The sequence below is a fragment of the Neltuma alba genome, unplaced genomic scaffold, assembly GCF_004799145.2.
Source record: "Neltuma alba isolate B1F8T4 unplaced genomic scaffold, ASM479914v2 tig00010342_pilon, whole genome shotgun sequence".
Lineage (NCBI taxonomy): Eukaryota > Viridiplantae > Streptophyta > Magnoliopsida > Fabales > Fabaceae > Neltuma > Neltuma alba.
Window position 1 is genome coordinate 182,029 of NW_021635252.1, and position 144,179 is coordinate 326,207.

The window sequence follows — 144,179 nt, forward strand, 5'->3', positions numbered from 1 at the left end:
CTGCAGTTTCGTAATGTGCAATTTCCATTTTTCTTAGTATGCTTTAGATGAGCAGTTATTTTTTTTTTTGAGCAAAAATATGAGCAGTTATTCGAGATTAAGTTTTTTCACTTTCTTAATTTGATAAGTTACTAATTGTACTTTTAGGTAAGCGTGTCCCTTGATGAGGAGGAAAAGAACGATGACCTTGTTTTTGGTACTGCAAGGGTCAAACATTAAAAGATTCTTCTTATTATACGCTCGCCCGTGCTTTTTTATAAATAATTTTAGACTTTTAAATTAAAAAGTTACTTAAAAACTATTAATCAATAGAAATTAAAAGTTTTTTTTCAAAATGTCCTTATCTATGGGGGAAAGTATACGAAAAAAATAAAAAAATTATTATAATAAAAAAAATTATGAAAGAGAGAGAATATGTGATGGAGGGAGATAAAAGTTTGAAAAATGAAATAATAAATATATTAAGTATTAAAATAAATAATTAATGAGATAAAATAGAAAATTTACTACAGAAATTTAAAACAACTTACAAATATTTCTTATATTTAGAAACAAGAAGGAGATAATAATTATTGCTTATAAAAAGAGAAAGAGAGAGTAGTCTACTATAAATAATACTACTCCTTAGTTCTAAATTCTTATCTGGTTTATGCTGGTACAGTGAGACTGTGAGAGTACTTTTTTTTCTTAATATAAATCACTTCGTTTAATTTATTATATAAATATATAATTTTATTTCTAATTTATTATGTAAAAATATATATCGAAAAATAATAAATTTAGAAATTTATTAAATTTTAAAAACAATCAATTCGGTTTAAGATTTTTTTTACATTCTGGGGTATTAAAAGTTGTTATGAACAGAATTAAATAAGTGAGTATTAAAATGATTAATTTGATTTGTATGCACTTTTTTGTGCCAACGTTGATTTATTATTTAAGACTCTAATTATAACAGGTGGTATGTTAAAATAAGAAAAATATTGAGGAATTATGGTTGGCAGGAAAAAAAAACATTGACGAATTATGTCGTTCGTAAATAATATGATATCCTAGAGTTCATGATATCATCATTATTGGATTAGGTAAAGCAACGCGAAAGGACGCATCATAAGGAAATAATCAAATAATATAATATTTTTACCTTCACATTGATTAATTTGTTAAATTTTTATGAATTTTATTTTAAGAGGCTGAATTCAATTTATGGGTGTGAAGATTTATAAATTTTGAAAAATAATTCAAACGCAAAAAGAAAAAAATGATTGAATGTAAGAAGTACATGCAAATGAAAACATATATTTCTTTAAAGATTAATGGTGCTTTTTGTCCTACAGATATTAATGAAAGAAGTTGTGGCATCCAAAAGTTTTCCTTACTTAATGAGTTAATGTTGCCTTGAAAATGCAAGAAAAATTTATTACAAAACTAATATTAACTGTAAAAAAATTGATGTTGACTATTAAAATTATTTAAAAATTTTAATAGAAAGAACATCATTATTCATTTCGAAATTTTGGGATAATATCAAGCTAAAGCAATTTCTAAGTGCTCATAAATTCTTATAGAATCTCTTAAGGTAAAAATAATCTTTAATCCTTTATTTTATTTCTATTGAGAACTAAGCCACCGCAAGAATAACAGTATTCTAGAAAAATGTTAATATTTATATAATCAAGGATTACATATGTGGGTTAACAAACGTTGATTAGTTAGTGGTTACTTTATAAAGATGTAAATTTGAAATATGATATCAAGGCGGCTGTATGTATTACTATAGGTATTTTTTGAGTCTTAGGCCAGCCTCGTATCAATTCAGTCAAACCATTGCCAATTAAAAATTTAATCAAAGAATGATAATAAAAATAAAATAAATTATCTTAGCATTCTAAAATGTTTTATGGTTTATGCAACATTCTCAATTATTTTTTTAAGTGCACTCAACCCTTAATGTTTCAGAGGACAAAATTGCACCACAAATATTTTAAAATGCTGCAAAAAAATCAATAAATCACATAATATTTTGAAATGTGGGACATCCCTAGAAAAATCATTTAGAATGTTAAATGCTCCTTTGGTTTTAAATATAAGACTGTTATAATAGTATGTATAAGGGTTTTATATTTAGAATTGAAGAAGTAAACTACAAAATATTGTAAAGTAACGAATGCACATGAAAGAATACGCACAGGTGTTGCATCAACCTTGACCTTTTGTTTTTTGTGGTCATTTTTTTCACTCTCATTGATATATTACTCCTCCGGTCCTTAATATAGGACCTAATTCTTGAATTGGTTTTGGTCCTAAATGTAAGACCCATTTTTTATATTTATCAATTTTCTCTAAATTACCCTTATAGATAATCCCTCAACCATAATCAAGTAGAAGAGGAAGAGGGGGTATTAAGAAAGATGATTATGGTGTTTTAGGAAAAACATGTCACTTTTCTTATAATTAACTAACTTACCTAACTTCCTTAATCTAATCAAATTAGTTAAAAAGGTCTTATATTAAGGACCGGAGGAGTATTATTTATTATCCTTAATACAAGAGCTAGTTAAGAGATTGGATTCGGACATAAATATAAAACCTCGATTTATTTTGTTTCCCATCTTTTCCCGAAATATCTCTATTAATTGTAAGAAGTTCTCACCAAATTATGATTCTAATCATTTAATATACATGATTGAATATGATAGTAATTTTCTTAAAAATTAGTTATCTAACTGTTATAACAAGTACTCAAAGTATTATTTATGAATGATACCAGTTAATAAAAGTGAATAATCAATTATTAGACGAGGACATTTGGGGTGAATTCTAACATACATGGAACATATAAATTGAATTCAACCTCTTTAAGAGAAAATGACAAAAAAAAAAAAGCATGAAATTCTCTATTTCTAATCCCGGCACTTAAGAGGATGAAATTACAGGAAAGAAAGTGATAGGGTATTTTAAAATGTATTGAAGTGATCCAAATGCTCTTGTATCATATTTGAAGAGAGAGAGAGAGAGAGAGAGAGAGACGAGTTTCGAGCATAAAATTTAACACTCATGCTTCTTTGTTTCTCTCATTCTACATCCCCAACGTTGCCTCAAAAACGGCGGCATTAGTAGAGCTTCTGAGGCGAAAATAGTTTGGTTGTGAGGGAGCATAAGAGTTCGAAAGCAAACATTAGTTGTTTTTTCTTTAGGATGAAGGTTCGTGTCTCCCTGATTAGATCGAAGGAGTGAGGTTCATGTTTGGAGATTTACCACTGCAATGGCTAAGCATCATCGGTGTTTGGCTGAAATAAGCACAGGGATTTAAATTTTTAATTTGGTGGGGGGTCGACGTGTTTAGATGACTAGGAGAACGATTGATTAAGTAATATTTTGAATTGACATGAGCATGTTTGTGAATGACTAGAAGCGTGATTCTTTCATTTTCAGTGTGTGTAATGTTAGTCTTTGAATAGTGAAGTTGAGAATTGTGATAGTTGCCGAATTAGGTTTTGAAATAATAAAACAAAATATTAGATTGAAATGTGAATTAATTGTATGCATTTTATATTTTTTAGTCCAATGAAAACAATAATCTATTTCTTACTTAGGGAAAATTATAATTTATTATATATAATAAGGCTTCGGTCTATCATATTTTGAGACTCACCCATCATCCCTAGATAGTGTTTTTTTAATTAAAAAAATTTAGATGAGATGAGTTTCAGGAGCTCGTCGGAACATACCTCTACGTAGAGGTGATAAAGCAAGTTGACCTACTAATTATAGGCTAGATCGCCACAAGTTAGAGCGCTTGGGGACTGGCTCAGCCTACTCTACCAATCTTAATATTTTTTTTAAAATTTTTATACATATATATTTTTAAATTAAATTATAAAGTTTTATAGTCTAAATTCTCTTTATTTTTTATATTTTCACATAATTATATAATTAAATTAATCTCAAAACTTGAAATATAAACATATAATTCATTTTTAATAGTTATTTTATTGCTATAAAAATGGTAAAATAATGAAGAAAAGGAGAAGTCAAATTTAAGAACCAACAAAATACAAATCTATATGTAAATTGAGTAAAAATGATAAAGATTTTTCTTATTAAAATGAAAACAAAAATTAAAGAAAAGAGGACTAGCACGTAACAGGCCGTGGGGTAGCGGATGTGGGTTGAAAAAGACTGTATTGAAACTGTCCCTATTTTCTTCAACCGAACCTGTCACTTTTTAGGGGGTTGGATCACTGAGCCCTATATTACTGGTTCTACCCCCAAGCTGAATGAGTACTTATAAAGATATTTACAAATCTCCCACTAACAAAATCTCCACATCAAAGATGTGATTGTCTTTGCATTGACAATAATAGGACTTGATTATATGTTTTGTGACTAAAATTACGGTAGAACAATTTTTTTTTTGTTTGCCAGCATCGTTAGAGCAATATCTCGTTCCTCATGTAATGATACAAATACAGCGACCATAATAACAAATCTTATACTACACCGATTCTAAATATAAGACTCATTTTACAGTATAATTTTTACTGTAAAACGGGTTTTATGTTTAGGACCAGAGAAGTATTTTATTAGTTAGGAATTAACTATATAGACTAGTGTATATCGTTCATCGAAGGGTCTTATTTGATAGCTTCTTTGAATGTTTTTACTGATCTTATTTTTTATCAATTCTCTTTATTAGTATCTTATTTAGCCTTCTTTGTATGTGTCTGAGGTATTTTGAATGGTTTTTTTTTTAAAAAATTAACTTGGCTTCGGTTTGCTCATATATATAGTCACAACTTTTTCCAGCAAAAAGTAACGACACAAATTTTTTTTTAAGTTATTCCTTTTATATCATTTATAAGTTGTTTTTAAGATGTTTCGCCAAACAAACTTTAAAACTTATTATCAATGCCTTAAAATTGGTCATAAAAATAATTACGCAAACGCTATACTATAGGATTTATTATTTACTAATATGCTGTATTTTTGAGAAATCTTTTAGGTTGTGATTCTGACATCTATAATTTTAAAAATAAAAAGGAGAAAGTAGTCTGTGATGAACGATGAACTTCTAATCTGACCAATTTTTTTGCTTTTGAAACAGCTAAATACCCCATTTCATCGCATCCCCCTGCCTTTTGAATTTTGGAGATAGTTACAGTTAATGACCCTATCCCTTCCCATCTTTTCTTTATTGCCTATCTCTTTCTAAATAAAAACATATTTGTAGAAAAAATGCCTTTTATCTTTATAGTTAAATTTAGAGAAAATATTTGAATAAATTAAACAAATATAAAATATTTATAGATCTTCTCTAATATATCCAAAATTTACATCTTTTTAATTATAAAATATATACTTAATCAATTTTTTATATTTATCATCCCAAAAATATTTTTTTTCTTTTTTTCTCCAATAGATGTTCTTATTTATTTCATTTTTTTCTTGAATTGTTTAAGGTAACATGGCACTCTGAAAGAAGGCTCTATTTTTTGTGGTAGAAATAATAATATTTTAAAAATAGGACAAGTAAATTTTATTTTTATGTATCTGAAACAATGATTAAAAAATTAAAATTAAGACATATTACTTAAAAAATTGACAGTCTTCAGTGTTTGTTTAGCAAATTATTTTAAATGATTTTGTGCATTTAAAGTTTTAAATATTTTTATTTATAAGTTATTTCATAAAATGTAGGAAGCTATTAAGTTTTTTTCCTCAATAATACCCTTGATTTAAATATTGTGAGTAATTATGATAAAGATAGAAATTGACAAGTGTATATTTTATAATTAAATAAGTACAGATTTTGGATATATTAGAAAAGATTTATGAATATTTTATATTTATTTTATTTATTTAAATATTTTTTTCTAAATTTAAGTATCAAGACAAAAAGCAATTTTTCTACAAAATCCATTCATAATTTTCATCTAGAAATAGAAATAGAACAAAGGCAGGGAGACGTGCAAGATAATGAAATGGGATTTCAACTGTACTTTTCGCTCAAAATAAAAAAATTGCCAGATTGAAAATTCATGTGAGAGTGTATGAGTTCCTCTTTTTTATTTTAAGAATTCAGATTTCATGGTGGAAGTTCATAGTGATATGAAAGATTTTTAAAAAATGCAGCATATTAATGAATAGTTCCCATGGCGTAGCATTTGAATATTATTTTTATTGTTTATAGTGTTTTGCTAAAAAATACCTTTTAAAATTTAATAGTTTTCTAATTCTAACTTTATTTAATATGCATAGTTTTCAAAAAAAAAAAACAACAACAATATACTACCTCTGAAATCCTTATGATTAAGCATTTTCAATTAACCATTACATATCAAAGAATGAAAATTAAGTCCTTAAATTTGTTGTAAATTGATAAAATTTTCCAACTTTGTCCCTCTTTAAAATTTAATTAAATGAAGTGGTTTAATTTTCTAACTCTGGTAAGGTAATTAATGAGGTCGCCGACTCATATGTGGGACAAAAAATTAATTTTAAAAGGTACTTTACAATAGAAATAAAAAAAATATAACATATAAATAAAACAATAAATTTATTTATCTTATGAATAAGATTAAAAGAGTAATACTATACTACCTATGATTCTTAATATAAAAACTACTTGGAAGGTTCGGTTTGATTTTAAATATATGATCCTAATCTATTTTTTTTTCAAATTACTACCTCTGGTCCTAATTATAAGAGCCAGTTGACTAATTTGAGGAGATTAAAAAAGTAAGTTGAGTTAGTTTTTTGTCCTAAATAGGTGTTGTCTTTCTTAAAATATCTTTGCTAATTAAGTGTATTGACTAGAATTATTATTGTTAGAAAGGCTATTTTGGAGAAAAAAAAGTATAAATATGAGAGACAAAGTGGATTGGGGTCTTATATTTAGGATCAAAATAAAAATCAAATAGGGTCTTATATTAAGGACCGGAAGTAGTATTAATTTTTTTAAAAAATATCTATATTAATTGTAAGGATTTTTATCCTGGAGTAGTTTTAATGTGCATAATTTGAGAGGAAAGTTTAAGAAAGTCATCAGATATTTGTTACAATTAACGAATTTGATTTTTGTAATATCTTTAAATTAATTATCTAAGTGGTGTAATAGAATATGTTTATTATAGGGAAAAGTCTTAAAAAAATAACTGTTAAATTTTAAAATTCTAAATTAGTATTAGTTACTACACTCGTAAAGAAAATAACTACACTCAAAAAGCAAATAATAACATATTTTTGTAATAATTCTTGATTTGTCCTTTTAAAATTCAACCGTTATTTTTTTTATTTGCTCTTTATTATAAATGTTGGGATTTGAGGGGCCCACAACCGGCGCATTTAACTGACCAAGTCCAGTTGGCTGAAAGAAGTCCAACTCCATTAAAGCCTGAGCTGTAAAGGGGACGAATCCTCAACGTCCCGTAGGACAAGTGACCAAAAACGAACATCTGCCTCTCTCAACTGCTCGCCTTGCCTCTTTAATTCTTCCCCCCTATTTGCCCACATCTCATTCGTTCTTCACCTCTCCATCCAACACTCACCCTTCACTTTTTCCCAATTTCATCACCCCTTTTTCTTTTTTCTTTCTCTTTTGGGTGAAAATAATAAATGCATTAGCGCATCACACCAAAATTGTGGCAGCTGGCGTTAGGACTCCGGTGATGGTGGTGAAACTGGTGATTCTTTTTCAACGACACGAAAGGCATGTTAGTAATTAAACCACAAAAAGTACTCTCTTCATCATCGCTTATTATAAGATTTTTTTAAACTAAATTATGCGGTCTAAAAAACTAGTAAAAATTAATTAAAAATAATTAATAAGTAATAAACATATTTTTTAATATACATCTCTATATATAAACAGATAAATGTAAGAGAGTAATAATGAGATAAATGAAGAAAGAGAATGTATTAAATACATTAAATTGGGAGGTAAAATAAGTAATAATGTATTAAATATTTAAACAAACTTAAAGAGTATTTTATAAAAAGAGGCAGATCTATTCAAAAAATTAGACCTTATAATAAGGGACGAAAGGAGTACTACTCTGATTCTATTTATAGATAAAGAGAAAAGACATTTTTTAGTCTTATTTATAGGACATTAAGAGAAATTTTTTATGTTGATGTGTAATTTTACACTTCATTTATTATTGTATTGACTTTATTTATATGAGATATAATGTATTTTAAATGGTGATAAATTTGAAAAGTTATTGAATTTTAGATGAGCATTAATAAAATTTAAGATTTTTTTCCAATCTCTATAAAACATGTTAGAATAAATTTATAAATAGGATTAGATAAGTAATTTCAAGCGATGATCTTGAATTTTCAAGGATGTTTGAGAATTTTTTTCTCCCGGTGATATTTGGCTGGTGGGGCTATCACATAAATAAAGCGTAATCCAAATAGGGAAATTCTGGCCACAGTGGTCCCCACCTCTGGGAGCCGGTTTAAGCTTTCGGTTAGCCGCAGGCCGTTAGTTGCCCGAAATAATGATTTTTTAATTTTTCTCAAGCCAGCTCACTGTCAGGGGCATTCTCGTCACCACAGTCTCCACAAACACAAATTGCCGGACGAGGGTATATGATCATGCGAATGGCACGGTTCCCCGGGAATAATATGTAAACAACTACAAGTTTCACATTTTACTCCTACAAAATAAGACATTATAGAGTAACACGATAATAAGATTCATTTTAATAAATTTAAAAAAAAATCCAATTACAAAATGATCTTATATTAAATAAAAAATAGTATAACATTTTTTGTCAAAATTTTAGTATGATATTTACAAAGATTTATTTAAGAGATTATTATTTATTATTCTTATATTGCTAAATAAATTGTTAATAATTCTATAATTTTTTAAATATCTTTTCAAAAAATATTTTAACAAATATTCCTAATTTATCAGGAGTAGAATTAAAACAAATAAAGAAATTTTAAGAAAAAAGCTCATTGACTGGCATATAGTTAAAAATTGCTTATTATATTTAGGCACGCAAAAAGCAACATGATGCATGCACTTTATATTTTTTTGACCAGAGAGATGCATGCACTTTATATAAACAATATATATGTAAATAAATAAATAAATGAGGATGTTCGAACAAGAAAAATATAAATTAAGATGTAGAAGAAATTTTCTAGGGAGCAAAACACTAACGAACAAACTTGCATGTTATGGCAGTATGATTAATGATGCTTCCCCACTTGATGGGGGAAATTCGTTACTCGTTAGGCGTCGTCTTCACTTGTGGGGTGTATATGTAAAATAACATTTAGTATTTTGATATTATTTTCTTAATTAAATTTTATATCTTAATTTTATTTATAATTCATCTAACATCCTCATATTATTTATTCCGTGCTTCGGATATCCTGATCTTATTTAAAATACATATAACACTTTAAATTATATTCTTTCAGTTCTAAATATAAGACCCTTATAGTATAAGGGTCTTATATTTAGAATCAGAGGAGTAAATAACATTAAGATGTAAAAGATAACTAAAAAAATAACATAAGGAGTACCGAATACAATAGAAAAATAACATCAATATAATAAATAAGATTTACTTGTTAGGTATTACAGAAAAATAATATTCGAGCGATGTATACTACTTTGCTCTTACATTTAGATAGGCTTTTATTTAGTTGTTTTTTTTAATATTGTTTTAGAATATAAATATAATTGCGAAGAGGAAGGATAAGATAAGGTGGCACATGCACAACTTTGTCCTTACAATTTATTATCAAGTTTGTTATTATTTTAATTTTGATTTCTTGAATTTTAAGTCATAACTTTTGTTCTTTCAAAAGATAAAATGATCTAGGTTTTTATTAAATTGTAAGGACTAATTAAAAAATCAAACTATCTTATTTAAAATTTGAGAGATTAAAATCAAAAAAAAAAATTATGAGGCTCAAAATTATATTAACTCCAAATAAAAATAAATGCCGCATCCATGCGTCATCCTCATGGCTTCGCAAAGGAATATTGTCCCTATCGAATGGCCTCGTGCTCCTCAATGTTACGGAATCATCAGTGGGCCGCTCTTGCTTACATATTTCACTTTATTATAATATAAATATGTTTTTTTAATATTTTAATATTCCTAGTTAATTATAAGTTTTTGAAAAAATTAGTCTTTTAGTTTTCAATTTTTAACTCACTTATAAAGTAATCTTTTTATTATGACTCGGTGTAACTCAATCTTTAAACTTTTGATTTGTTTATAACTCAATCCCTAATCTTTTCTAATTTAATAATTTAATTCTTATCATATATAATTTATTTTTAGTCATCAAATAATTATCTTACATGGCAAAAAATACTATTTAATACCACTAAAAATTGCTCACATGTCATCCAACTCAACTTATATGTATTTATTTTTTTTAGGGAAGAAAAAAACAGTTCGTCATCTTTCTCGTCCGGTAGAAATGAAAGGAGGAGGAACCTTTGCACCCAAACTAAAACGAACATCAAAACACAAGCTTAAAAACAACATTCTTAGCAGGAATATCATGATCAAATAGAAATGAATCAGAAGAAATTCCTTTACCTCTCAAGTTAATCATGAAAAAAAGGAAGAGAAGGATCGCTGAGGTTTTGAAGGATTAGAATTGCACTGCTCGTAAAATTCTACAAGCCTCTCTGCTTCGTCTCTTTTTATGAATGCTGGGCTAATTACAGCTCACTATAGGTACTAAACTTCATAACTCACAACTTCACCTCTTTATTGGCTCCTTTAAGGCACTTGTTCTGGGATCGTTTCATTCCTGGCCATGATTAGTATTTCCTTTAAGGCACCATGGATAGAAGCTTAGTTGCTTCTTTCACTTCCACTGGACAGGAAAAGTGACGAACTCTATTTTTTTCCCTAAAAAGAAATATTAAATACGTATAACTTGTGCTAGATAACGTGTCAGCAATTTTTAGAAGCATAAAATAATATTTTTTTGCCATGTAAGATAATTATGTGATGACTAAAAATAAATTATATATGATAAGGATTGAATTATTAAATTTGAAAAGATTAGAGACTGAGTTATAAATAAGTTAAAAGTTTAAAGACTGGGTTATATCGAGTAATAGTTGAGGGATTGAGTTATAAGTGAGTTAAAACTTGAAGGATCAAAAGATTAATTTTTTCTAAAATTTTTATTAATTAATCAAACGTCTTTAACTAATAAGTTTTGGAATAAACACATGCAACAAACTCTAGCACATTAAAGGAACAAACTGATTAGATAAAAATGCCAAATTAGATTACATAAATTGCATGTCATCCAAGGTGTGATATTACGGAATTCTTTAAAGTATCTCCTTAAACATAACTATTTTTTGTATAGAAATCTCCTTAAAATGTATAGTCAATATAAATTTTTTTAAAAATAAATTATAAATTTAAAAGACAAAATAAATTAAGATCTTGTATTTATAACCAAACACAATTACTAACTAATTTTTATATTAAGGACAACAGACAGTGTTAAGGGTAAAAGGCCAAAAATATCATTGAGTTCCAAGTAATATGAATTGAAGAAGACCTGGTTAATGAAAATATAAGCCTTACTTAAGATTTTTGAAAAAGTTACTTAGTTAATATTCCTCCGGTCCTTAATATAAAGATCCATTTAACTAATTTGATTAGATTAAGAAAGTTAGGTAAGTCAGTTAATTATAAGAAAAGTGACACATTTTTCTTAAAATACTATAATCATCTTTCTTAATACCCCATCTCTCTCTTCTACTTGATTATAATTGAGGGAGTATCCATAAGGATAATTTAGAGAAAATTGATAAATATGATAAATGATTCTTATATTTAGAACTAAAACCAATTTAAGAATTTGGTCTTATATTAAGCATCGGATGAGTATGAAGCTTAAAACACCCTTTCCTGAAACATGCTTGAATTTAATCGTTTCTTTTATGTTGTTGGACAAAATTACACAAATCTTTAGGTAACTTAGTGTGGCCCAACCATTCTGCAGTGTACTGGCCCGTACCCTTGTACCCTTGTTTCCCTTCCACATTTTGTCTCAACCCAAATAATTATCTTGCTTTGTAACTAAGAAATAAAATTAAGCACCTCTGATATTAAATATAAGAATTAATTAATGATTTTATTTTAATTTTAAATATATCTTATTTCTCATATTTATTATTTTTTTAAAATTATTCATATACAAAATTATGAGTGAAATTAGTTTCATGCCATACATCGATTCAAACAAACTCTTCTCTTATAAGTAATTTCCCTCACAATCTTCATTTTTCTTTCAGTGAATGATAGTTGTCAATTAATTCAAAAGTTCCTTCATCATTGTCCTGCCTACTAATTTGATTTATATATCAACTCATAAATCAATTGGTAACTTTATTATTTCAATCATTTAAAAATGCAGGTCAAATTAGACACCTTATTAGATTTATTGAATTCGGATTAGTGCTTTCTCATGGTCTCCCTAATCTGTAATCTTAAGTGATTTCTGAAAATGACTTTACAGTCCTAGCATTCTCTAAAAATTGCCTAAACGACATGCTTCGTTTTTCTTAAATGTCATATTTTGGTATGTATTTAATAATATAACTAAATTAATTAAACACATATTTTCATGCTTCAAAACATTAACTTATTTTGATTTTGGTCTCTCAAATTTCAAACTATAAGTTTTGATTTCTGAAAGGGCAAAATAACCTAAGTCTTTATTAAATTACAAGGACCAATTTCTTAGATAAAAAGAAACTTGAAGAACTATAGTTTGAAATTTGAGAGATTAAAACTAAAATAAAAACAAAATTAAAGAATAAAAAATTGTATTAACTTTTTTTAAAAAAATACAAAGCACCCTGTTAATCTTGAAAAATAATTTTATATTGAGCTAAACATGATAAAATGTTATCAAAGTGCCAGTTGAATTACTTTTAGAATAACCCTTTTTGGGGGGCAAAATTCAGCTTTGATAAACTATTTAAATTAAACTTTTTAAACAATCATTTGCATCTATTCTCTTAGGTTCTTTGTATCATTAAAATAGTGAAAACAAAACAAGAAGAAGAAGAAGTTATTACTCCTTTTTTAAGATTATCCTCCAATTAAAACCCATTTATCTTAATTAACTTTAATTTCTTTCTTATATAATTTCCATCTGCAATACAATTAATTAGAACGTTTGTGAGAGAGAAGAATATAATGCTATTGAATTTTTACATAGTATATTATACGGTATTTTATATCATAAAAATTTTCCAAAAAATGTCATACCTTAAGGAATAAAGGAAGTTATACACACATACACACACATATTTTGTTTAAGCAGAAGATTGTTTGGCGTCCTTAATTGTTAAGCTTTGGATGCCTTGCATGAGGGAGCTAAACGTTATTAAGTAAAAGCCAACTCATGCTTAGTTAAAAGAACAGAGAGAGCAAAAGTGCAGGGTACAAACTGGGATAAAGATCTCTATTTGATTTAGTCTTTTTAGAGACAATGTTTTGAAATTTCAAATGGCAAATCAAATTGGTACGTTGTCGTTGTACGAATATTAAATGAAATGAATATTTTTGTTGAAGGTTTCTGTTCATAATTAATGTACACTTTATTGTCATTGAAAGCAGACTATAGGGTTTAAATTAATGTTTGGATGTGGGGTTAAGATGGGGCTTATGTAATTATGTTAATCATATGGGTTCTATTCAAGGTTTTTTAAAGGGATAATTAATCTCCAGATCCTTATAGTTTCATCTGATTTTTAATTAGGTCCTTATAAAATTTTTTTTTTTATTAGATCTTTTTACTTTCGTTTATTTTTAATTAGGTCCTTCTTCTTTTTTTCTTTTTATCAGGTCCTTATAGTTTCACTTATTTTTTAATTAGGTGCTTTGTAGTTTTTGAAAAATTATTTATTAACTTTATTCTTTAAAATTAATTTCATTTTTAAATTAATAATTATATAATTGGACAAAATAATTAATATAATCATTTAGTAATTAATAAATAATCAGAATAATAATTATACTTAAATATAAATTATTTATAATCATATTTTAATTTTAGAAAAATTTATTATTATAATTTGAATTTTATAATTATAAAAATTCGAATTGAAAATAAATAATGTATTTGTTTAACTAAAAATTTAAAAGAATACTAACATAAGATTGTTACAATAATTTATATATTTTTTAAATGTTATTATTTGTAAAATAAAGAATAAAAACTACAAGGACCCAATTAAAAACAAAGTAAAACAATAAGGACCTGATAAAAAGAAAAAAAATTATAGGGATCTGATTAAAAACCAGTTAAAACTATAAGGACTTATATATTAATTATCCCTTTTTTTTAATTATTTAAACTTTTATGAAAGAACAATACGATATGGGCTGACCTTTATAATCCACTAATCCAAATGATTTGGGTTACCTTGGTCCATTTTCCCCAACTGATATGTTTTGGGCTGACCCATATGATCAAAGCTCATTATAGTAATAGGATTTCTTACATAATTATTACTATCTCCAATTCTTAATATAAGAGTCAGTTGACTAAAGTTGTATTTATGGACTGGTGGCAGTATATGCTGATGATAACGGTGAATTTTCATTTAGAAAAAATTGATGAGGAAATTTTAATGTATTTCATATTTATTGTGGATTTGCAAAACTAGTGAATTTTACTAAATATAATTTTAAAATTTGGTTCATGTAAATTTTGGTCTCTTAAATTTGTCATTATTTTGATTTTAGTCCTTCAAATTTTAAATCATAGGTGTTGGTCCCTTAAACTTCCTTTTATTGATAATATTAATCCCTATAATCTAATAAAAATTTGGACCATTTTGCCTTTTGAGGGACCAAAATTTATAGTTTGAAATTTGAAGACCAACACGAAAATAAAGACAAATTTAAAAGATTAAAAATTATATCAACCCTTTAAAATTTTACAATAAATAATTGATTTCAACTAATTATTAATTATTAGTTGCTTATGATAAAGATTGGAGGGAGTGTTTTCTTTTTATTTTTAAAATACATGTGTCTGTATTTAGTTAAATTGTATTTTAGTTTTGTATTATGAAGTTTTTCAAATGAGTCATTCATCACACACGCACACCAAGTAAGTTAAGTGAGATGACTATATCACATCTTTTTATCAAAACCATAAATTTTAAAATAAATGTGCCCACAATTCTTAAATAGAATTATTGTATTAAGCGTAAGCTAACAAGAAAAAGGACATCATAAAGCCATGGTCTTACAAGAATAAATCAAGATTTACGAGAATCACATGAAAATTCCATCATAGATCCATACTTGTCCCTAAAGTTGAACAACGCATATACCAATGATCCATAGATCGGTGAAGCTTTTTTTTTTTTTTTTTTTTTTTTTTTCCTTCAGCTTTATGAGGAAAAATATATTATTATAATTCTATATATATTTTTTGCATTTCTTTTTTATGTATGAAATGAAACAAAAGTACATAACTTTAGCAAGGGAGGAAGGAAAATAGAATATTTCAGGCTGGCTTTTGCTCTCCTCTTTTCCTTTAATTTGCATTCATTCAAACGAGTGCCCTTTGAATTGAATTCTTAAATTGTGGATGCTAAAAAGTATAAAACATAACTTAAATAAAAGGAAAAAATGGAAAGAAAAAAAAAAGCTCAGTCGATGATACAAAATTAGAGAGGCAAAAAAGCAAAGCAGAAAAAAAAGTAAAGCGAACCAGGAGACGTGCGAAGCTGCTGAGTTTGACACAACTTTTTTTTTTCTTTCTGTTATTATTTATTTACTTGCCTGCATCAAAAAAAGATAAAGGGAAAATAAGTACTCCTCTTCTTCTAAATACAAAAGAGGTCTTATATTTAGGATCAAAAGAATATTATGTAAAAAGGTAGTGTGATGAATCGTACTATCTCTGATTCTAGTTATAATACCTTATTTGTATTTTACAAACAAGATTTTATAACTAGGACCAGAGATAATATTGAAGAAAATAATTAAAATTAATAGTAGAAGAATATTACCATGTCCTCTTGTGCAAATGCTCTTTAAGAAAGCAAGGAAAATAACAAGGACAGCTAATCCTGCTAATAATCCAATTATAATCACAAATGTCTTTTCTCCTCCATTCTTTGATTTACCTGCAACTAATTCATAAATTAACCTATATAATGACTTCCATTAACTTTATCACAACTAATTACAAATATAAGCAGAATATTCAGGATTCCTATGGATACTGAATATGCTTGTGCTTCGTATAATGAAATTTTAATATGTTCATTACTACTCATGTTCTAATATATAATAATAGATAGCATAAAAATATCTTAATAATAAAAATAAATAGTATAAAAAATACTTTATTCTATTTAAATGTAACAATCCCACATTTATCTTACTTTGCTTACAAAATAATGCATTTAATTACATTACACATTCTTTTAAAATCAGACACTTATTTTAATGTAAAATTCATAAAAGAATTTTTCAAAATTTACAAATTCTTCTAAATTCAAATTTTGTGTACACTTTAAAACATAAAAAGAATGCATGTGAATTTAATAAAACTAAAGAGATATATTCATGATTTACTGTTTATTTTGAAAAATATCTACATAAAATTTAAAAAATATAAAATGATGGGATAATATTATTATATTTAACAATATTGTTTGAAGTTTTTGACAATAAAAAGAATCATAAATTGGGATATTTAATGAAAGTTTACTTTAATTTAAAAATTAAAAATAAGGCAGCTATGGGCCTTACCGTGGGCCTTGGGTTCATAGGCGTGGGCCCCACCAACTGAGTATCTCGCATAACATTTCCCCAAGAACATGTCCCCGTAATTGGCACTTCCACAGTCGCTTTTGAGCCGTCGGATTGCCTCCGACAGACAGTCCCGGCACTGATCGAACGCAAGATCGCCGCTGCACTGAGCCACGCCCTGCACATTACCCGACCCAACCACCCTGAAATATCCAGCCGAACCCGACAACCCAGCCAGCACCGCCTCCGTGCTTCCCATATCGTTGCTGCTGCTAGTGCTACTACTTCCTGCGGAAGGTCCGCATTTCTTGAAAACGACGGTCTTGTCCTCGACGCCGACGAAGGTGGCGTTATCATACCTGACGAAGCAGCCGTCGAGCTGGACGGCGGCTCCACAGGTGGAGGGGCAAAGGGCGGAGAGACGGGAGAGGGAGTGGGAGACGCAGGAAGAGCAGTCGGGCATGGAGAGGTCGCCACGGCACTGGTACAGGCCATAGACGGCGGAGGAGCCGAGGACGGTGAAGTTGGAGTAAGAAGAGTAGGTGGCGGAGCTGAGGAGGGAGGTGAGTAAGGCCTGGAGGTTGGAGGAATAAGGAGAGTCCGAGGAGTACTTCTGTTGGGTGCAGCCGGCGAAGATGAAGGAGTCTACGGAGGTCGAGTGAGAGTGGGAGGAAGTGTAAGAGACGGCGGTGGCGAGGAGGAGAAATATGAGTAGTGAGGGAGAAGGCATGGTTTTCGCCATGTTTACAGAGAGAGGGGGAGAGAGAGAGAGAGTACAGTGATGAAGATGGTGATGAGGTGGTGGAGAAGCTGTAATTTGAAGTAGAGGAGGAGATAGTAGCTGAGTGATTTATATTTGAAATTCAGAAGGAAACACTTGCGATAGATAGCTAAGATAGTTGCTTTAAATTATTGGAAAAATTATTATGCATGGCTTTTCTTATATACAGGAAAAAGCTTTCATATGCATTTTCTTTATTTTAAGATACGTCCATGTTCTTGCATTTCAAGAGATATCTAGCTAGACGGAAAGAAATTTGAATTCAGGGGGGTCATTTTAGGGAAACATGCATATATATATATATATATATATTCCTCCGGTCAGTAATATAAGACCCATTTAACTATTTTGATTAGATTAAGAAAGTTAGAAAAGTTAGTTAGTTATAAGAAATGTGACATGTTTTTTCTAAAATACTATAATCATCTTTTTTAATATTCCCTCTTCTTCTTTTACTTGATTATGGTTGAGGGAGTATCTATAGGGATAATTTAGAGAAAATTGATAAATATAAGAAATGAGTCTTATATTTAGGATCAAAACCAACTTAACAATTGGATTTTATATTAAGGATCAGAAGAGTATATAGCATGTTTTAGATAATATGCAAATGTAGTAGCTAGTCATGCAGAAATAATAACGAGATGTCTTTATTGACTCATCACTTCTTCTTTTTTTTGGGCAGGAAACCAGTCACTTGATTTAAGTAATTAAGCATAAATATATAATGTCTAGTTTAATTTATGATGTTGGCTTTCTCTATCGAATAAATTAAACTTGCATTGGAGTTTTCTTTTATAAATGGTGCACTTTCCAGATGATAGTAGTATATATATATAGAATATTAAAATAGAATATTATTGGGATAAAATATAGGCTATAGAGAGAATCCACGTGGGATAAGCTTTATATAGGCGATATAAGGATTAAGGAGTGTGGCGTCGTGAGAATGGATGATCATACACAGCTTTATATGCAGATCAGAAGAAGACAGAAAATAACAAGTGTGGCATCGCACTATTAGTCGGGCGGTGTGAACATGCATGTGACCCTGAATAAAGAAAAAAAGGAAGAAGATGTGAAGTTAGGAGAGACACACAATATTTCATGTGAATCCAGTGATATATGCAAACACAAATTTGACAAAATTAATGTTTCCTATGTTATTTACTTGTGCTTTTTTTTTTTTTTCAATGAGAAGATCAAAGTGGAAATTAAATCATATCAATCACACTTCCCATATATTTTGAATTTTAACTATCTTTTGATAGAGGTATTATTATTATTGAAAACACGCAATAATTATATATTGAAATCTGGAATATGACTTATATTTAACCAAAAAATAAAAAATAAAAATTCAAATCAAGAGAAATAAATAAGGATGAAAAAGGTTCTACCTGTACAATGGCGACAGGGAAGAAGGAGAAAAGCTCAGAACGAGCAAGCGGAACCATGTACTGGATAAAGAAAAAGAAGCATCAGCAAGAGAGAAGGGAAGGCCCAGCCCACACTTCCCTCAAATGGGCTCTTTGGGCCACATCCCAAAAATGAACGTCAACCCTACTGATTCAGCTGCAAAAACTGTTAATTGATTTTATTTGGGTTAATATAATCTTTAGTTTTATAAGTTTACCTTCATTTTGGTTTTCATCTTTTAAGGGTAAAATAATTCAAGTTTTATTGGATTATATGGACTAATGTTTTAAATGAAAAAAAAACTTGAAAGACCAAAACCAAAATAAAAATAAACTTAAAAGATCAAAGTTTGTATTAATTTTTTTTATTTTTACAGTTCAACAATGCCTCCAATAGGAGCCATTTTATGTCTATAATATTTATTCCATATATATATATATATATATATTCAATCTCATGTGTATATGTAGCCGGGGGGGCTTTTAGCAAAAACGTAAAATATATTATATTTAACTGTCCTTGTTTTTAATTGCGATATTTTTATATATAACTATGTTTTATATTTATCCCGCGTCTCGAAAGGGCTTGAAAATGTAATTTTACCAAACAACGACTGTTGGAGAGAGATAAAAACTCATATCAAATCAAATAAAGATGAGCGTTACCACAAAAAAAAAAAAAGCGAATCAAATAAAGATGAGAAGGGGGGGGTGATGTAAGACAAGGTGGAAATGTTAAGAAACAAATCATTGGATGATGGAGTCGTAAGAAATATGTTTTAGTTTGTATCCATAAAAAACAAAGGAGAAAAAGAAAGAATAGTTGGCCAACAAACCATACTGAAGTAAAATAAATAAGTAAATAAATGTAATTTATGTTTCCGTTTGGTATAAAGCATTAAAAATAAGAGATAAAGATTGAGATTGAAAATACAAAACTATATTAAAAAAGTATTTAGCATGAGTAATTACATGATATTTGGAATTAGACAAACTTATATATATGAGATTGGGAAATATTATGAGGAGAGGTGGTATTCTTCAATAATATTTATATAGGATTGTTTAATTCCATGTGATAAGAAATCACCCATGCTAAATATCCTTTTAACATATGTTTTCAATCTCAATCCTAATTCTTATATCTCATTTTTATTACTTTGTAGCAAACGTAACATATAGAGCTTAAAAATAAATTAATTTTTCATATATTGTAATCGGTATGATTTCTCTGGCCAAAAAAAAAAACATTATGATTTATAAGAGATATTTTTAAAAAAGGAGGATTCCGCCGCCGTCTGTCTTCAAGATTATGCGGGGAAGTTTGAAACTTTTAAGGGTCCATTCATTTTCAATTCATTTTAAAAATTGAAGAAGTGGGATTAAAATTTTTTTAATAAATTTTTCTCATTCTTTTATTTTATATTTTCTTTTTATCAAAATTTTATAACTCCACTTCTTTAATTTTTTTAAAACAAACTCATTAAAAATTTTTGTCCCTTCTCTTTTCCTTCATTTCCCTTATACCAAACAGATCCTAAATGGCTTCTGGGAATGATGATTTTTTGTTTTTAAAAAAAATTCGTCTCTTGCATTGTTGTGACTTTTGTATGTTGGACTAATTTGAATAACTCTTTTAATATAATTTCTTTATTCGTGACATATATATTTAATGATAACACAATTGCTTTTTTTTCAAATAAAAATATAAATAGTTATTTATGATTTTTCCCCCAAAAAGAAGGGGGAAAAAAATAGAGACAGTAAATTTATCGCACTTATTGGGCAGGTTTACCTAAAATTAACTACAGCTCCAAAGTAATTTGAGAATACCAATAAAAAAAAGAGACAGTAAATATATACAACTAATGTTGAATTTTTATATTCATAATTAAAAAGATATAATTATTTTACGAAAACAAAAACTTGATTTCATGAATACTACCTAAATAGTAACATGATTAAAGTAAAAATAACGGACCTTCGACCCTAAATTTTATAGATATTTTCAAATATTGTCTTTTTTTTTAAGACTGAAAAAACAGCATATTTATAACGGTTTTGTTTGCCTCACGGCAAACTTGTTGCTGTACTTGCTTGTTCGATTTGAGGCCCCAGCATAAAGAATCTGTTCATTGGTGGATTCTAGAAACTCAATCAATTAACATGATCAGAAGGTCTTGGAATTAACTGGATATTAGTATTACCCCGCCAACGCTTTTCCAGTGAGAGAAATCCAAGTGGGGTTCAAAATCATGCGGAAAATCGCAGCAACGGCATCTCTTTTCTTCCTTTAAATTATGACCATCTGCATTCTGTTTGAGATATGACTATATGAGGGTCAACAGATTACAGATGGAATCCCCACAAATTAACACAAGATTTTTGCAGGAATCAGATTCCAATCAACCCAAATCAGAGAGAGAAAAGAAGACTCAAAACACTAATCTGATCTGATCTAGAAAATTATTTACTACTATATCTTTCTATCATCTTGCAGTACAATTGCAGAATTAAATCCTGGGTTTTCATCCTCCTCCTCCTCCTACTCTTCCTGATCATCGCGGTTGATAAGATCCGAGAGAAAAAGACAAAATATAGAACCTCTCTAATCTCTCTACTAAATTCTCATCATCTATTTACAAATCATCAGAGTTTCCATCTCCAATCCTCCATTGTTCTTCAAAGAACCTTCTTGTTTCTCTAGTCCAAGCTTCTTATTAGCCCTCAGTCGATTCACCAGTCTGTCCAATGCTTCCTTCATCCACCAGTGCTGACACACTTCTCTTGCTTCGTCAACACTCATCTACGCACAATCAAATCAATCTGAGAATGAGCCTAACTATATTTCAGATTGGTCACATGGTCCAGTACCAAACCATCTGTGGTGAAATTTTTAGGAATTCAATAGGTGATTGATCACTTACCCAGATTCTTTGACGGAAGTTCTGCTCAGGCCAGAGTTCAAGCTGTTCTTGAACAAGGAGAGGGAACATGTAGCCTTCATAGAAGGTGTCATGGGTTTTGCTCTTGAAGCTCCACTTACCCAGTTTACCCTGAAACCAAACACAATATACAGAATCAGATTAACAGGTTTATGAATCATGAAGGAGAAAGTGAAGGGCTTGTTTGGCTGTTTGCTTACCCCAACAATGCCCCGAACTCCTGCTTCTTCAATGGTTTCTCTCACAGCGGCCTCCTTTTGGGATTCGTCTAATTCCCAGCCTCCCTGGTTTTGGTCAACAAGGTTATTAATAATGTAAATCACAGTTAATTATTTACTAACATGCATATTTGTAGGAAGGTGGGTGGGTGGAAAATACCTTTGGAAATAGCATCCCTTTGCCTTTCTGTGAACTGATTACCAGAACTTCTAGTTCTCCTGACGCCTCCATGGAACCTTGCTCCTCCATCTTGTATCTGTACGGTATACACCTGCACATAATTTCGACCGTAAAAATCAATCAAATGGTTCGTTTTTCCTCAAAAACCCCTTCACCACAGAAGCAAATCCGCACACTTATGCCCCGTGCTGTGCCCCCGTTACTATGAAGAAAACCAGGAGAAAGGTGAAACCTTTAGCTCCTAAGGTTGTCTTCAAGCAAGCACCCACAAATCCCGGAAACCCAAGGCCACGAAGGAATCAATTAAACAGTCCAGAATACGGGAATAGCCCTGAGAAGAAAGTTAAAAGGAAAAGAGACGAACCCGACGACTTGGCGGCGGCCTTTCCGGTAACGCTGCAATTCGCGGCCGGTGCGAGAAACCAATGCGACCACATTGTCTTGGGAAACCAGAGCGACCATTTCCGGTGGCAAGAAGAAGAAGGTGGGGGAGGGTGATTGAAGCGAGTGGATAGCATGAGAGGGAGAGAAGCGGAAGGTGGCCCCCTTTAATAATGGGGAAGCGGTTAGGGAGGAGGCAAAAGATGAGGCTTTTCCGGAAAGAGTAAAAAAGCAGTTTAATTACCTAAGTGACCCCCTTCTGTGGGACCCCTTTTGCTCCCAGCACTCGCACGCACATTCCTTTGACACGTGTTGATGACGTGTCACTCTCTTCCTATGTGGCTCTCAATTTTCCTGCCTATTCTTCCACCACAGTTAAGTTTAGGAGACTCTCTGATCAAACTTTAGAAATGTTAATCGTTTTAGGTAATTTCAACCGTAATTTTTTTAATAAAATTAAAATTACACTATAAAATGAACTTTATATTTTGGATGGGAGGAACATTAGATTTTAGAAATGAAGTGATTATAATTGTGTTCTACTGCTTTTTAAATCATTCAATATAATATTTACAAATACAAAACATAAATAACAATATTATATATATAAATATATATATATATATATATATATATATAATCATATGTCAAGTTGGGTCCAGTTTATCATGAAGACAGTGAACTCTAGGGTTACAGAACTAGTTAGATAAAAAAAAAAAATATTTAACATGGTTTTAGGAGCAATTAAATTTTTATCTAAAATCTACTCTAAATAAAATTGAAGCAATTTTCTTTAACTTCTGATTTTTAGCTTTTTTGCCCCAAGATTTCAACCTTTTGAATTTATTTTTCAATAAAAAATACAGATGGGTTTCTATTAACCCAATAAATAAACAAGTTCATGAGCCAAGTGGGTCAATTCGTTTGAGTTTCTCAAAATTCCATTCATGGGAAGCAATAATCTGTTGGGTTTTCCAGAACTTCATCCAAAGCAAAAGGTTCAAATTGAGTTTTGAAGATAAATAATTAAACATGCTATAAAAATCTTCTAAGTTCAGTCCAACAAGAATTGGCTGGCAAAAAAAGTCCAACAAAAATAAAACTGATGACAGGTAAACTAGGGGAAAAAAGAGAGTAGCTCGTTATGTATTACATTACTTGTGCATGCTTTGCTTTGCTAGGTTATGAGTTACTCTCTACGTCTCTTTTTATAAGAAATATTTGACTAGATCTCAGTTAAGTTTAATTAAAAATAATAAATATGTACAAATTGGAAGCCTTTTCTACAGAATATCCTCGTTTATGGAGGGAGAATATAAGAGAATGAATAAATAAATAAATAAATAATATTTCAGAAAATAAGATCATAAATATATTAAATATTAAAATAAATAATTAATACGGATAAAATAAAAAACTAACCATAAAAAATTGAGACATCTTGCAAGTATTTTTTTTATTAAAAAAAGATAGAGATGATAATTGTTTCTTATACTAAATGTGAATTGCTTCTTGGTTTGTTATATACTAACATCAGTCTTTAATATACTAATTTTAAAAAATTAAAAAAATTAGTTAAATTAGTTATTTGTAATAAATAAGTATTATTTTTTTTTAGAATACCCTTATTAATTACGGATATGAGTTAAAACTATCATTTGATAAAATATTTAACATGCGTAATTATTACAAAAACTACTCATTTGGTCCTTTTATAAGGTAGAGAGAATTTTTTTTTCTTATTTATAAATCACTTCATTAAATTTTTAGCGTGAATATACTATTTCATCCTTCATTTATTATAGTATAGATAATTATTCTCTTCTAAAGATATATATATTCAATATGGATAAAGTTAGAAAATGTTATGTTTTAATGGAGAGCTGATGCATTTTAAGATTTTTTTCTTGGTCTATATGAAATATATTTAAAGTTTCTTATAAAGAGGAAAGATAAATACTTTGGAAGAAATAGATAAATATAAAAGATAAAGTGAATTATATTTTTATATTTAAGACTAAATTGAAAACCAAACTAACTTTTATATTAGTGATAAGAATGACTAATAATAATAATATTAAAAAAAAAAAGTTACGAATTGCGTGGTTCGCATGGTGCATTCTGGCAAGGACATGTTCCCTTTGTCCTTTTCTCTGGTCAAGTGATCCTGTTCTTTTCGCTGGTCAAAAAAAAAAAAGGTTATCCTTTTCTTTTCTTGTACAGTGACATCATACATGTGTATTCCTACTATTTATGGAATTTTAAAAATGAACTCTCTTATTTATAAATTTTGTTCTTTTTATTTATAAAAGTATTTATATCTTATTTATTCAACGATCTTTAGCTATGATTATTTATTCTCATTATTTTTTATTCAATAATGCATAGCACAATATACGGTATGGGTATGGCTTGCTACGAATTTACTTTTTTTTTTATTTATAATTCAAGCACCTATTATGCCTTTTACAAAAGGTTGGAATTGACATCATGCCTGGGGGAAAAAAAAAAAACTACGCATTTGGTGCCACTGAGCTACCCGATCTTAATATGAATTTATTAAAAGAAAATACTCAAGTCAAGTTTTTTATATATTTATTATGTCAATTTTTTTTATCACATAAATTCATTACATTCTATTTTTTCCTATGTGATTATAATTAAATAATAATGTAATTATTATCCTTATTAAATCACATGTCCTGCTATAAAAAGTTATTGTATAAATTGTGATATATGGATACGGGCAAGAGGCCTGACTATATCTGTATATCATTGTTTCTTTTTCAAAATAATTCATCAACAATATATATATATATAAATATCCATGACTAGTACCACTCTGTTTCTTATTATAAGTCAATTGTATTTCAAACCCGCAAACCAAGAAACATATTAAATTAATCAGTTTTTTTTCATATTTATCCTTATTAAAAGTAGAGAGAGGGGAGAGGATAGATTGCATAGGAAATGAAAAGTTGAGAGAGAGATTAATTAATTTTTTATTAAATTAATAGGGGTAAAATTAAAAAAAGATCGTTAATTATACTAAAAGTGACTTATATTTTGAAAGGAACTTTTGGGGTACAAATAACCTATAATAAGAAACAGAGTGGTAACTTTCATCAATAGCGTTAGGACTTAATTTATTGCTCAATAATAGCAAACATGGAGGACAAAGAATCAATCTTCTATAAATTTCTTAAATAGTGTTATTTTAAAATTTGTGGAACTGAAATTAATTCAAACAAAAAATAAAGTGATATTTTATTTTCTTCTTCTTCTTAATATTATCTTCATAATTTTCTACGATAATAAAAACTACATCCTTATTTCGCTTTCATGGCATCTCTTTCAGGGGACTTTAATGGATGGACCAGCCCATGAAAATATTGGAGGATGTGATGGCGTGTCAACATAATTTCCAAAATTCTCGTATCATTTGTTTTAAAAAAATAAACAGATGAGGAATAAAATAATTGCATGTTATTATCCACTTCCTTAATTAGTGCATGCAGTTTTATTTAATTATTTTTTATTCGTGTTTTAATGTGTAATTTTGTAAACAACATTACAACATTTGCACTACTCCTTTTGGAATATCGAATAAAGCAAAACCAAAACAATACCGTAAATAGAAAACATAAACAAACAGAAAAAGAAATTTCAGAATAAACTTTTTGGTAAATTATTCTCTTCGTCTCCATGGTTTCGAAAAAGTAATCATGTATAATTATATTTACTTTTAAATATTAGTATCTATAAACATTGATATATATATATATATATATTTCGTAGCTAGATTTATTTGACGTCACAATGGGGGGGGGGGGGAAGGCGGTGGCCGGGTGGGGCCGGCAACCGCGAAGCAGAGGCTCACCGACGGAAAACTACCGGACACTCAAAACTTGGAGAATATATTGAGAAGGGAAAACCACAATTTTTTTTTAAACAATTAATATTATTCAGGCATATATTCAAGTATCATTATATTAAGAAGGGAAAATGACATTTGTTTATTCAGAAAAATGACATCTGGCTTCTTTATAAGAGAATTATTAGGGCCATCGTGGGGAATGTGCGGAGATCAAGGACAAAAACAGCTTACCAAGATTTATTCGAAATTATTGAATTAGAAAAACGTAAATATAAATTCTCAAATTACATAAATTAAATCTAAGATTAGCTAAGACACTTATCAAGGTCAAAACTCTAATATAATTTCCCCAAAAATACTGAATTGGTTCGACTAATAAATATGAGTATAGCTTTCGTGCATGATCTTTAAAAACATAACCAAACACCTCTTCAACTAACAAATTTGAGAGCTAGTTTGATATTTAATTTAATTTTAAATAAAAAATTTAATTTCTTAAAATAAAAATTTCTTAAAATAAATTATATACAGACGAAGTCGTTGGCAAGAAATTTGAAATCGAGATTCTTATTGAATGTTAAAAAAATAAAATAAAATTATGAACAGAGATGATTATATACATGATGAATAACGTCTATAGTATGAAACTATATGACTTCGTTTAATGCAAATAAAGATATTTTATAATTACCTTTTTCTTCTGTAATAATTATCAAGTGAAAAATGGTTTTTTTTTTTACCTTTTCCATTTTTTTTCTTTTTCTTGTGCTTTTTTTTGTTCAACTCTCGGCACTTCAAAGAAAGATCTTTGAGAGAATTTTCAGGTTGAAAGTTGAAAACATAGTTATAATTAGAAACGTAGGAAAAATATGTTTGGAATAGTAGATACTATGCATCTGGAATATAATAACGCGGAGTGCAATGTATTCAACTTTAACTGGTAAGCCAAAATAACGCGTAAATTTCCTTGACCACAGCCATTTTTAACATTTTTATATTTTATATTTACATTCCATGGAGTATAAAAGCTGAACTACTCTTTTCATTTTTGTGAATAACATTGGTTGCTATAATTTTTATATTTTATATTTAATACTGATGTTAATCTCTTGGGAGACTATGAAATTTTTACATGCCAATTGCAAAAGAAACTAAATATAGAAAGAAGCGATATATGCAACAAACTTGAAATAATTGTTTCGTTGAAATTTGGAAAAGTTGTCATATTTTCACAAATAGAATCATATCCAACGTTAATTTTGTTGATACACGGCTTTTCAAGTTTACGTACGCTAATTTTGTAAATTAAGCTTGACTTTTAATATTTGCATATGAAGTCATAATTTTAACTTTAAAAAAATAATCCAAGATTAGCAGCCCAATTATATCATTTATTTTTCCAAGTTGAAGATTTTGAATGGATCATAAACGCCCCCCGGGGGCGCGGCGGGAAAGTTCTGTTAAGTTAATCTGAGTGTGTGTTTCTGACATTAATCATATACGTAGAAAAGGTCATCATCAATACTATGTTTTATTCTTTTAATTTTTAATATAAGACTTAATTATTGAATTGATTTTGGTCATAAATGTAAGATCATTTTATCATATTTATCATTTTTGCCTAAATTATCTTAATATCCCCTCAATTATAATCAAATAGGTAAATAACAGAAGATATTAAGGAAGATGATTATAGTGTTTTAGAAAAAAAACATATCAGATTTCTTATGATTAATTAATTTATCTAATTTTCTTTATCTAATCAAATTAGTTAAATATGTCTTATATTAAGAACTAAAAGAGTAATTAAGATGAAGTTAATGGCTGCTTTCAATCATGCTTACATATTTCCCCCTAAATTCTAATTAAAATAAAAGTTTAAAAACCTTAGATAATAAGTTTTTTCTGGCACCAGGCGCTCCCCTGGACCTAGTATAACCAAATTCTTAATTATACAGGTCCACCTGCCACAACAGACGAGCTTTAAGTTAACAGTGTCGTCTCCACGAATAAAAGAGTCTCACATTCAAAACTAAACTACATCAACCTAATTCATGCAGTCAATATATAGATTGATATATGCTTGAATGTGACGCATATAAGCTTTTATATATTTGTCCAATCTTAAATACTACTTCCGGTTTTAATTATAAGAACTGGTTGACTAATTTGAAGAGATTAAAAAAAAAAATTAAGTTAGTTATGCGTAATAAATATGTATTGCTTTTCTTAAAATATCTTTGCTAATCAAGCATATTGACTAGAATTACCATTGTTCAAAGGATTACCTTCGGAAAAAATACATAAATATAATAGACAAAATAGATTGAGGTCTTATATTTAAGACTAAAATAAAATTAAACAATATCTTATATTAAAAACCGGAAATAGTATAAGAACTACGACGTTACGAACTCGAACTCGAACTCGTGGCTCAGAGGTTTGCGAAGTATGTTGGCTTCGCATTTCAAGTCATGAGTTTAATCTGATATAATTTTCTAAATATGAAAACTACTTATAGAGTTAATTTTAGTCTTAAATATCAGACCCTGATCTATTTTACTTTTCATATTTATAATTTTTTTTAAACTAAACTATGTAATGTATTAACTAATATATAATATAATACTCCCTCTGTTCCTTATTATAAGAGACATTTGATGCTTATGGCATGTTTCTATATATAAGAGACACTTAAAAGTTGTCTCTACTTTTTTGTGTTGATTTTCTATTTTACCCATATTTATTATCTCCAACTCACACTCTCTCTCCTTCTCACTTCTCTTTCTTTTAATAATTTAATTGTTCTCTCTCATGTTCTCTCTCCTTATTAATGAGGGCATTTTTGGAAAAAATTGTACTTTTTACACATTAATTGTTCTTAACTAATTTTAACTGTTTTTTTTATTAACGTACTTCGGTTATTTATCTCTTATAATAAGGAACGGAGGGAGTATCACATAAGAGTATTTTAGGAAGATAATGTCACATTTATTAAAATTAAAAAATTTATTAATCTATTTTAATTATTTAAGTGGTTTTTATATTAAAGATTAAAGGAGTATATAAATTAATCTGCAGTGACAGATTCAGTGAGAATAATTTGTAATATTTTTTACTTTTCAAATCAAGCCATTAATTAGTACGTCATGCATGCCTCCCAAGGGACTTGAGGGGTCAGGAGGTGATGACGTATTTGGTTTTCATATGCCATAACTTCTTTTTCCTTCTGCTTTCCGTTTGTTCCAACGAGATATATTTGCAATTATTCAAAAGAAAAAGGGTGCATTGTGCAGTTATAATATTATGAATGACGTTGTATATGTTTTAGTGCACTTCTCTTTCGGCAGAGGATTGGTGAAGCCAAGAACTTTCTGAAAGCCAAAATCATGGGTTTGCAGAAAAAAATAGTATATTTGAAGTGAGATCCTACGTCAAGAGGCCAGAAATTCAGTCAAATATGCAACCAGATTGATGGTGTTTGATTCATCATGCCACTTTAGTCTTTATCGTTACTTGTACCTCCAGTGCTATTAATAAACTTTAAATTTGGTGAGGACTGGATGCAGTTTATTTTATAAATTTTAATTTAAATTCATCTTAATATTTACTGTATTTTTTGAAATTTTATCTTTAATTATTTATTCTCTCTTATCCGCCACACTCTTAATCATTTATTGTTTCTCATTTACCCTCTTTAATTATATATGAGGATATATTTTAAATAATATATATTTTTAATTTATTTATTGCTTTTAACTAAGTTCAACTACTTTTCATTATAAGCAAATTAGTTATTTTGAAGCTTAATAAACACAGGAGGGAGTGCTGTAAAAAAAAAAAAAAAACACACAGGAGGGAGTATAAAATTATAGCCTTCCGTTATTCGCGGAGGAGCACAAGATGATATTCTAAACTCTTATATGGAGCAATGTTATATGTCTGTAAAGTTTTTAAAATGTAACAATTTCAATATTCCCAAGGTAAAATACTGTTTAAGAGGGACGTTGCCCTATATAATTTAGGATACTGGATTTTTTTTTTCATGAATAATTAAAGAGTAAAAATGTCATTCAACCCAATTACAAACAATATTTAAAACAAAACATCTTGATGATATGCTTTTAACTCATATTTGACCAACTCATATTGGTGTAAGTAATATTGATTTCGTCCCTTAAACAAATAATTAGATATTCAAATAATTATCAGGATTTGCGAGCAGAACAAATTAGTTAAGACTTAAGAGAGCTTACCTCATGTTCTTAGTACCCTAGGAGAAATTGGATCACATATTTAAATTTTGAAATATATGTATATAATATATTCGTCCTTAATCTAATGCCTAATTGACTAATTTGGATAAACTAAAGAAATTACTAAATCACTTTAAACTATTTATATTTATTATTTTTCTTCAAACTAATTTGTATCATTTCTAAATTGATATATATAATCTAATGATCTACGTAAGTACTTTATAAAGATCGTGTAACTTATGCTATAATTAAGTAGTTTGGTAACTTCTTTAATCTTATCAAATTAATTAACTGGGTCTTATATTAAGGACCGAATATAGTATACATAAACTATGCCATAGCTACTTCCTCAACTCGACTCAAATTTAGGTAGGTCGGTGACATTAAATATCAAATAATTCTCCATAAAAATATATATAATGGCATGAAGTGATGAGGGTTGTATGTAGTGATGGGGAAGAAGCATGCTTGCATCTTCGTCGTCCTAACCGCGCCCAACTTTCAAGAAAATGATGCAAATTTACTGTTTGTTTTATGAGTACATTTAAATTCATATTATTATTTAATTTCCTTTGATTTCGTGATGCATGCATGCACGTTACCTTATCAATTAGTCATCTTCTTCGCCAATCCCCACCTAGCTATTTCTCACACACACACACACACACGCAGACACACACACACACGCAGAGACAAACACGATCATGTGTAATAACTTGCATAGGTCAGCTTGAACCTTGGGATTATTATTATTATTATTATATATATGGGTAAAATAATAGTGGTAAACGCATACTTGCATGAAATTGGTAGGCCGATCATCGGTCTTATTCATGTGGTGGGTTATATTAATTTGAATATATTGTGTTAGATTTGTCTATGTTTTCCCTCCAACGACAACACTTTTGTCTTTTGTTTCGTTTGTGTCTGGATATTGCATTGTGCAGAGGGGGAAAATTAAAGAAAGACATTGAAGTTCAACAAGCACGATGTTTTACCATTGACATTAATTTTGGAATTTCTTTGAAATTAACTACTCCTCCGATCCTTATAGGACCCAATTATTAAGTTGATTTTGGTTCTAAATATAAGACATATTTCTTATATTTATCAATTTTCTCTAAATTACCTTTATGGATACTCTATCAACCATAATCAAGTACAAGAGGGAGAGGAGGTATTAAGAAAGATAATTATGGTGTTTTAGGAAATATGTGTCACTTTTTTTATAATTAACTAACTTACCTAACTTCCTTAATCTAATCAAATTAGTTAAATAGGTCTTATATTAAGGACCGGAGGAGTATTAATTATTTAGCTAGCCAGCTCCTTCATATTACACACACACGCTCTCTCTCTCTAGTAATAACTTGGCGGTGTCATATAATATATTTTAACTTGTTTTTCCCCCTAAATCCTATTACGTATTCAGGCAACTAAATAATTGGATCGAGCTTTGAAGGGCCACTTCCTAACTAATAAGTTTTTAACGCAAGTGCATTACTATTGTTTTAGCCATTAAACACAGTATGACATTTTTGAGTTACTATCATAATACTACATGTTTCGTTATTTAATTGATTTGCATATGTTAAGGAAAATAAATCATTTATGTGTTAAAAAATGTGTATTATTTTTTTTAAATACTTTTCTTTCAATCATTTACATAGATTTTATCAACAAGCTTATTATAAGTCCATCTTACAAGAATCTAATTATTATAGGGATAGTTTGAAAAATAATAAATATAGGAAACATATAAGAAGTTGAAATCTTACAATTTTTTTTTTACTATGCATGGATAAGATAGTAATTTTATTCGAGATACTTTCAAACACTAAATGTAATATCATTACGAATGAAATGTACCGACATCTAAGGCGTGAAGAGTGGCATATCTTCCTCATGAATATAATTTGCTGCTCCCACACAACACACAACATCAATTGGATGTTGGTGGGACCTGGGTTGTGCTACTCTACTGCCTAACAAGAGATCTTTAGAAGGATTTGGTCATCTCGCAAATAGTTGCAATTAGACTCTTTCATAATAGTCATTCCACTTATTAGTAACCTCCTCAGTGCTTTCCTGGTGTCTATTATTTTTCCCTACACCATATGCCTGCCTCACTTCTTTCATCCATTGTGCACTACACATCACACACACATACACAAGTTGAACACTCATGTACGTTTCCTTTTCTTAAAAGGACATGAAAATGCTGAAGAAATATTTGGGTAGCTCCATTTTTCAAAAGCTTACTCCTTTAGTGGTATTTCTTCTGTCAGCATTTTCATGTCCAATTCTTAATATACAATTTAGTTGACTAATTTGAAGAGATTAAGAAAGTTTAGTTAAAGTTAGTTATTTGTAATAAATAGATGTTGTCTTTTTCAAAATACCATGATTAATCATATGTGTCTAAATTACCCATTGATAATAACTCTTTAACATATGCAACTACTAGAGAAATTACTTGAAGACAAAATAAATAAATATTAGAGATAAAGTAGATTATAAATTACATTTTGATGAGAAGTGCAAAGGGGAGAATTGCATCAAACTTAAATAAGAACACAAATGTAATTGATTAGTGTCTCCCTTGGTGACTTATAATAAAGATCGTTAATTTCTTCTAAAAGATGCCTTCTAATCGAAATTGAATCATAGTGTTAGATTTTTGTACTGTCTCACCCGAGCCTAAGTATATATGGCACTTTTAAATACCTCATCATAACCAACGAGAGGTATTCTTTTGATCATATTTATAAGGCAGAAAGAGAAAATATTTTTTAGTTCTATTTATAGGATACTAAGAGAAATTTTTTACATGGATTTATAATTTTATCTTTAATTTATTTTTGTGTTGATTTTGTTTATATAAAATATAATGTATATTAAATAGGAAAAAAGTTAGAAAATTATTAAATTTTAAATTAGAGTTAATAAAGTTTAAGATTTTTTTTGTCTATGTCAAACATGTTGAAAGTGACTTATAAATAGAACCAGATAAGTAATTATGTCATTACAATAGTTTTAAAACAAACTAAATTTTTAAATTTACACCAATTTTCCCCCAGCAATTTACACCTATTTAAAGCATGATTTTTTTGGGGGGGGGGGGAGTTAGACAGTCGTAAACAAAGGCGTGATTTTGGAAAATGTTAATTAATTCTTCATCTTTTTTATATAAAGCGACTAATGCATACAACTATATCAATTATTCTAAAGTGCGACTAATATATATGACTGGAGAGAGTATCCGTAACGTTGACCGTATAAGTTGATTAACTAATCGATGATCGTATATCCTTGTTCAGTTTATTTTTGTTGAGCTCAAAGACTAGTGTTATACTGATATATATATATATATATATATATATCAGTATATATATACTGATATATATATATATATATATATATAGAGGGGGGAGAGAGAGAGAATCTCATCATTGTAATTTGTAAACACGTATTTTCTGTTTATTTCACTCATAATTGAAGCATACAGCAGATTAAAAAATGACAGTAATGATATTTTAGTGCATTAATTCAGTTTGTCAACCTGTCGTTAATATATATTTAAAATAATTAGTTAAATATTAACAGTGTTAAACATTGAAAATATACATAGATCGAGCTCGCCCATGTGTGATAACATTTCATGTCTCACCAGCAGGTTACATCATGAAATATATATTAACCTGGATGATCAATTCAATTCATTTATTTTATCCATCTTTAAAAAAAAAAAAATACGAATCCATGTGTTAGTTTTCTTATTGTCAGTTGGCTCCTTTAAAAAACATAGGACAACATGTTAAGTTGTTGACTTTAACAGAAACACACAGAGAAACAATAGTGCGACACCTTCTCTGGAATTTCTGGGGTACTTCACTTATAATTAGTTTTTGTCGCAATTATTTTTAATAATTTATGTTGGACGTGATTTCATATATTACTAATTTCAGTCTCTGATTAGAACATTAAACGGAATGGTCCCAGTGGACAAGCCCATGTGTTAGTTTTCATAAAATATTAAACAAATTACTTGCTCGAATCCTAAATATAATAGTTTAATTAAAATATAAATATAAAATCTCATAAATTTATAATTCTTTTCATTAACAATCTTATTGGTTGTACGTATATTAAAAGAAGTTTTTATCATTTAACGCAAATAATTCAATGAAATAGGGTATTTTAGAAAAACCAACACATAATTTAATGTAAATAACAAAACTAATTTTTTCATTTTTATAATTAAATTAATTATCTAGGCCTTCAATTAGAATCCGAGGGAGTGTGTGTCTGAGGGATTACGACACAAAAGTTGCAGGACACAGCATTAATTAGGCGGTATATGGTAATTATAGATATGATCATACGAAATATAATTGTTCATTTTTAATTAACGATGGTGACACATATATATCAGTGACATACACGCAAATTATTCATTGATCATGACATCGATAATTTATAATTAATTTCTCTCTTCCTTTTTGTATAGTTCCTTAACTCTTTAAAATATTTAACTTCGACTTCCACTAATATTTTGTACTTAATTAATTATCTTCTTGTTGTTTGGTTAAGATTAAGGTTTGAATCCGGTGCAGAACATGGATTTTTAGTTTAATCTTTTTTTTAATGCAGATTTTTATTACATAACTCTAAGTGATTAAGCAGTTTATCATTTAAATATTTCAGATCCATCATTTAAAACATTTTAGTTTTCTCTGTTAAATATGTTTTAAAATAATTGAATATCTAATATTACCAAATAAGACAATCAGCAATTTTTTTTTGGCCTGATTGCAAGTTCTATTGAATATTTTCGCCCAAAAAAAATGACCAGAGGGACAAAGGGACCACAAGTTACAGCAGGGGCTATAACTTATTTGTCATTATCATATCCTATGTGTCTCTATGTAACAGATCTAGGCAGAGGCCATTGCGGGCGCCACGCCATACATGCAGTTGGAAATATGGTTAAATAATTTTAAAAGTAGAAATTAATCAAATAAATATCGGCACTAGGTTGATTGGTTAAAAATAAAAAATGGACGGATGTGTTAACTTTTCAACTAAATTTAAGTCAATGCAGATTTGTAAATTTATTTGTAAGTACTTGTAAATTTTGTTACCGGTTTTTATAATGTAAATTAGGATTTATAAATTTTCATATAGGTACTTATTATTTTATTATCGTTAGGTGTTGAAATGTGCACACTCACTTGTAAATTCATTTATAAAATTTAGATACTTGTTATTTTGTTATTGTTAGTTGTTATATGCAGTTATAAATTAGCATACGATATAAGCAATTTAACCTGAGTTTTGCTTAACTTTTACTAGTTACAAGTGTTATTATTTACCTATTTCAGTCTTATTAACGGGGTTTAGGTTTAGTGGAAGAGACTGGTCCCATAATGTAGTGAATCAAGATTCAAATTTCGACTGGAAAAAGTGCTTACATTTAGTACCCGACAGTACTTTAAATAGGATTACCTCCTATAGAAGGATGCTTATGTTTTAACCAAAAAAAAAGTTTTAGTTTAAAAAAAAATTGTCGAAAATCAATACATTATGTTATTGAAAAGTTGATGCGTGTACATGCAATTACACAAAAAGTGCATAAAATTAATGGGTATTGTGCCCTACTTTGTACTCGGTGGTGTCCACTAGGAGCCTTTGCTATAAAATTTATGATAAAATATTTAAATAAAAAAATTAACACATACACCATCTATTATACCCATTATTTATTTACTTAAATTACAAGAAATATTTTTAAACTAATATTAACTTATATTCACTTTTCACATTTCTTATTCTGTCTAGTTTCATTTTAGGTGCCAAGCCACCCTTTACCTTGAATGTGCCCTCCATCACATCTTCCACCATTAATAACCGCAGCTTCCTCCTCTCCTTCGTGTGCATTGCCACTGATGATGATTTATTATAAGTGATGTGATTAGATGGATTAATTAAATGAAATATATAAGTAAAACAAAATTTTCATTGATTAATGACAATGGTTCAAGAATTTGGTGGGTGCATGTGCTGCTACAACAATTGATGGTTCATATAATCATATTATGTTGTATTAGGGACCACTTCCTTCTCATTATTTACAAATTAATTACAAAAATATCATTCCTCTCCTGCCTCCATTCACCGTCCCTTTTTAAATTATCTAATACTCTTTCCAATTTTGAATATAAGAACTATACTTTTTAACTTTAATATAAGAGTTAGACAACCAATTTACACATATTAAAAAAAATTAGTTATTTATAATAAATATGAGTTGGTTTTTCTAAAATAACATCTAATCATTAATGAAAACCTCTCGACATGTATAATTAATAGGAATGTTGACATGATGAAAACCCTTTATTCACCTCTTATATTTAGAATGAAGGGAGCAAATAATTAATTTACAAAAACAAAAAAAGTAAAAAATTGTAATTCTGAGAGACAAAATTAGTTCAACTCTTACATTTAAGAGCAAAATAAACCTATATTTTTGTTATTGGAAGTAGTCTGTTTTACTCAATTTAACTCCTATTGGGGCATTGACATTAATTATATGTGCTGAATAATTTTAAACAAGCTTACATAAATTGTGTGATTTCTTGGGATCTACCAGCCTATACCAATTGGTTTTATGCTCCCTCCTAATAAAATAATAAAGCCAGTTGGGGTTTAACCCCTTATTAATTAGTTTGTTTATTTTCACGGGTTAAGTTTGAGCAAATTATTGATGATTATATATTATAAAGTGTCACACCTTTCTTTCTATTATGTTTACTTAGGTTTGAATTTCTGATTATGTTGGTTCCTAATTTAATTCAAGTTGATCTTTGTTTAAATAAATAAATAGTTTATGGTCAAGAGATTAATAAAGAGGTGTACTAACTTCTTGTTTTCTTCTCTCTTTACTGAGTTAAATTTCAAACATCCAATGATAATATCATTGGAACTGTAATTTCTTTTGGAGGGGGGTTTAAAGTCCCCCCCCCCACAAGTTAAAGTTAAATCGCAGCCACTAATTTTTCTCCAGAAGCATTGCAAAAATGGGCCATTATTTGACGTTAAAGTCAATATGGATTTGGGCCTACTTCAATATAAGACCCTATAGGCCACAGGCCCAACAGAATAGAAGTGGATTTTTGAACTTGGCCCAAATGAAATTTTGAGACCAAGATTTAAAGTATTTAACCACCCTCCCGACCACCCCTCGCTCAAGAGGGTTAGATCTCCTATAGACGTTCTCGAGCATGTTATAGTTAAACAGAAATAAATTTGATAATTGAAAACAGTTACTAAATGCGTTATAAAATGGGTAGGATTTGCTCAAGAGAAAAGCACTGATGGCCTAAAGCTATAAATGAGATTAAATCTGAATTTCTCATTTACAAAAATAAACGAAGTTACTTATAAACGAACCGCGATAAGATGCTCATGAATTGCTTTGTGCTATACATTAGCTGGTGAATAGTATTGGCTTGGGAACATCGAAATTTTTTCATTGTCGTAATTGATGTCTACTAAGAATGTACATATATGTATGCATGCATATTGATACATTTAAAGATAAATACAAGCATACAAAAAAATAAAGAATCTAACTGACTAATAGTAATAAATAGTGCTTTTATTAAATAAGATTTGAAGATACTTGTAAATAAAAGAATCACAGTGGAGGAGCTTTATATCTTTTTTAAAATCCAACTGTACTCAAGATATATTTAGGACATAAATTAGTTAAGTTAGTTTGGTTGATACGTTATAGATGGAATATCAAATTAAAGTAGTTAATTAAACACAAATTAGTTAATTATTACATCAAGCAATGATGGCTTGCTTGTTTGTCACATAGTAGGTTTTACCAACTCACTAGGAAAATAATCCAAAGAAATTGAGTTTAGCGAAATGAACTAGTATTTTATAAAGTAACGAATTAATGTTGAAATCCTTACTGAAAAAAGTACTCACATTTAATAATGTCTTAAATAGGATTATTTTTAATAAGAGCATCCTATGCGTAGCAAAAAGGAAAAAAAAAAAATTCACGAGGGAAATCCATTTTTATGCTAATTGGTTGACCGCTGAAAAAACAAAGAACCCCCCCTTCCTAGAAGCGGGTGTAAATTAAATTCAGATGGTACTGTTTCAATAGATGGCCCAGTGGGGTGTGCAGGAAGGTTTTTTTTTTGGGGGGGGGGGTTGGGACTGTGGAGAATGGCTAAGAGGCTATTCCATACATCTGGGAACCCTGGGAAGTGGAATACCTAACCTGGTACGATTGTAATTGGGCTTTGCCCTTTGATTCACCAACAAAAGAAAAAATCACGGAAGACTCGGCCCGTACAACGCAAAACAGATACTCTATTTTTCCTTTTTGGACTAGCAAACCAAAGCCATGTATGATAAACCACAAAGCAACAATGCCCCAAAAAAAGGGTACAACAAAGAACATTACATTGCTTACATACGTCAATAAGTAAAAAAATTGAATATTTTATTGAAAAAATAGCAAATAAGACTGTCGAAATAGAAAAATTATGCACAGGGACTGATTTATAAAAATTATTGTCAAAACCCATACTAATATTGTTATGGGTCTTTATTTGTAATTTTTTATTTCGGCCGTTTTTTTTTAAACCATTTTTCCTGTTTTATCTATGTTTCAGAGTTTACTTCTTCCTGATTGGTGGGAGTGTTAAATTATTTGGATATAATATCTAAATATCCAACGTCGCCAATTTTCATAAGTATGAGACCCAACAATAGGAGCAGAAAAAGCCTAAAATGATCCATAGTATTACTCACATGTTAATGTTTTACAATAATAATGATACCTGATGTTACTTTCGGTCCTAAATACTAAAAAGGTGTTTGGAGACGCTCAAAAGTATTTTTAAAAAGTATTTTTGTACAAATCGAGGTAAACTCTTCCATATATTTATTTCGTATACTGTAAAATTACTTTTACAATCATGATTTGGTTTCTACCCAAACACTCCCTAAATATAAAAATTAGTTTAGAATACAAATTGAACTATAAACTAACGAGCTCTTACATTTAGGATAAAAGGTACTTTTTGATTATACAATAATAATGTTTTATATATAATAGTCTTTCGGTCCTTAATGTAAAATTTATTTAACTAATTTGATTAAATTAAAAAAGTGAGATGAGTTGGTTAATTTTAAGAAATATGACATGTTTTTTCTAAAATATTATAATCATCTACCTTAATATCTTATTTTCCTCTTCTACTTGATTATGGTTGAAAACATGAGAGAGTATTTATAAAGGTAATTTTAAAAACAATTAATAAATATGATAAATAAGTCATACACTTAGGATTAAAATTAACTTAATATTTAGGTCATATATCAAGAACAGAAGAAGTATTAATAGTGGTGATAGACAGAGTAATCAGCCGATTCTTGTGGACAAATAAAAATAAAAAGCCTATTCTGGGGGAATTTTATTGAAAATATAAATATATTTTCAATGCACATGAACAAGCATATAGAAAGATAACCATCGAATTAGGTTGACAACGAAGCAAATAATATTTACAAGCTTCATCTCTTTGAAGACAGATTGAAAAAACTTGAAATTATTGGAGCCTAGAAAATGAAGTGGGAACTGATGTAAACAAATAGGAAAAAAGTGAAGCCAAAATATTTGGGAAGGCGTAATTATTATTGGCTTAGAAGGGAAGCATGAAAATGATATTTTGGGGGAAAAAAAGATAATGTGAATAATTGCCGCCAAAAATATAATAATAAATTAATAATAATGTGAAAGGGAATCAAGCAATTGGAGTCATCCTATCCTAATTAGCTATCCAATCACTCTCTCTCTTTGTTGCTAATGTTTGTATTATTTCATTACTTCCGTTGGCTTACTTTTCCTATTTTCCTTTTTGTTTTTTTTTCCCTCTCACCATTTTCATCACCAATCATATCAATTTCACATAATTGTCTTTTTCAAAGGAACAACTTCATTCCTTTTATTTTATTTTTCTTAAAATTTCAATTCAAGAAACTATAATAACTGAGTAAAAAAAATTTAAGAATCAAAATATTACATTATATTTTTTCTTTAAATTTTCAAGTTTCATGCCAAATGAATATAGGGTGTATCGAGACAAGAAGAGTGCGTAAAGTATGATAATATATTAATCTCATTTTTCAAAATCATGCATCGAAATTTTTTTTTTATAGTAACTTATAGTTTTGTGCAGATAACATCCTCAAATTTGAATTCATTACATAAATTTTCTGATATGTGATGTTTGTAATAAAATAATAAGTCAATGACCATGTAAAAAGTGAGTTGCATAAATTTAAAATGAAAAAGTAATAAACTACTCCCTCCGTTCCTTATTATAAGAGACATTTGATGCTTATAGCATGTTCCTATATATAAGAGACACTTAAAAGTTGTCTCTACTTTTTTGTGTTGATTTCCTATTTTACCCATATTTATTGTCTCCAATTCACACTCTCCCTCCTCCCACTTCTCTTTCTTTCAATAATTTAATTGTTCTCTCTCATACTCTCTCTCCTTATTAATGAGGGTATTTTTGGAAAAAAAAGATTATATTTTTTACACATTGATTGTTCTTATCTAATTTTAACTTCTTTTTTGATCAACGTAATTCGGTTATTCGTCTCTTATAATAAGGAACGGAGGGAGTAAGATTTAATGAAAAAAAAAAAAGCAATTTGTTACAATTGCCAATTATTATAAAAGCTGAGGCTGAAGTCACGAGCCAAAAAGTGACCCAAAAAGAAAAAAGAAAAAGAAAAAGAAAAAGAAAAGTAGATTCCCTTTCCCTCACATCACCTATATTGCAATCAACTCTTCCAATAGTTCTTCTTTTAATTTACTCTTTGGAATGCACTCAAGTTCTCTTAATATGTGCGCAATTAATTTTCTTCTTTTTTGAAAAAATTATTTTTATTTGTATTTTTAAAATTTTTTAGTAAAGAAATATTTAAAGCGGTCTCATCATGTTTGAAAAAAAAGCTACAGAAGATATCGAAGGGAAATGTAGAATAACAAAGAAATATTGAAAAAAATACTAAATGAAATTAATAAATAATATTATGTTTAAAGATTTGGTTATTAATAAGGTGTAGTGATATCGTGGAATTTATGTAGGAAATCTCACCTCATTTAGTAAGACTTGTTTCTGTGTGATTAATTAGTACATAAAATAGAATAAAATAAAAAGGTTGTAAAGGTGGAAAAAAAAGGCCTTCTATATTTGTAAGCAAAAAGATAATTACTTGGAAAAAATGTATAATTACGTTTAAATGATGGACCAATATAATTAATAAAATTCATCAGTGTAAATGTAGCAAATCAATGTCAAATCATCCTATATATAAATATCTAAATATATAAAATATAATAAAATTTATAACAATTTGCATCATTTTTAACACTTGGAAAAATCGCATGACTTAATAATTCAAGTTATGTGCAAAACAGGAAAACACATGCATGTCTTGTAATAGCAAGGACATAATCAAAATTATAAATTTTGTTTGTAATCATTAAAATTTCAGTAAATAACCCGACATCCTTTTATAGAGAACTAGACTGCCAAATGCAGTAATTTTACAGAAATTAGATGACATTTTCCCCTAATGACCGATAATTATTAATTATATATATGTGGTCAACGCAACGACCCAATTATATACTGCGAAGAAAATAACCAAACAAGACATTCTTCTAAGTTTTACCTATATGGCTACACACACACACGGTATATATAGTTTGCCAAACATCGCTTTGGCTTCCAATAAATAGACACACCCACGGGGTATAATATATACTACTTCTGATTCTTAATATAAGACTTCGTTTGATTTTTATTTTGGTCTTAAATATAAGACCCTAATATATTTTGTTTCTTATATTTATATATTTTTTTTCTAGAATAGTCTTTCTAATAATGGTAGTTCTAGCTGATACACTTAATTAGTAAGGATATTTTGAGAAAAATAACACTTATTTATTACAAATAACTAACTTAATTTAGTTTTTTAATCTTCTCAAATTAGTCAACTAACTCTTATAATTAGGATCGAAGGTGGTATTTATTATATGTGTGTGATGCTAGGATTAGACGACGTGGTAATTTTCAGGCTTATGTTTAAATATTAATTATTAAAATAATTAAAATATAATTATCGATTATATCAATGTGTAAACGGCTCACAAGAAATTGATAGAGTCGCAGTGGCCTTTGAAGACAGCCAAATAACACATATTAATGTGCTTTCTTATGTGATTTAATTAAGGATTCGTAGGACCTTATTGCATGGATTATATTGTCCGAAAGAAATAATAATAATAAAAAAAATCTCGTGAAGTTTTATTTACTATGTTAAAGATAAATAATATGAAATGATGTTAGCCTGATTTTTTTAAAAAAAAATTGAATCAGCTCCTGCTATAAAGATTATATTTGGATGAAGGAAAAAGTGTGAGAAAAATAAGGGAGAGAATATTAGAAAGAAAAACTTGCAAAAATAATAAAATGGCATTTATATGTAAAAACGTGCATCTTAGTCAAAATTTGAAATTTAATGGTGAATAGATTATTTTTACAAGAAAATTGCTAAAAAATTTCTTATTAAAATATTTATTGTCTATAGGGAATTGAATTTTGTAAGTTTTTAATTGGATTCAATTCATATTCAGCGACCCAGCTCTTATTCAACTATATCCAGTACTACTATTTTTAATTATAAAATAAGCCTTATATTTAAAAACGGAAGAATACTAAACTCTGTAGAAAACAAGGATTCACCGAATCACCGTTCAGCTTGAGTTGCCGATCCTGGCGACCATGACTGTCCGATTTTTAAGCCAATTTTTAAATTAAAAAGAAAAAAAGAATGAGTCAATTTCGTATGTTTCCAATTTCCATCTGTTGATATATATTTGAATATAATTAAAACTTTGGTGACCTTTTGGACATCTGAAACCACAATTTCCATTTTTCCATTTATTCCACTATTCCTCATGGAAAGGGCCATATCCATCTGTGACCTTCAACTGAACTCTATCTGACATACACAATTTATTTGTTGGATTTTAATAGATAATTAATTCATTCTTGACATATTTCTCTCTGATTAAGTTCAGTTAAAATTTACAAAATTTCGCTTTCATTTTTAGTAATTAATTATATAACAATTCATTCCATCTACCCACTCCACCTAACTTTGAAAATGGACATCATAACTTGCCTCTCATATTAAACTAATTAATTGTGCAATTCTAAGTTCATGACTATCATTATAATCAAGAAAAATTGCCAAAAAATTCCTCACGGTAAAATTTATTCTCCAAAAGCATTATATCTTTAGCTATGTATAAATATTTTTCGTTCTGCAAATAATTAAAAAATACGTTTCATATAACTAAATAAAAGATGCACCTGTTAAAGACATGTTATATATATAAATCTCTAAATAAATTTCAAGTGCTTTCAGGCAATGAATTTTTTAATGGAGGCTTTTGGTATTCACTTGTAATTAATGTTATTTTTCTTTCAAAATTAGTATATACAAAACGTTTTTTCAAATAAAATTTGAATGAAATAAAAATACTTATTAAACTCCAATATGGGTAATTAAGTGTCGATTTTCATAGGTCCCATGAAATAAATAAAAGACACTTCCTAGTGATTAACGATGATATAAAAAAGCCATCATCTGGGGACAAATAATCAAAAGTGATCAAAATTACCTTTTGATAAGGAAAGCGAATTATGCTAATCTAATTAAAAGTAACCAGAAACAATTATTAGTTGCAAAAGAAGCTGTTGGGGCTGATATCACTATCACCACCTCCACACAAAACAAAAAATCATCATCACCAATCAATTATATTATATTTATTTTTTTCTGTAAAATAATATGTTGTATTGAGATTTTTATTGGCGGGCAAAAAATTGAGATTTTTATTTACCAGCATATTGTATTGAGATTGTGGCCAGCACAATTATTTATATAATGTACCGATTCATATTCAACATTCTGAAATGTTTTTTTCAAGTACATTCAGTATCACAAGATATTTTATAATATATCTAGTATTCTGAAATATTATTTTAGATATGCCCAGCATCGTAGAATATTTTTTAGTGCAATCTTACACTTAATAATTTAGGATACTAATTACACCCGAAAAAATATTTCAGGATATTAGATGTATCAAAATATAATTTAAGTACTAAGCACAACTCAAAAAAAAAATTCCAAGGTGATATTCTAAAAACTAGATGTATTTAGAAAAATATTTTAGGGTACTGGATTTTAATCTTAATTAATTAATGTGATTATTGAATCTCTTGACTTGTTTATACAAAGGCTATGTTTGGATTGCAGTTAGATAAGCTAAAAGTGTATGGGGAAGCGTGAAACTAAGGTTAGTGGCTTGTTGTGGTTCATAAGATTGTTTGTATGGGACTTATTTTCTAACTGACTTATGGGAAAAAGTAACTTTTCTAACTGACTTATCCAACGCAATCTGGATCAACTTTTCTAACTGACTTATGGGAAAATTGTGTAAAGCTTATGATCTAATTAGTTATCTGATTTCATTTACTTTAATTAGAGACCAAATGAATTTTAATTTATATTCATATTTGTCCATCATGTATATTTAATTAATTATCTACAATGTGTTTTCAAATTTTTCTCTGTAACAAATATTTTTATTTTATAATCTCACAAATAAACTATTTATATTTTCATAATAATTTTACATATTTTTTTTAAACTATTATCACATTAAAAACATAAAATTTCAAACACTACTATTCAATAAAGTCCATGCTCTTTTCAGTCATTTTACAACTAAACTAACTTTTCTATTAATTATCCAAACAACTTTTAACTTTTTCAACTGACTTTTTATAAGCACCTATCCAAACACAAATCGCATTACACTGAGTGACTTTTACTCTAACTTCAGTTATAAAAGTCAATTAGACTAGAAGTCAGTTTTGCCCAACGTCAATCCAAACATATCCAAAGTCTTCAACCGGCAGCTGAGACAAAGTTGGGCCTGTGCAATTTTCTAACCATGTGCTCATCTTTTTGACTTTTTTGTTAGTCATTTATTTTACTCTCGCTTTTCAAAACAGAAGATAATTTCACTTATTATATAAAAAAACAAATGGTGTGGGAATAAGTTGTTAAAATAATACCCGCACTGTATATTAATTTGTGTATAAATTAAAAAAGAAAATGAAGAGTTAACTTTATAACTTTATCACTAATTCTAAAATTAATTCTGAAAAATTGATGAAGATGACGAAGCCCTCGTGGCGTGAGAGAAAAGGAGAGGAATAGCTCTTCCATAAGGGCTATGGCATGACATCAGCTAATTAATTATGGTCAATGATTTTTTTAATACTTATAAAACTTTGAAATGTATTATTTTAAACTGTGATTATTTTTCATTTCAAATTTTCTTCTGGTGTAAATTTTAAGGATCTAAATTAATATGGTTGTTCAAGGATATTTCATTTTTACGGTGAGCAAGTCATTAGGTCTCTGGAATTACTGTTACATAGATATACCCCCACACACATATCACATTTTTATAAATTCATAATGGATAGTCTAACTAAAAAGAATTTGACCATAATTCCCAAAGTCATGAGATCATATCTTATTGTTAACATGAGAATCTTTTTGTTGGCCAATAATTTGTATGTATTTTTTGAGTTTAAATATATGCCCTAATTTAATTCAGTCTTTAAAATTCAACTCACTTAATTTTTTTAATTATTTCAATGTGTTTTATTTTATAATGATTAAAATATTTAATTTTTTTTAATCGTAATATTGACTCCCCACGGCAAAATTTGCGTCCTGGTTAGGGCAATAGGTCACGGACCCTGGTATTTACCGGTTCTTCATATAAGTTATCTATAACATATTTTCACATATTAAAATGCAGAAAGAGGAGTAGAATCACGTGCTTTACTAGCGCGTCAACATTTTTGCCTAGAAAGTAGCAGCAGGCTCCACTAATTCTGATGAGGCGTGGAGGGATTCCATTTTCAACTGGTGAAAATTTCCAGGAAGGTGGGGCCCACTTCAAATGACCTACCAACGCCGTTGAACGGCGAGGCTACCGCCACGTGTCGGTCGAACTCGATCCCCATCGCATAGCGGATAATCCGTGCTGCTCCGTACGGGCCCATGAGATCCCACACCACACGAATCCGCCTTCCTGAGTGTCCTCCTCATCCGACAGCCTAGTGGCCATTAATTCTTGCCTTCCTTTTGAATTTTCAAAAGTAAATATCTCAAAATAATCGTATCTTTGGACTCTTAAATTTTAAATTTTTAAATTAGTCTTCTTTATTATATTTTAAAAATAAATGATAAAATATTTTTATAATAATTCTTGATTTGAAAATTTGAGATTTAAGAGACTCTTTTTTTTAGATTTTTCAGTAATAACAATAATTAGGCTCTGAGGAATTTAAAAATAATTTTGAGTAAGTAAAGAAATTCGGGGTCCCTATTCTATAAGAGATGTGAGTGTCAATTCCTATCCACTTACATAGAAATGAGGGCCTTCTAAATCTCTTCAAAATTATGTCATATTCCGTGATTTTCATTTTCGTTGATTCCCATATACATTTACATATACTGTTGGCAATATATATATTATTTGAAATATAAGGAACCCAAGTCATGTTTGGGCGAGTGGCATCTAGGGGACTCAATTGATATGATTATTTTTTTAAACTACTCATCCAGTCCTTAGTATAGGATCCAATTGTTGAGTTGGTTTTGGTCTTAAATATAAAACTCATTTCTCATATTTATTATTTTTATCTAAATTACCTTTATGGATACTCCATCAACCATAATCAAGTAGAAAAGAAAGATGAGGTATTAAGAAAGATAATTATGATATTTTAAGAAAAACATGTCACATTTCTTATCATTAACTAACTTACCTAACTTCTTTAATCCGATCAAATTAGTTAAATGGATCTTATATTAAGGATTGGAAGAGTATTTAACTATTCCTTGGGCTAGTGAGGCCATAATTCTCCCCTCAGTTTTCAACCCTTGCATAGCTTTTGATTAAATTTATTATTAATCGTGCAAAAAAATAACCGTGACCCGAGTAATGAACTTATTAAATATACTGATATATATATATATATTAAAAAAGTTAAAGATTAAATTATGGATGTAATATTGAATATTTCTAGCTACCTACTCATGTCTTTGGTGAAACTAGATTTTTCCTTAAATGAATCTAAGGGTGTCTAGGCACACATTTGATGAAACGATCAGGGCAAGAGCGCCCAATCTAAAGGTATATGTGAACATTTATTTTGTGAGTACTGTAGTAATTTTCCTCTTGAATCCTAGCATACAAGGATGAAGGATCGAATTACTTCTCTCGACTGATGAGTAGCTATACCAACTTTTTTAACTGACAAGTACAGTTGCCACTTGCCGTCATTTTTTATGTTGGCATCTGTTACATAAATCACACACTCCTACTGTGTACTCCTATAATTTTATCTATAAATTATTTTTAATATATTTCATGTGGATTAATAAAAATTTTAAATTTTATTAATTTTTATTTAAAATTTAACAATTTTTTAACGTTATTGCTGTTTAACATACAATATATCTTATTAGAACAAAATTGCCACAATAATAAATAAAAAGTAAAGTTATATATTTGTATAAATTTTTTTTTTGTCAGCCCTATAAATAGGATCACAGATTTTTTTTTTCTCTACCTTGTAAATAGAATTATAAGAGTATTTAGAACTTATGGATTCAACTCTCCTTAAATATAACGTGGGCAAGAGTTTCTCGCATTAAGTGAAAATGATACGCACGCTACTCTCATATCTTCTTAATATAAAAATTAGATAATTAATTTATAAATATTAAAAAAATTAGTTAAATTATTCATTTGTAATAAATATATACAACATTTTCTAAATTGAAATATCTTGTTAATAATACGTGTTAAAATTATCCTTGGATGAGAATTCTTTGATATGTGTAGTAATTATAAGAATTATTTTAGGAACACATATATAAATATGAGAGACAAAATATATCAAAATTTTATATATACGATCGAATTAATTAAATCTCTAATTAGTTCCCATATAAACAAATCAGTAGTTGAAAAAGTCACATAATAACAAGTGAATAACCTATTAATGGTAAGATCCATATAAGAAACAACAGTAAGTCCTGGCATGTTGATAACACGATATTTTTTTAGTGATTACATTACTTATATGAGACTACACAATAATTTTGCTAATAAAGCAAGATGAAACCAAACACATTTAAGTGAAACCAAGACAATAGCAATATTGAGTTGAATCGAATAATATATGTGTCTAGAGTTTTTCCCTGACACGTGGACACATGTTTTTTAAGTGATTGTAGGGGTTGTTAAACACCTCTTAAGATTCATCCCTTACTTGCAAAGAACTTGGAATTATTCCCTGATTCTATCCCATCCAAATCCAACCAAATATGATATTCCTCTTGTCTCTAATATAAGACTTATTTAACTAGTTTGATTAGATTAAGAAAGTTAGTTAATTATAAGAAATATGACATGTTTTTCTTAAAATACCGTAATCATCTTTCTTAATTTCATCTCTCTCGTTTCTACTTGATTGTGACTGAGAGAGATCCATAAGAGTAATTTAGAAAAAATTAATAAATATGATAAATATGTCTTATATTTAAGATCAAAATCAACTTAATAATTAAGTCTTATATTAAAAATGAGAAGAGTACTAGCACTGCATAAATAATTAAATATATCGCCCGAAGCCTCAAACAAATTCACTTCTACAGTAAACCTTAATTATTGCCGTATATTCACGCGTCCAACCGAGTGACTGAATCACGGCACGTGATTCTTTGCCGCGTGAAAGCCCACTCCGCAGCACAGATAGTAACGACAACGACGAATCATTAATTAACTCGTTCTATATTTTTATTCATTACACTCACAAATTTACAATGCCTACCCTTCTCCGCTTTTTAGTTTTGGCTTTGTTTTTTCCAACCTAATCTTCAAGTGAATGGGAAACAGGCACAGCCAGTTCCCCCGTTTCCCCCGGGGAACGAAGGGGGTTCCGCTTGTTAGATTCCTTCCCCATGAGACCATTGGCATGATGGAGCTCTAAAAACGGCAATCCTAAATTAATTCTTATCCAATAAAATTTGAAAAAAATGTTACAAAAGGAAAAACCAAAAAAAAAAGAAAAGAAAAAAGAAACGTCATCCCTTATAAATTAATATTCAATAATCTGAACAATTTACATTAAATGAATCATTCTGTGTTTCACTTTTTATGGATAGTATATGTATGCCAATTAATCTTTAGAGATGTGACCCTTTTTAATTGTGTTAAAAAATAATATTTCTCTTATTCTAAATATAAAATTTTTTCTCACAGCATAGTACTAAAAGGAGTAATATAGCAATAACTTACTGTTTTCACAAGTATTTACTTGAGTTTGAGAACTGACATATTGACTTTTAAATGTTATTTTATACTCCTCCGGTCCTAATTATAAGACCCAATTGACTTATTTGAGGAGATTAAGGAAGTAAATTAAATTGGTTATTTATAATAAATAAGTGTTGTTATTCCTAAAATATCCTTGCTAATTAAGTATATTGGCTAAAACTATTATTATTAGAAGGATTATCTTGGAAAAAAATACATAAATATAAGAGAGAAAATGGATTGGGTCTTATAATTAGGACCAAATAAAAAGTCAAATTGGGTCTTATAATAAGGACCAGAGGAGTATTATACAATAAAAGTAAAAAGATTCAGTGACAAAAATTAAATAAATTAATAATAGCAAACGAATTGCAGGCTGAGGCTGGACAGGCTGTGGACTTTATTTGTATTTAATTTTAGAAATTTAGTAATAATCGCAAATTTTACAAGTTGTTTGATGCTTTCCAAGTAGGGGACGGCATTATAAAAACCTGCGCGGGTTGGGGTTCCGCTCACACCTTTTGTATTGAATCCAAAGAGCGCAGAGATAGAGAGAGAAAGTCAAGTCTCTGCGCAGATTCTAGTTGTGAAGAAGACCTTCGTTTCCGAGATGTCTCTGCTTTCAGATCTCATCAACCTCGACCTCTCGGAGTCCACCGAGAAGGTGATCGCTGAGTACATATGGTATGTCTTGCTTCTGGCTCTTCCTCATATGCATGAATTTACGTGCTCGCCTGTTTATTCGTCTATTTGCTGATCGATCACTCTCTGTGCTCTGGTTTACTTTTTCCGCTGCGTGCACCTACTTAACCTCTGGAAAAACTTCCTAGAATATAAGAAATACGTTTTTAAGAAGAGCAGTGATTTAGGTTTATGATTGTGAGTATTGATCTTTTGAAATTCCATTAAATAGAGCTGAACAGAAAGGGGGAAGACCATTTGTTCTTCTTTATGTTTCCCCTGTTTCTTTTTGTTTAAAGCTTACTCTGATCTCTTTTTTGATTTTCTATTCAGTTTTCTGTTCTTCATGAATACTTTTTTTTTTTTTTGACGTTTCTGAGATATTTTTTTCCTGTTTGTCTTCAGTTAATAATATGGTTCTTTCCTTTTTGTTGCTGGCTTTTAATTGACGACAATCTCAACTAACGCAGTAATGACTTAAAATGACGCTGACTGCTTGCTCTGCTTCTTTCTCATCCAACTCCCCTGCTTACCTAACACTTTTCCACTATTTTTCCACCGATCACTCTTTAATTATTTCTGATCCGTTTGTGATCTTTTAGGATCGGTGGATCTGGTATGGACCTGAGGAGCAAAGCAAGGGTAATTTAGTAATTAAATCTCTCAACCTTCGAATGAAATCACTTTTATATTGTTTTGGTTTACTTATACAATTATAAAATGTTTTGGGAATATAAAGACTCTCCCAGGACCAGTTAGTGATCCTTCAAAGCTGCCCAAGTGGAATTATGATGGTTCTAGCACCGGTCAAGCTCCTGGAGATGATAGTGAAGTGATCCTATAGTAAGCATTTTTCAATAGACTAACTCTGTTTGGAATTTTTCCCCCAAAAATAAATACTTTAAAGTAAAATCGCATGGATTGTATTTCTAATATTTATTTATGTCTACCAACAGCCCACAAGCAATTTACAGAGATCCATTCAGAAGGGGTAAAAATATCTTGGTAGGTTTTGGCTTTTTTAACAGCTTTTGCAATAATTACATTGGTTTCATTTCGATGATGTTTGACTATGAACGTAGGTCATATGTGATGCGTACACTCCTGCTGGAGAACCCATTCCCACGAACAAGAGACACTCTGCCGCAAAAATATTTAGCCATCCTGATGTTGTTGCCGAAGAACCTTGGTATTATTTGTGTTTTAATTTAATGTTTGTATCAGAATAATCTTTTGGCTCATGACTTAATGCCTTTGTGCTTACTCTATACCTTTATTTCATTTGGAAATAGGTATGGCATTGAGCAGGAATACACCTTGTTGCAGAAAGATGTACACTGGCCTCTTGGATGGCCTATTGGTGGCTTTCCTGGACCTCAGGTGAAGATTCTCTTCCTTTCAAGTTTTGTACACCCACTTAATTTTCTCATTAAGGTCCAGCTTAAACGTGCACACTTTCGCAAAATTAATCAGTCTTTTTTTTTTTAATCCTCCTCATTTGACTTTCAAATACTAAGTAGGAATTACTTAAATGTTAAATATAAGTAATAGAGACCAACACAAGTGGTAAGATCCTCATAGGATGCTTATAGAGCTCTTAGTCCATGCTAGCGCTATGTGATTTGAAGCTACTTTTACATGTCACAACATAATATTCCTTTTCTCTTATTTAATTATATTATATTTGATATTAAATTAAATGTATAGATATGATCATGGACAAAGCAGAATTTTTTATCTGTTAACATTTCTATCTCATTATACCAGGGACCATACTATTGTGGTGCTGGCGCAGACAAGGCTTTTGGTCGTGACATTGTAGATTCACATTACAAAGCCTGCCTATATGCTGGCATCAGCATCAGTGGAATCAATGGAGAAGTCATGCCTGGCCAAGTATATTGCAATCTTTCTATTTCTCATTGTCTTACTCTTCGGTCTTGTTCAACAAATTTTTATCATTTTCTTACCTTTTCAGTATGTTTGTGCAGTGGGAATTCCAAGTTGGTCCTGCAGTTGGTATCTCTGCTGGTGACGAATTGTGGTGTGCTCGTTACATCTTGGAGGTACCGCATGGCAACGATTTAAAAACTACAAAAAGAAACTGTTCTTGTATAGGGAGAAAATTGTTCTATTAGCATTCGATTGCGTGATAGACTAATTATTGACTAGGTCTAAAGGTGAAGTTTCAATTAACATCTCTGTTTCTTGGTAACAGAGGATCTGTGAGATTGCTGGTGTGGTGGTTTCCTTTGACCCCAAGCCAATTCCGGTATAAAAAAATTCCCTGTTTTCAAAATATTTTGATTTCTCAAATATCCATGTCCCATGTTGACATTCCTGTTTTGGGTTTTTACGTAACAGGGTGACTGGAATGGAGCTGGTGCTCACGCAAACTACAGGTAAAACTTTGATGCTCGTGGGAGGATTAGTAGTATGAAGTTTATTTTTCGTTTTCTTGCCACCCTCATGCATGACAAATGTTTGATAATATGCCAGTACCAAGTCCATGAGAAATGATGGAGGATATGAAGTCATCAAGAAGGCAATCGAGAAGTTGGGCAAGAAGCACAAGGAGCACATCGCTGCATATGGTGAAGGCAACGAGCGTCGTCTGACAGGAAAGCACGAGACTGCCAATATCGAAACCTTCTTATGGGTAAGATTCAAGTCCTTACTTTTGACTCATTCATGCTTCTATTCATAACTAAGGTGATTAGATTAAGATGTTTTGTAATAATGTGCTAAAAAATATCTCACTATTCTGGCCAATTGGAATTGGACAGGGTGTTGCAAACCGTGGTGCATCAATTAGAGTTGGGAGGGACACAGAGAAAGCAGGAAAGGGTTACTTTGAGGACAGGAGGCCAGCCTCTAACATGGACCCATATGTGGTCACTTCCATGATTGCAGACACCACCATTCTCTGGAAACCATGAAATCTCTGAGAGATCCTTCATTGTTTACTACCATTTGCTCTCATTCTCTATTATTGAATGTGGTCACCAGGTTCTGTTAGGTTGTCCTAGTGCTCGTTTATGTTAGGATGATGATTAGCAGCAATCTTCTTGTGGTTCGTTAGCTGTTTGGCTTGTTGGATATTGTTGGTTGAAAAGCGAAGTGTATTGCTTCTTCCAATTCTCTCTCTGTCACTCTTAAAACGTGCTGCAATAATGTGATGCTCTTTTTAAACGTTTTTTATGATTAATAAAAAAAAATTATGTATTGGTATCATCAAGCCCATGGCATGTATTCTGTTCATAATTACTTTCCTGTCTTTCCTATTATGTTTTGTTGGGATGGGGACAGAATAAGGGTGAATAGAAAATGGGAGGATGATAAAACTGGAAATTCTTTTTTTTTAATCCTTCATCTTCAAATGAACATGAAAAAATAGAGGGGAAAAAAACTAATTTCACAATACATAAAAAATTTGTAATCTTGACATTTCGGAAGTAAAAATTCTGTTGCGATGTATTATTTGTTCCTCAAAATCTCTTCATTTTTTTAGAGTTAAAAAGTTAAAAAAACGTAGTAGTATGAGATATAACGTCATCTAATTTTTCTCTTCTTTCCACTTTTCTCTCTATTGAATGGAACCTTGAATGCCCTTAGGTGAGCATTTGTTCCTTGAATTGACGTTAGGATGAACTCATGTATCACCTCAAGTGTTTCAATTCACCTACACGTGCATTTAAAAAAAAAACTCCGTTTAGCTGCGCTTCCAGTTCTCCAATCTCCTATCAACGCTTTTCTCCACTATTTATGCCTAATTGACTGCTCAGGCCCATCACCGCCGCCAGATATAAATATCTAGATAAATCAAAATGAAATTAAGTTTCAGAAATCAAAGCCACTAATTTCAAATTTTAGAGATTAAAACTAAAATAAATTTAAATTTTAAAAACTTTGATACAATAAATTTTAAAAATTAAAGATAATGTTAATCTAATTTTTTTTAGAACAAGTTTTCGGAAGTGCGAAAGAAAAATCTATTTAAAAGAAAAGAAAATATTTGTAAACCTCAATTTAAAATAGGATATTAGGATGTGAATAAATGGTGGATGATAGAGCAGTGATAATAACAAAAAGGAAAAATCACAAAAAAAAAAGGTTAAAATTAAAAAATTACACACAATGACCTATTTATAAAATTGTTATCAAAATCCATATTATCGTTATCAAAACACATAACAAATCCTTATTTATAATTTTTTTATTTTGACTTGGATTACCTTAAATAGAAATAAATTTTGGAATAAATAAAAGTCTTATCCGAACAGTTTTTTTATTTCATCATCAAGCATGCCCGCTCCGTGATTGCGGCTCCTTTAACGTGCGAACGATGAAGTCACTTCTGCTGACATGGCATGATCCTTTCCGTTAATATAATCCAACGGCTTACAATCTCTTACTTTATGCGGCTTCAGTGATTCCTAGCTCCCGGGGATTTTTCTCAAGCCCTTCTTTGACGGGAAATTTTTCTAATTACTACATTAAATTTTAACTATTGAAGTGGAAATTACGGTTGAGATGGGATCATGGGAAGCATCTCCATTAACGCCACCTTGCCATTCCTCACCTTCTCCTAGAACTGCAGCTGACTTCACTACTGTGGCTTGCCTTGTTCAAAACCCTAAACCCTGAGTGCTTGCGCTTATAGAACAACTCTATTCAAGTTTAATCACAGTGACATGAAATAAGTAAATCCATTAAATCTCTGTATTTCTGTATCTATCCCTCATCTTTCTTGCTGGAAGAATGTCTCTGCGGGTGGTAGCAGCTAATTTACTCAAAAAGATTCGCTTTCCTTCTCGCAGTGCTTCTTCTACTTCTGTAGTAACCTCTAATGCGTTGCCCATCTCACTTCCTGGTTCGTTACCAATCACCCGACTAATTCTTTTATTCTTCACGTCGTTGTTACTGTTTGACGATACTGCGAAAAACCCAATACCTCATAAAATCACCAGAGTTCTTCTAATCAATGCGAAAGTTTATGAATTCAGATATGGTGCCGAATTGTAGTGATAATCTCAATTTTTTTAATATTGTTTCAATATTTTTATTACAATCGTCGGGTTTTGGTGACGAAGTAATAAACAGTTTAGTGCGAAATTGGAAGAAGGATGTCAATTTGAGATTGCCTCGAAATTGCAGGTTTTGTCACCGTACTTCTTAATTTTAGAATGGCACAGTGCTTCAGGGATCGTAGTTCAGTTGATTTTATTAGTCTGTGTGAGAGAAAATACGCATTAAAACTTGTACTTTGGAACCTGGATATAGGCTCGAATAAATTTCTCAATCAGTTCGTCTATCTTAGATGGCATCCCATAGGACAACTAGGAGAGTTCCTTGCAAAATGTCGAACATGTGTCCTGTAATAACTTACCGATGATTTACCGTTTATCAAATCTTAAACGTTTTGAATTTGCTGTATCCTGTAGAGCTAGATCAGGTATTGGTTGTTCAAAAGGGATAATAATGCCTTGTTCTAGTTGTCCCGCACAGTGACGATGATGACGACTTATTGTTTTTTTCGTCATTTGGTGTTGTATCAGGTGAAAATTTTACTTGTCATTGGCATCGACCCGGTGCGCATGGTTGGAGGACATGTTCTAGGGGTCCTTGTCTATGGACGGTGATATATGGACATCTTGGTATGCTTTTGACATTAACACATAAATCTGTTTTGTTCTTTTCAACTTGTAATTTTGCTGTTTTTTATTCTAAAATCTGCATTATGTTACTTCTTCATCCTTTTAATGTTCCTTCCATGCTTAAATTCATAACATCACAACGATTGCAAATATTATTGGAGGCAAGGCTTGCAACCTGATATCTAAACTAATTTATGGCAATTAAGAAAAAGCTATGTTTAGGAACTCAGGGAAACTGTACATGCAGTTATAAAGTTTAATCAACTTCTATGAATGCCATTTTTGTCATGTTGATCATGAGGCATTTAATATTTTTACCTTGTAACATCCATACTTCCCAAGAAATTCTTTATTCTATCTAGAGAAGATTCAGAAAAATAATCACAACCCTATAGCAATGCACTAGGTTATTCACAATAACACGTGGTAGTCTTCTATTCCTTTTAAATGGGGAGGAAATTTGTTGCTCAGAATGTAGAATAATATCTAGATTGAAAATTAGCTTGTTTACTGCGGGCTATTTTTCCCAAGTCAATTCCCAGATAGAATTGAATATAAAACTTGTTTCCCACTGTCTCTGTCCCTCATGTGATCTACCTATCATACTTGCTTCTATAATTGTATTAGCTTTTAGTTCATATGCACTATCACGATGGCTGACATTCCATCTGGATCTATGTTGTGTAAATCAAACTGGCCGAGGCACTGTCAGATGGTTCAAAGAGGTGGGATTGATTACTCTGATCTTTATGCAGCATTAATTATTGGCATCAATGCCAACCCTGTGTTTGCAAAAGATGCATCAAAAGAAGCAGTTCTTGATAGTGACGCTGAAAAGGATGACATAACTGGATTGCAAAAAATTGAGGATGGCTCTGTAGTATCAAATATACACACATCAAATGGAGGGTCTTTACCGATAAAGGGAGAGAATTTTTTCTTGAGGCAAGCAGGTTTTCTTTTTGCTATGTTTCATTTTTCGTCAGTTGTATCTTTTGCGTTCCAAAGTTTATTTTCTGTCAACTATCTGCCAGGGAAAAATAGATGAAGCTGAAAAGCTCTTCCTTTCTGCGGTGCAAGAAGCTAGAGAAGGTTTTGGCCAGAGAGACCCACATGTTGCATCTGCATGCAACAATCTGGTCAGCTTATCATCAAGATGGCTTACACTTGATAATTATCTTCTTCCTAATTATTTGTGAGAACTTTGCAGTAAATCATTTAGGAATCCTCCTAGAGAATTTTTTCTTAAAAATTGTCATTTGGTTGCTGTCTTATTATTATTATTTTTTTAATATTTGACAAACGTCTTCTTTTTAATTGAAGTTGTGAGAACTGTTTCGTAAATCATTGAGGAATCTGCCTGGAGAGTTTTCTTTACTGAACCTCATTGAGTTTCTGTCTTCATTTTTTTCCACTGTTAATCTTGTTCTCCCCCCCCCCCCCAAAAAAAAAAAAATTTGTGATGCCTTTGAAGAGTTTCTTATCCTTTATAGGTGATAATGTTTTATCATATATTCCCGTACATATGATATATTTTTTTGGGGCCTGAGATTTGGTGAATTATATCTGTGCTTGCATTTCTGCAAGAAATCTTGGTGCATGATCATACTTCGTATAGGCAGAATAATTAAAATGCCAAGAAAGGTTGTGATATTAACAGTTGCACGACTTAAAGCATTCAATTTTTAAAGACATTAGATGATGTGATTGATATAAGTGTATGGAAATTTTCAACTTCTAGCAAAACTCATTACTTTCTGTATTATTTTGAAGGAGTCATATTGGTTGATTATGCCTGCTCTAATTACTTCTATTTGGTATTGCCTCATAATGATTACTTCATTTGCCTAAAGAGAGAAGACTCTGTAGTAAGACAACTCAATTGTTACTATGATTCTCATTTTAGGCTGAGTTGTACAGAGTCAAGAAGGCTTTTGACAAAGCAGAGCCACTGTATTTAGAAGCTATCAGCATATTGGAGGAATCATTTGGACCTGAAGATATACGGTGAAGTGCATTTTCTGTAAAACCATCATAATTTTTTTTTTTAAATATTTAGGAGTAATAAATTATTTACGGCTGGGTGCGATTGTTCCCCATCTCCATGAAGTTAAAAGCCTTATGCCACCACACAATGGAAAAACCATCACACAGAATTCATAGATGACCTAATAATTATGTGGCTTTCCTTTTCTAATTCTCTTCTCTGCATAACAGTTCTCTTTGTTAGTTATTTACGCTAGAGGATTCTAGATTTTCTTGGCATTTCCTCACTTTCATGACCTCATTAATATAGATCAAGGGTCCCCCTTGAAACGAAACAACCATTTGCAATTACAGGGAACCAAAGTGATTTTCTTAACAAAAGTAAGGTGGAGAGTGACCCTTGAAAATATGTGCAATGTTCGCTAACAAAATACACCTAGAGTGTATACTATAAATTTTTAGATGATACTTCGCAAAAAATCATAGCATATGTATGTGCTATATTTATTTTTCCACATTCGTGCATCTTGATCACTTCTTGAATTTTGTTCTTGTATTTAGAATGCTTCCCTTCCCAGCATCGCCTCCTCAACAAAGCACCAAAATTGATTCCCAATCAATGCCTTTTTGGAAGTCAAAAAATCCGTCTTAAGTTAAAGACTCTGAAGCTTAGGAAGGTCTTCATTTCTTTATTTGAGGATTAAAACTGTGATTTTTGCAGAGTGGGAGCTGCCGCTCATAACCTTGGTCAGTTCTTCCTTGGACAGCGGAAATTGGAAGAAGCTCGTGTTTACTACGCGGTAAATTGTTTAGTCTCTAGAGCTTAACTATCTTGGTAACAAATGATGATGATGATGATGATCAATATCCTATGAAAAATCAACCCTTCTTTTGTTTCATTCTTGTTAAGGAGATTCCTTAGAATGGTCCATGAATCAAGCACCAGAAAATGAGATCCTGAAGACAATTTTATCCCATAACAACCATGAAAATCTTAGCATTTTGCTCAGCTCATCATAAATTGGGATTTTTTTTGTATGTGTGTGTGTACATAGATACGATATAGGCAATAGTTAGTGGTAATTGTGCTGAGGACTTCTGAGTCTATTCCTATGCAGTAGCATCTTTGTCATTTGGGTTTCTGGAAGATTTAGGGGGGGAAAAAAGAAGAAGAGCTATTTGGACATTGGTTTCTGTAAAAACTTTTGGGTAGGAGAATATATGGGTAAAGGATTTTATGAGGCAATGTTCCTCACTCAATTTCCTCACGACCATGTTATGAGATCCATTACCCATTCTCAGAGTATGGTTGTCATGATCGATATCTGTTGACAGCTCATCTATTTATTGTCAGTCAATCTATTTTTCCTTCAGTCGTAGTGATCACATTTTTTTCCTCCATTTTTTTTTGACGCAATTCTCCTTCCTTTGGCTTTTGATTTTGGCAGATGGCTTTGAAGGTGTGGAACTACTATACTCATTCACAATCAGGAAACATTTTTCATCTTCACCTTAGTTATTTATTGTAATCATTTCATAACTCATATCTGAACTAGAGTTTTTTATTGAGAAATACCCAGATAAAAAGGCGGGTTTTGGGATATAACCATCCAGACTGTTCTGATACAATGTATCATCTAGGCGTGGTAATAATTCGTCCTTTTACTCTACTATTCTTTCTTCACATTGGTTTTATTGTATGTAAGACTATGATAGATATTCTATTGACAAGGAATCTAGATTTACATGTTGGAGATAGAAAATTATCTGAAATTATTTATCACAAATATCAATGTGAAGGTTGGACAAGTTAATTCTGTATAGCTTATTACAAAAATATGCACGGATTTGAGATTTTTATATCATACATGATAATACAAAATTAGGCGTACTTCATAAAAAATATTATTGAATGTGAGATCATATCATCCCTAAGGTCTTCATAGGAATTAAGGCGTTTCGAGAGGTCATTTTAGGATTCCCATATTTCAGAGCTTCTTAGATTTCTTTCTCCTTTTATTATTCTCTTGTTTTGTTTTCCTCTGTCCTCTAGATACTCTTCTTTAATAGAGAAAAGAATACCTTTGAAACTTGAAATATATGATTTAGTGGCTATGAGGGATGAGTTTCTAGGAGTTAGGTTCTATGTATTTCATTGGTGGATCTGGTATTCATCTTCATTTGGGTGTCTCGATAGTTTGGTCTGAATTGAATAGCTTGTTTAGGTGGCTTTATTTGTTTAATGCATTCTGGAGTTTGAGCTTGATTGGATTTTAATTTGCTACAAAATTGAGTGTTCAGGTGCTGTATCTTCAAGGAAAAGAAGGGGATGCTGAGGCCTTTATTCAGGACTCTATAAGAATGCTAGAGGTGCATCTTTTCTATACCTTAAAGGCCAAACAGGTGCTTTTGTGATTATGGATTGTTATCTTCATAGGACAAATTGTTTATCCATGTAGGAAGGTGGTGAAGGGGAGTCCTCTATATGCATTAGAAGACTTCGATATCTCTCCCAGGTTGTTTTTTATTCTTTTGACGATAGACTTTGTTGGTCATGGTTGATTCTTATTATCCATGGATAACAAAGAAGATAATTTGAGTATTTGGATTTTCTAAAATTTAATGGGGCCAAGCAAGAGAAGCCGTTTTCTTTTCTTTTCTTTTCCTTTTTTTTAGTTGGGTGATGGGGATGCATATGAGGTGTAGGAGGGTGGGGATGGACTAGTAATCATTAAAAGGTTTCAAGGAAGCAACTATGACCTAAAAGTTATAGAATCCAAGAAATTTGAAGGTATACTTTTCATGCTGTAAGAAGGTGCTCCTTCTGAGTAGCAGAAATTAGAAACCTATCAAATCTAACGCATACTTATGTCAATGGACCCACTGATCTGATATCACACAGAAGGTAGATCCAACAAAAGCACATTATCAACAAATGCAGTCATTGCTGGTCTAGTATTAATACGGCCCAACCTGTTCTTCATGAAACTGATACATTTCATTCTCTCCTAAGCCAACAAGGCAAGTTGCACATCCCACTGATTAAGTCCCATGCAACCCTTTCCTAGGAGAGCGCTCACTTGAATCCACAGCATTATACAAACCCATGGCTGGCTTCTAGCAGTTCTCACAGTTCGGTTCCGGTTTTTCAGGTTATAATTTTTTCTAGGTCTAATTTTTGGATTCTCATTAAGTTTTTGCTACTTGTAGATATACATGAAATCACATCGATATGCTGAAGCTGAGATGATTCAAAGAAAGATTCTACATAACATGGAACTATCAAAGGTTATTTATTGGAATCCATTTCTCTGTTTAATTTACGTGTTGCTCTGACTGACGTGCTCATTTACTTTTAACATTTTAAACGTTTTATCAAATCAAAGTTCTATGTTTATCGAAAGTTGATTATACTTGACAAACATTTTTAAGAGTTGAATTTCTTAGGAAATAATCTAAATTGAAGGATCTTCGGACTATTATGTATTGATGGTCATTAAGGGTATTATGACAGGCAAAGCAACAGACGGGTGCTATATGTTGACCCTTGGCTGATCAACTCTGATCTTATTTTCCTTTGCCACTTGCTATCTTCTACAATTAGCTGTTATCATTTTGCTTGGTTAGGTTTTTTGTCCTATAAAAAGTGTGACGTGATTTGTGGAAGGCAGGGGTGGAATTCCCTGGACACTATTGCTGTGGCTGAGGGTTTAGCTCTGACTCTGCAAGCATCTAATAATTTAAAAGCCTCGCAAGAGCTTCTTCAAAGGTGATTTGTTATATTGTAGCCTCAGAAAGAAATTTGGCTTTGACTTTATCAGTTGATATCCTTTTGCTTTCCTTATAGATGTCTTGATGCCCGGAAAGTCATACTTCCTCACGACCATATTCAGGTTTGGTTGTTGTCCACATACTCATTTAGATATCATGAAATGTGATTTTAACGAACTGATCAACCTAAATTTGAATGGTATCAATCAGTTTATTTTCCTAGGAATGGTTATATTTCCAACTTGCCCCCCTCATATTTTAAGTCCACAAGGTAGTGGAAGGAGTTCTTTTTCTGTGATAACTTGGATTTGACTTCTCTAATATGCCTCCAAGATTAAAGCTTAGTTGACTGTGGGAGCTTAATTATGATGTGCAGTTATTTTATGAAACAGCAATCTACTGTAAGGCATTGAAAAAAATTTCACATAATAGGTTATGTGGATGTTCTGGTGCCCTGTATTTTCAAATACTTGGATGATATTGGATTTTGTTGGTTTTTTTTATCCGAGAGTTGAGTTCTCTACTCAATTTTTTGCAAAGCCGGTAGTTAACTTTAATATATATATATATATATAATGTATATTTTTTAATATTCTACTCTTGTAATGAACAGTTAGTTTATGCTTGTTATTTTGTAATCTTTGTTGTTTACATTTACCAAAATGCACAGGCCTTACCTTTTTTTTTTTTTCCACGTTCAGATTGGTGCTAACCTGCTTCATCTAGCAAGAGGAGTGGTGCTCAACAGCAGCCAACTGCACAAGTGGGATGCTTCTGGAGAAGCTGAGCTTGATAGGGCAAAGGAGCATTTGAATAATTCCATAAGGTTTATTTTTGCTGGTCACATGTAGCTTTTGCATGACTAAATTTTGATATCTAAAATAAATTGTCACAGGTTTTCCCAATGCCAATTAGCCTTTCCTTCCAGATTTGCCATCATGTTGCTTTCTTGTTGATGCCTTTTTTTATATTTACTTTTGTCAAAGCTTCCTGGGCTGGTGAATTTTGATTTCATGCCCACAACATTCAGTCTTGTCTATACATCATGTAGATTTGGTTGGAACACTTCAGAAGAGCCAAAACATTCTCACCTGACCAGACTTAGTTTGCATACAAGACAGATTTTTTTTCTTTCATTCCCTTAGAAATGTTACATAATTAGAAATGAGAGGGAGCATTCAGAGACTAGAGATATAAGAAGACAATAATAATAATATGTCTTGGCTGGACAGACTTTTTAGGCATCCAGAAAGTATACAGGTTTCCATCATGCAAAATGAAGAATAAACAGAATTCTGTTAACAAGCTTCTTTGATCTGCCACATGAGGATCCTAGTTTGAAAGCCAATCTTTTGTCTATGGTTTAGGTTTATTGTTGGGTTGGTTTTCTCAAGAAAATATGTTAGATATTCATGAGCTCCTGATTAGTCTTTCTTTTCTTAACTTTCGCATTTTTAGTTGTGAAATCAGGTCATCCATTGTTTGTGTGGTTCCTTCACTTGGTGTGTATGATATGAACATTGTGAGGTTTTTCCTCCAAGAACTTATTACATTGATCATTTTCAGGGCATATAGAAAGAAAAACTAGGCTAAGATCTTTATAGGTCTTCCATGAAGTAGTTTGGCATCTGTTCCTGCTCTATAATTTTTCTTTTTGGTTGAAAACCAATTATCCAAATAATTGTAGGTCTTTCGTATTCAGTTTGGTTTTGGTTTTATTGTGCTAACTTTTAGCAGGACTCTCTTAAGTGCTGTCTCATAATAATCTTTAGTGAATAGGTTATCTTTCTTTTGCGTGCATTTGTGCACATTATTGATAGGCTGTTATATATTCAATCTCAGGATTGCTCGTCAAGTGTTAAATAAATTATTGAAACAGAAGGTCAACACAAAAGATTACGGTGTTCTACGACGTTCTACAAAGGAAAGACAAGTGGCATTAATCATACTGGTCAGTTTTTTTTAATTTTCATGATTCCTCATCTTTATGCATTTTTGCCCAGAAGTTAAATATCTGGCACCGGCATGAAGGCTTCTGCCCTGAAAAGTGTTCTTATTTGAAGGTGACGCTGCTACATTCACTTTTGTTCCTATGATCATAGAAGTATGCTCATATATTTCTTACATTAGTTACAAATTTAGTTAGCTAGTACCTGCATATCATATCAGAGTAATGTTGCCTTTACATGTGATTTCTTTTGTTGATGTAATGGAGGGGAACACTATTTGGTGGTATAAAGACCTTTGTGAAAAGTGGTATGATTTAGCATGATATTTTTTTTTTCAAGTTCTTGACTTGGTTATTCTAGCTCATACCAATTGTAGCGAAAAACGTAGCCTAAATTTGCGTGGGGCAGGTGCCATGAATGAATATCCGCAGAAGGTAGCAGGGTGATTTTGTTGGTGCAGTCATGCTTTCCTCTAGTTTCTTTGGTTTTCTTTTAATATATGTACTGAGGTGGTGGATTATTCTTCATCTGGAATTTCTTCAACCTTCAAAGATTTTTTGAAATATAGATTTGAATTGTGATTTTTGCAGTTGCAATCGCTCAGTACTTTGGCATCATTGGAGTTAGCTAAGCAAGGATTGCTGGAAACTCAGGTTAGAATACAATATTTGATGGTATCTGATTATTTTGCTTCAGAATTAATAGATTGTGTAATTATATGTAACTATTGACCACATGATTCAAATTCTTCTATGACCGCACGAGGAAAAACATTGGATGCTGCAGTTAAAATTGCTGCAGTCTCCATTGGAGTTGTTGGTTTGTTCTTCTTCCTTTGCTTTAAGTCATCTGTAAACGCAGTTTGGTTCATGTTTAACAGGAGTGCAAGGTATAGATTGATGTGCATGAATAGAATATGAACTCAAGATTTTAGATCTTTGCTAGCTTTCGATTTTTGGGAAATCTAGAGCATTCATCCCTCTGGAATAGCTGTTGCAATAAAATTATATGCTGGTGATTGCTATCAGTAGACCTTTTTAACTCGATATAAAGAGTCCTGTAACTTTATGGGTCTTCGGATCAATGGATGATCTATTACTCTCCTCAGTTTTAAATGTAATTAAATATAAGAGTTAGATAACTAATTTACAGAAATAATTTAATTAAATTAGTTATCTGTGAAAAATTATGTATTGGTTTCCTGAGAATATCCCTTTAATCATTTGTATTAGAAACTACCCTACTAATAGAAATCTCCTTTTAATAAGTGCAATAATAGGGATAGTTTAAAAAGAAAATTATAAATTTGGAAGATAAAATCGATTGACATACATTTAGGACTAAAGTAACTCCCTTAACTAATTCTTATATTTAGGACTGAAAGGAGTATCCTAATTTAAAACATGAAAGGATGCTTTTGACATTTCATTTTACAAGTCTTGTAACACTTGTAATCGTGTACTCTATACTATGTTATTCTATTTGTCTATGTGATTTCTGTTCATTTTGCAAAACAGGAAGAGCATGCAAATCGTGAAGCTCGGAAGGCACTTGTTCAATGTGTTTCCGCTTATAGGGAGGTAAAATTGAACCCGATCACATGAAAAAATTGAACCCTTTATCTGTAAACATAGTTTGGTGATAATTATCGATTGCTCTTGTTATACGCTACCAAGTGTTGCATCCCAAATTTGCTAGTAAATGTGAAAGATTTATATGCATGTCCTTTCATCCCTCACATGAGGTTTTGAACATTTATGACAACTATGATCTTCTTTACAGTATGTATCTGAGAAGTCAGTTGCTGATTCCCCTGAAATAAAGAAAGAGTATCTTTCATGTTTAAAGCGCGCTCAAGACTTGCTTGATTGTAAATTTGCTGAGGAGCCAACCAATTAAGGAGATTCCAGGAGCTGAATTAAGCATCTCGAATGCAAAATTTTTTGCTTGGCACAAAAAAGTGGCCAAGCTGAATAGATATCTTTATTGCCGCTCTCTTTGTCGGAAAGAGGCGTATGCCCGAATCCGCATAGAAGGGGTTGCGCTCCACGGTGAATTAAATGAAAATTACCATGTTTTGGCTTCCCCGATAGTCATCTAAATTTGGGAACCATAAACTGTTACATTTGTTGTGTACTTGAATTATTCTATACCTGTTTATTTTGTTCGGGACAAAGTGTTTGTCCCTCAAAATCCAATGTTAAAATTTTTTAGTAATCGAGCCCCAATAAAATATTCCTTGTATTTTGCTTAAAAAAAAAAATCCTTGTAAAAACACTTGGATACACTTTTCTTCCTTTTGCAGAGTTGATTTGTGGTCTTAAGTTACTGGTATTTTTATGGTCTGAATTATAGAGACATCAATGCCTATCTAACCAGATGCTTCAAGAGGAGAGAGTAGATAGTAAAATTTCCAAGAGTGCAAGAGTTTCTGAAGGAAACCGGCTACAAATTAGAGGTAACGCTCTTCGTTTAGTAATACAAAAGAGCAGGCACCAGGCATTTTTAAACTTGCCAAAGAAAATCCATCGAAGGAGGAACTTGTGTTTGAAATACTGAAATGTCCATGACTCTTGAAGCCTTCAAATGCGAATATACTAACTGCCAAAAATTAATGGCCAAGAGTATATTAAAAATCATAAAATAAAATAAAGGCTATAAGAATATAGCAGGCGTATCAGAATATGCTATTTCAACTTTGACAGGCATAACGAGGAAATGCAACAAGGACAAGTTATAGTGTAATTATTTATGTTGTTAATTTTTTTAAAATAATGTTGATCATTCTTACATCCTGCCATGAGATGTCTTTTATGTAGCTATTTCTTTGAAGAATTTTATGGCGAATATCTAACGAATTTCTGTTTAGGTTTAAGTATTTTACAAAACCGCAAGATTTTTTTTAAAAAAAATAATATACCGAGTAATCACAGGAGAAAATGATTTCTTTCCCCTCTTGGGTAAACGAAAATATGATATTTTAATTTTGGAGCGATTTGAGTTTTTATATTTACTATTGGATCTATTTCAAAGGTCTCATTTAAATCCTTTGAAAATTGCATGCAGATGCGAAATCTCGAGAAGCCTTTTAAACCAAAGTGACGCCAATCCCAGCTTCCCACATGAGAGTGACTCGTTTTTGAAGAATAAATCTCATGTTATGCAGACAAGTTACAAGAGTACATTGACCAGAACAAGCCAGATACTATAGGACCATAAAGTCCCACGCATCCTGAATCCGCATGTGGTCCATGAACCTCCATTTTCAAATTGAACGACCCTATTAAATTCTGACAACAGCACGGGAACTAAGTTGAAGCCAGCCAAGAAAGTCACACACGCCTCCCCCTTCACAAATGAAATATAACTGTTGGGCCAAACTTCTACTTTTCTTAGTTCTATATTGCAATTGCGTGGAGCTTGGCTTTCCCACAAACTCCTCTTCTTCTCACCGTTACCAACTCCCCTACTTTCATGGCTTCCAAGCTCCTGAGAAATAGAATCAAGCCTAAGGATCACCAAAGGACTGATGTTTTGGCCCTTGAGAAGGCGGCTGCATGGGCATGGCACCAACATGGTTCAGGCTCTGAAGGAAAGACTATAAGAGAGTTTCATATTACGAGAGCTCAACATGATTACAAGCCTTCTCGTTACAAGTTAGAAGCACTGAGAATGGCTTCATCTTGTTCCCCGGAAACCAAGGAGGAACAAGGATCGTGCCAAGTTCAGCACAGCAAGAAGTTACCCCTTCTTGATGCGTATGAAGTACGTAGTATTTTAACGAGACTGGATCGTCTCGTCGCAGAATCTAGTGATGGCAAACTTGAGAATGGTTTTGGTTCTGCAAATGCATGCTTGGATGATAATGGCGGTCAAAGGATGAAGAATAAGAAGAAGAAGAAGAAGAAGAAGAGGGTGGGAAATGGGATATGGGAAAGGCGAAGAGTTAGGGTGATATGCAGCACAAGGAAAGAAGACGTGGTGGATGCAACAAGAGACCGTAAGGAGAATCAGTTTCGGCTATCAGCAAATTGTGTTCCTGCAACTAAGCGTTCAATTCCAAAGGCTAATAATGGTCACCGCCGTGTTGTGTGAAAAAACTTGTTGTCTACGGTACACCAACATTTGAACTTCTAATCTGAGAATATTTCTAGATTATGTTACACGTCAATAAAAATTTCATTTCAATTCCCTCTCTTTTTTCGGTTTCTAAAGAAATCCCCACTCTTCCCGAAAAATTCCTTGGAAAACTGCCTTTTGCTTAGTCGGAAATATATATATATATATATTTGTATTTATCTGTATCTCCACTCTCCATGGGAATTGAAGTAAAATAAACAGCATCATTCCCTCTTCTTGCCGGAGGATTATACGTGTCGTTTTAGAGAGTATCATTTTGATCTTTGTGGTGGACTGGTTTTGAAGATTTTTAGTATGACTGTAGCAGTAGTAGTAATGGAAGTTGATTGTTGGGAAACCATTGACCCAGAAAAATTTGAATAAGACATGATACAAAAGGGATATAGAATATGAGTGAAGCGGTGAATATGAATGCTTAACGATATTGTGCTTTCCAATAATAATTCTGAAAAATCCATTTTTTAGTTGTCGCATGTTATGTTTTGTTACTCCAGGACCGCGTAATGTGGCTTACGACGAGACCACTGGTCCATGAAGAAAGGTCTAACACCAAAGAAGAAGTAAGGGTGGAGAGTTTGGCTAGTGTTTTCAGTTCTGTCATGATGCATTTTCTTCTGTCTTTGTTTGTTTGTTCGTTCGTTTTTGGCCTTCATGTGATGGGTTTGATATAGTGTTTGGCATTAGTAATTTTGTTATCGGAGGTGATTGGATGGGAGGGATTTTTATACCAACTTAAAAATTTAATATCATTATAAGAATGGTATTATTATTTAAAAATGTTTCAATTTAGAATCTCTCCCTCCAAAAAAGTCTCTACTTTTTGAGCTAAACACTTGTTTAACCAAACCAGGAGATAAGAGTTTAAAAAATTTTAAAACAAACTCACCTTTCCATCACCTCCAAAAATCCAGTACCATATATAATGTGAAAGCTGGGTCCCTACTTATAATTCATTTTCAACAATTTTTTATTATTTTTTGCCAATTTGCAACTAATATTTGGGAATTACTTACAACTCAATCTCATCAGAAACTATAAACTAGGTTTTTGTTTTTATTTAAAATGATATTCGGCAATTTATAATTGATATTCGACAATTCTTTAACTCGAACTCAAACCACACCAAGAACCCAAGTTCTCCATTGTGCATTTGCAGATTTCTGGTCTAGAGTGAGTTCCTATTCCTTTCGAGATCTTTCAATGTCGTTTGTTCCTCAAAACAAATTGATATGATAAAATGTTCCATATATATGTTTGGTTCATATTAAAAATTATTAAAATAGTGATTTTTGGTGCAATCAGATAATTAATTTAAATTAAAACTACATATAAAATAATGTGCTTAATTTGATGGGTGACAAGTTGACGTCTTGGGCCCTTCTGGAGCCGCTCATGCAAAAGAATGAAACTTTTGCAATCACGTAGAGAGACCATCGGGCCTGCAAAAGTATTGGATTTGAGGCATTTCATGAATTAAATGTACGTATGATCGAATTCATTGTAGTGTCCGTGTATGTGTCAGATGCTTTGTCCCTCCAATTCAATGCTGTGACGTGCGCGAAGTAAACCCACAAACACATTATCGTCATCATCAATTCAGGTTGTTGGGTTTCAGTTAGACTGTTACATTCAATAATTTCTTTTCTGTCCATTTGAGATTGTTGAACTCGATATATATCATCTGAAATTGAGTGTGATTGATCCGGGTGAAATTTACACCTGTTAACTGCATATATGTGTGTGTGGCATTTGACAAGGATGCTACTGATACACTTCACCTAAATTGAATTGGATTTTCATATACAAGAAGAGGTAGCTTTAAAAAGTTTCCGCTAATCAACACTTTGATTTTCAATGCAAAGAATGCTTAATGTGGATATCAATATCATGCTAATTTTAATTAAGAAGCATCCGTTGGCCAACCACCTTATCGTCAACTAATACTTTTAACTAAAATAAGCAACCCTATTATGAGATACTAGACAATCATCACTTTTGATCATCTTCACGGGAGAGCTAATTTTTGCGTTAACTGGTTAACTCATCATGCTCATAATGTGAATGCATAGTATTAGATGATGCAGATATTGTATGTCTCTTAGCTTAGTTATTCGAGTGGCTGTTGGCAACACCAGCAGAAAAAAAAAAAAAAACCAAAGTATGATTCAAGTATGTTAAAAGATATTATCCTTAAGAGTTATTTCATCACACAATGTTAGAATAAAAAAATGCAGCACTTCTTAAAATTAAATAAACCATTTCCGACAACAAAACGGGGTGATGGAGAGAATAGCTCGAAAGTTTAAAGCGGGTATATTCTGAACTTTACCCTCAAGTCCTTTTTATAGGTCACGGATCCATGATAAAAAGTAATTAACGAAGTGATAATATTGTCAAGTAGAAAATATGTCACGTAGATAATACTGTAAAGATGATGAGCTATAAAAAACCTGAAGAAATTCATTGCAGCCGCACAAGCCCACAACCCACTGTTAGACACAAATTTAAGCTAAAATCAATATATTCTTAAAATATAATGTAAATTTTATTTCTAATTTACTGTCTAAATTGATATATATATATATATATATATAAATACATGTGTGTTTTTGACTCTGTTATTGCCTTTTCTTTTCAGAATGCAAGGAGGTTGGTAGAAAAACAGCCACCTCATTAAAAAGAAAAAGGGAGAATTAGAATAAAGGACCTGTAGAAAGAAATATTTATTAAAAAAGACCATAAAAATTAGAATTACTTAAAAGGACCAAAATTTAAAATATTGATCCTAAAATGCCAAATTATCTCTATCCCACCTCCATCTCTCTCCGTGATTTTTCCACCCTTGATGTAGTAGTAGTTGCTGCTTTCCTTCCCTACTATTTTATATTGTTAGGTATTTATTTTAAAATAAATGTAATTACATTTTTCCCACAAGTTTTTCAAAAAGTTAGAACTTCCCTAAGCTATATATATACACAACTTTTTTCTTATTCATACTCAGAATTTGCAATTATTAATAACATTATTATTTCAAAATCTTCAAGTTTTCTTGTCGCAAACGATAACATTCAAAACCATTTGTTATTCACCGTCTGAAATCTAACATTTGATGATTTTTCAATTTTATATAGAGTGAGAAGTGACAGTTGATTGGAAAAGAAGAATAATTATGAGTGATTTAGTATTTTTAAAATTGTATTTTAATTTTTGGTCTTTTAAAATAATTATGATTTTTAAGATCCTCTAAAATAAATATTGCTTTTTCTTGGTCCTTGGTTCTAATTCTCCCAAAAAAAAAACTATAATACTTAATGGTTATTAGTCATAACCATCAAGTATTTTGGAAATATTTGACGGTTATAATTAATAACCATCAAGTATTTACAATACTTTATAGTTATGACCATTAACCATCAAATAAATAATACACAAAGACTACAAATATACTCATAATATTTGACAGTTTTATGTTAAAACCGTAAAATATTTTTTCAAATATTTGACGGTTACTAACCGTCAAGTATTTGACATCCTCGTATTTGACGGTTTATAACTGTTAAGTATTTAAATAGTAGTAGTGAGTAATAAACTAATAAACAAGCATTTAAGATGATAAGTTAATCAAGAACATCATAAGTGGATAGATAGAACTACTAACTCAAGAAAACAGAAACAATCAATTGATGGCTTATAGGTTAAGGCTATATTAACTTTAATTTTTTATAAGGTTTTTGACAAGATGGATTAGGTAATAAAAAGCTTACAGCACATTATTTTAACTCAGGAAAGGCACTCTAATATGTTCCGTCACTATTAAATTCATTCATCCAAGACAATCAAATACAAGTCAATAGCCTACAAAAGGGCTCTTAATCTTAATATATTGGAAAGAAGTAGCCTAGCTAATAGATACAAGAGAATGAGATCAATTTGTTAAACAAAAACGAAATGCATTAATTGGTATGTAGAACAAAACTATAATTACAAAAAAGTGCAAGGCATGTTCCACTTACTGCCACACCAACACAATTTAAAATTCATACAATTCCAGTTGTGGCTTTAGTCATATAAGAAGCTTGGTAAGTAAAGAGCAATTAAATAATGCAATACAACATTATTGCCACTTCCTACAAATGAGACGAATGAATCTCCCCATGTCATCACCACTTACTGTAAATAATGCAAATTAAGTTCGTGTCCTCAACAAAACTCAAAATCCTAAACTTAAAATGGGAAATTTAATTAGCCCAATAGTGTTACTCTTTACAAGAATAATATTCTTGCCAAATTCAGCTTAGACCAACACCCAAAATTCAACCAAATGAATGAATTTCAACAGGGGTAGTGAATTTAGATAAAAAGAGAGACAAAGAAATAAACATATGATAAAAATGATAAAGAAAGCACTTTCCAAACAAAACTGACATAAAATATAAGAGAGAGAATTTAAATACTTAAGCAGTAATACTATGCGAATTAACCAACGATCGACTTTTACGCACAAATGGGAGAGTAATAAATAATAACAGTAACTCAAAAAACGGAAACAACCAATAAATGAGAAAGACTATTGACTTCTCGAAGGGCTTTTTACTTTCACTACAGGTATGAGCTTGTTTTTAAATGTACATAGGCGAATTACCAAAAGGTCCATTAATTAATTAATTATGTTTTCCCCTCTTCTTTTATGTTATTGGCTTCTTAGACGGACCTTTCTCGAGTTCACACTCACGCTAAAATTTTAATTTTTCCTCAATAATCACAATTTACGTCCCAAGATGGATTCCAGTATTCCACAGTTGAGATTTTTTTTTTTTTTTTGGGACCTGATTCCACGGTTGAGATGGCGCACTGTGGTTTTGGACTTTTGGGTTGGACGCAATGGAGGCGATCCACTTCCCTGGACTTCTAAAAATATTGTAAGCTACTACATAGCTTCCCTGAACTCCGAAGTGGTTCGGGACTTCATTTTTTCTTTGGGCCAAAGCCTGAACTCTGAAGTGATTCGTGATGAACAAATGGAGAGCTGTGGCTTGGGGAACATCCGAAAATGTTGGAATTTAAATGCTATGATGTGATGAACAACTAGCTGAAACCGAAGATATGATCATCCTCATTCAGAGAAGTTGGAAAAACTGTGACTTTTTGTCTCAATCTTTCAACCTATTATGGTCATCGTCCTCTTACAGCTCCCTTTCGTCCAATCCCAGGTATACTCCACTGCGCTGTCTCCGCAAAGACGACAATGACATTCTCTCAACCATCTCTGAAGCTATCAACAATTCCGAAACACAGGCCCTGGATTCGTCTCTTCGAAGGATCCTCCCTTCACTCAGAGCTCACCATGTCATCAATCTCATTAACTTCAACCCTCACTCTCTTTCCCCTTCTTCCCTCTTCTCTTTCTTCAGTTGGCTCGCTTCTCGCCCCCCATTTCGCCACACTATTCAATCCTACTGCACTATGGCTCACTTCCTCTGCATTCACCGGATGCTCCCTGAAGCTCTATCCCTCATGAAATTCATAGTGTCTTGGAAAGGCAAGGACTCTGCTTCTTTATTGTTTGCGTCTGTTCTTCAAACAAGAGGTACCCACCAATCCAATATTGTATTTGATGTTTTGATTCATGCTTATATGGATTCTGGATTTGTTGCGGATGCCATTCAATGTTTTCGGTTGGGTAGGACAAATAATCTTCAAGTCCCACTTCGTTCTTGTGGTGATCTGCTTGATAAGACGATGAAGTTGAAATCAGCCGAATCTGCCTGGGCATTCTATTTGGAAATTTTGGATTCTGGGTATCCTCCGAGAGCTTATAACTTCAATATTTTGATGCATAGATTTTGTAAGGAAGGTAATATCAGAAGTGCCCAGTTGGTATTTGATGAAATGGGGAAGAGACGTTTGCGTCCTACGGTTGTTAGTTTTAACACCTTGATCAATGGGTATTGTAAATCAGGAAACCTCAGTGAGGGGTTTAGGTTGAAGAGTGTCATGGAAAATGAAAAAATTTGTCCAGATGTTTTCACTTTCAGTTCTTTGATCAATGGGCTGTGTAAACAGTGCAGGTTAGATGAGGCAAATAATCTGTTTGATGAAATGTTCAAGCGAGGCTTGGTTCCAAATTATGTTACTTTCACCACTTTAATTGATGGGCAGTGCAAAGACGGGAAAGTTGATTTAGCCATTAAAAATTTTCAGCTAATGCTAGCTGAGGGCATCAAACCTGACTTAGTCACATACAATGCACTGATCAATGGCCTTTGCAGGGTTGGAGATTTGAAAGAGGCTAGGAAGCTTCTAGATGAGATGAGAGCAAATGAATTGAAGCCTGACAAGATCACTTTCACCACGCTAATAGATGGATTCTGTAAGGATGGAGATCTTGAGCTGGCCTTGGAGATCAAGCAGAGAATGATTGAGGAAGGGATCAAACTTGATGACGTAGCTTTCTCTGTGCTTATCTCTGGACTCTGTAAAGATGGAAGAGTTCATGAAGCGGAAAAAATGTTGAGGGAGATGATAAATTCTGGTTTCAAACCTGATGATGCCACATTCACTATGGTGATTGATGGTTTTTGTAAGAAGGGTGACACTAAGATGGGATTTAAGCTACTCAAGGAAATGCAAAGGGATGGACATGTTCCAGGAGTTGTGACATATAATGTGCTTATGAATGGACTCTGCAAGCAAGGTCAAATGAAAAATGCTAAAATGCTGTTGGACGCAATGCTTAATGTGGGGGTAGTTCCAGATGATATTACATTTAACATTTTGCTAGATGGACATTGCAAGCATGGCAGTTCTGAAGAAATTGAGCTATTTAGAGGTGAGAAAGGACTTATTACAGATTATGCTTCTTATACTGCACTTCTTAACGAAGCTAGAGAAGTTTCCAAAGATCGCACTAAGAGATGATTGCTGCCGCGTGTTATTTTCTGGAAATCCTTATTTTCTGGAAATCCATACTTGGTGGATAACATGGCTAACTAGCAAAGCTCCAGAGTTAACTGAAGCATCTTAATCAACTCTTCCATACTAGCCATGTTAAGAGAGGACATCTTCAAGTTTAGGTTTATTGGCCAAAAGAACATTTCAAAAAACCAAGCGAAGCAAGCCTCTGCCGTGTAACTAAACGATTGTCATCCTTAAGTTCTCTTTCAACATTCCTGGTGATGGAACTATACATCTCTTGATGTTTCTGTAATGGATTATTTATAAATGGAGATTGAGGTCTTTTTGTTGCGCTCAATTCAACCTTATCTTGAAAGCTACTTGGCTTGTACAGTCGGAAACCAAAATGAAGCATGCTGGCTTACCAATGAGCTAGTAAATGCTAAGATACCCATGCCCAAGTTAGTTGTACAAGAAGGGCTCTGATGGCAATTACCTAATTGCTTGCGGAGATGCAAAATTACGCTGGATGCTTCTTCTAGTATCCTGGGTGCCTTCAAGACCTGTATTGAGTATTTTTCCAAGTTCATCTAATTTCCCTCGGAGAGTCCTATTTGATGATGTCGATTCAAGACTCTCTTGTCTTCTATGTGCATTTTTTGCTTTTATATGTGCCCTCAGGTTTATTACTTTCATTTATCTGTCGAAACATACTATAGAAGTGGATGATAATTTCATTGCTCATTCTTTGAATCATTTTGGGAATTCTATGGTAATGCTAGGGTATGGAGAAGATGATTCCATGAGAAGACCTGTCTTTGATCTTGCCTTGAATCTATTTATCATTTTGTCCTTACTATTCCACCGTGATCATAAAGTTTTCAGGCGCTCGTTTCTATGGATTTTTATCAAGAAGAAAACGAGTTTCCCAAGGCCATGTTTTTGTAAAATGGAGAAGACTTTCAAGAAAAGGAGGAAAGAAAATCCCTCTTGGTTACCATTAGAAAGCTCACTTCCGTTAGACATTTGAAGGAGCATTCCATCAAGATAATTAAGGAAATCTCACTTTCCTTTAAAACAATAATGTTAAGGACAAAAATACCTACTGTTTCTAGTTCAAAACTAATTATCTCTTGAGGTTGGAAAAAAAAAAATAAACAGCCGGTTTGTTTATGCTTTTCTGTTTTCTTGTATTCAAAATAATTCTACAAAATTGTTTGGACAATTATTTGAAAAAATTATATTTGAAACAAAAATAAGTAAAACTTGTTATCCACATTAAAAAAAAAGCAAAATTACAAAATATTGTAGTTAAATAAATAAATAAATTTTAAATGAAACACTACAAGTCATAATTTAATTATTGTTAAATCTCATCAAATGTTATCCGCATACCATGTGATTAGATCAAAAAGAACAAGACAAAATCATTCTATTCTATCCCATCACTAATTCCTATCACAAGACGAAAATCAAAGATGGAATTTTTGATAGCCAAATTGCTTGCCAATGGAAACATGGGAGGTGGCTATCGCCGACGGTTGGTGATGACACATGATATAGGTAGTGGCAATCGCCGGCAATGAGATGGCGCCTACTAGCAGCACCACGTGGAGGGTGACGAGCGAGTAGAGGAGAAATATTTTTTTTCCCAAATTTACCAACAAAAAAAAAGAAATTCAAAAGTAAAAAAATCTAAAAATTGTTTTAGTTTTTTAGTTTTTAAAAACATATAATTGTTTTTTTTATTTTTTAAAACAACTACTCCCTCCGTCCCTTTTTATAAGCAACATATGACTCTATTACGTAGATTAAAAAGTTAGTTAAAAATAATAAATAGATAAAAATTAGAAATTCTTTCTCCAAAATATCTTTATTTACGGGGGGAAGTATAAGAACTAGAATAAGAAAATTATTATAATGAAAAAATTATGAAAGAGAGAGAATGTATGATGAAGAGAGATGATGGTTTGAAAAATGTGATAATAAATACTATCTCTGGTCCGAAATATAAGAACTAGTTAACTAATTTGAGTAGATTAAAAAAATAAGTTAAATTAGTTATTTGTTATAAATATGTGTTGTATTTCCTAAAATATCCTTGCTAATCAAGTATATTGGTTAGGAATACTATTATTAGAAGGATTATCTTGAAAAAAAATGAATAAATATGAGAAACAAAGTGGATTGGGGTCTTATATTTAGGACCAAAATAAAAGTTAAATAGGGTCTTATATTAAGGGCCGAAGGTAGTATATTAAATATCAAAATAAGTAATTAATAGGGGTAAAATAGAAAATTTGCTACAAAAATTTAAGACGACTTGCAAATGTTGTTTATAATTAGGGACAAGAGAAAGATGATTTTTTTTTTTTTGCTAAAGCATAGATATTCTTCTATTAGAAGCAATCCTATCAGTGGGGATTCAAACATTTGTTCGTCACGTTATAAGGGACTAGCCCCTTCCGCTAGACCCAGCTATTTTTTATAAAAAAGGATGGAGGGAGTAACTAAAAACATGTTACCAAACAACTTTTTTTTTTTGTTTCTTTTAAAATAAAAATTGTTCAAGAAGCCAACTAAGCCCTAATTCGCTCTCTCTTTTTATAAGGATATTCACGTCATTGTACTTTTAAAAAAAAAAAAAACTACCTCCGGTCTTTAATATAAGACCATGTTTGACTTTTATTTTGGTCCTAAATATAAGACTCCAATCCATTTTGTCTATCGTATTTATATTTTTTTTCAAAGTAACCCTTCTAACAATGATAGTTCTAATCAATAAACTTGATTAGTAAGGATATTTTAGGAAAGACAACACCTATTTAGGACAAATAACTAACTCAACTTACTTTCTTAATCTTCTCAAATTAGTCAACTGGCTCTTATAATTAGAATCGGAAGTAGTAACTAGGAAATATTTGTGACATTTTGCAAGAGTCTCAACCGAGTGTATGATACGAGGATTCCGATTCAATTTGCTTCGTGCAGATGGTCGAGAATTAAACATGTAACCACTTAAATGATTGGCCTCTTTTGTTCTTGTATGTTTCTCTTTTGAACATATGATAAGGCAAACCTTGTTTCTAATCTTATTTTTCATATGCACCTGACAACTCAGTTTGTTTAGCTCCTGTTTGCCATTACGATTGAAATTACTTATAAGTACGTTTTATATAAGCCGAAACAAAACTCCTTTCATATATTTATCTCGTATTCTGTAAATTATAATTGAAAAGCTATGTATAAGTTATTTTAAATGAGTCATTAGTGGTGCAATTTTTTGGCCAAAAAAAAAAATTAGTGGTGCAATTACGTGCTCATGCATATGTTTAGTAATGGGTAAGATTGCGCTAAAATAAAAGAAAAATTATTGGTAAAATTATACAAAAATAATTACAGGTAAAATTATACTACCAAAAAAATTGGGGTGTTAGATGTGGTCCGGGTTAAATTGCCCACCTTATGTGATACGAGTTTCTATTCAAAATGGGGGAGCATCGACCTGGCATTGGGCCATCAAATCTACAGAGCTCTTTTTGGTTACAAAATCTGCAGCTTTAAACTGTGGAATTCGATCAACAACACTGGATTGAATTTGAGCCCGTGTGTCGTGGCTTTTTAAATTATTTTTTGTTTTCTTGGGTAAAATGGGCCGATGAGTGATGTTAGATGGGTTTAAATGGTGGGCTGATTTACCGTGGGTTAACATGGACCTCTTGCAAAGCTTTTAATCAACTTTTTTTTTTGGAGCAAATTTCATCAACTTACAATTAACTAATAACTACATGCCGCCAATAGTATTGGATCTAGTGAAAGGAACTTGTCCCTCACAATATGACAAAATAATATTCAAATTCTCACTAAAAGAGGTGCTCACATTTAGTGTTCAACTGTATCTCGAATAAGACTGTCTCTAATAGGAGAATATCTATACTTTAGCAAAAAAAAAAAAAAGTTACATGCTAACAAGAGTCGGTCTAGTTGGTAAAGAATTAACTCATAACTCACAAGGTCATGAGTTCAAATTCCGCTGTCGTGTGAGGACCTTATTGGTGAGTGATCTGTAAATATATCTGTAAGTGCTCTCTAAGCTTAGAGGCATGTCCTGAAAGAGATTAGTTTTTTATGATGTGATAAATTAATGTTTGAATTTCATTAGGAGCATGTTTATATTTAGTGCCTAATAATGTTTCAAACAGAATTGTCTCCAGGAGAGAATACCCGTGCCTTGCAAAAAAAAAATCTAAAAGCCACGGTTCTTATTGTTCATGAATTAAAGAATCTCCGTCCCCATTATTTGCCCAACTAAATTTCGTACCATGACTTCACAACTCAACGGAAATTTTTGAACATTTCTAATTCTCCCAACTCTCACTCTTTACCCTTCTTTATCAAAGGAATAGTTCGCAGTGTACAGATTTCATATTCGCCCAAGATGATCCGATCATTGTGGGCTGATTATGTTAATCAATTGCCCCAGTTCTCGGCAAGGAGATAATTGTCATTCCACTCTTTTTTGGTGCCTTTCTCAAAAAGAAGGAAAACTACTAATTTATTATTCCGCAAAATTTCCCGTCGATAAAACTGGGGAAAGTGAAATTGGAGAACAATATATCAATATCTATTGATAATTCTCTCTTGACCCAAGATTCATCATATTTGGTCCCAAAAAGAAAGATTCGTTATACTGGCTTCGTGGCTCCGTAGCCGAGTTGTCACCCAAAGAAACTACCATTTCAAAATCTGGCAAAAAATTAAACTGCTATATTTCAAAAGCATTTTCTATTTTTAAATCAAACGTGGGCCGTTAGCCCACTCAGTATCTCCATGCTCTTTTAGGGGAAGAATAATAAATAATAATAATACTATATCCAATCCTTAATATAAGACTCTATTTGACTTTTATTTTGATCCTAAATATAAGACCCCAATCCACTTTGTCTCTAATATTTATGTATTTTTTTTCCAAAATAGTCCTTCTAATAATTGTAGTCCCAGCCAATATAGTTGATTAGTAAGGATATTTTAGGAAAGGCAACACCTATTTATTACAAATAACTAACTTAACTTCTTTCTTTAATCTCCTCAAATTAATCAACTGGGTCTTATAATTAGGACCGGAGGTAGTAGTAGTTAAAAGATAACCTTCAAAAAGTACTCCTCCAATCTTTAATATAAGACCCATTTAACTAATTTGATTAGATTCAGAAAGTTACGTAAGTTAGTTAATTATAAGAAAAGTAACACATTTTTCTTAAAACACCATAATCATCTTTTTTAATACCCCATCTCCCTCTTCTACTTGATTATGGTTGAGGGAGTATCTATAAGAGTAATTAAGAGAAAATTGATAAATATGAGGAATGAGTCTTATATTTAGAATCAAAACCAACTCAAAAATTAGGTTTCATATTAAAGACCGGAAGAGTGCCTTAGATTGGATTGCTGCTTACGTTGTTGACATGGATAAGCTTTCTGTCCAATGATAATGAATTAAGGCGGGATCCGACCCTTTTCGCCCCTTTTTTAAAACCTCCACGAGCATTAAACTGTGCACTTGCTGCGTGCCACTCTTAATTTTAATATTATAAGTCACTCATAATATATTTGACAAAATTTTTTAATTTTAGTGCCACTCTTAATTTTAATATTATAAGTCACTCATAATATATTTGACAAAATTTTTTAATTTTAGTTTTATTTAATTTTTTATTTTTATAAATTATTTGCATATCTCTTCATTTTTTTCTTTTCAATAAAAATTAAATAAAATTAAAATTAAAAAATATTAGAAGTGACTTACATGAAACCAAAGTGGTATATCATTTGACATCAAAGATTATAAATGAATTTAGCCATCCATTAACCATAATGTCGGGCTCATACATAAGGTTTTAGTTTGACACTTTAATTTTGTAAGGCCTTTGTTCAGTCTTTCAATCCTCTCGTTGCATTTTTTTTGGGAGTGTATCCTTCCTTAAGTCATTTTGAACTTAAAAGAATGAGAGTATTAAAATTAAAACTCTCCCAATTAGTGTGCTTGTTAAAATTTGAATTTGTGTTTTTCTTTTTACATAGGTAAAATTACTTACTATCTCAACTAATGATTTATTGGTAATTTACATTTAATAAATTATACTACTCCAATCCTAAATATAAGACCCATTTTGTAATATAATTTACACTATAAAATGAATTAATACAAAATGGATTCTATATTTACGACCGAAGTAGTAATTTATGATGGCATTTCCACTTGCCATCCAATTCGGTCTTTTATAAGATGGAGACCAGCGCTATCCAGGGATGGAAGCCTCAGAGAGAATCGAAAAAGGAAAAGGAACGAAACAAAAGGGCAATTTTATCTTGGGTTATATTGTACCAACATATGAAGTATATTTTTAGTATTATTCAATATCTGAAATTAATTTTTTCAGTCTATTCAATACTCTAGAGAATTTATTTAGTACCACTCAATCACCCATATTCTAAAATAATTTTGTGTGAATTTTTTGTCTTTAAAGGTTTTTTCCCAATAGCAACTAGCACATTAAATTTAAGACATTGAGTGTTGTTAAAAAAATACTTTTAAGTTGCTTGGTGCGCTAAATGTTGATTTGGGATATTGGTAGCTATTAGAAAAATGATGTTGAATGCACTAAAAATTACTACATCCAACCTTTAATGTAAGATCTTGATATAACTAATTTATGAATATTAAAAAAATTAATTAAGTTAATTATTTATATTTATAAAAAAATTTGTTTTGGTTTTCCTAAGCTACCCTATTAAATCAGCGCCTTAAAACTATCCCTTAATTAATTGAGAGTCTCCTTAATATGTGCAATCAATAGATATGCTTAGACAAAAAAATATAAATTTGAGAGAGAAAATGAATTGAAGTCGTATGTATATAAGACCAAGATGAATCCTTTATCTAATTCGTATACACCTCAAGGGAGCTAACAGTTTAGAATATATAAAAAATACTTCAAAATAGTAGATGCTACTTAACTCATTTTATTTTTTCAATTCTAAATTCTAGTGTAACCAATAAATTATTGATTGAGATGGTAAGCAGTCTCATCCCATAAGAAGGAGAATACAAGTTCAAATACCAATCTGACAAAAATTAATTTCAAACCCAATATAATTTGGGGATTCTATGAGCTATACCAAAAAAAAATTCTGATTCCAGTGTAACAGGCTCATTCCCTGTTAACCCTGAAATCTTTTGCTGCCCCATTGCCATATAGTTGGTGTCATCTTTCCTCTCCGCGGCACCTGACCAAACCAATGCATTTTTTTTTAACCTTGAAATCAAACCAAAGCATTAAAACTTAGAAAACTACAAATAAGTCTCAGATATAAAAATTAAAAAAATTCCATAATTTATGATTTAATTGAGAAATTTTTATAAGTTCTTCTACAATATTTATGAGTGAAACTTAAAAATTTACAATTTATTCTATGTATTTTTCACAAAATTCTTTTTAGGGCTAGTAAAACAGGCCAACCCTCTGCGGTCATACAAGTTGAGCTCAAAAGACTCGTTTTCTAGCGGACTGGTATTCTGCGAATCTTAATCCACTAATCTACCAGATTTTTTTAAAAAAATTTTTTCCTTATAAATAATCAAAAATTAAAAAAAATCAGAAATGATTTAAATTATTCCAAGCATTCAAATAAAATTACAACACATTAAAACACAAAATATATGATTGTTCAAAGTCCAAACTCCAAACTTGATAAAAACACAAGTTCAAACATAAATTTTTTCAATAAAATTAACATGTAACAATGAATAACCATCTTGATCTAATTATCTCTAATGGTGATAACATTTGAAGCTGACTCAACATTAATTTTGACAGTAGTAGCCAGTAGGATTTCAGCTTCCTTGCCTTTTCAGAATTCCAACCCACCTCCTCCGGATATTTTAATATATATATATATATAAAAAATTTAGACGGGTTCACAACTCGCAGCGGGCTCAGGCTGTGACAGTGCGGGCTCATATTTTTTAAGTTTTGACAAGTTAGCCAAAGACCAATCATAACCCGTCATTTTTTACGGTTTGCCGGTCTGATCCATGGATCTAACCTATATTCTTGGTTCTGGTTATTTCAAAGGATTATTAATAAGAAGTCAAATTTAAAGAGTTTATTAATAATAACGAACTATTCTCCAACCTTTGTCCCTATCCACTCTAAGGAACCCCACCTTGTCAGTATCGTCTGCCGCCACTGGTGACGTGGAACATAGAGGAATAGTGAACTGCAGACATTTCTGGTCTCTCTCTTCTCGTTAACCTCTTGCTGTAATTATTATCATAAAAAAATATTTACTTGTGACTTATTTGCATTTTCTCCTTAAAATTATTGTACGCTCAGTTGTGTCTTTACAAATGGCCAGACCAAATTGGATAGGAAGTACTATGATTGGAAATTCATCTCAGATGGTCAGATCTCAAAAAGAATAATTAAAAAAATGAGTTGAGTGCCATCATTGGCGTCCAAGAAAAGCAGGATATTAAAATTAAAATTTAAAAATAGTTAAAACAATTTTTTTTTTTTGAAAAACACATTATTTGTAGATAGACGAGTGAGAGGGTAATAGGCAATCAATGAAGTGAGACATAACTCACAATTAATATAGACAAAAATAAAAAATGATACTGATTTCTTCTCTAGTCTTATTTATAGAGTAGAGAGAAAAAATATTTTTTAGTCCTATTTATAGGATATTGAAAGATTTTTTTATATAGATATACAATTTTATCCTTCATTTATTATTATGTTGATTTTTTTATATGATATATAATATATATTAAATAGGGATAAAATTAGAAAATTGTTGAATTTTAAATGAGAATTAATTAAGTTTAAGTTTTTTTTTTGTCTGTGTGAAACATGTTGGAAGTGATTTATAAATAGAACCAGAGGAGTAAAATTTTAAACAAATTATTAGTTTTTTTTAATAAATAAGACCAAGCTATCTTTAAAAACATTTGTTGTATATAAAATCAGAGGAAGTATAAAGTCTATTGCCGCACTAATATTGCGCTTTCCAAGCTACCTACAACTCATCCAATAAAAAGTCAAAAACACCATTATCTCCCCATCTTGCTTTCTATTTTCATTCATGGGGGCAAACAAAAATTAAAAAAAATCATTATCTTCTTCTTGTTTTTTTTTTCGGTGTATCTATTTATACATATATGTAACCCGACATAAACTATTTTAGGCGAAAAATTTTAAAAATTACAATCGTTCTAACTAATAGACAGATTTGCAAGTGAGGGGCTATATATGGCTAGAGAGTAATAGAGTTGAGCCTTTCTGTGGAGGCAAAGAAATTTTAAAAAAAATGAAAATACTAGTGGGGAAAAAAGTGTGGAGAATAAAAAGATAGTCCATGTAAATTTTTTTCAACACAAACATTTCTTAAATCTTATGGATTTTTAAGTATTTTTCAAAATGAATTTGAAAAAACAGTACGAAGATTTTTTAATCCTATATAAATAAACACTCTCTCATATTAAATACTATTTTTTTAATTTTGATTTTAATTTTTACTTTTTATTTTTAATGATTCGTACCGATAATACTTAATATCTTCATAAGAATGCACCTCTGCATCCCAGGATTTGACTTTCCGTCATTCTTAGTCCACCATCTGCATGTGTCGCATATCACGTCATCTCGATCTAGATTTTTCTACCATTAATTGAAACTTTTCTTTATAAGAATTGTAGGCCACACTTACTTACGCTACGAACACAACCTTAAACCCTTCACGCAAACATCTGCTCTGCCTGAAAGCTTCGTGATTCGGAAGGACTCGCATTACGAGCATCGGAACATGGCTTTGTCCAGATTTTCCGACACTTCCACGGGAATCAACGCAGTCTACATATGGTAATTCTCTTTTCTTCTATTCTCACGGTGCCTCTCTCTTCTTTATAGGCATGAATTTGCGTGCAGAAAGATACTAAATTGAACAATACGGCCCCATCATCTTCTCCCGCTTCTCGTATTCATTAACTTCTCCAACTCATTGTTTCACTTGTCTCTCCCTCTCACTCTGCTGCTGCGGCGGCGCCCTCCGTCAACATGGACGGAGCACTCTTGCCGTTGTATCTGTCTCTGCCGACGTAGTTGTCTTGCCGTCTCAGGTGAGTCTATATTTACTGATTTTGGCGTCTACATGATCGACGATCTCAAGGGTAGGTGTTTGAGACCACCAAGATGTGAAATGGATGCACACTTATCTCTGTGCTTCAATTGAGTGAGGGGCTGCATCAGCCGCCATTGTCACGCGCGAGAGAGGAGAAGGAATTCTCCGCCTTGCTAAGCTTGGGGTCTGCTCCAACCCAATGGGCTTTGACGGCAACGACTCCGTCGACGGAGACCCATATAACGACGGCAGACCTTAAATCGACCATAATCTTCTTCCTTCAGTTGTCCCTGTTTTCCCCATCTTTTCGGCTTCTTTTTTATTCTCAACGGTTGGAATCCCCTCATTTCTGTCATCTCTCTTGCTTTCTTTTGGAATTATCAAGTTATAGTTGCCTTATGTTATTGTCGTTGGCTTTTAATTCCCGGCAACCTTAATCGATGCGATTCTGTGTACTAAAATGACACTGATTTATTGCTGCCGTACTTTTCAGGTACCTTCCATAGATAATTCATTCATTATCTCTGAACCCCTCTTTTTACCTTCCATTATTATAGGATCGGCGAACGAGGATTCAGTGGGGGCCTGCAGAGCGAAGCAAGGGTAAACCGCTGCTTTCTTTCTTCTTCTTCTTTTCTTAATCCACCAGAAAAGAATTTGCGTTTTGTTTTGGTTTACTGATGTAAGCATAAAATGTTGTTGGTGTTATAAAGACCCTCCCTGCAGGCCCTGTTAGTGGCCCTTCCAATCTGCCCAGGTGGGATCATCCCAGTGGCCTCACCCTGCAGTAAGCGTTTTTTCCCTTATTGATAAGTGACTCTACCTCAATTTATAGTCCTATTAATTAATAGATGTGTGACAAATGCAACAGCCCGAGGGCAGTCTTCAATGGTCCATTTAAAGGGTTTGATATCTTGGTGAGTTTGTATTGTTTTTATCAAGCTTTTCTAAAGGTCATTATGCATTTTTCCCAACATTTATGATGATGATTGATGACTTGATCTTTAGGTCATTTGTGATGCATACTCTCCTAATGGAGAACCCTTCCACACAAACAAGAGATATGATGCTGCAATAATATATTGTCATCATGATGTTGCTACTCAATACCCTTGGTATATGTCATTCGTTGCTTAATGTCTCATATATTCAACAAGGATGTTTGGCTAAGAACTTATTTTCCTTTCTTTACAAACCTATGTTTTGGTTTCATGTGGCAATAGGATTGTTATTCAGCAAGAATACGCCTTGGTGCCACTTGATGGTCAATCTCCTGCATCTCAGGTGAATTTTTCTTTGGAAAATAATGACAAATGAGGATCCGGTTAAGCCATTAATTTTATTTACAAACCTCTAATTATTGAAGTTTCATGGGAGGATCACTAGAAGACGACGTCATTCTTAAGTTACCTGGCTTTCTCAAGTGGCTTGCCTACAATTCACTTATGGAATTAATTTGAGCTTTCTTTTCTTGCCAGTGGATCACTGAAGTTTCATAAAATCAAAACTGCAAATTCTAGATAAATGACTTTTGAAAATCAGGAAACCCATTTGGGAAAGAGTTTGAAGGACCAGTACTGGGAGACACAACTCCTTCCAATTAAGTGTTAACTAGCTTTCCAATCTATATGAAATTGACAACTGATTTTATGCAATCTACTACTTGCAAAAATCAATTAATCCACTTGGGAATGGTGCCGTTTCCCATTGGTCCTTCAATGAAATTTCAATAATTTGATGTATGCAATTAGAATTATTGATGACTTAAGAGTCTTTAATTATCTTACCATTTTTAATTGTTTAGATAAAAACTAAAAATAAAAAATTCAAACTTTCCAAATGTCCTGTAATCTGGAAGGCCATGTAGTTGAATTTTTCACCCATTCTATACATATCTCTCTCATTTTGACAGGGACAATATTACCCTAATGCTGGTGCTGTCAATGATATTGTGAGAGAACATTATAGTGCCTGCTTATCTGCTGGCATCGACATTAGCGGAACTAATGGAAGAATCCCTGATAATGTATATTATAACCTTTCTCCTATAATATGATTTTTTTTTTCTTAGTGATATTTATAATATAATTTTACCTTTTAATTACTTTCTAAATCCTATCTAATTTAACTCATTCTTCAACTTTTTTTGTAGTGCAAGTTCCAAGTGGGCAAGGTATATATTTTAATGCAACTATCTCCTTATTGATCATACTTTACTCTTTGTTGTTGGTTATTTACTTACAAATAGGTGCTCCCTCCCGTCCATAAAGTCACTTCCAACTAATTAACTAAAACCAAAATGTGATAGCTAATTCAGTAAATTTGTCTTAATTTGAAAATAAAAATTTCTAGCTTTACTCATATTAAATGATTTTTTGATAGAGAAAGAAAAATATAATTACAGGGATAAAATTGGCAAATAAGCATCAATTATTTTGCTAGTGACTTATTGTGGACCAAAAACTTCTTCTATAAATGACATATATTGCGGACCGAAGGGAGTATTAATTATTAATTACTATTAAAAATTTCCTATTAATCCTATCCGTTATGTTTTCAACCTCTTATGCAGTGGGGTTTTGCGGATGGAATCTTCGTTGCTGATCAGTTATGTGCTGCTCATTTCATTTTAAAGGTATCTTAGGCCTACTGATAGCTAGTCACTTAGTTATTCTGTCGTCTGACATCGTTTTACTCTCAATACTTTAACTATTTTTGCTATTTCTATGGAGTAGGTGATAGCTGAGAGGCACAGGATGTTGGTTTCCTTTGAACCCGATGCAATTCTGCAGGTATTTAAAAAGCCTTCCATGGGGAATTGTATTTTCCTTTCATTTTATCTGAAATGTTTTAGCACAACTTCTTCAGAAGTTGTCGTCTTAAAGTGAGTCTTGGGGTCCTTCCATAGCTTTAGGTTATTCTTGGAATAGTTAGAATTGTTGGGTTAAAGTGCATTCAGCACTTCAAAATATTTTTTTTAGGTGCATCTAATATCTCAAAGTATTTTGTGATCTAGCATCTTGAAGTAGTGCTTAGGTACATCCAGCACCTTAAAGTGTTTTTCTTGCTTCTGATGCTGGATACACAAAAAACTATTTTTGGGTATTGGATGTACCTAAAAAATATTTTAGGGTGCTGGTTGCACCAAAAAATACTTTAGGGTGTTCAACGCGTATAAAAATATATTTCAAGTTGTTGGATATACTACAAAAAACTTTAGAATGCTAGACACATCTGAAAAATATTTTGGGATACTAGATGCACCTTAATCATAGGATGTTAGCTGTAGCCTTAAAATTGCCATCGTGTAGTTTATTGTAATGCTAGTTACAGTTAGTGTTCAATAAGGTTTAAAATACTGTCGATAATGGTGCTGATCTGCTGGATATAGTCTGCATTGCTACTGTTTTATTTGCTGTATATGAAGAATTGAAATGCCTATTCTTCAGATTCTGGCCATATAGAGATACAGAAAATTAATTCTAAAAATTTACGTTGGTATTCAGAGAATTCAATTTAGATAATAAGATTATCTACACTGGTTTTTGAGAAACATCGATGTACATCATTGCTTTTATTGTGACCAATGTAGATAAGTTTATATATGTCGCTTTTAGGACCAGCATATATAGACGAGTATACGTACTGCAATACTTGAAATTAAGTTCCTGCCAAATGCGACATAAAAATTCCCTCCACATATGACGTGAGTGTAAAAAATCCTGCTTACAGGAATGCCTGTTAAAACTAGAGTACTTCAAATGAAGCTGGTTTTCTTGCAAATTAAAACTAGCTATTGGATTTGTCTCTTATATAAAGGATATTCCTTGGATTAAATATTGACTCTTGCCATTTGGGTTTTCTTACAAATCAAAACCAGACTACTTCAAATGAAGCTGATACGCCCATATGGCTTAGGTAAGTGTCATTACCGGTGAAAGAATTCTTGGAATTCTTGTTTGATTTCTTTATGCATGACAAGTGCTTAATAATATGACAGTACCTTATCCATGAGAAAAGTTGGAGGCTATGAGGACTCCCAGTTCAAAGTTTTGAAGCTGATGATGAAGCACATGGATGACATAGCAGCTAGAGATGAAGGCAATGGCTTGGAGGGTATTTGGGTGCTGAGAACTGTCTTTCAGGTAAGTAGCGCAATGAGAGTGATGTATAATATATCATCACATCACTGGGCATTTCTTGTGATTCAGTGTTTTCATGGCCGTCAACCACGCATGTCGTAATTTTCTTTTATTTCAACCCTTCCTTAACTGGAATCACATATCCTAGGTTAATCTAGTTCAACTTTTGGATTCAACTTCTTACTCTTTTGAGGAAAAAAAAATTCTTCGATGCATTTCCTCTGCATAAACAACAAATTTATTTGAAAAGATTACGCATGCAGGCCTACGACATCGTCCACATTTGACATGATGAAAAAAAATCCTACACGCATTACCTTGCTTTTGCAAATGACATAATAAATATTTTGTGCTACTCAGTAAGTGGCAATACTATGGTTTCACAACCAAAGATCAAAACTTTTTAATAATTTCTGTTTCTCGCACAACATTTTTGAGATTTCTTAGATGTATGCGTCACAGGCTAAACCTTCAAATGTAATGTTAAAACCAACTTCAACCAAACAAAAGTGTAGTTTCTTATGGTATTCTGTATGTTTTACGTACACTCTGCTATATCTTATAGAGAGCCACATCTAGTTCTGATTTTCCACTCAAATTAAAACAACTCCTTTATCTTAATAACTGTGAGTAATTAATTCCCCACTTAGTCGATATTCCAAAAGAATTTCATACTGCTTGACCCTCATAAATATGGGGTCAAACGGTTTCGTACCTTCCCAGAAAAAGTGTAATGGAATCCATTCGGTCCTAAGCTATTTAAAAGGGACTTGAAAGCAAATCAAGTACATTAATTCTTAAGTAGTTCATGCTTCATATGCTTACTCTTCTTGTGATTAAATAGATCCACATATAATTGTAGATAGATTCGTATCTTTATTAAGATTGTATGACTTTACTATGATTTGGCATTGAGCAGTTTTTTCCAATCTATGAGACTTCAACTGGAGCTAGTGGCGCGAAAAAAGCATTAAGTGGATATGTTATAGTAGACTGGAGGCGTGCTGCTAATATGGATCCGTATGAGGTCACTTCCAAAATCCTCGAAACATCCATCCTTTGGAAGCCAACTTTGTGGGAGATCTTAGTTGCCCGTCTTGCTATGATTCCTTTCCCCGGTTGGGTGAAAAGGATCTTTCGTCATTTCGTTTGTTAATGGAAAGCCTATCATGATATGTATATCTCCCTTGTTGTGATATCAGTCATATTTTATACCAAAAGATCCTATGTATGTTGGGAATGGGTAGTTCATGTGCTTTGAACCCCAAAACTTTACTTTCTTTCTTTGTTTAAACCTTTAAGTTGTGCTTCTAATTATTTGGATGAAACTTGTAACAAGAAACCGATACCTCGAGGTTCATAAAGCTGTAATTTAGGAGATGAAACTTTTGTGGAATTTCAGACTGTCCCTTTTGTTTATGGGACTTAAAGTATGGTGAATGATTATTTTCCTGCGATGATAATGTTGTTATTCCCTTTTATGTTTATGCCACCTCCTTTTTCCTTAGCCCCAGAAAATCTTATTAGAATAAAGGAAAAATTAGTCTGTTGGTATTTCAAGTTTTAATTTAATTAGGACTTCATCCCTCACTTTTGATCCAGTCATTCCACTTTTAATTCATTTAAAACTCAAATTGTGATCTTTTCTCCTTTAATAAATTAATTCTTATCATATGTAACTCACTCTGACGAGTCATCATTTAATTATCCTACAAAGTAATGTTGCTGACGTGGCTTCCAAATAAGCTCTCCCCATTGATCTCCCAAACAGTCCCCCCCGTGTCCCTTTCTTCTTCTTTGTTCAGGCCTCCACCTTCACACACTCATAGCATCGGCACCATTCCCCTTCACTGCTTGCTTCAATTTTCGATGCCCATAAGTTTTTTTCCCCCCTTTCACTCCATCCCGTTGTAATTTTCTCCATTTGACCTCTTCTTTCCTCCCTTTTCCGATTATTTTCAGATTTAAGGAATTTCAAAACTTAATTTTTGGGGCTCATGCATCATTCATAGCGCGGGCACCTATCCTTTCAACATCTTAATATGCTTTGATAAGAACGATTCACTAAATTAGAAAAATTCCCTGAGTGTATGAAGGTGGAGGTTTGAAGGGAAGAAGAAAGGGAGACACGAGGGACTGTTTGTGTGATCAATGGGAAGAGCTCGTTTGGAAGCCATGTCAGTAATACTATTTTACCATAGGATAATTAAGTGAAGACTGAGAATGAGCTATATATGATAAAGATTAATTTATTAAATGGAAAAAGATTAGAGACTGAATTTTAAATTAGTTAAAAGTTGAAGGATTTAATCATATTGAGTAATAGACTAATAGTTGACAGACTAAATCATAAATCAGTAAAAATTTGAATAAATAAAGGATTAATTTTTTCTAGCATAAATTTTTGTGTTATTACCCTTTTTTTGCCATAAGGTAGACAGACTAAATCATATTTATAAGGTAGTGAGAAGTTTGTTTTAATTCTTTTTATAAGTCATGGTATTAAATTTTTAACATGAGTGTACTATTTTATTCTTTATTTATTAAGACAGATAGTTATTTTTTAAAAAACAATGTGTATATATTAAGTAGAAGTAACATAAAAAAAATTGTTATATTTAAAGAAAAAGTAATGCAATTCAATGTTTTCTTTTATTTGTATTGAATATGTTAGAAATACCTTATAAAAGTGTTTTTTTTTTTTAAGAGATTCCTCCAAGTATCTTTTCGCGCGAATTTTGTCTCCCGAAAAGTATGGCGCGCAAAAACGCGTGTGGATGGAAAATGACAAATTTTCCTATACCTTCCTGAATTTTCACCGTAACAAGCGCCCTAACTCCTTACCCTTTATCAAAAGAATAAGAATACTTTCACCAAAAAAAAAAAAAAAAAACAGAAGACAAGAATAAGAATAGTTGGCAGTGTACAGATTTTATATTCGCCCAAGATGATCCAATCATTGTGGGCTGATGATGCTGATCAATTGGCCCAATTCTCAGCGACGAGATAATTGTCATTCCCCCTTCTTTAGTGCCTTTCTCAAAAAAAATTGGGAAAATTGAAATTGGAGAACAATATAATGCATCAATATCTATTGATAATTCTCTCATGACCCAAGATTATATTTGGTCCCAAAAAGAAAGATTCATTATATAGGCTTCGTGGCTCCATGGACGAGTTGTTACTCAAAGAAACTACTATTTCAAAATCTGACAAAAAAAAAAACTACTATATTTCAAAAGCATTTTTCTATTTTTAAATCAAACGTGGGCCGTTAGCCCATTCAGCATCTCCTTGCTCTTTTAGGGAAATAATAATAATAATAATAGTTGTCAAAAGATAGTCTCCACAAAGCACATTAGATTGGATTGCTCCTTGCGTTGTTGAAATGGATATGCTCTCTGTCCAATGATAATGAACTAAGAAGGGACCCAACTCTTTTCGCCCCTTTTTGAAAACCTCCAACATCATTAACCTGCGTGCACTCGCTGTGTACCACTCCGAATTTTAAATAGTGTTTAGATGGGATCAAAATCATAATTTTAAAAATATTTTTATAGTATTTAAAATAAATGTGTGTAGGAGTTTATCTCGATTTATGAAAAATATTTTTAAAAAGTATTTTTCATAATACCCAAACACCTCCTTTAATATTATAAGTCGTTGCAACATATTTGACAAAAAATTTTTAATTTTAGTTTTATTAAATTTTGCATATTGATAAATTATAAATTATTTTCATATCTCTTCATTTTTTTCAATAAGAATTCAATAAAAATAAAATTAAAAAAAAGCATTAGAATTGACTTACATAGAAGCGAAGTGATATATCATTTGACATCAAGGATTATATATGAATTTAGCCATTCATTAACCATAATGTCCGGCTTACTTACATAAGGTTTTAGTTTGGCACTTTAACTGTGTAAGGCCTTTTTCCGGTCTTTCAATCCTCTCGTTACATTTTTTTTAGAGTGTATCGTTCTTCAAGTCATTTTGAATTTGAGAGGAATGAGAACATTAAAGTTAAAATTCTCTCAATTAGTATGTTTGTTATCATTTGAATTTGTATTTTTCTCTTTACTTAGGTAAAACTGTTTACCATTTTAACTAAAAATTTATTGGTAACTTAAATTTATATAATGATGTTTCCACTTGCCATCCAATTCCGTATTTTATAAGATGGAGACCAGTGCTATAGAGGGATGGAAGCCTCAAAGAGATTCAAAAAAGGAAAAGGAACGAAACAAAAGGGCACTTTACCTTGGGTTAATTTTACCAACGTATGATGTATGTTTTTAGTATTATTCAATATCTGAAATTAATTTTTTTAGTCTATTTAATACTCTAGAGAATTTATTTAGTACCACTCAATCACCAATATTCTAAAATAATTTTGTGTGAATTTTTTGTCTTTAAAGTATTTTTTTTCCAGCAGTTACTAGCACATTAAATTTAAGACATTGGGTAGCGTTGAAAGAATATTTTAAGTTGTTTGGTGCACTAAATATTGATTTGGGATATTGGTAGCTACTAGAAAAATGATGTTGAATGCACTAAAAATTAATACATCCAATAGCTTGATATAACTAATTTATGAATATTAAAAAATTAATTAAATTAATTATTTCTATTTATAAAAAATTTGTTTTAGTTTTCCTGAACTACCCTATTAAATCAGCGCATTAAAACTATCTCTTGATTAATTGAGAGTCTTCTTAACATGTGTAATTAATAGAGATACTTAGATCAAAAAAATATAAATTTAAGAGATAAAATAAATTAAAATCTTATATATATATATATGTGTGTGTATAAGACCAAGATGAATCTTTTGTCTAATTCATATACGTCTGAAGGGAGATAGCAGTTTAGAATATATAAAAGGTACTTCAAATAGATGCTACTTAACTTATTTTATCTTTTTAATCTTTAGTTGGCGTCATCCGGGAGGGCGCGCACCCGACCAAACGAAAGCATTTATTTTTGACCTTGAAATCAAACCAAAGCATTAAAACTTCGAAATTACAAATAAGTCTCAGATATAAAAGTTAAAACTTAACTAGTTAATATTGCAGAAAAATTATTTTTAATTTTTTTCAATAATTTATGATTTAATTGAAATTTTTTTATAAGCTCCTCTACAATATTTCTGAGTGAAACTTAAAAATTTACAATTATTCTCTGCATTTTTCACAAAGTTCTTTCAAAGGATTATTAATAATAAATCAAATTGAAAGGGTTTATTAATAATAACGAACTATTCTCCAACCTTTGTCCTTATCCACTCTGAGGAATTCCAACTTGTCATTGTCAATATCGTCTGTGGCCACTGGTGATACGGGACATAAAGGAATAGCGGAGAACTGTAGACATTCCTGGTCTCTCTCTCTCCGTTAACACGTTGTTGTGTTCCTTCTTTTTTAAATATAAAATTTTTTGTATAGTATAATTTATATTATAAAGGAGGTTTTATATTTAGAGTCGGAAGAATAATTATTATCATAAAAAAGATTTATTAAACGTTAATTTATTTACTTGTGACTTATTTACATTTTCTCCTTAAAATTATTGTACACTCAGTTATGTCTTGGTTTTCTCCTTACAAATGGCCAGACCAAATTAGATAGAAAGTACTATGATTGGATATTCATTTCAGATAGTCAGACCCCAAAAAGGATAATTTAAAAATGAGCTGAGCGCCACAAAAGACAGAAAGTTGAGACCATTGGTACGCACAAAATCATTGGCGTCCAAGAAAAGCAGGATATTAAAATTAAAATTTAAAAATAGTTAAAATTAATTTAAGCAATAAATATGTGCATGATACAATTTTTTTTATTAAAAAAACACATTATTTATAGATAGATCGAGTGAGTGGGTAATAGGCAATTAATGAAGCGAGACATAACTCATAATTAACATACAAAAATAGAAAAATGATACTACTTGAAATTTTAAACAGATTAATAGTTTTTTTAATAAATACTCCTTTGGTCCTATTTATAGGGGGCAAAAAAAGATCTTTTTGGTCCTATTTATAGGTCACTGAAAGAAATTATTTGCATAGATTTATAATTTTACCCTTCATTTATTACTATGTTGACTTTGTTTACACAAAGTATAATGTATATTAAATAGGGATAAAGTTGGAAAGTTATTAAATTTTAGTTGAGAGTTAATGAAGTTTAATGTTTTCTTTGGTCTGTGTAAAATATGCTGAAAGTGACTTATAAATAAGACCATAGGAGTAAGAACAAGCTATCTTCAAAAACATTTATTGTATACAAAACCAAAAGAAGCATAAGATCTATCCGCACCGCACTAATTTTCTGCCTTCCAAGCTTAAAAACATCATTATCGCCCTATCTTGCTTTCTATTTTCATTGATGTGGGCAAACAAAAATTAAAAACATCATCATCTTCTCCTTCATTTTTTTTAAGTGTATCTGTATATACATATATGTAAGCCGATCTTTAAACTACCTCGGGCACAAAATTTTAAAAATTACAATCGTTATAACTTATGAGACAGATTTGCAAGTGAGGGGCTATATATGGCTAGAGAGTAACAGAGTTGAGGCTTTCTGTAGAGGCATAGACATTTAAAAAAAAAATGAAAATATTAGTGGGAAAAAAGTGTGGAGAATGAAAAGATAGTCCATGCAAATTTTTTCAACACAACCAGCTGTTTAATCTTCTGGATTTTTAAGTATTTTTCAAAATGAATTTGGAAAAACAATACAAAGATCTAGAAACCTCACTAAAATTTATGAAGTATGAAATGAAAATATATCAGATATGATTAAAATTTAATTCAGAAATACACTAAGTTGTCTATCTTTATTTAGAGAATTTTTATTTTATTTTATTTCATAAGAATGTGCCTCTGCATTCTAGGAATCTGACTTTCCGTCATCCTTAGTCCACCTTCTGCATGTGTCCCATATCACGTCCTGCCTCTCTACCTTGATTTTTCTACCATCAATGGAAACTTCTCTTCATAAGAACTGTAGGCCACATTGACCTGAACTACGAACCCAACCTTAAACCCTTCACGCAAACATCTGCTCTGCCTGCAAGCTTCGTGATTCGGAAGGACTCGCATTACGAACATCGGAACATGGCTTTGCTCGGACTTTCCGACAATTCCCCCGAGATCAACGCACTCTACATATGGTAATTCTCTATTTTTCCTATCCTCACCATGCCTCTCTCTTCTTTATAGGCATGAATTTGCGTGCAAAAGGATACTAAATTAAACAACACGGCCGCATCATCTTCTCCTACTTCTCGTATTCATTAACTTCTCCAACTCATTGTTTCACTTGTCTCTCTCTCTCACTCTGCTGCTGCGGCGGCGCCCTCCGTCAACATGGACGGAGCACTCTTGCCGTTGTATCTTTCTCTTCCGACGGAGGTGTCTTGCCGTCTCAGGTGAGTCTATATTTACTGATTTTGGCGTCTACATGATCGCCGACCTCAAGGGTAGGTGTTTGAGACCACCAAGATGCGAAATGGATACGCATCTCTGTGCTTCAATTGAGTGAGGGGCTGCATCATCCGCCATTGTCACGCGCAAGAGAGAAGAAGGAATTTTCCGCCTTGCTGAGCTTGGGGTCTGCTCCAACCCAATGGGCTTCGACGGCAACGACTCCGTCGACGGAGACCCCTATAATGGCGGCGGACCTTAAATCGACCATAATCTTCTTCCTTCAGTTGTCCCTGTTCTCCCCATCTTTTCGGCTTCTGTTTTATTCTCAATGGTCGGAATCCCCTCATTTCTGTCATCTCTCTTGCTTTCTTTTGGAATTATCACAGTTATAGTTGCCTTATGTTAAATATTCTCGTTGGCTTTTAGTTGCCGGAAACCTTAACCGATACGATTCTGTTAACTAAAACGACACTGATTTATTGCTGCCATACTTTTCAGGTACCTTCCATAGAAAATTCATTTATAATCTCTGAACACCTCTTTTGACTTTCCATTATCTTAGGATCGGCGAACGAGGATTCAGTGGGGGCCTGCAGAGCAAAGCAAGGGTAAACCGCTGCTTTCTTTCTTCTTCTTCTTTTCTTAATCCACCAGAAAAGAATGTGTGTTTTGTTTTGGTTTACTGACGTAAGTATAAAATGTCGTTGGTGTTATAAAGACCCTCCCTGCTGGCCCTGTTAGTAGCCCTTCAAATCTGCCCAGGTGGGATCATCCCAGTGGCCTCACCCTGCAGTAAGCGTTTTTTTCCCTTATTGATAAGTGACTCTATCTTAATTTACAGTTTTATTAATTAATTGATGTGTGACAAATGCACAGCCCGCAGGCAGTTTTCAATGGTCCATTTAAAGGGGCTGATCTCTTGGTGAGTTTGTATTTTTGTTTTTATCAAGCTTTTCTAAAGGTCATTATGCATTGTTCCCATCATTTATGATGATGATTGGTGACTTGATCTTTAGGTTATTTGTGATGCGTACACCCCTAATGGAGAACCCTTCAACACAAACAAGAGACGTGATGCTGCATTGATATACAGTCATTCTTATGTTGCTGCTCAATACCCTTGGTATATATCATTCGTTGTTTAATGTCTTATATATTCAACAAGGATGTTTGGCTAGGAACTTATTTTTCTTTCTTTATAAACCTAGCTTTTTGTTTCATATGGAAATAGGGTTGTTATTCAGCAAGAATACGCCTTGGTGCCACTTGATAGTCAATCTCCTGCATCTCAGGTGAATTTTTCTTTGGAAAATAATGACAAATGGGGATCCTGTTAAGACATTGATTTTAATTACAAACCTCTGATTATTGAAGTTTCATGGAAGGATCACTAGAAGACAACGTCATTCCTAAGTAAGTTACCTGGTTTTGTCAAGTGGCTTGCCTACACTTCCCTTACAACTCATGGAATTAATTTGAGCTTTCTTTTTCTTACCAGTGGATTACTGAAATTTCATAAAATCAAAATTGCAAATTGTAGATAAATCACTTGTAAAAATCAGGTAACCCATTTGGGAATGAGCTTGAAGGACCAGTACTGGGGGAGACACATGCAACTCATTCCAAGTGAGTGTTAACTAGTTGTCCCATCTATATGAAATTCACAACTGATTTTGTGTAATCTACTACTCGTAAAAATCAATTAATCCACTTGGGAATGGTGTTGTTTCCCATTGGTCCTTCAATGACATTTCAATAATTTGATGTATGCAATTAGAATTAGTGATGACTTAAGAGGTTCTTTAAATACCTTCCCCCCCCCCCTATTTGTTTAGATATAAAAGTAAAAATGAAAAATTCAAACTCTTAAAATGTCCTATAATCTGGCAGGCCATATTGTTTAGTTTTTCACCCATTTCTATACATCTCTCTCATTTTGACAGGGACAATATTACCCTGATGCTGGTGCTGTAAATGATATTGTGAGAGAACATTATAGTGCCTCCTTATCTGCTGGCATCGACATTAGGGGAACAAATGGAAGAATGCCTGATAATGTATACTATAACCTTTCTCTTACAATGTGATTTTTTTTCTCAGTTATATTTATAATATAATTTTACCTTTTAATTAATTTAACTCCTATCTAATTTAACTCATTCTTCAACTTCTTTTGTAGTGCAAGTTCCAAGTGGGCAAGGTATATATTTTAATGCAACTATTCTCCTTATTATTTATTAATCATACTTTATTCTCTGTTGGTGCTTACTTACTTACAAATAGGTACTCTCTCCTATCCATAAAGTTATTTCTAACTAAAAAATGTTTGGCAACCCTCAAAAGTGCTTCTAAGAAGGACTTTTCTGCAAAACGAGACAAACTCTTTTACATATTTATTTCGTAAACTGTAACAATACTTTTAAAATCATGGTTTGATTTCTATCCAAACACCCTCTAATTCACCAAAACCAAAATGTGATAGCTAACTCATTAAATCTGTCTTAATTTGAAAATAAAAATTTCTAACTTTACCCATATTAAATGAATGTTTTACTAAGAAAGAAAAATATAATTACAAGGATAAAATTGGCAAATAAGCATCAATTATCCTGCAAGTGACTTATTGTGGACTAAAAAATTCTTCTATAAGTGACTTATATTATGGACTGAAGGGAGTATTCATTATTAATTACTATTAAAAATTTCCTTTTAATCCTATATCCGTTCTGTTTTCAACCTCTTATGCAGTGGGGTTCTGCGGATGGAATCTTTGTTGTTGATCAGTTATGTGCTGCTCATTTCATTTTAAAGGTATCTTAGGCCTACTGATAGCTAGTCACTCAGTTACTCTGTCGTCGTCTGACATCATTTTACTCTCAATACTTCAACTATTGTTGCTGTTTCTATGGAGCAGGTGATGGCTGAGAGTCACAGGATGTTGGTTTCCTTTGAACCCAATGCAATTCTGCAGGTATTAAAAAAGCCTTCAATGGGGAATTGTATTTTCCTTTGATTTTATCTAAAATGTCTTAGCACAACAACTTCTTTAGAAGTTGTGGTCTCAGAGTGAGTCTTGGGGTCATCCCATACCTTTAGGTTATTGTTGGAATAGTTAGGATTGCTGGGTTAAGATATATCTGGCATCCTAGAGTATTTTTTTTAAGTGTATCTAATGCTCCAAAACATTTTGTGATGCATTTAGCACCCTACAATTTTTTTTTTTTTGCTTTGATGCTGGGTGCATAAGAAAATATTTTTGTGTGTTAGATGCACTTAAAAAATACTTTAAGGTATTAGATGCATAAAAAAAGTCTTTAAGATGCTGGATGCATTTAAAAATATATTAGATACACTATAAAATACTTTAGGGTGTTAGATACACCTGGAAAAATATTTTGAGATACTAGATGCACCTTAACCCTAAGATGTTAGCTTTAGCCTTATAATTGCCATTGTGTAGTTTATTGTAATGTTAGTTATAATTAGTGTTCAATAAAGTTTAAAATAGTGTTGATAATGGTGCTGATCTGCTGGATGGAGTCTATGTTGCTACTGTTTTATTTTCTGTATATGTAGAATTGAAATGCTTGTTCAGCAGATTCTGGCCATATGGAAATACAGAAAATTAATTGTAAAAATTTACGTTGATACTCAGAGAATTCAATTTAGATAATAAGATTATGTACACCGGTTTTTGAAAAAATATCGATTTACATAGTTGCTTTTATTGTGACCAATGTAGATAAGTTTATATATGTCGCTTTTAGGACCAACATAGATGAGTATACTTACTACAATGCTTGAAATTAAGATCCTCCCAAAAGCGACGTAAAAAGTCCTCCACAAATGGCGTAAATGTAAAAAATCATGCTTACAGTAATGCCTATTAAAACTAGAGTACTTCAAATGAAGCTGGTTTTCTTGCAAATTAAAACTAGCTATTGGATTTGTCTCTTATATAAGGATATTCCTTGGATTAAATATTGACTCTTGCCATTTGGGTTTTCTCGCAGATCAAAACTAGACTACTTCAAAGGAAGCTGATACGCCCATATGGCTCAGGTCAGTGTTATTACTAGTGAAAAAGTTCTTGAAATTCTTGTTTGATTTCTTTATGCCTAATGACAAGTGCTTATTAATATGACAGTACCTTATCCATGAGAAAATTTGGAGGCTATGAGGACTCCCAGTTCAAAGTTTTGAAGTTGATGATGAAGCACATGGATGACATAGCAGCTAGAGAGGAAGGCAATGGCTTGGAGGGTATTCGGGTGCTGAGAACTGTTTTACAGGTAAGTAATGCACTGAGAGTGATATATAATACTCCTCCGGTCCTAAATATAAGACCCTTATCCTCCGGACCTAAATATAAGGGTTTTATATTTAGGACCAGAAGAGTATATATCATCACATCACTGGGCATTTCTTGTGGTTCAGTGTTTTCATGGCCGTCATTTCACAACGTAACCATGCATTTCTTAATTTTCTTTTATTTCAGATATCCTAAGGTTGATCTAGTTCAACTTTTGGATTCAACTTCTTACTTTTCTAAGGAAAAAAAATTGTTCGATGCATTTCATCTGCATAGATAACTCAGTTATTTGAAAAGATTACGCATGCAGGCCTACAACATCGTCCACGTTTAACATGATGAAAAAAAATCCTATATACATTACCCTACTTTTGCAAAAGACATAATCAAGGTTTTGTGCTATTCAGTTAGGGACGATACTATGTTTTCACAAGTAAAGATCAAAACTTTTTAATAGCTTCTGTTTCTCGCACAACATTTTTGAGATGTCTTAGATGTATGTGTCAGAGGCTAAACCTTCAAAAGTAATGTTAAAGTTAACTTCAACCAAACGAAAGCGTAGTTTCTTACAGTGTTCTGTATGTTTTACGTACACTCTGCTATATCTTATAGAAAACCACATCTAGTTCTGGTTTTCCACTCAAATTAAGACAACTCCTTATCTTAATAACTGTAAGTAATTAATTTCCCAGTTAGTCGATATTCCAAAAGAATTTCATAGGGCTTGATGACCCTCATAAGTATGGGGTCAAACGGTTTCGTACCTTTCCAGAAAAAGTCTAACGAAATCCATGCGGTCTTAAGCTATTTAAAAATGACTTGAAAGCAAATCAAATGCTACCTTAATTCTTAACTAGTTCATGCTTCATTATATGCTTACTCTTCTTGTGATTAAATAGATTGACATATAATTGTAGATAGATTCGTATCTTAATTAAGATTGTATGACTTTACTATGAATTGGCATTGAGCAGTTTTTTCCAATCTATGAGACTTCAACTGGGGCTAGTGGGGCAAAAAAAGTATTATGGGGATATATTATAGAAGACTGGAGGCATGATGATAATATCGATCCATACAAGGTCACTTCCAAAATCCTCCAAACAACCATCACTACAAAAAACTAGACTTTCAATGACGACTTTCAGCGGCGACAAAGGAAGTCGCCGCTGAAAATATGACTTTCAGCAACGACAAAGGAAGTCGCCGCTGAAAAGTGATAGTTACGGCGGTGACTTTTTATTGTCGCCGCTGTAGCTGCAACTTTCAGTGGCGACAAAATTTGTCACTGCCAAAAGTGTACACTACGGCGGCGACTTTTATGGTCGCCACTGAAGGTATACACTTTTAGCGGCGACATTTCAAGTCGCCGCTGAATGTATTTTTAGCGGCGACAATCTCCTTTCAATGGCGACAATTTCTGTCGCCACTGAAGCTGCTTTCAGTGGCGATAATTTGTCGCCGCTGAAAGATGTTTCAGTGGCAACACTTTTTGTCGCCACTGAAACTGCTTTTAGCGGCGACAAAATGTCGCCGCTGAATTTTCTTTCAATGGCGACAGAAAACTATCACCACTGAAACATCTTTCAGCGGCAACAATGAAAGTTTTTTCACATTTTTTTTTATCATTTTTGATTTTTTGTAAAAAGTTTATATTATAATCTTTTATTTGTGTAATTAAGTAACTTTGATAATTAATTTTTTTTATGTATTTTTGTGTTAGAAAGAGACTAAAAGAAAGATAATGTGGTGTTTGAGAGAGAAAGGGAGAGGAAGAAAGTTTGGAGTGTGTATAAAACACATATGCCATATCCAAATGTTTGAGAGATGGAATAGAAAAACATTGTGCATGGAAGAGAAATGAGATGGAGGCATGCATGAGAAAGTATGCAAGTTTGAGTGATGGGGAAAGTAGTGAAGGATAGAGTGTGTATGAGAGGTAGATGTAAATATTATTGGAAGAGAGATAGTGTGTATGTGTGAGGGAGAGAAGGATATTATAATTGAAAGAGACAACATAATTAAATATATGAGAGAGATTATTATAATTAAATTAGTGTGAGCATACTTAATTGACATAATAATATTTGATGATGAACATATGTATGAGAGGATTGAGAAATAAAATTATCGAAGGAGATAATATAATTAATTAAAAATGTGTGAGAGATATAGATAATAAAATCATGTATATAGTTAATTAAATATTATTACTATTTATATTTTTTTATTTAAAATGTGATTAATTAAATTTTGTAAAACACATACGGTTGCATAGCTTATTCTAATCAAGAGGTTCCGTGTTCGAGCCTGACAAATGCCCATTTTTCACACATTCATTTTGGCTAAAAAAGGTTAAAAATAATGAAAGTGTTATCTGGCTGGTTTGAACAGGGGACCTGGTGAAATTTAAAACTCCCCCGCCAATGAAGCCACGCGTGTTATTTGCAAGCTTGGCGAATTGTTATTGTATATAAAGTTTCACATTTTGAAACCCAAAACAATTTAACCCACTCCAATGTTCTGAAAATTTTGCTTTTCCCTCTTAGCGCCGTGCAAAGAAGCTTCGAGCATCCGACTGATTCCAACGTCCATCTTTTAGTCCATCGCTCACTTCCAGCGTTCTTTCTTGCTTCATCCATGTAAGTGCGCTGATCTTCTTCTTTTCTTGAAGTCTTGTGGTGCTGTATTTTTTTTCCCCTTTCTTGTTCTGCATTTTCAGATCTGTTTTTCCTCTGGTTTGCTGGATTGATTGTGTGTGTTTTTTTTAAATCCCCTAGATTTAATGGCTGTCATGTGTATGTGTTGTTTACTGAAAGAAGAAAATATTTTCTAACTGGATTCAAAACTACGATGCAAAAAGAACCTTGCTATCAGTAAATATATGTCACACTGTGCAAACCGAAGCCTTCGTGCAGTCAGTAGGATTAGTGTTCATAGGAAGTTCCACGGATTGAAGGTGAGTGGGTCAGGATACAGAAATGGGTCGTAGGGATAAATGGTAAAGCTATAAGAGATAAGGATTGTGTGGGATTGTGTGGGAAGTTCCTGTGTAAACCGAAGCCTTCGTTCAGCATCATTCATGAGAAATTAAAGCGAGTAAATGGTAAAGCTATAAGAGATAAGGATTGTGTGGGATCAATTCTCTTTTATGGAAAGAACTCGTGTGGTGTGACAGGGAAATGGTGGTGGGTTTTGTTGAATTGGTGGGTAAAGCCCATGTGCATTATCACTATCCTAAGGATAAATTTGAACTTTCATTGCTTCTCTTTTTACTATAACACAGTACGTAGTCTTAAAAGTGACCTCAAAGTAGCCTTGAAAAAAAAAAGCCTCGAGGCATTATTCACAAGGGAGATTCAACAGCTTGAGCTTAAAGTTGATGAGAGATGGTTCTGTAAACTTAGGCACTGAATAGTGGTCTAGTGTGGGTGTGGCCCCTCTTTCTGAATCTACAATTACAAAGTAGTGTAATATTCCTCGTACATTCTGGACTTGATCTCTTTGTGATTATTATTTGGTTCCCTCGTTAGATGTTTGCCTATTGACGAGGTGCCGTGCGAGTTAGGGAAGGAGCTGCATGCACCTACATACAGGCCTTTGTTGCTTCCATAAAGCAAGCTGCCTTGGAGCCATTGCTGCGTGACATGTATGATTCCTGTCTTTTAACCTCTCTCACCCCTTGTTCTGGTTAACAATGTTGAATCAAACTATGTAGTGCTGCCAGAGCATCTTTACCAAAGTAATGCGAATGCCTTGTTTTTGTATTTTGGACGCTTGAAAATTGGTTCATTCCTTCTCGAGATCTGCTAGCTGCAATTTTCTTCGATGCTTGTTATCAAGTTTTTTAAATGCATGGGATGAGCACTTATTCACAACACAAGAACAGTCTGGTTTTTAAAAGATGGAAGCAAATCTTGCTGCAGAGCGAGAGAGGATGGAAGCAGAATGTGTAGCAGAGCGAGAAAAAATGGAAGCAGAACGTGCAGCAAAGCGAGCAAAGATGGAAGCAGAGTGTACACAACTTGAACAAAGGATGGAGCAATTGATGGAATAGAGAATACAAGCTCAATTCACTGCTTTCATGCAAAAGATGCAGTTAAATGCTCCTGCAGATACCCCTCCTTCTAGCGTCCCTAGTATTGGTCCCTCTACGTAATTTTCTTTTGCATTATGTAATATATCTTTTAATTGAACAATTTTTTTTAGTTAAAGACATAAAAACACTTTGATGGTTATAAATCTTATTATTTAATATATTATATTTGTGTGTTAATTACTTTATTTTTATTAAACCTTTTGATAATATTTATCAGGAATATAAATAAATTTTTTTGCATAATTAATATATTATAAAAATAATTAAAATCACAAAAAAAGTAATCACAAAAGTGTCGTCGCTGAAACAAGAATTGGCGGCGACTAGTGTCGCCGCTGAAGCTTGTTTCAGCAGCGACACTAGTCGCCGCCGATTCTTATGTTTCAGTGACGATATATCTAGATGGCAAACTCATCAACTTTCAGCGGCGACTTCTTGTTGCCATTGAAAGTGTAGTTTCAGTGACGACTTTTTGTATCGCCGCTGATAAGTTTCAAACCACGGCCGCTACGGCAACGACCTGGTGGCGACAAAATGTCGCCGCTAAAACTTTTCAGCGGTGACAAAGTCAAATTTTTTGTAGTGCATCCTTTGGAAGCCAACTTTGTGGGAGATCCTAATTGCCAGGCTTGCTATGATTCCTTTCCCCGGTTGGGTGAAAAGGATCTTTCGTCGTTTCGTTTATTAATGGAAAGCCTCTCATGATATGTATGTTGGGAATGGGCAGTTCATGTGCTTTGAACACCAAAACTTTACTTTCTTTGTTTAAACCTTGAAGTTGTGCTTCTAGTTATTTGGATGAAACTTGTACCAAAAAACCGATAACTCGAGGTTTATAGAGCTGTAATTTAGGAGATGAGGCTTTTGTGGAATTCCAGATTGTCCCTTATGATAAAGAAGGGCTTAAAGTATGGTGAATGATTATTTTCCCGCGATGATAATGTTGTTATCCCCTTTTATGTTTATGCCACCTCTTTTTTCCTTACCCCCAGAAAATCTTATTAGGATAACCGAAAAATTAATTTGTTGGTACTTCAAGTTTTAATCTGGTTATGACTTTGTCCCTTACTTTTGATTCAATTTTTCGACTTTTAATTTTAAAACTCAAACTCTGATTTTTTTCCCTTTAATAGATTAATCCTTATCCTATGTAACTCACTCTGATGAGTCATCATTTAATTATCCTACAAAATAATATTGCTGACATGGCTTCCAAATAAGCTCTCCTCATTGGTCTCCCAAACAGTCCCTCCCGTCTCCCTTTCTTCTTCTTCGTTCAGACCTCCACCTTCACACCCTTATAGCGCCAGCACCCGTTCTCCTTCGCTGCTTGCTTCAATTTTCGACGCCCATAAGTCCCCCCCCCCCCTTTCACTCCATTAATTCCGTTGTAATTTTCTCCATTTAACCTTTTACTTCCTCCCTTTTCTCCGATTATTTTCAGATTTAAGGAATTTCAAAACTTAATTTTTGGGGCTCATGAATATTTCATGGCGTGGCCACCCATCCTTTCAACATCTTAATATGTTTTGATAAGAAAGATTCACTAAATTAGAAAAAATTCGCTATGAGTGTGTGAAGGTGGAGGTTTGAACGAAGAAGAAAGGGAGACAGGAGGGACTGTTTGTGTGATCAATGAGAAGAGCTCATTTTGGAAGCCATGTCAGTAATATTATTTTACGACATAGGATAATTATGTGAAGAGTCAGAGTGAGTTATATATGATAAGGATTAATTTATTAAATGGGAAAAGTTTAGAGATTGAGTTTTAAATGAGTTAAAAGTTGAGGGATTTAATCATATTGAGTAATAGTTGGCAGACTAAATCATTGATAAGTTAACATTTGAATAACCAAAGATTAATTTTTTTCTAGCATAAATATGTGTTATTAACCCCCTTTTTTTGGCCATAAGGTAGACAGACTAACAGCCTGTTTGTTAAGGCATTTTAGGAGGAAAAATGTAGCTTACAGGTGTAATAAGTCAGTTTGTAAATTTGAAAGCCGTTTGTTCTAATTTTTGACCAATCTGACTTATGGGTTAAAATTTTTTTTTCTTCAACACGATTGCAAAAACACTTAAAATTTACTTATAACTTATGCAAAAGTAGCTTTTTAGAATTAAAAGATATTTTTGCCATTATGTTTATATTGTTCTTATGTTTCTTTTATATATTCTTTGTGCTTCCCAATTAGTTTTTAGTTGTTTGTTTTTAATATTTTCTTAAGTAAAAATAATTTTCAATAGTTTTTATAATATTTTTAATTTTTAGCATTATTTTTCATTTTATATTTACATAAATTATGCAGAGTACATATATCATCCAATTAATTATATAATATTATTTGGTTCAAAAATTTTAACATTACTATGATTTTTAATTTAAATATATTTTATTTATTAAATATAACTTTTTCCTATTATAATAATTTAAAATTAATATATTTTGTAAATTCATATTTTTAATTATTTTTTATTATTTAATAAAAGTCATACCTATTTTTGTCATTCTACAAATTAAACTGATTTATTCAATCATAATCCAAATAATTTTTTTACTTTACAAACTAATTTTTATAAAAGTTAATTTAAACATAAATCACATTACCTAATCGAACTTTTCTAAAAATCATATTAAAGATAAGTTACTTTTTCTACTGCTAATCTAAACAGACCCTAAATCATATTTACAAAGTAGAGAGAAGGTTTTTTATTCTATTTATAAGTCATATCATTAAATTTTTAGTATGAGTGTATTGTTTTATTTTTCATTTATTACTGTGATTAGTTATTTTCAAAAAAATATATATTAAATAGAAGTAAAATTGAAAAGTTGTTATATTTTAAAAAAAATTAGTGCAATTTAATGTTTTTAATCACTTACATTAAATATGTTAGAGATGCTCCATAAATAAGATAAGTATACTCCATATTCTGGAGGGAGAAGAATTTCATTTCATTTTTTTTTTTTGGTCAAAAGAAGAATTTCATTTCTTTGATGAAGCCAATTCCCTGGAACGCGTAAATGTTGCCTTGATCACATGCTCCTAGATTTATCATCGGGAACAGAGACTTGCCTGCATTTATTTATATGGGTAAACACAATACGGACACGGGTCATATGCTGTATATGCTCACTCTCTCTCATACACACACCCACTGACCAACCCACACCATTTTGCTTTTCTCTGATTAATGTTTTAGTAATACATTAAAACATTGATATAATTCATCCATTTTTTTTAATAAGTGGAAGCTAAAATTACTGAAACAATGATTTCAATTGTGCTCCGAAAGTTAAAAGTGGAGACAAAAGGTTCACCTAAGATGCATACAAATTAATGCAACTATGGAAAGCCTTTTAGCATACACAGCAAAAAGACACTAACTTTTCAGAAACACAGCAATAATAGTATACAAATCAAGCATTTATTTGAACATGTGCTTCACCTAGACTCCACGAGCATATCTATACATAAGAATGGTAATTTTTTATAATAGCAGCGCCCACTTGTACTGATCAAGTAAGAAACAAATAACCCTTTAGTCCTTAATATAAGACCCATTTAATTAATTTGATTAGATTAAGGAGTTAAGTAAGTTAGTTAATTATAAGAAAAGTAACACATTTTTCCTAAACCACCATAATCATCCTTCTTAATTACCCATCTTCCTCTTCTACTTGATTATAATTGAGGGAGTATCCATAGGGATAATTTAAAGAAAATTAATAAATATGAAAAATGGGTCTTATATTTAGAATTAAAACTAGCTTAAGAATTATGTCCTATATTAAGGACTGGAGGAGTAATAAAATGGATTTGAGCAATTTTATAGTCATATATAACATATCAATAAAAATCAAATAAAACGCATTTATTTTGGTATGCTATGTTAATTAGGCGTATTTTTTTATCTTAGTTTCTGTCATTTTCTAATCATCCATCATTTTAGATTATTTAATTTTTTGCAGTCATTGGCATATATGTAGTAGATGAGAGAGGAAGAGGCATTTAAGTATTCATCTCAGATCTCAGGAAGTAAAGGCCATGTTCATGCCGGTGAACTGAATCTGGGTGCTCAAGTATAGCGAGTCAGAGTTTGAGGATGCCGTTTTGTTTCAGATCAGTCTTACGTTCTGCAGCAGATGGAGGATCATCATGTCACAGCACACCTCTGTGTGTGTGTGTGTGTGTGTATGGTATGTCACTTCATTTTATGCATCTGTGATGATTTTTTTTCATTAGAACATTTGATTCAATTTCTTGTTCATTTTATGCATAAGGTACTGTTTTAACCAAACTCAGCATTTTCCCTTCGTTTCTTGTACAAAATCCATTTCAATATTGGTGTACGCGAATCTCTTTACTTGTCCACTTATTTCATTATTGCTAGGACTAGCTAGGAATGTAGAACTACATATATAAGTCGATGATCTTCACGAAATGTTAATGTACTTTTCGATCATTTTTCATTTGCGATATGGTAGGGTGGGTGGATTTAGCAAGCACCAGAGAATCAGGGCCAGTGAGTGCATAATTTAATTAACATTTCATTGCTTATTACACTCCCACTATAATTTATTTGCTCTTCTTCTCTTTACTTCCATCGGCTTGCTTATGCAATTAGGAAATGATTTTGGGGAATGAAGAAGACTGTCGATCCGGGTCAGTTTATGACCATTCTCAGCTGTTCAAAGCGGATTATGAAGCTGTGGATGCATGACCAGTGAACTTGTCTTTCATGGTTAGTCTTCTCCCCAAGGGATCAAAACACACACACACACACACACACACACATTCATATCTGCTTGTGACACCTGCATACACACAAACTTAGCTTATTTATGATTTGATTAATTTATCAAAGAATCAGTTTACCAAAACGTACTTTTGTGTGTGGGTGTGGGTGACTTTTATGCACAATGAGAACTTTTAGTGGACTATTTTGAAGGCTTTAATTAATTTGGTGTGTGTACTTTATAATTTCTTGTTAGCGAGGTTAATTTTATGATCCCAATAGCTCAACCATTACTATTCTGTTAATATTTATTTATTATCAGTTACCTTCTAGATTTTTATTTTGGTATTAAATATAAATCAATTTATAAGATACTTGAGCATTTAATTATTTTCCTTTCATATTTGCCCCTTAGCTTGTCTAAATGGCTGTTCCATTTTATAAGGAGTGAAGTGTTGGGAAATATCTGGCCAAAAAAAAAAAAACAAAGTGTTGGGAAACATGACTTGTCTGAAGACCAAATAGGATAACCTTTTGTATAATTTAATGTGCTTAGTAAGAGGGATATTAAACATTGTTGAATTTATATTTTAAAATAATTAATCATGCAATAAACTTTTGATGGCGAAAAAATAATTGCAACGACCTGTTAACTTTTCTAAATACGGTTAATGTAGCTAAGAGTGAATTATATTAAAGATGGAGGGATAGCATATTTTTTAAAACAGAAATGTTTTGACATTGTAATTCAGTGTTGAAATGAAAAGTTCAGTCCAAAAAATCTGATTTTTTTTTAAATCTTGAAATAAATTAAACTAAATCAGATCAATGCTAACTGTTATACTTATTTTGTTCCCCATGCAGAGTGCTCTCCCTCACTCTGTCTTTTATACGGAACAAATACCTACTTGGCTACTTTCATAATACTATATATGAAAAGTACCTAAATTCAGTTATAAAGTTTAAATATGTAATAGGTAGAACTTTTTTTCGATAATACCCATGCTACGGAAATTGACCAAGTTGACTCCTTTATTAATGCTATAAGTTACATTAACTAATTTATTAAAATTTTTTTAACTTTATTCGTATTAAATGAAGTTGTAAAGAGAACAAAAAATTACATTTAAACATTAATTAAAAAATAAATTAACAAAGAGTTTTTAATTACTTTTCAAATAATATATATAAATATTGGACCCAATCATTTTTTTGATAGGGATTTATATCATGAATTGGAAAGAGTATTATATCTCCTCTTTAACCTAAATATATAACTGGGAAAAGAAATAGAAAGGGAAGTGGTATTTAAAAAAAAAAAAAAAGAATTTGATTTTGACAAAATTTTTAGGGAAAATCACTAACAGGTCCCACAGAAGGCAATTTATTACTCTGAGGTCCCACGAAATGTCAAAATCACTGACAGGTCCCAAGGGACCTCAGAGTAATATTTTCGTTTTGTAAAATGACATTACCGCCCCTCATATTCCAGATTCACATTTGCTCTGTCATTACGATTTACAACCTCAGCAGCGACTATTAACAACCTAATGAGAGGGCGTTAACAACCCTAGCAGTATCCGTTAACAACTTACTTTATAGAATTATATAACCTCTACATAAGAGTAAATTATAACCAAATAATATAATACAACAACTTTAACACTAAAATGGGAAGCTTTTTGATATCATTAAGAATTTTAACTAGATCCAATAGGATTATAGTAATATTTTAATGTGAATATCCATTTACAATCTCAACAACGATTATTAACAACTGAATGAGAGGGCATTAACAACCTAAGCAATAGCCGTTAACAACTTACTTTATAGAATTATATAACCTCCGCATAAAAGTAAATTATAACCAAATAGTATAATACAACAACTTTAATACTAAAATAGGAAGCTTTTTGATATCATTAAGAATTTTAACTAAATCCAATAGGATTATAGTAATATTTTAATGCGAAGATCCATTTACAACCTCAATAGCGACTATTAACAACCGAATGAGAAGGCATTAACAACCTAAACAGTATCCGTTAACAACTTACTCTATAGAATTATATAACCTCTGCGTAAGAGTAAATTATAACCAAATAGTATAATACAACAAATTTAACATTAAAATGGGAAGCTTTTTGATATCATTAAGAATTTTAACCAAACCCAATAGGATTATAGCAACATTTTAATGCGAAAATCCATTTACAACCTCAACAGTAAGTATTAATAACCTAAGGAGAATTGTTAACAACCTTAGCAGTGTCTGTTAACAACTAATTTTATCGGATAATATAACTTCTAATTATAACTAACTAAACTATAACTAAATAGTCTTAAAGTTAATCTTATATAGTTGTTAGAGGTTATATTATCCTATAAAGTCAATTGTTAATAGATACTGCCTAGATTGTCAACAGCTCTCTTTGGGTTATTAATACTCACACCATTGAGGTTGTAAATGGATCTTCGCATTAAAATGTTGCTATAATCATATTGGGTTTAGTTAAAATTCTTAATGATATCAAAAAGCTTTCCATTTTAGTATTAAAGTTGTTGTATTATACTATTTGGTTATAATTTACTCTTATGTGGAGGTTATATAATTCTATAAAGTAAGTTGTTAATGGCTACTGCTTAGGTTGTTAATGCACTCTCATTCGGTTGTTAATAATCGTTGTTGAGATTGTAAATGGATATTCGCATTAAAATATTACTATAATCCTATTGGATCTAGTTAAAATTCTTAATGATATCAAAAAGCTTCCCATTTTAGTGTTAAAGTTGTTGTATTATATTATTTGGTTATAATTTACTCTTATGTAGAGGTTATATAATTCTATAAAGTAAGTTGTTAACGGATACTGCTAGGGTTGTTAACGCCCTCTCATTAGGTTGTTAATAGTCGCTGCTGAGGTTGTAAATCGTAATAACAGAGCAAATGTGAATCTGGAATATGAGGGGCAGTAATGTCATTTTACAAAACGAAAATATTACTCTGAGGTCCCTTGGGACCTGTCAGTAATTTCGACATTTCGTGAGACCTCAGAGTAATAAATTGCCTTCTGTGGGACCTGTTAGTGATTTTCCCAAATTTTTATTGCCCCACTGTACACCCACCGTCTTTCAAACCCATAAAAGGATGGCGGAAAAAACGAGTCGCCTGTAAGAAAACAAACACACACCTCGTTTTTCGCAACAATCTTAAATGGCTTCTACCTGTGTCCGCACCGATACTGTCGCCAAGATGGGTTTGGCCAATAATGGAGCTGTCTTTGTGAGGCGAGTATCTTTTTGGCATTTTCAAAGAGATTCTTTGCTTTGTACTCTTGCCCGCAACAAATACCCTCTCTGTGAAGAAAGCCACCATTAATATCGCTTCCCACATGTATAAGATATTAGATACCTACCTAACAAGTAGGGTTTAGAACCAATGAGCCCGTTTTGATGTGAGACAAAATGGTTTAATTTAGCAAACCGACTGACTTCTTAGTTCGAGAGCGAACTTTCTATCTGAAACTTTTGTTCCCCCCAGTTTATCATTAATTTATATCTCTAATCTTTGTCCCCAATTTCTACTTTGGCAGGCCCTCTGGAATTGCTGGTTTTGTGTGAGAGCACGATCAACGGTAATAATGTTGTACTTCCCTTCTTGCAGTCCCAAAAAAAAAAAATGTTGTGCTTCCCTTCTGATTGCTCCCTAGCTCTCCCTTAAAATTACAAAAATGAAATTCCTTTTTTGTTTGGTTTGCTTTATTAATTACTCACGCAATGCCATATGTTTTCGGGGAACATGAAGGGTGCCCTCGGACCTGTGCACCAAACCATTGCACAGTGGCTTCATGATTGGAACCGTAGGAATCAGGATCCTAATGTAGATCATGACGGTGAAGTTATCCGGTTGGTCAAAAACTATCCTTTTTGTCTTTGATGACGTGACATTTTATTCATATATAACACTGCTTTTGTTATTATGGTGTTGTTATTATTATTATGAAAACTATATAATTATATATACATAACCACATGCGACAGTCCACGAAAAATATACGGGGATCCATATGGAAGGCTTGACCAAATCTTGGTGAGCTACTGATTGAGCTTGAACTTCCCATCATTCACAATGATCTTGTCATGATGGTAATTATTAATTAAGGTTGTTTCTATCCAATCATGTTCGACTTGAACTTCAGGCTCTGTATGATGCATGCACTAGTGGTGGAGCTCCTATTCCCTTAAACAAAAGACATGATGCTGTAATGACAATGAACCATCCTGATGTTGCTCCTGAGCAACCACGGTATTGTTTGCAGTATCTAAGTAATTCAGGAGAGAAGTTTGGCTTTGCCTTTTTCCAAAGTCGTAACTCTACTTTTCTTTCATATGGAAATGTAGGTTTCAAATGCAACAAGATTTCATATTAATGCCAAAAGGTTGTTCTGGGCCTCAGGTAAATTTTCTTCCCCCACAAAAGATTTAAAGGAATTCAAACCCTACATCGAATCATTTGATACAAAAATATGCAATGCATCAAGTCTTAATCAACAAAAATAAAAACAATCGCTTAGCTTGTATATTTATGGACTCTTATTCTGGCCGACTACATGTCTGTGTGTGGAGTCTTATAGATTTACACTCACCAAGGCGATATTTTGGTAACCTAATTTAGATAGCTTGAATAATATGTCACAAATGTCTATTAAATTACATGTCTATTTTTGTTCAAGGTTATGCCAACTAGATTAAAAAATCTTCAATTAATCCACTATATTACTATAATTTAGCTCATCAGATACTCTTATGATCACTTCCTTGGCGTGCGCAAGAGAGGGGAGAAAAAGAAGAGGTAATAAAAGAAAAAGTACACAACAATGAGAGTATAGCTAGAAGAAAAGTTGACAGCCCTCTTATTTATAAAAACACAAAGGTTTTGAAACAAACAAAAGGGCATACAACAACTTTTTTTTTTGGATCAGAAATATAACAACTATTTTCACTACTAATTTTTATCAAAGGGCGTGAACAGTTATATAAACCACATCCAAAGCTACTTTTCCATCCCATTCTCTTTTCTATTCCATTCACAAACCAAAACACGCCAAAAATTTTGAAACCATTATATAGAGAGGGGGGGGAGGGGGGGAGGGGGAGGGGGAGAGGGAAAGGGTATAGTGAGTATGATGTGTAACAGTGGAGGGAAAAAGGAAAGATGGAGGAGGGAGGGAGGAGAGGGAGAGAAAGAGGATGTGAGAAAGGAAGAAGATGAGAAAAATGCATCTCTAGGTAGATAAAGTATATGGACAAGTGATTGTTGTCCTTATAATGATTCACAAGGGGTAGCCTTTTTTGAGGTGTGAAAAGTGGTATTATACCACCACTCAGCCAAGGACTTACAGCCATTTATTCCAATCTTTTGGCTTTTTCTCAACACATATAACACAAATAATTCTTTAGACATCAATCTTTGTTGTATACCTAACACCTTCAAAAGTTCTTTCCAAAAGTTACTTGTGAAGATGGGTCTCTATAACTTATGATATGTATAAGAGCTCCATAAAGTTTATGGGAAATTTGAGCCAAATTAGATGCTGTAAATGGGTGTTACAGTGGCAAAAGGTGAGCGTACTTGCTCAATCCATCCATTACCACCCAGATTTTCTCCTTCCCATTTGACTTTGCCAAGCTCTGAATAAAATCCATGGTAACATTTCTCATATCTTTCTAAAAATAGAGAGAGGTTGCAACAGTTCTGAATAAGCCACATTTTCATATTTGCACCTTAGCACATCTGCCACAATTATTAATGTATTCTTAACCATTTCAAATAATTTCTTCCACGAAAACAGCATTCTTATTCCCTGGTAAGCAGGCTGCACACCTGAATGTCCCCCTTGAGGACTAGTATGAAGTCATTATTCTAAAATTTTTTGCTTACCATAAGAGAGTTCCCTACCACGAACTTCCCATTTTTACTTCAAAACTGTCCAAGTGTATTTATCCACTCCACCTCCTTGTCGCTGCAAGTACGAGATCAAAGCCTTCCAAGTCCATATCTTCTTCCCAACTCTTCTAGATTTCCAATAAGAGTTCATCTAAACAAGTTGAGGGAGCCATTTGGAAAACTTTCAATCTTGGCATAGGCGAAAGTGCATTAGCTACGCTTATCGTTTCCCTTCTTATAATGTATCTCGTAGTCACATCGCTTTGCTACCCAATACATTTGAAATGACATTATAAACTTCTAGTCCAGCTAATATTTGAGGCTTTGTTGGCTAGTTTTAACAGTAATCTTCCTTCCTTCAAGGTACTGATGCCGATGTTCAACTGCTAATTTCCATTTCATATATATAGAGAGATTTTGGTGTCTAGGAGCCAAAGATTTTCTAAAATTGATATGGGCTGAGCTTATTGCTTTAATATACAGCTCCGATTCCTGACCCACAAGTATTTGTTTCCACTACAAAAACCTTGGAAAGATCTGGAACTGCAAGGACCCGTGATGCTATGATACTAAGGTTTCCTTCAATCTTTTGAGGCTTGAAGGTAACAGCAGCTTTGTCAGACCATTGGATACTGGAGAGTGCTCTGAATTATTCACCAAGACATAACATCCCAGTTAGAGTTCCATCCCCTTATTATAGGCTTTAAACCTCCAACAGCTAGTTTATTATAAGACAACTGCTATACGTACCCCCGAACTATCGACCTTACACTTATCTAATGTAAGTAACTCATCCTAGCCATGTCATTTACAATTAATACATTAGAGTATTTATTTAAATTACTGGTCTTCTTTTCTCTTTGAATCAATTTATCCAAGACTTGTTTTATTGTGAACTCAAAACTCGACATGCATTTAATTTTGAGACATCGCACGGATGCTTGTTCATCATTTCTCTCATTCTGCGACAGGGACCACGCTATTGGGATTTTGATAAGCATGCTATTCTGAGTGAGGCAGTGATTCATGTTATACAAGAAATTTCCGAAAGCGGTGCACGTGCTGACATCCAGGCATGTGAATTGCAACCGTCCTATCACTCTTGTTTACCACTCTTTGTCCTTATGTGTTGAATTGTTCAATTCATTTTTCAGGTTTTCATGCAGCACATAAATATCATGTTTATCATATACTACCCTTAATTCTTGATATAAGAGTTAGATGCTTAATTTGATGATATTAGTGAAATCAATTATAGTTATTTATAACAAATGTGCATTAACTTTCCTAAACAACTTCACGTTAGAACTATCTTTTAATGGGAACACCTTACAATAAATAGAGATATTTTGGAGGAAAAATTGTAAATTTGAGAAACCAAATCCAATCCCCAACTAGATCAGTTAACACTATAATTGATCTCTCCTCTATTTTCTCCTAATTCAATCCAACCTTCGGAATCATATGCAGGGTGGTTCTGCATCTGGAATCTTTCTTGCTAACAATGTTTGGACTGCACGTTACATAATGGAGGTACATTAACGATATTGCCACTATATAGCTCTTTTTCTCATCATTACTTCAACAAAGGCCATTGTTTCTCTGCACGCAACATACACATGGATCCTTATTTATCATACGTCCTTTAAGGCTATAATTAATGTTTTTACTATTTTCTTCTAATCGAATCCAATCTTCAAACCGTCATGCAGGGTGACGGCATATCTCTTGCTGACGATGTGTGGATTTTACGTTACATTGCGGAGGTCGGTAGCTTAACAATATGGCTACAAATATTACTATTTTTTCTTGTCATTTTCCCCCAAATACTTCAACAGATCAGAGGCCCTTGTTTCTACATAGCAGATGGTGGCTTCGAAGTACGAGCTGGTGGTTTTTGACCCAAATATGATTCCGGTATCAAGAAAGCTCTTTCTTTATTCTGAACTTTTTCAAGGATGTATTCATAGGAAGTGACAAAACCTGGGCTCTTTTGTGTTTTTCTTTTAAATCTTCAAAACTAGGGCTATGATATGGAGGCCGGGATACGGATGAAGTTCAGGTAAATGCTGTTACTTATTATAGGAGAGAATTAATATTGGATTTTCTTACTTCAAATATGACAAGTGTTTTGCAATATATGACAGCACCCAGTCCATGAGAAATGCAAGGGGTTATAAAGAGGCCAAGCGGGCTGTAGATAAGCTGGAGATGATGCACGCTCTTTCAGGCGAAGGCAATAATGAGTTTAAGGTAAGCAATATGAACGACGGAGGCGATAATATTATCGTTGAAAAAATAAAAAGCTGTAAAAAAAAAGAAAAAGATATACTTTCTTTTCCTTCTCCTTGAATTGATCTCATAATTGTGCATGGATTTATAACTGAAAACCTGTCAATTTGCTATCAATGGACATTCCACAGATTCTTCCATACTTTGATGCTCCAGTTGAAGCTGATGGCAGGGCGAGACCAAGTGCGTTTGTTATTGATATTAGGATGCCTCCATCTCATGAGATGGACCCCTACCTTATAACTTCCAGGATTGCCAGAACCGTCCGTCTGTGGAAACCTACCATCCCTGAGATTCTTGCTGCCAAATCTCACACCGACCCCTTCCTCCGTGCTGTAAGGTAAACAATTATAAGCCCCTTTTGATCCAAAGGCATAAAATTAATTACTGGTACTTCATATCGTACAGTTACTACAGCTGATTGATCCTATTTCTTTCTGTTGATAATATGCAAGTGACATTACAGTCAATAATACTTTCTCTTTAGGTGTGATACTGCATATATCTGACTTAATCAACTGTCATAAACGCTAACTGCGTGCATATGAGATGTTAATTTTTATGTTGGTCATACTCCCTTCTAGGAGTCAGTGAGGCGGTTTGCTTACTTCCAAATATAGTATCCCAACACATTTTGTTTCCCAAGTTCTTAATTTTGTTCCAAATTATCCACATATGTTGTACATGTTAAGGAGATTTTTACTTAGAGGTAGTTCTAAACTAACGCACACTTTTAACAAATAACTAGTGTTTATGGCCTGAATAACGTCTTTTGAAAAAGAAGATGCATGCATGGTGGTGGCGTGACTTGAGTAATTTGAACCCTGAGAAGTGAGATTCCCTGATTGGTGCTAGGTGATTTTAGTGAGATGCTTTACAAGAGATTCTGATAAAGAAGGGGAAAGAGCAAAATGTAATAGATATTTGGAGAGATTCAGAATGTGCTTGGTAGATTGTAATATGGTTGAAGTGGAAACGAAAGGATGAATAATAGGGAAGGGGAGGGATTGATTAGCTAGGGAAAACCTGAACGGAGCAGTGACTGAACAATGTATGGAGATCTGTCTTTTAATGAATCCTTAACTCCAAAGCTGTTTAGATTTGATATCAGGTGGCTTGATCAGCCACAATTTGAAGTTAATCAAGAACATGTGTTAACAGGAATGGAAATTGTGAGCTTATTGTTTTCTCTTCTAATGAAGCATTTTGTTAACCATGTCCTCTTTTAATGTGTGTCTGTCAGATCAACTTGGAGTAAGTTGAAGCGTCTTCGGACATGTTGATCTTCTGCCTCGAGATTAGCAGCTGTTTGGTGTCGTTGATGATGTGATGAACAATATTATGATTACCTTTTTGGTGGAGAAACTGTCATATGACTAGATAACCCCTCCATCTTTTCATAAGATTTTTTTGTTTGTTTAGGTTTTTTGGCCTTATTTATTAAAATGAGTATTTATTATTAAGAGTTGTGACCTAGGCACACGCACCCAGGTTACAATACGACGGAGCTGGTTCTTATATGGGTAGAACGCAGTACTAGCTGGATCACAACTCTTAAAGAGGACATCAAAGAGCACCTTGCTAGACTGCGCCGGCCAATCGTCTTTGCTCGTGAATCGGACAGAGAAATAGTTATTCGGCATGTCTACAAGTTCAAATCCCTGAAATCCCCAGATACGACTGAACCAGAGAAATAGTTGGTACACGTTGTATCGTTTTGCTAGGATTGTTAAAATCAGTGTCGCATTCCAGTCATTGTATTCATCTTGTTCTATGGGTACTACCAGATAGATCTGCATAAGTTTTTGAACTGCTTCCCCAGCTTGTGGCACTTCCCATGTTCTGTTCACTATTCCCCATCATCCATTTCAACCGCACCATTTGCAAACCCGTTATAACCCATGCCCAGGAGTGAGCCCCGGTAAGAAATTTATAGTCTTTCCATGAGTATCAGTCTTTTCAGATATTTTCACGCTTCGTTGCCTCTGGTTCAGCTGCCGTCGTCCCTCCGTTATCATGCTCCATCACCTCTGAGGTATTCGTGGGGTTGGTATCCTCCCCCACTTGAGCATGGGGCGTCAATAGAAGTTGGGGGTGCGAATTTCCCTTCTTCTTTTTCTTCTTATAATTTTCCAGCACAAGCTTATCCCAGGGCCTGTCCAGCGGCACTTTCCGATGACCCTTATCGTCCATTGAAGACCACAAACTACGCACAGTTTCTAAGGGAGATAAAACCTACGAACTCCTCTACTAAAATGGCTTGTTCTTACTTGGTGATTCTCACCTCTTTGACGCCAATTCTCATCATGCCGTGATCATATGCTCTAGGATTTGTCATGGTAGATGGAAATATTTCTAAGCAGAATGGTAATTAAAATTAGTTGAAAATAATAAATGAGTGAGAGATGTAATTTTTTCTTGTAATTTCATCCTTATTACAGAGAAAGTGAGAAAGAATGAGTAAATTTTTTTTAAAAATATAATAATTTATTAAATGATAGAGAATATGTGATGATTAATATTTCTTTTCAGATAAAGAAAAGGAAGTTTAAATTGCTTTGGTTGGGAAAAACCACAAAATAGAATGTACAAGTTATAATCATGGGACCTCTGGGCCAAAGCAAAAAGCTATCACGGGACCAAAGGTAGTACTTGCAAAGTACGGGGCCGCACTATAAAAATCCGACAAACGCTGCGGGAGAGAGATTGTTCGTGTCTGCGCGGATTTAGCTGTGAAGAAGATTTTCGTTTCTGAGATGCCTCTGCTTTCCGATCTCATCAACCTCAACCTCTCCGAATCCACCGAGAAGGTGATCGCTGAGTACATATGGTACGTTTCTGCTTCTGGCTCTTCCTTTTACGCATGAATTCACGTGGTCGCCTGTTTGCTCGTCTTTTGCCGCTCAATCATTCTCTGTTCTCTGTTTTACTTTCCGAACAGCTGTTTCACTTTCTAGAAAATGAGCAACACGTTTTGAAGAAGAACAGTGATTTAGGTTCATGATTATGAGTATCGATCCTTTGAAACTCCATTGAATTGAGCTGAACAGAATGGGGAAAGACCATTTGTTTGCCCTGTTTCTTTTTGGCGTGAGCCTACTCTGATCTCTCGTCTGATTTTCTATTCAGTTTTCTGTTCTCGATTAACAGATTTTTTGGCGTTTCGGAGATTTTTTTTCCTCTTTGTTTTCACTTAATGACATAGTGCTTTCCTTTTTTCTTTTGAACCAAAAATTTTATTTCTTTCCTTTTAGTTGCTGGCTTTTAATTCCCTGACTTCTTGCTCTGCTTCTTTCTCATTTAACTCCCCTGCTTAGCTGACACACTTTTCCACCTATCACTCTTTAATTATTTCTGATCCCTTTGTGATATTTTAGGATCGGTGGATCTGGCATGGACCTGAGGAGCAAAGCAAGGGTAATTTAGTAATTGAATTTCTCAGCCGTCGAATGAAATCACTTTTATATTGTTTTGGTTTACTTATACAATTATAAAATGTTTTGGGGATATAAAGACTCTCCCAGGACCAGTTAGTGATCCTTCAAAGCTGCCCAAGTGGAATTATGATGGTTCTAGCACCGGTCAAGCTCCTGGAGATGATAGTGAAGTGATCCTATAGTAAGCATTTTTCAATAGACTAACTCTGTTTGGAATTTTTCCCCCTAAAAATAAATACTTTAAAGTAAAATCACATGGATTGTATTTCTAATATTTATTTATGTCTACCAACAGCCCACCAGCAATTTACAGAGATCCATTCAGAGGGGGTAAAAATATCTTGGTAGGTTTTGGCTTTTTTAACAGCTTTTGCAATAATTACATTGGTTTCATTTCGATGATGTTTGACTATGAACGTAGGTCATATGTGATGCGTACACTCCTGCTGGAGAACCCATTCCCACGAACAAGAGACACTCTGCCGCAAAAATATTTAGCCATCCTGATGTTGTTGCCGAAGAACCTTGGTATTATTTGTGTTTTAATTTAATGTTTGTATCAGAATAATCTTTTGGCTCATGACTTAATGCCTTTGTGCTTACTCTATACCTTTATTTCATTTGGAAATAGGTACGGCATTGAGCAGGAATACACCTTGTTGCAGAAAGATGTAAACTGGCCTCTTGGATGGCCTATTGGTGGCTTTCCTGGACCTCAGGTGAAGATTCTCTTCCTTTCAAGTTTTGTAAACCCACTTAATTTTCTCTCTAAGGTCCAGCTTAAACATGCACACTTTTGGAAAGCTAATCAGTCTTTTTTTTTTTTTAATCCTGCTCATTTGACTTTCAAATACTAAATAGGAATTACTTAAATGTTATATACTCCTCCGGTCCTTATTATAAGACCCAATTTGACTTTTTATTTGGTCCTAATTATAAGACCCAATCCATTTTGTCTCTTATATTTATGCATTTTTTTCCAAGATAATCCTTCTAATAATGATAGTTTTAGCCAATATACTTAATTAGCAAGGATATTTTAGGAATGACAACACTTATTTATTATAAATAACCAACTTAACTTACTTCCTTAATCTCCTCAAATAAGTCAATTGGGTCTTATAATTAGGACCGGAGGAGTACAAGTAATAGAGACCGACACAAGTGGCAAGATCCTCAAAGGACGCTTATAGAGCATTTAATCCATGCTAGCGCTATGTGATTTGAAGCTACTTTCACATATCACAACGTAGTATTCTTTTGGGAAAATTACAAATAAAAACTCTTAATATGTAAAATTACAATTTGAAATCCTGAATTTGAAAAATAGCAAATAAGGACCAAGTCCCACTTTTACAAATATGAAATGTAGGTGAAATGTCTAAAATACCCCACATCCAAATTGTGATTTGGTCTACTAAAGTTATCTTCGTTAAAGTGAACTTGTCATTTGACATACTCCCAGTCAAGTTATGATTTGGTCTACTGAAATTGTCATTCCTTAAAATGAACTTGACATTTCCTATAGTCAACATGTCATTTGGCTGAGGGGTATTTCAGACATTTCACCATAATTTCATATTTACAAAAGTGAGATCGGGTCATTATTTGCTATTTTCTAAATTTAGGGTCCCAAATCATAATTTTACATATTGGGGGTTTTTATTTGCAATTTTTTCTATTTCCTTTCTCTTATTTAATCATATTATATTTGATATTAAATTAAATGCATAGAGATGATCATAGACAAAGTTGAATTTTTATCGGTTAACATTTCTATCTCATTATACCAGGGACCATACTATTGTGGTGCTGGCGCAGACAAGGCTTTTGGTCGTGACATTGTAGATTCACATTACAAAGCCTGCCTATATGCTGGTATCAGCATCAGTGGAATCAATGGAGAAGTCATGCCTGGCCAAGTATATTGCAATCTTTACATTTCTCATTGTCTTATTCTCCGTTCTTGTTCAACAAATTTTTATCATTTTCTTACCTTTTCAGTATGTTTGTGTAGTGGGAATTCCAAGTTGGTCCTGCAGTTGGTATCTCTGCTGGTGACGAATTGTGGTGTGCTCGTTACATCTTGGAGGTACCGCACGGCAACCATTTAAAAACTACAAAAAAAGAAACTGTTCTTGTATAGGGAAATGTTTTTTCTTCTATTAACATTCGATTGCGTGATAGACTAATTATTGACTAGGTCTAAAGGTTAATTGTTGGTTTGTTCTTCTGCTAGAAGTATCTCAGTTAACATCTCTATTTGTTGGTAACAGAGGATCTGTGAGATTGCTGGTGTGGTGGTCTCCTTTGACCCCAAGCCAATTCCGGTATAAAAAACTTTCCTGTTTACAAAATATTTTGATTTCTCAAAAATCCATTTGCTATTTTGACATTCCTCTATGTTGCAGGGGGTGGCTGAGAAGCACAAGATGGTGGTTTGTGACCCAAATAAGATTCCGGTATCTCTCTTTATTCTGTCCGTGATTTTTTCTTAGTGGATATATTCATTGGAATTGACATTGGAATTGACAAAACCAGGGCTATAATCTGGGAGATGGAACAGACATGATGTTCAGGTAAATGCTGTTACTTAATAATTTATCTTCGGTTTTATTACTTTTGGAATTTAACAAGTGTTGGGCAATATGGCAGCACCGCGTCCATGAGAAATCCAAGAGGTTATGAGGCCGCCAATAAATCTGCTTATAGGCTGAACGTGATGGGCGCTCTTTCAGGTCCACGTGGTAGTGAGTTCAAGGTAAGCCATAAATAAGATATAGAAAGCCCATTCAGTTGCTGTGACTTAGACTGAGAGGCCCATTTAATATTCCATTGTCTTGTCCAGCCCATTGTGATGTATCTGTAGATTCGAGAATTAGGTTAGGGCTATGTGTCTTTTTCCTTTGGATATTGCGTCCCCCCCCCCCTTCTGTGAATCACTGCTTCTGCACACTGGAAGCAGACCTAATCCTTATGTCAGTCAAACATATTATGTTTTATAGTATTATTTAAGGTCTCCATCGCTTGAGATTCGACAGGTTCGTCGATACTACGATGCTTCAGTTAAAACTGATGATGATGGCAAAGCAAAACTGCGTGGATTTGTTGTTGATGTCATCAAGATGCCTTCATCTTATGAGGTGGATCCCTACACCATCACTGCCGACGTTGCTGAAACTGCCATTCAGCGGGACCCTACCTACCGTGAGATGTTTGTTGCGAAATGTCACACCGATCCATTCCTGCGTGCTATAAGGTGAACTTTGCTTTGGTTGTGATTTGATTTTTCTTCTTCACGTGACCTTATAAGCATTTTGTTGACCCTGTCCTCTTTGAGATGTTTGTCTGTCAGGTCAACTTACAATGCGTTGAAGCAGTTTGTGACTTGCTCTTCTTCTTTTCTTGGCCGAAAGATTTCCCCATCTTCTTGATGGTCGAACGAGTTCTGTTCTGCCTCGTTCTTTGCTTTTGTCAGTTGCCGGAGTTCTTCAATGTATGAGTTTCTGCCTCGTTATTATGACTGGTGAGATGCTTATGGGCAATTCCTAAATTATCTTCATGCTCATATTTTACCTGTTATTTCTGAGTACACATATTTCTGAGTGTGTGATTGGATATAACCATCTGCTGATGAGCACCCCCTACTTTCTATATATGTTGTCTCCATTAATGTGGATCTTTTTCCCTTTTTTCTCCTTACAGGAGCGATCAAACCCAGAAACCCCATATAGCGGTGTTGGACTTGGCTAGCGGGATCTTCGTTGGCTAGCGAGGTGCTTCATTAGTGTCTGTGCTAGTTGTTGGCTAACTTTGTCGTCCAAACTGTAATTATTGCTAGCCACTTACTGTGTCGTGGAGGCATACATCGGTGATTTGGGTTTGATTAACTAGTATAATTGATGAATGGAATGTGATTCTCATGATGAGAGATTGAGAGGGAACTAAGAGTGCATGGAAAACGGACCTGGCTTCTCTCCGCTGCCCTCCTCTACCCAAAACACTGCCGTTTTGGGTGCAAAATGAGAGGGGCCTGATTGTTTTTTTTTTTTTTGGTATTTTGAAATTTTTAGTACCTGGTGTTTTACAGTAATTTCTTATACACTCAGTATTCTAAAATATTTTTTCAGTAACATTCAGTATCTTAAATATTGTTGCTACTTCACAAACACTTTTAAGGTAAAAACTATTTTATGATATTGGATGTCACTAAAAGAATATTTTATAATACTGGGTGTAACAAAAAATTATTTCAGAACATTGGATGCTTATGAAAAAAAAGATATTAGATGCTACTTAAAAAATTTCAAAATACCAACAAAAAAAAAAACAATCAGCCCCCCTCATTTTGCACCCAAAACGGCAGTGTTTTGGGTAGAGGAGGGCAGCGGAGGGACCTGGCAGCGGAGAGAAGCCAGGTCCATGGAAAACGTGAATTAATTCAATCATCACTGGCATGGAAAAAGGGTAGTGTTGGAAAATACTTAAAATTTTAGATAAATGTAATGAATTTAACGTACTTCTTTCTTAATCTTAATACACGTAGAATGTTTGACATATACCCTTTTTAACTGGAGAGGGTAATACGATTTGCAATCAATGTGCGATCTAAAAGAAGAGTGCCACTTGTCACCAAAAAAAAACAGAAGAGGGCCACAGCCCTATATTCCTAGTCACTCTTGAAACACCAGGGGTTAAGGTTAAATGTTAAATGATTCATCCATATTTTCTCCTAAAGATCCAACACCTAAAGTATTTTATTATTTATCTAGTATGTGAAGTATTTTTTTTCCCCTTAAGATACATTCGATATCCCAAAAATATTAAGGGAAAAAAACACTTTAGGATGCTTGACATTTATTTAGGATCCGTTTGGATCAATGATTGGAAAAGTAGTTTATTGTCAATTTGGTTTATAGAAAAGTGAAGTTGGGTAAAAGCTAAATTAGATATACTGAATTGTATTTGGATTAGAGTTCAGAAAAGTTAGTTTGCAAAAGTGAGATTGATAAAGGGTTGTTTGGATTATGATTGACTAAAAATAAGTTTAATTATAAAATGACTAAAATGGGTATAAGTTTTAATAAATAATGAAACATGATTAAAAAAATGATTTCACATAATAAAATGAAATTAAAATAATTTAATATGAAGAAGTCAAATTTAATGAGTGAATTAAATTTTAAAACTTTAGAGAAATCATAAAAAATATTTTAAATATAAAGTGAAATATGAAAAAATAAAAGTATACATATTTCTGTGAGCATATTTAAAAAAAAAAGTATATTTCTAATTTATTTATTACTTTCAACTAATTTTAAGAGAAAATTGTAAATAAAGACCCCTCAATATATAAAATGGCAATCAGGGACCCTGAATTTGAGAAATTGCTCACAAGGACCCGGTCCCAATTTGCAATTATGAAATCATGGCCAAATTACCAAAATACCCCTCTTTAATTTTTTTTTTTTCAAAAAAGAACACCACTGCCTCGCCGGAGCTCCACCACCTCGGCTGCCAGCTGCCGGAGCTCTGATGCAGGCGGCCGGATTCCAGCCATTGCCGGCGGCCTTCCTTTATTTTTTTTTTGAAACTATTTTTTTTAAATTGGGGGGAAGTGAGGTTGGGGGGATTTGATCCCCCAACCTAATGCTTTCCAAAATTAGGAATGACCATTGAGCCAACAAATTTTTGCTAACATTATAATACAAAAAAAAAAATATAAGTTAACTCATTTACTCTTGTTTCAGGTGATAACAATAATACATTTGAAAATAACAAGTTCTGATTATAAAATAACAAGTCTGGGATTAAAATTTAACAACACGTTTTTTTTATAACAACACACTCTGTTGCAAGTGATAACAACAATACATTTAAAAATAACAAGTTCTGGTTATAAAATAACAAGTCTAGGATTAAAATTTAACAACACGTTTTTTTTTATAACAACACACTCTGTTTCAGGTGATAACAACAATACATTTGGAAATAACAGGTTCTGATTATAAAATAACAAGTCTGGAATTAAAATTTAACAACACGTTTTTTTATAACAACACACTCTGTTGCAGGTGATAACAACAATACATTTGAAAATAACAAGTTCTGATTATAAAATAACAAGTCTGGATTAAAATTTAACAACACGTTTTTTTTATAACAACACACTCTGTTTCAGGTGATAACAACAATACATTTAGAAATAACAGGTTCTGATTATAAAATAACAAGTCTGGAATTAAAATTTAACAGCACTTTTTTTTTATATAACAACACATTTTATTCCAAGTGATAACAACAATACATTTGAAAATAACAAGTTCTGATTATAAAATAAGAAATCTGAAATTAAAATTTAACAACACATTTTTTTATAACAATTAATTATTTTATATTTTGAAAAATAAATTATTTATAACTTATAAAAAGTATTTTAAATCTATTTAATTTGCTAAAAAAATAATTTTTATCTCCAATTTATAATCAGAACTTAAAGTGTAATTTATTATAGATTAAAAATACATTTTTATTGTTCAAATTTATAAATAAAATTTAGGGAAAATGACAACACACTTTTTTAATTTTTTTTAAAAAAATTTTAATCTATATATCTATACAACTCATTATAAATCAAACTACTTCTTATAAATTATAAATAGTACAATTTATTGTAGATTAAAAATACTTTTTGATTGCTTAAATTTATAAATGAAATTTATCTCTAATTTATAATTAAAAATACTATTTTATTCTTTAAATATAAAAACTATTTTTAATATTTAAAGAATGAAATAATAAATTATACTATAATATTTAAATACTTAATAATAAATTTTAATATTTAAAGAATGAAATAATATAAAAATTTATACTATGATTTATAGATTAAAAATACTTAATTATAAATGCTTTATAATTTATAAGAAGTAGTTTGATTTATAATGAGTTGTATAGATATATAGATTAAAAAGTATTTTTTAGAAAAAATAAATATATTAAAAATATTTTTATAAGTTATAAATAATTTATTTTCCAAAATCATAATATAAATAATTTTCTAAAAAAACGTGTTGTTAAATTTTAATTCCAGACTTGTTATTTTATAATCAGAACTTGTTATTTCCAAATGTATTGTTGTTATCACCTGAAACAGAGTGTGTTGTTATAAAAAAAACGTGTTGTTAAATTTTAATCCTAGACTTGTTATTTTATAATCAGAACTTGTTATTTTCAAATGTATTGTTGTTATCACCTGCAACAGAGTGTGTTGTTAAATTTTAATTCCAGACTTGTTATTTTATAATCAGAACTTGTTATTTTCAAATGTATTATTGTTATCACCTGGAACAAGAGTAAATGAGTTAACTTATTTTTTTTTTTTGTATTATAATGTTAGCAAAAATTTGTTGGCTCAATGGTCATTCCTAATTTTGGAAAGCATTAGGTTGGGGGATCAAATCCCCCCAACCTCACTTCCCCCCAATTTCAAAAAAAAAACAAAGGAAGGTCGCCGACAATGGCCGGATTCCGGCCGCCGGCATCAGAGCTCCGGCGACGGCGGCCGGATTCCGACGAGGCAGTGGTGTTCTTTTTTGAAAAAAAAAAAATAAAGAGGGGTATTTTGGTAATTTGGTCATGATTTCATAATTGCAAATTGAGACCGGGTCCTTATGAGCAATTTCTCAAATTCAGGGTCTCTGATTGCCATTTTATTGGGGGGTCTTTATTTGCAATTTTTCCTAATTTTAACTAATTTTTTGTTATCTACAAATTAGTTATTTGATGCTTATAATAAGAACTAAAAGATGTAATAAATTTCTTAACTTTTTCTCTCTCCATATTTCAAAAACTATAAGTCATAAGGTGTTAATTTTAGCTTATAGTTTATTGTAGTTTTTCATACAAAAACCGAATTGCCCAATTACCCATCCAAACAGCATCCAAATTTTTAATTAGGCTTTTATCCAATTTAAGCTGCTTTTCATCTATGAAAAGCGTAACCAAACAGACACTTAACGTACTCTTTGAGAAGTTAACAGTAAAGTTAAAATTATTTTTTAAAAAATATTTTAAAAGCACACTTGCCTTTTTTAAAAAGAAAATTAATACTTTAGAGTAAAATTGTGTCATGAAATATTTTATGGTGTTAGATAAATCATGAAATATTTTAAGATAAGAAACGCATGTGAAAAATAAATATTTTCCCCGCGCTGTACAAAAATTAAATTATGCTGGCTTACTAAAGAGCTCCAAAAAGCCAAGACACCCATGCCCAAGCTAATTGGACAAGAAGGCCTCTGATGGCAAATACCGAAATACCTAATTGCCCACTGATATGCAGAATTGGGCTGGATGCTTCGTCTAGTATCTTGGGTCCTCTTAGGTCCTTAATTGAGTATTTTATCTAGTCTTCAATATGGAACTTGATTAATTTGAAAAAAATTAAGAAAGCTAAAAAATTATGTAATTATAACATATGTTATATGATATTTATCAAATATTTATTTATATCATTTAATTACATGGAAATTTATAAGTTAGGTAAATCAGATTAAAAAAATAATAAATAAAAATATTTTGAAATAATTTTGGTTTTCTTCATTTTTCTAAGGATTAGAGGCAGTATTCGGTGATCTATCCTGTGTTTTTTCCCTTGCCGTCTTACCTTTTTTTTTTTTTTGGGGACTTTTTCCCGCTCATTTAGCCCTAGACTTAGTTCACAGCTATCCATATCCATAGATGGTCTCGCAAAACACCGCCCCAGCCTGCTCTATTTGTGTCAGAAGACGCAGCTCCATCCGCATTCAGTTTAACCAATTAGTAGGTGGTGGATTCCCAAAAACTGCCTTAGGAGTATTAATATTACTGAGACAGCTTTCATCAGGAAACCTGAACAAAAACCTCTTCCAAGTATGCTGAATAGTTAACGCTTGTTCTTCAGGTTTTATGAAATCAGCATTGAACATCGTTTCATTCCTCCACTTCCATAATCTCCATACTGTAACTCCCCATTAAGAGATTCCAGCTACCATTCTTAATTACTCCTGACTCTTTTTTAAGATTAAGAGCAAACCGAGTATGATGCAGTTTCAATTTTATTTCACTATGCAAGAAAAGAATACCAAACATTCTGTTGATTTTATCAGTCCCCCCCCCCAAAGGATGCTCCAATTTTGTGGGCTGATGCTGATAGCCCAATGGATTTGGGCTGAATCAGAATCAACAGGCCCAATAGTCGGTGGCAGATGATTGTCGTGTCATGCTGGCCCACTTGCCCTCTGACAATTTCAACTTTCATTAATTTGACATTCAAAATCATGAACTAAAACCAGTTTTTCACGTTTAAATTAACTGGGGTAAACATTTAAATCTAAGGAGTACTCGTACACAGTAATAGTGCAGAACATTCTGACAAGTGTATAAATATGGGAGGTTGAACATAACAAAGAGAGTGGCCCCTAATTTGTCATCCATACTAAATGCTCCTGGCGCCACATATCTGATGCGATTCACCCCCATGTATATCTATTTGTCTGAGTAATTTTTAACTTCATAAATTTAAAATAATAATAATAATAATATAGATATCTTTTGATAATCCTCTTCTTCTTTTCCTTTTTGGCGGAAAGGGAGGGCTTGGGGCAGCCAAATAAAGCAATAATTATTCTTTTTTTAAATTTTTGGGGCTTTTGAGAATGGCAATCCCAGAGGAGGGGCAAGCTCAGTGACAGCTACAAATACATAAAGTCTAAAAGAGTGGGCATAAGAATACAAAGGACCCATAATGAGGGAATGAGAAATATCAGGAGAGAGAGAGGCTGGCAAGTGGCAACAATACAAGAGAGTGAAGTTAATAAATAAACCAGAGAAAAAGTCAATTAAGGTTGGGGGGACCCTTCCCCCTCTGTAAATCCCACCTACTCTCTTCCCCCATGGGGCACCCCCACCCTATTAACCTCACAATGTTTCTATTATTCATTCAAAACTGTCATCAATATCACTCCATTGATTTCAAGTATAAGACTGATTGAGACATTTGTTTTAGTGTTAAATGCATCACTTCAATTCATCCACTCCTCCAAATTTACAGCATTTTCTATGGTTTTTCTCTTAAGTAAACACTCTAATTTTACGGTCAGTACTGGTAGTCCCAACACAAAAGCTAAGAGTACTGACAGAGCAAAGATTGCAGTATTTAATTGAAAGAGAAAAATATATACATACCAAATTAAAAATTGAAAAAAATTATAGACACTACGAAATAGTTTTTCCAAGAAAATGTTTTAAGAAAAATAATACAATTATTTTATAAATATTAAAATTTTCTAATTTTATTAATCAATACAAATTAGCATAGGGTCTTATAAGAGAAGTATATGTTATTTTATTATTTTGAATATGTTAATGTAATGTAAACTAGGCATAAATTCTATACCAACAAAACTATTCATAGCTACTACCTCTAGCCCTTAACATAAAACTTTATTTAATTTTTATTTTAATTCTAAATATAATATCTCAGTTCATTTTGTCTCTCATGTTTATTATTTTTTTAAAAAATAGTCCTTATAATAATAGTAGTTTTACCCAATACACTTGATTAGTAAAGATATTTTTAAAAAGATAATATATATGTATTACATATAATCAAGTTAACTATTTTTTTAATTTACTCAAATTAGTTAACTAGGTCTTATATTAAGAATCGGAAATGATATCATGACAAGGAGTTTGCTCATGCAGCCTCCATGATGGTCACCCCAAAAATCTTACTTGTAGTTAGTAAGAATGGATAATTTTGAGCAAAAACAATGATTAGGGTGAGAGGGAGAAGGTAGAAGAATTTTGTGCTGATTCAAACGCAGCCTTTTCATAGATTTGCGTGCGAAGAAGAATACAGGAAATTTTTTCAAAGAAGACGGCCGGTGATGAAGTGCAGAAAATTGTATAATAATAGAAGACACAAGTCTATTTTATAGGAATTGACTGGGAAATGAGAGGATTAGGGTTTGGGGGAGTGAAAGTGAAAGAGGTGAGCTGTGAATGGGATGGAAGATTGGAAGGACACGGCTGGCTTGATTAGGTTTCTCGAGAAAGGGTTGATAGCGATGCCCAGCCACAAAATCTCACATCCTCCCAAACCTCCTTTTATCCAACATTTATAATCCATTTCCATGCCAACTCAGTTAAATTTGACGAAAAGGGCTAAATCCCACAACGGGACAATTTAGAATTCAAATTTTTATTGTAAGACTTGTTTACATTTAATGTTGGACAACTCTTCAAATGCCTTCAACTAGGAAAAATCAAGAAGATATATGTTTTAAGTCCTTAGGGACTAATTCAAAATTAATTAAGCTTTTGTGAAATGGTCTCATTGTCTCAGTGAAATTAGTTGTTTTTGTGTTGCCTTTTTTATAAAGATAAGATTGCCTATCATCTCAACAACAGTTTGTTAGTGATAATTTAAAGTTGTTGATTATTGAACTATTGTCGTGGTCTCGGTTTTTATATAAAATTTAATAGAACTCTATCGTTATTAATGTATAAATACTATAATTTCTTATTTATAAGATTTTAAACAAACACGTAAAATAAGATATCATATAACAAGTTTTACCATTCATAAATAAAAAACGTTGCAAGTCAGTTTTTACTACCTAGTTATAAATATTTAACAATTCAATAATAAAATTTACTAGAGAATAATTTTTTTAAGAATATGAAAATTTTATATATAACCATATGGGAAATTTTCTTTCTTAAATTTTTTTTTTGGTCAAGAAATTTTCTTTCTTAAGTTAAAGCTTCCTTTTTCATTTACCCGGGAAAAAAAAGGTGAAAGTGAAATGTGGCGCACGCTTTGTGCAGTGTCGCCAGCTGGCTCCTATTGTCACGGCATTTTGAGACCGCCCCAACGTCCCTGCCATCCCCACATCGAACCTCCCCCTTCCGACTTTCCAATTTATATCATCGCATCTCCCAAATTCATTATAGTAACATGAGTATTACTTAATTCCAATAAATATGGTGTTATCGCTCTAAAATATTCCTATAGAATATGATATTGTAGCATATCACTTTATAAGTTTTATAAATTAATTATAGATAAAATGAATTAAAATTGCACATTTAAAATCCAAATCAACTGTCTAATTATTATATCTAGTTTTTAATATAAGAGTTTGTTTGATATTCAATTTGATCTTAAATATGATATCTTAACCTACTTTGTCTTTTATATTGATCCATTTTTTTTTAATATGATCCTTATAGTAGTTGCATACTTGCATATGTTAAATATTTTGTCAAATGATAATCTTAGCTAATACACATATTAGCAAAAGTATTTTAAAAAAATAATACCTATTTATTACAAATAACTAACTTAAATAATTTTTGTTGTTCTGTTGAAATTAACAGTGAACAAAAAAACCGGTTCGGATCAGCAGATTCAACCAGCAAACCGGTGAACTAGTCAGTGGACATGTTCAATTTGGATATTAAACCAGGAAGGAGTTAAACTGATAGAGAACCCGTCAAACCAGTGTGAACCGGTGAAAACCGATGTGAACTGGTAATAAACCGGTTTGAATGATTAAGTTGTTATTAGTTCTATTTTTTCTCATGCATCTCCTAATATATCAACCCCTATAGATTTAAACAAATTTTAATGATAATTTTGATATCAATAATTATTAAGTTTAATTAATAATGAACCATAAAGATCAAAATTCTCAATATTGTTATACTTTGTTATTGTTACAATCAAATTAATGTCATATTTTCTTATGTTTTGTTATTAACTATTGTTAATGTTATTATATTTTGTTATTTTTAATTAAATTATATCATTTTAATATGACCGGTTGGACCTCAAGTTGACCCCGGTCCGACCAACTAACCCTTAAACCACTACCTCAACCAGTTTAATATCTGATCCGGTTTTTTGTTCCTTAGAAATTAATCAACTAATTGTATAACGAGAAGAGAAGTAATATATCATTTCCTGGCAGGTCAATTGAAATATATGGCACCTGAGGCTAGGATCATTCACAATCTACGTCCATATTTATATATAATAGAACACCAATCAGAAAAAGAGTCATTGATTATGTATTCCACATTAATAATAATAATTACATTATTCTAATTATATCTTTCATTAAATTGGAATTAGCGATTAATAAAAATTAAATAACACAAGATAAAGTACAAAGTACAAACATTAATTCAGAAACATTTATTAAAAAAATATTTTATGATACAAAATTTGGTGAGGTAGTACTCTTTATTCACTCGCTCCTTTCTTTTTCATAAAATAAGTTGTGGACTGTTGATTTAATTCTATTTACAAGAGATTTCAATCACATTTTCAAAATATTTGTTAGTACTTTTCATGTTTTCTATCAAAAATATGACAGCACTTTTCAGTCTTCATGATGAACTCAGCTTTCTCATGTACGATTAACTTGTATTTCAGTAAATAATTTGAATCTGTAATATCTATTATATTCAGTCAATTTTCAACTATATTTATTGTCATAATATTTTTATATTATTATCCGGTATCTACATTTTTTCTAAATATTATTACTAAGTATTCAAATAACCAGCTGATCCGATTTAAGATTTGTGTTTATGATGACTTGATTATTCATGTTTTTTGGGCATATTAAATGTGGCTGACTATTTGGTACTGAGAAGCACGGGGCAATTGAATTCAAATTATGCAGGCAAGGCAGAGGTACCCTATACATGATCTCCAAGTGGGTTTCTCTCCACCTCTTCTCCCCCACTGTGTCCCACCTTACTTTTGTGGCTTCCACTTCCCATTTCAATTCCTCCCCCTCTTCCCCACTCTCCAGATATTTTTATTTCAAAGCTTGCTCTTATATCTAATTAATAAATTATGTCATTTTTAAAACCATAATACTAATAATTAATAAAAGTTAATACTCATCTGGTCCTATTTATAAAGTACTTCCAACATGTTTCACACAGACTAAGAAAAACTTTAAATTGTATTAACTCTTTATTAAAATATAGTAACTTTTTAACTTTACTTATATTTAATATATGCACCTTTCAAAAAAATAACTATCTACACTATAATAAATAAAAGACAATATAATATATTAATAGTAAAAATTTAATGAAGTGACTTATAAATATGAGGAGGGGAAAACCCTTCTTTCTTTATCCTATAAATAGGATCAGAGGAGAACTAGGGGTTGGTAAGAATTAGCTGATAATTAATGGACAATTTATGCGTATTTAGTTTTATTGTGTACTAATATCTTCATTTAAAAATTTTATAATTGAACTCAGCATATGAAACGTAGTTGACTATTTGGCGCTCCAGTCTCACCCCCTGCGACCACACGCACGGTCTCCAACTGCCGGGTTTCCTGTGAGCCCCACCGTTCAAATTCTTCAACTATTTAATCATTTAATTAAGTAATATTTTAACACTTTTTGATGTGTGAAATAAAAAAAAAAGTAAACTAATAAACTTAAAAAGATAAATAGCTTATGTTTTATTTTTAATCAGCACATTAGGTGAGCGACTTCTTTTTTGGCTACCTAGGTGAGCAGCTTATACGTTAAGCAAAGTTTGTACAATGAGACCAACACATCTAATAATTCGTTTTTTTTTTTTGACCGGCATCTAATAATTCGTTAATAATATAGTTTAATAGAAATTTAATATTTAAAATGAACTTTGATCTACAAATTAATCATAATTTTAGACATCGACACACATAAAAAGTTGTAGATTATAAATTAGTTTAGTGTCTTTTATTAAATTGTTTATGGAGTATTGCGGAGTGGCCAAAGAAAAAGGAAGGCATTAATTAGGGGACACGAAAGGTCGGAAAGAAGAAAGAACAGAGACAACCTTCGGTACCATTTCACGAGCCCTGTCAGCATTCTATTCATGGCTCATAATTATAGCATAAGTCAAATCCTACCTTTCTTCTGTTATAAAATTTTATTTATAGTATGTAAATAAAATCTTATAATCAAAATAAAAAATAATATAATTTTTATTATAAATAAGAGTTGATTTAGTTAGTAAGGAGTTAATTTATAACTCCTTATTTAACAAGAGTTAAATTTTTAACATAAATATATTATTTTAATCTTCGTTTATTATAATATGGATGGTTATTTTTTACAAAAAAAGTGTATATATTAAAGATGAATAAAATTGAAAATTTTATTATATTTTAATGAAAAATTAATATAATTTAAATTTTTTAATATGTGTAAAATATATAAAAAAAATGTCTTATAAATAAAGTGGGAGTGCTCCATGTGAAAAAAAAAAAAAAGTAAATGACTGACAATGAATAAAAGAGCTGGCGAAGCAAAAGTAAAATGTTCTCGAATTTTAGCTCGAAAAAGTTTGCTTGCATGCAAAGAACCTAGATAAAGATACACAAATAATACTGGTAGTAAATAAAAACTCAAAACATAGATAAAATAATCGGGGGATAATCACAACAACAATAATAATACTACCTCCTGTCCTTAATATAAAACCCCATTTGACTTTTAGTTTGGTTCTAATTATAATACCCCAATTCATTTTGCCTCTTATATTTATGCATTTTTTCCCAAGATAGTCCTTCTAATAATGATAGTTCTAACCAACACACTTAATTAGCAAGGATATTTTAGGAATGACAACACTTATTTGTTACAAATAACTAAGTTAACTTACTTCCTTAATCTCCTCAAATTAGTCAACTGGGTCTTATAATTAGAACCGGAGGTAGTATTAATATGGAGAAAGTGTGGATCAATTTCCGTTGATTTTAGCTGAAATGATCATCACTATTTGAATACCTAATGTCGATTTGAACCATGATAAATATAAAGATAAATACAGAAAATATTTTTGGGAGTTTTTTTTTTTTTTGGCTTCTCGAGAGGGTTGCTTCTATTTAAAATTTGCTTTAACTTGAGTTCAGATTAAATTGTCGAAATTTTAATATACCAACCGAATATTAATATTCTAATTTAGGTTCATTTAACCTATAAAGTTTTTAACGAGCGCTTTTGTCTGATTTTCCCGGGTAATTTTCTGATACGTGATGGTTTTATTAAAAGAAATAAAATATGTTTTAGCAGGAAAAAAGAAATAAAAGAGAAGTAGGGAAGCAAAGGGTGCCACGTGGAAGGGGAAAAGGGCAAAAGGTTTCTAATTCTTGAATCGGGTTCCGGGGTAATTGAACCGTGAGAGAGACGAAACGACGCACAAGGTGTGAGGAACGTGAGATAAGTGTCAGAAACGGGAATTATGCGGAACCCTTTCGTGTTTTGGGCGGCCCTCACCTCCTTCCATCCCATCTTTCCTCTCGCTTAACCACTATTTCTTTTTTTTTTTTTTACTATAAATTTTATATTTAGAATTAGAATATTTTTTTAAATTAGAAAAACAAATGCTAATGATCTGAAATTATAAGAGAGATGCAAGCCTTAATCTCTTGCTCAAAGAAATATTCATATCACTGGGTTATAAGGTCATTGACTTCCTTTCTTTTTTAATTAAGACTCCTTTTTTTTTTTTAAGGATCCATTCTCTACACATAAAAAAAGTACTTTTTATTTTTTTATTTATTCATTTCAGTTTTTCAAAATTTAAATTTGTAACTTGATCCTCACCTTAGCTCATCTTCACCCTCACATCAAGCAAGCCAAGGTGTATTATTTATAATTTTGAATTATGCAAGCCTTGGCTATGTGGTTTTATTGTGGAAAAAAAAGAATAAATATAAACATGATACTCTAGCTTTTAATGTAAGACCTAATTAACTAATTTAAATATATTAAGAATATTAGTTAAATTAGTTAATATGATACTCCTCCGGTCCTAAATGTAAGACCCTTATACTCACTAGTATAAGGGTCGTATATTTAGGACTGGATGAGTTTTTTTTTTTAAAGCATCATAATCATTTTTCTTGATTCTTTCCTTTCTTCTCCCACATGATTATTGTGGAAGGCTTTGGAAAAGAAAGGTGTACGGGTTGCGTATATCAAAGTCATACAAGATATGTATGAGGCAGTAACTACCAGTGTAAGGACGCCTGGGAGGGAGACAAAGGACTTCCCTATTAAGATTGGCCTACATCAGGGATCCTCTCTGAGTCCGTACTTGTTCAACATTGTTCTGGATGTTCTAACTAAACCTGTTCAAGAAAGAATCCCTAAGTCCATGCTCTTCGCGGATGATATAGTTCTTATGGCGGAATCAAAAGAAGAGATTAACACTAGTTTGGAGTTATGGAGAAGGACTTTGGAGTCGAAAGGTTTCCGTTTGAGCAGGAACAAAACAGAATATATGCATTGTGATTTTAGAGGGAGGCAAGGTAATAGGGATTTGGAGGTGAGGATGGGAGAGCAAATTATTCCTCAAGTATCAAAGTTTAAATACCTAGGATCCATTATACAGGAGGATGGGGAAATTGATGGAGACATTTCTCATCGAATACAAGCTGGCTGGTTAAAGTGGAGGAAAGCTACCGGAGTTATTTGCGATAAGAAGGTACCTGAGAAACTTAAAGGAAAATTTTATCGGACTGCTATAAGACCAGCTATGATTTATGGTAGTGAATGTTGGGCATTAAAGGGAAAACAAGAGCACAAAGTCGGAGTAGCAGAAATGAGGATGTTGAGATGGATGTGTGGTCATACAAGAAAAGATAGGATTCAAAATGAAAAGATCAGGACAAGAGTCGGTGTGGCACCTATCCAAGAGAAAATGGTTGAAAATCGCTTAAGATGGTTTGGACATGTGCAGAGAAGGCCTTTGGAAGCCCCGGTGAGGAGGGTGGATCAAACAAGATGGAGTCCCATAAAAAGAGGCAGGGGAAGACCGAGAAGAACGCTGAATGAGGTCATTGAACGAGACCTCCTAATCAACAACATATTTAAGGATTGGGTTGTTGACAGAGCACGATGGCGTCGTGTGATTCATGTAACCGACCCCACCTAGTGGGATAAGGCTTGTTGTTTGTTTGTTTGTTTATGATATGGTTGTATATATGAGATCAACATCAATTCTAAAATTAAGTTCCACGTCAAGGACCAGAGAGGTAGCTGGTATGAAATGTTTAAAGCTTAGATTCTTCCACTTTTGCTTTGTTTTCCAAATAAATCCAAAATGTAGGGTTGTTAAGAATTAAAATCTAATCACATTCCCTTTGAGAGCACTTATTCTTACTCATGAGACAATTGTTAGGGCCAATGCATGCAATGGATGCCTTAATAAATAATATATTCTCTGGTTTAATGATAAATAATTGTCATTCAAAAGTCGCAAGAGAAGGCTGGAAAGCATCTCTTGCACCAATAATAAATGCTTTTTATGTCATAACTATTACAATGAATACCATTTTCGAAATTTAATACTCCCTCCATTTCTTATTATAAGAGACGAATAACCGAATTACGTTGATAAAAAAAACAGTTAAAATTAGTTAAAAACAATCAATGTGTAAAAAGTATAATTTTTTTTTTCAAAAATGCCCTCATTAATAAGGAGAGAGAACAATGGTAAATTATTAAAAGAAAGAGAGGTAGGAAGGAGAGAGAGTGTGAGTTGGAGACAATAAATATGGGTAAAATAGGAAATCAACACAAAAAAGTAGAGACAACTTTTAAGTGTCTCTTATATATAGGAACATGCCATGAGCATCAAATGTCTCTTATAATAAAGAACGGAGGGAGCATAAATGAAGCTGTGGATCATAAGCCATGGCAGATAAATAAAGAATTGAAACATGATAATACGTTAATATAATCATTAATTTCTTGACAAGTACACATGAAAATTTATTTTTGCTCATAAATACAGGTATATAGTTTATTAAAACACAAGGATGTTAACATTTTAGAAATTTGTTATGCAATAAAAGAGAGAGACTAAATTAATATTTTTTTTAGTAAATGTGCAATTTTATATCTGATCATATTTTTCGGGTGGAATTTTATTCCTAATATTTCTTTTTGTAATTTTACCTCATAAAAAGAACACGGGTTGCATCGATAAAAGATCAGAATTGAATTTAAAAAATTAGATTATAGGTGAAATTACATATTTATTCTATTTTCTTTTTAGAAAAAGCTATACTTGCTTAATAGCTTTGTAATTAGGTAGGAGTTCACGAGTTTAATGTTATTTATAATCTTGTCTGGCTTTTTATTTTTAAAAGACAAGCTATGCTTGAGAATATGGAGTGTTCAAATGAAAGTAGGCAAATGCCCATATAAAGAGGTAACTTGTCATCTTAAAAAATATTGAGATATACATTGGCTGGGAGGGGGAAGAGGTAAATAAGTCCAAAATTTGCCATAATAAGAACACTTTTAAAAATTTTAACGTTGATCAAAAGCAGAGTCGGTGTAACTTTTTTGTGTGGTGTGGGCTGTGGGGGACGAAAGACATCATGAAATTCTAAAAAAGATAAAAACTTAGGAGAAAGAGCAAAATAAAAGGGTAAAATGAAATTTTGACGTAGCTGCATAATTATGCTAAGAAAATGACTCCCAGAAAGAGATTCATGAACATATATAATTATCATATTTACTTTAAGTCCTCATATATACATCACTCTCACTCCCATCGATAGTGTACATGATTATTACCACCTTCCATGCATACCCTTTTTTTTTTCTCTTTTTTAAAACATTGGAAGTAGACCTAAACATCAAGCCCCACATCCAAAACGATTGACGTTTACTCTTCGCATCGCCTATGCCTCTTTTTCCCCTCACTCGTCCACCGTCTGATCCTGACTGTGCTAGATCTATCGGACACGTGTACGGTAATCACTCCTATGGTGACACGTGGATTATGGTTTGTAGTTGTACTCTATACGGGTTATACACGACGATATTTTGTTTGGGGCTCTACTTGGCTGCTCTGCTACAGTCGGCCTTACCGAACCCCACTCTGCGATTTGCCAGATCGAATTCTACCCATAGATTTTGCTGATGGAAGTTCCCTATAATGTTGCTGGCTGCACCGAGTCTGTCTGATCGTCCGATGCCGACGCACTTGACCCCACCGCCCACGTCAGCGAGAATCTGCTCTTTCGGGATCACTATCTCCACGCCTTGCCCGAACTCGAACGCCATGTCACCTATCAACCGTCCGATCTCCATCGCCTCGCCGTCGAAGCACATGTCGGAAACTCCGCCGTACACGTAGCCCTTCTTCAACCTGGGACCAGCGAGCCTCACTACTTCTTCCCGCACTCTGTTGTAGGCCTCGTCCACCAGGTAGGTGAACTCGGATCCCGAGTCGATCATGGTCTGACCCGATCCGCCTGCGTTCGGACGGAAAACAGCGGGAAGGATGTTCAGCCTTTTTGCTCCAATTCGAATGCCCTGCATTGGCAGGGTGAAGGCCAAGGGGTCCAGGTTCGGCATGCGTTGACTTTCACGGAAGGTCAAGAGGGGCACGTATTTGAAGCCGGCAGAACTCGGGTTGTTTCCGAGGATGAAGGACCCGGTCGGGAGAGATCCGGGTCGGGTCTGTCTGGTCGGCACGCAGTAGGAGAACTTGGTGACTTTGGCCTGGGAAGCGAAGGAGAGCCGGCCGAGGTTCATTCCCAAAATACCCTTGGAGTCGCTGCTCTCGGTGGCGCAACCGAGGATGAGAGGAGGGGTGCTGACAGAGGAAGGCGTGAAGGTGAATTTCTCTCTGACGAGATTGCCCTCGGCGTAGGTGCCGTCGGCGTAAAAGTACGAGTAGTGGCAGAGGCGGTTCTGGTCGCAAGAGGTGGGGAGGGTAAAATCTGGAACTCTGGGTTTACACAGAGGGTGGTTACAGGGGAGGACAGAGAAAGTGGATGAGAGAGAAGGGTCGAAGGAGGACGCCGGAGGAGGCTTCGCCGGCGTCTTCTTGTGACACTGAATCCAAGAGAGTTGGCTTCCGGTGTCCAGAACCATTTCCTGAGCCTGCGGAGGAGTCCCTATGGGAAGATTGACGATCAGAGCCATGGAGTACTTGAACGACGACTTGACGTTATAAGGCGAAGCCGCCGGGGCTTTTGGGTTTGGCCGGGCATTTGCAAGGACAGAAGCAGAGAAAAGCCTGTCAGAGACGTTGGTGGAGAGGGGAACTGAAGTAAGAGGGAAGGACAAAGAAAGAGAGTGAGTGTTGGAACTGTTACTGGTGGGTCTGGCTGAGAGGCCAAGCGAAGCAGAGGTAAAGAAGAAGAAGAAGAAGAAGCAGAGTGATGAAACAGAGAGAGCCATTTTAGAGAGAGAGAAACAGAGCAAGGTTTGAATTTGGCCAATTGGAGAGAGTGAGGGGGTAGAGCAGCGGAAGCAAAGGGGAGTATTTATACAGGGGAGAGGGAACAAAGAAAGGCCAAAAGAAGCAACGTAAATAACCTAAAAAAGAAGACGCGTTTTCTTAGGTTGAGTGGGTGGATCTGATAATTCATATCACAAAAAGAAAAAGAGAAACAAAGCATGAGAGGCAAGGAGGGATAGAAGCTTCACTTCACGATTCACATCTCTTCTAAATATCATGATGGAATGGTGGGTTCTCCTTTTCCTTTTTCTATGGAAGGTTTAAATTAAATTTTAATTTAGCTCCAAGTCTTGGTTTGATTATGGAAGGTTTAAATTTACTTCAATTGATTTGTTTTTGACTTTATGATGATAGTACATGGGGCTTCTCTCGCACACACCCCTTCTTTATATCGATCTACCTAATCGATGGGGCAGAAACACGAACATGTGTGTGTGCGGGTAAAAATAGGAAAATAAAGATATGGGTACAAAGATTGTGTCTTGGACAGAAACAATATAATAGCATTAATTTCGTCATAACTCATAATAACGATCATGGGAAGTGTTATTAGTTGGTACTGTCATTAGTGGCAGGGTTAAGTAGATTAACACTTTTATCAATTCAAATGATACAGCAAATGCATCCCAAATAGCCTCTAATTAAAAGGGTACGAGAATGGATTTGAATTATATATTTGGGGGGGGGGGGGGAGAGAGAGAGAGAGATCGATCCTGGGA

General features: G+C 32.3%; 13 protein-coding genes across 14 annotated transcripts; 10 read left to right on the forward strand and 3 right to left on the reverse strand.

The window, feature by feature from the left end:
* Nucleotides 1-15,803: 15,803 nt before the first annotated feature.
* LOC114755806 (plasmodesmata-located protein 7-like) lies at nucleotides 15,804-17,604 on the reverse strand. Its single transcript, XM_028944682.1, has 3 exons — nucleotides 16,803-17,604; nucleotides 16,055-16,171; nucleotides 15,804-15,824 (listed from the first exon to the last, which is right to left on the reverse strand). Exons 1-3 carry the CDS (start codon nucleotides 17,542-17,544, stop codon nucleotides 15,817-15,819), a joined length of 867 nt encoding a protein of 288 aa, XP_028800515.1. The 5' UTR covers nucleotides 17,545-17,604; the 3' UTR covers nucleotides 15,804-15,816.
* Nucleotides 17,605-21,289: 3,685 nt separating this feature from the next.
* Nucleotides 21,290-22,851, reverse strand: LOC114755807 (nudix hydrolase 18, mitochondrial). Its single transcript, XM_028944683.1, has 5 exons — nucleotides 22,710-22,851; nucleotides 22,325-22,436; nucleotides 22,147-22,230; nucleotides 21,929-22,057; nucleotides 21,290-21,807 (listed from the first exon to the last, which is right to left on the reverse strand). The coding sequence occupies exons 1-5, from the start codon at nucleotides 22,805-22,807 to the stop codon at nucleotides 21,637-21,639; spliced, it is 594 nt and encodes a 197-aa protein (XP_028800516.1). The 5' UTR covers nucleotides 22,808-22,851; the 3' UTR covers nucleotides 21,290-21,636.
* Nucleotides 22,852-32,216: 9,365 nt separating this feature from the next.
* LOC114755808 (glutamine synthetase nodule isozyme) lies at nucleotides 32,217-54,375 on the forward strand. The gene is made up of 13 exons (XM_028944684.1): nucleotides 32,217-32,224; nucleotides 51,023-51,140; nucleotides 51,740-51,779; nucleotides 51,877-51,980; nucleotides 52,094-52,142; nucleotides 52,220-52,326; nucleotides 52,430-52,517; nucleotides 52,905-53,033; nucleotides 53,129-53,203; nucleotides 53,356-53,409; nucleotides 53,502-53,539; nucleotides 53,637-53,796; nucleotides 53,924-54,375. Exons 2-13 carry the CDS (start codon nucleotides 51,067-51,069, stop codon nucleotides 54,074-54,076), a joined length of 1,071 nt encoding a protein of 356 aa, XP_028800517.1. The 5' UTR covers nucleotides 32,217-32,224; nucleotides 51,023-51,066; the 3' UTR covers nucleotides 54,077-54,375.
* Nucleotides 54,376-55,727: 1,352 nt separating this feature from the next.
* Nucleotides 55,728-66,824, forward strand: LOC114755802 (kinesin light chain 3-like). The gene is given in 19 exon segments (XM_028944677.1): nucleotides 55,728-56,010; nucleotides 56,696-56,794; nucleotides 57,550-57,690; nucleotides 57,693-57,739; nucleotides 57,829-57,933; nucleotides 58,701-58,801; nucleotides 59,502-59,580; nucleotides 60,229-60,240; nucleotides 60,361-60,426; nucleotides 61,082-61,150; nucleotides 61,240-61,296; nucleotides 61,991-62,068; nucleotides 62,452-62,549; nucleotides 62,628-62,673; nucleotides 63,253-63,377; nucleotides 64,394-64,502; nucleotides 65,091-65,153; nucleotides 66,018-66,080; nucleotides 66,283-66,824. Coding segments are annotated over 19 exon segments (1,587 nt in total). The 5' UTR covers nucleotides 55,728-55,898; the 3' UTR covers nucleotides 66,400-66,824.
* Nucleotides 66,825-67,974: 1,150 nt separating this feature from the next.
* Nucleotides 67,975-68,792, forward strand: LOC114755794 (uncharacterized). The gene has a single exon (XM_028944665.1). The coding sequence runs from the start codon at nucleotides 67,975-67,977 to the stop codon at nucleotides 68,593-68,595; it is 621 nt and encodes a 206-aa protein (XP_028800498.1). The 3' UTR covers nucleotides 68,596-68,792.
* A 4,828-nt stretch (nucleotides 68,793-73,620) lies between these two features.
* Nucleotides 73,621-75,683, forward strand: LOC114755852 (putative pentatricopeptide repeat-containing protein At1g09680). The gene has a single exon (XM_028944734.1). The coding sequence runs from the start codon at nucleotides 73,744-73,746 to the stop codon at nucleotides 75,556-75,558; it is 1,815 nt and encodes a 604-aa protein (XP_028800567.1). The 5' UTR covers nucleotides 73,621-73,743; the 3' UTR covers nucleotides 75,559-75,683.
* Nucleotides 75,684-86,498: 10,815 nt separating this feature from the next.
* LOC114755810 (glutamine synthetase cytosolic isozyme 2-like) lies at nucleotides 86,499-91,195 on the forward strand. Its single transcript, XM_028944686.1, has 11 exons — nucleotides 86,499-86,503; nucleotides 86,588-86,633; nucleotides 86,725-86,831; nucleotides 86,940-87,000; nucleotides 87,629-87,742; nucleotides 87,869-87,889; nucleotides 88,289-88,351; nucleotides 88,452-88,508; nucleotides 89,597-89,634; nucleotides 89,717-89,861; nucleotides 90,778-91,195. Exons 8-11 carry the CDS (start codon nucleotides 88,473-88,475, stop codon nucleotides 91,012-91,014), a joined length of 456 nt encoding a protein of 151 aa, XP_028800519.1. The 5' UTR covers nucleotides 86,499-86,503; nucleotides 86,588-86,633; nucleotides 86,725-86,831; nucleotides 86,940-87,000; nucleotides 87,629-87,742; nucleotides 87,869-87,889; nucleotides 88,289-88,351; nucleotides 88,452-88,472; the 3' UTR covers nucleotides 91,015-91,195.
* A 5,771-nt stretch (nucleotides 91,196-96,966) lies between these two features.
* Nucleotides 96,967-102,706, forward strand: LOC114755809 (glutamine synthetase nodule isozyme-like). 2 transcript variants are annotated; one of them, XM_028944685.1, is made up of 13 exons: nucleotides 96,967-97,037; nucleotides 97,856-97,901; nucleotides 98,012-98,085; nucleotides 98,170-98,215; nucleotides 98,310-98,416; nucleotides 98,525-98,585; nucleotides 99,237-99,350; nucleotides 99,473-99,493; nucleotides 100,042-100,104; nucleotides 100,208-100,264; nucleotides 101,318-101,355; nucleotides 101,441-101,587; nucleotides 102,581-102,706. In XM_028944685.1, exons 1-13 carry the CDS (start codon nucleotides 96,982-96,984, stop codon nucleotides 102,594-102,596), a joined length of 846 nt encoding a protein of 281 aa, XP_028800518.1. In that variant the 5' UTR covers nucleotides 96,967-96,981; the 3' UTR covers nucleotides 102,597-102,706. The 2 variants fall into 2 exon arrangements, 1 of the variants encoding a protein (XP_028800518.1); XR_003741361.1 differs by lacking the exon at nucleotides 102,581-102,706 and having other exon boundaries at nucleotides 100,208-100,359; nucleotides 101,441-101,459.
* A 10,952-nt stretch (nucleotides 102,707-113,658) lies between these two features.
* Nucleotides 113,659-117,593, forward strand: LOC114755830 (glutamine synthetase nodule isozyme-like). The gene is made up of 8 exons (XM_028944706.1): nucleotides 113,659-113,736; nucleotides 114,038-114,079; nucleotides 114,250-114,350; nucleotides 114,486-114,534; nucleotides 114,644-114,750; nucleotides 114,846-114,900; nucleotides 117,363-117,464; nucleotides 117,546-117,593. The coding sequence occupies exons 1-8, from the start codon at nucleotides 113,659-113,661 to the stop codon at nucleotides 117,591-117,593; spliced, it is 582 nt and encodes a 193-aa protein (XP_028800539.1).
* A 275-nt stretch (nucleotides 117,594-117,868) lies between these two features.
* Nucleotides 117,869-120,068, forward strand: LOC114755822 (glutamine synthetase cytosolic isozyme 1-1-like). Its single transcript, XM_028944699.1, has 7 exons — nucleotides 117,869-117,924; nucleotides 118,104-118,157; nucleotides 118,258-118,308; nucleotides 118,416-118,453; nucleotides 118,539-118,644; nucleotides 118,815-119,023; nucleotides 119,927-120,068. The coding sequence occupies exons 1-7, from the start codon at nucleotides 117,919-117,921 to the stop codon at nucleotides 119,964-119,966; spliced, it is 504 nt and encodes a 167-aa protein (XP_028800532.1). The 5' UTR covers nucleotides 117,869-117,918; the 3' UTR covers nucleotides 119,967-120,068.
* A 1,343-nt stretch (nucleotides 120,069-121,411) lies between these two features.
* Nucleotides 121,412-135,765, forward strand: LOC114755821 (glutamine synthetase nodule isozyme-like). Its single transcript, XM_028944698.1, has 10 exons — nucleotides 121,412-121,513; nucleotides 122,061-122,100; nucleotides 122,198-122,301; nucleotides 122,416-122,464; nucleotides 122,542-122,648; nucleotides 122,752-122,839; nucleotides 123,914-124,042; nucleotides 124,138-124,212; nucleotides 124,397-124,467; nucleotides 135,755-135,765. The coding sequence occupies exons 1-9, from the start codon at nucleotides 121,440-121,442 to the stop codon at nucleotides 124,454-124,456; spliced, it is 726 nt and encodes a 241-aa protein (XP_028800531.1). The 5' UTR covers nucleotides 121,412-121,439; the 3' UTR covers nucleotides 124,457-124,467; nucleotides 135,755-135,765.
* On the forward strand, nucleotides 124,553-126,052 carry LOC114755831 (uncharacterized). The gene is made up of 6 exons (XM_028944707.1): nucleotides 124,553-124,582; nucleotides 124,662-124,699; nucleotides 124,776-124,881; nucleotides 125,162-125,379; nucleotides 125,476-125,646; nucleotides 125,826-126,052. The coding sequence occupies exons 1-5, from the start codon at nucleotides 124,553-124,555 to the stop codon at nucleotides 125,552-125,554; spliced, it is 471 nt and encodes a 156-aa protein (XP_028800540.1). The 3' UTR covers nucleotides 125,555-125,646; nucleotides 125,826-126,052.
* Nucleotides 135,766-141,691: 5,926 nt separating the features above from the next.
* Nucleotides 141,692-143,463, reverse strand: LOC114755855 (aspartic proteinase PCS1). Its single transcript, XM_028944742.1, has one exon. The coding sequence runs from the start codon at nucleotides 143,397-143,399 to the stop codon at nucleotides 142,047-142,049; it is 1,353 nt and encodes a 450-aa protein (XP_028800575.1). The 5' UTR covers nucleotides 143,400-143,463; the 3' UTR covers nucleotides 141,692-142,046.
* Between the last annotated feature and the right edge of the window lie 716 nt (nucleotides 143,464-144,179).

Excerpts from the sequence above, each read along its gene's own strand:
- LOC114755794 (XM_028944665.1), top strand. The coding sequence starts at position 67,975 with ATGGCTTCCAAGCTCCTGAGAAATAGAATCAAGCCTAAGGATCACCAA.
- LOC114755831 (XM_028944707.1), top strand. The coding sequence starts at position 124,553 with ATGGTGGTTTGTGACCCAAATAAGATTCCG. Across the intron at positions 124,700-124,775 it reads GGAACAGACATGATGTTCAG|CACCGCGTCCATGAGAAATC; the intron begins GTAAATGCTGTT and ends GCAATATGGCAG. Across the intron at positions 124,882-125,161 it reads CACGTGGTAGTGAGTTCAAG|GTTCGTCGATACTACGATGC; the intron begins GTAAGCCATAAA and ends GAGATTCGACAG.
- LOC114755809 (XM_028944685.1), top strand. The coding sequence starts at position 96,982 with ATGGCTTTGCTCGGACTTTCCGACAATTCCCCCGAGATCAACGCACTC. Across the intron at positions 99,494-100,041 it reads GCAAGTTCCAAGTGGGCAAG|TGGGGTTCTGCGGATGGAAT; the intron begins GTATATATTTTA and ends CCTCTTATGCAG. Across the intron at positions 101,356-101,440 it reads GATACGCCCATATGGCTCAG|TACCTTATCCATGAGAAAAT; the intron begins GTCAGTGTTATT and ends TTAATATGACAG.
- LOC114755830 (XM_028944706.1), top strand. The coding sequence starts at position 113,659 with ATGGCTTCTACCTGTGTCCGCACCGATACTGTCGCCAAGATGGGTTTG. Across the intron at positions 114,351-114,485 it reads CATGACGGTGAAGTTATCCG|TCCACGAAAAATATACGGGG; the intron begins GTTGGTCAAAAA and ends CACATGCGACAG. Across the intron at positions 114,751-114,845 it reads GTTGCTCCTGAGCAACCACG|GTTTCAAATGCAACAAGATT; the intron begins GTATTGTTTGCA and ends ATGGAAATGTAG.
- LOC114755821 (XM_028944698.1), top strand. The coding sequence starts at position 121,440 with ATGCCTCTGCTTTCCGATCTCATCAACCTCAACCTCTCCGAATCCACC. Across the intron at positions 122,302-122,415 it reads GATAGTGAAGTGATCCTATA|CCCACCAGCAATTTACAGAG; the intron begins GTAAGCATTTTT and ends GTCTACCAACAG. Across the intron at positions 122,840-123,913 it reads GTGGCTTTCCTGGACCTCAG|GGACCATACTATTGTGGTGC; the intron begins GTGAAGATTCTC and ends TCATTATACCAG.
- LOC114755807 (XM_028944683.1), bottom strand. The coding sequence starts at position 22,807 with ATGGTCGCTCTGGTTTCCCAAGACAATGTGGTCGCATTGGTTTCTCGC. Across the intron at positions 22,437-22,709 it reads GGCCGCCGCCAAGTCGTCGG|GTGTATACCGTACAGATACA; the intron begins GTTCGTCTCTTT and ends AATTATGTGCAG. Across the intron at positions 21,808-21,928 it reads ACTTCCGTCAAAGAATCTGG|ATGAGTGTTGACGAAGCAAG; the intron begins GTAAGTGATCAA and ends GATTGTGCGTAG.
- LOC114755822 (XM_028944699.1), top strand. Across the intron at positions 118,158-118,257 it reads TTTTACGTTACATTGCGGAG|ATGGTGGCTTCGAAGTACGA; the intron begins GTCGGTAGCTTA and ends TCTACATAGCAG. Across the intron at positions 118,454-118,538 it reads GGGATACGGATGAAGTTCAG|CACCCAGTCCATGAGAAATG; the intron begins GTAAATGCTGTT and ends AATATATGACAG.
- LOC114755806 (XM_028944682.1), bottom strand. The coding sequence starts at position 17,544 with ATGGCGAAAACCATGCCTTCTCCCTCACTACTCATATTTCTCCTCCTC. Across the intron at positions 16,172-16,802 it reads CTATGAACCCAAGGCCCACG|GTAAATCAAAGAATGGAGGA; the intron begins GTAAGGCCCATA and ends AATTAGTTGCAG.
- LOC114755855 (XM_028944742.1), bottom strand. The coding sequence starts at position 143,399 with ATGGCTCTCTCTGTTTCATCACTCTGCTTCTTCTTCTTCTTCTTCTTT.
- LOC114755808 (XM_028944684.1), top strand. The coding sequence starts at position 51,067 with ATGTCTCTGCTTTCAGATCTCATCAACCTCGACCTCTCGGAGTCCACC. Across the intron at positions 52,143-52,219 it reads GAAGGGGTAAAAATATCTTG|GTCATATGTGATGCGTACAC; the intron begins GTAGGTTTTGGC and ends CTATGAACGTAG. Across the intron at positions 52,518-52,904 it reads GTGGCTTTCCTGGACCTCAG|GGACCATACTATTGTGGTGC; the intron begins GTGAAGATTCTC and ends TCATTATACCAG.
- LOC114755852 (XM_028944734.1), top strand. The coding sequence starts at position 73,744 with ATGATCATCCTCATTCAGAGAAGTTGGAAAAACTGTGACTTTTTGTCT.
- LOC114755810 (XM_028944686.1), top strand. The coding sequence starts at position 88,473 with ATGTTGGTTTCCTTTGAACCCGATGCAATTCTGCAG. Across the intron at positions 88,509-89,596 it reads AACCCGATGCAATTCTGCAG|ACTACTTCAAATGAAGCTGA; the intron begins GTATTTAAAAAG and ends AATCAAAACCAG. Across the intron at positions 89,862-90,777 it reads TGCTGAGAACTGTCTTTCAG|TTTTTTCCAATCTATGAGAC; the intron begins GTAAGTAGCGCA and ends GGCATTGAGCAG.